Source organism: Urocampus carinirostris, chromosome 7 (genome assembly GCF_059441175.1).
Source record: "Urocampus carinirostris isolate Australia breed hairy pipefish chromosome 7, RoL_Ucar_1.0, whole genome shotgun sequence".
Classification (NCBI taxonomy): domain Eukaryota; kingdom Metazoa; phylum Chordata; class Actinopteri; order Syngnathiformes; family Syngnathidae; genus Urocampus; species Urocampus carinirostris.
Window position 1 is genome coordinate 18,451,614 of NC_142355.1, and position 144,179 is coordinate 18,595,792.

The following is a 144,179-nucleotide window of genomic DNA, read 5'->3' on the forward strand; positions in this document are numbered from 1 at the left end:
CGTATTAGGCAGCGCAGTTGCGTGAGTGGGATCCGTTTAGGGACATTCAGTAAATTTAATTTCTGCAGTTAATTGTTGTTCTAAATCCACTATAGGACCACTGTATTAACATGATCTTTTAGCAAACTAAAACAGAGCATCTCTTGTCTGCGATTTGAAAGAGAAAGTTTTTTTGCTTAATACAATATACTCGAAGGTTAAAATGTGAATGCTATTTTGTAGGACTAAAAGCAACTATCTGATCTTGGTTTCCTCTATTTCTATTTCGATGTTTTTATGTCCATTTATCTTAAACAATTTATTAGTGATTTTATTTATTTTATGTTTATTTAGTCTTTTATTGGCATATTTGGTTTTGGTGTAATCCAAAAGTAATCGAAAGTAATCAAGTTACATTAATGCAATAATTGTCATGATTGCCGAAGTGAAGACACCTGTGACAATCGTTTGGCGCGCCGGACCGCGCTTTCTGATTTGCTGACGTTCACTTCTTAGGCGGTCAGCATCCAGACAAGGACGTCCGATCGTACTCCTGTTTTCCTGTGTGTTTCGCCAGATTAGCAAGTACCAAAGACTACTCTCTGTTTTGATTCCTGCCTTCGGTTCCGACCTGTTTCTGCCCCGCGTTTACGAGCTACTCTCCTGCCCTGGCCATCGACCTGCCCACTAAGACGTGGTGATTCTGCCTACCTGTCACGGGACTGCCATCCGTCCGATCGCTGCGAACCTTCAGCTCCCGCTAAGAGAAGTGCCACTTCCGCGTCACGGGCGACCTGCTCCTCACAATCAACGATGACTGGATCGTGGGTGGCAGCTTACATCTCCTTTCAAATAAAACTAACGCAATTGGGTTCCCGTCTCCATTCCTGGTTCCTGACAATAATATGGTATTCGGATTATGTTACTAATTAAATTTTTTAAAAGGTAACTAGCAACTGTATCAGAATACATTTTTAAAGTAACCCTCCTAACCCTGGCTATTGATCAATTGAAATGGCAGTTGGGACCAATTTGAGTACCCAGTAGATGGAATATTATTTTAAAATCACATTAGCGCAATAAATTTCTTCATTATTCCCGATCCGAAATTCTGCTTTTCATCTGTTTTCTCCCTCTTGTATTTTCATAATTGTGTTGGTCTATCGTATGCCAAGAAATCATTTGTTGGCCACTGCGGTTTCTTGCCAGATTGTGAAAGTAACACTAATTCGCCACCTTTGTGTCGAGAAACCTGTTTTATTAACACCTCGGCGAGTCTATGTGCTGTTTTTATCCCAACAGAAGAGAGGACAAGAGAAAGAATACAAAATGCTCTTCAAATCGCAAGAAGGACAGATTGGTGGGAATGGTTAATTTATTGTTTTTAATACCAGATGCGCCTAAAACTACCTTGAGAATTATTTATTTTCTTTCTAATCTGTTCTGAAAAAAGTCAAGAGTATCCAGTAGCCAGTCGCACACGGGGACAGACCATTCACTTGCTTATTCACACCTAGGGACAATTTGGACCGATCAATTAACCTAATATGCGTGTTTTTGGAATGTAGGAGGAAACCGGAGTGCCCATAACAAACCCACGCAAGCACGGGGAGAATATGCAAACCCCACACAGGAGGTTCGATCTCATGACCTCAGAACTGTGCTGCCCAACACCATTATTATTTGTCCTTAAAAATTAAATAACTCATAATTCTTGTTTTTCAAATGTTTATATGTTTAATGTTTTTTATATACGTAATGTATATATTTTTTAAAGTATTTTTTATAATAAGCCAAACAAAATTTTTGCAGTGGGTATTGACTGTATTCTAACATTTATTATTTATTATTTTTCTCTAGCAAAATAAAAAAGATAATACCAACATTTACCATACTTTTCTGATAACAGATGGCCAATAATTGTATTATTTTTCTTGTTACAGATAAAGCAATAGCGAATTTTAGGTATTGTTTGACTGTTTTTACTTTAAAGGTGCCTATATAAATCTGACTATAAAGGATTTACATATATATATATATATACTGTATATATATATATATATATATATATATATATATATATATATATATATATATATGTATATATATCTCATCTCATTAGCCGTACCGCTTATCCTCATTAGGGTCGCGGGGGGGGGGGGGGGGGGGTGTAGGAGCCCATCCCAGCCATCTCCAGGCAGTGGGCAGGGGACACCCTGAACTGGTTGCCAACCAATCGCATGGCACACGGGGACAGACAACTCACTCGCTCATTCACACCTAGGGACAATTTGGACCGGCCAATTCACCTGAAATGCATGTTTTTGGAACGTGGGAGGAATATATATATATATATATATATATATATATTATAATGTGCAAAATTATCAGTTCAGAACAAAAAGTATTCACGATTAATTTTAAATGAGAAAAAAAAAATAAACTTCCATCCATTCTCTGTATCGCTTATCCTTTCTAGCGTCTCAGGGAAAAACTAAAATGATGATACCTTTGTGAAAACCGGTATCAGGTGTTGCAGATGATATTGCTCATTATAAGGACAATATTATTTGTCCGTTTTTACATTTTAAAGTACAACATTTTATACCTTTGATGTGCAAACTAATATTTTGGAATAAATAGAATTTATCACAATTCATTTTGAATTATTATTTTTGTATTTTTTATAATCTGCATACCGGACATAATTTTTTTCAGTGTATGATATGTTAATATTATTTAGTGTATTTTTCAAATAGATTTTTTTCTCCAAAACTAATATAAATAATACCTAAATTGACCAAATATTTATGATAACAGATGAAAAAGACATTTTGCGCAATATTCACATTTTTTGATATAGAACTGACTGCACATATTTTTTCTTATTTTAAAGGGACACTGTGTATTATTTAGCGCCTCCTAGTAGTTTGAAATAACCTTAATCCCCCCCCCAAAAAACAATATGATTTAAAGTAAAAATACATCAACAATTATATAATTTTAGGTCGGGAAATGTTCATATATTTTACATAACATTAGCCTCACCTTGAGTAAACTGACAATTTTCGGCCACCTTGCCGCTACGGGCACCTGAAAAAAATCAAAAAATTGGTAAAGGGCTGGCAAAAATATGAAAAAAAAAAAATCAGGTATTCTTAGGGGGCTACTAAGATATTGTTTGGGGCTTACCTGGTGCCGACGGACACCACTCTTGAGATCCCTGCACTACACAATACGGTGACATCTAGTGGTCAAGTAATACACATTGTCCCTTAAAATGTTATTCCTACGTTTTTATTTTCCAAAATACGAAAAATGATACTATTATTTCATCAGCGTCATAACGCATTAATACATTTTCAGAAGCTCTGTTACTGAATGCCAAAACGTAAAAATATTTTTTAGTTTTTATCTCTTTTAGAAAACTCGTATAAAGGGGTTGGTACCGCTGATTAGTAAGTATCAAGCCTCTGGGAATAATTTCAGTATCATTAATCACCATTAGATGGCCGGAGTGGCTTTGATCAGATCTTTGTCTACACATTGTGGAAGTCCTACTTCCTAGTTTTCCATCCTGTTTCCAGATATTAAAGTATATACAGTATGCGCAGTGAAACAGTGTGGTCAGATTAGCGAACTTATGGATATGTACGGAGAGTGAGCGCTTCTAGCTTTTTTCTTTCTAAAAAGATAATGAAGTCAGTTCACCATCCTTGGGGCAGAGAGGAAAGACATTGTGTGTACGTCCGCATGGTGACCATGGTGACTTAAATCATGTGATCCAGTCACCAGAAATATCAGACGCTGAAAAGTTCATGTATAGTTTATGCATAGTGTTGGAATTAAATAACAAAATGTATGGTTTACCAAATTGTTCGAATTAGTTATCTGACTCCATTAACCAAACACAACCTACATTCACCCATCAATTTATGCACGCTCGTTTCTTGAGGGAAAAGTGAACAGGAAAGCCGACATTTCCACACGGGGGCAGATTTATTTTCCCTAACAATTTAACTAAGTGTACTCCATCGAAAACAGCCAAATTAGTGATGTTGGAGTCTCTGGGAAGCTTTCTTCTGAAGTCCTTGAGCTTTCTCTTCTTGGCCCATGTCTCCCGGCAAGATGGTGTCTCGGCTCCTCCCATGGGCGTGCCAAGGAATTGTTTTGCGCCCACCGTTCTCACAACACAGCACCTTGTTCTCAAAACAACGCCTACTGTCCTCTGGCAGAGTACTGTTATCAAAATTCCCTAGACAAAATATTCTGCATTTGGAACAGACTGCCCTGTCATTGAATATCTTTTGCATTTAATGTAATTTGTAGTCAATCGTATAAAATCCTTTATAGTCAAATGTGTAAAATCCTTTATAGTCAAATGTATAAAATCCTTCAATAGGTTCAGTGTTTTTGCAATAAAATGTTACTTTGCAAGCAAAGTGGCTTTGTAATTATGGAAAGCATTGTTTAGATATAGGAGGTATCGCCCCCAAAAAATCACAGAGGTGAAAGTTCTTCTTGAAATGCATTATTTCACATAACACTCATTTTCTTAGAGGTTTTCTTGGAAATTTGTATTTCAAAAAACAGGAATGTTCACTTTTGTTTACTAATGAATGGTAAAAACTGGAAACGTCCTAATTTTTCTAATGAAAGAGAATTGTTCAAGCTTTCTTTTGATATGTTCTATGTCTATATAGCTAAAGAATAAAAACATTTTGCAAGGCCTTCAAAAATGAGTCAAAATGGCAAAAATTGGCATTTAAGATAAACGTCTGCCAATGAGTGAGTTAATCTGCAAACTTATTTCCTTTAATGTAATGTAAATTGTAATCAAAATCATTTTTACTCATTGTTTAAACATAACTTTTTGCAAAATAATTAGCAAGACAACGGGAGGTTGCAAAATAATTTGCCGTACACACAACGTTGGTCTGAGGCGGTGTTCTTTTGTGCATTACGGTAGTTTTTCAATGTTCGCCTTGAAGAAAGCTCCGATGATTACGGTATGCGGGGGGCTTGTGTCTTGCTCTGGTGATTGAGGAGATCGTGTCGAGTGGAAGCTCGGAGCACAAGGATGATCCTCCTCACATTTTTCGGGGCTCAGTCTCTAAACTAAAGACTTCTTATTTCCTTCGACGAAAGTCTGGCGTACTCCTAAACGCGTAAGTTACTTTTCTTTCCCCCTTTACAAAATGTTCTTATGTGAGTGTACTCCACTGAAATGTTTTAACGCGCGCGTTGGTGAACGTTAGCTAAAAAAATGTCGATATACCGGAGTCAACTCCGAGGTGGAAGGTGACAGGAATGATTTGTTTTTTATTTTTGTTTCCACCCCAGGACGCGTATAATTTGCTGTTAAAGTTTGTTTTGGAGTATTTGCTAAAGCGAAGTTAAGCGTGGCAATTCCAGTTCAATGGTAGAAAAACAGTATCCAAGTCATATTTTACCAAGGCGAATTTTGAGTCCGTGATTTTTCTTAGTTCTGTGCTATTGAATAATTGTTTTTTTTTATTATTGACAGTAACTTCATAGGTGGGGAAAATATAATATTCCTGTGTCTGGTGAAGCAAAGTCAGATTTACAAATAAATGAACTTACATCTTCATTATGTCATGGCTGAGCAAGAAAGCAATATATCAACTCTAGCCTAGTAAATAAACGATTTTTGTCTTACTTTAAAGGGACAGTATGTAATATTTAGTGCCCCCTAGTGGTACTTTCATTCATTAAAAAAACATTTATTTGAATACTAAGTAAAATACTTAAACTATCGCCCTGTGACTGGCTGGCAACCAGTTCAGGGTGTCCCCTGCCAACTGCCCGATGATTGCTGGGTCGGGCTCCAGCACCCCCACGACCCTACTGAGGATGAGCGGTGCGGCTAATGAGATGAGATGAGACTTAAACTATCATAGCAATGTTAATTTTCTTAAAAAAATCATCCATCCATTATCTGCATCTTCAGTAGGGTCGCGGTGGTGCTGGAGCCCATCCCAGCTATCTCCGGGCAGTGGGAAGGGGACCACCCTGAACTGGTTGCCTGCCAGTTGCAGGGCACACAGAGACAGACAACTCACTCGCTCATTCACACCCAGAGACAATTTGGACCGGCCAATTATCCAGACATCCATGTTTTTGGAATGTGGGAGGAAACTGGAGTGCCCGGAGGAAACCCAGGCAAGCATGGGGAGAACATGCAAACTCCACACAGGAAGGTTCCAGCTCATGACCTCAGAACTGTGCCGCACACACGCTAACACTGCGCCGCCGTGCTGCTTAAAAAAAAAAATCAAAGGTCAAGAAATTTGTTATTTCTTTTACTTAATGGAATCCCTGTCCAGAAGTCGCCACCATATTTGTCTGCCGTCCTGCTGCTACGGGTAGCCAACGCGACAAAAACTAACTATGTGCTTGGCGAAGCTCCCGATTTGTCTGCAACATGAAGATACTACCACAAAGACATATCTTTGGGTTCTCGCTCAACACACCGGTAAGAGTATTGTGTGTTTGTGTTTTAGAGAAAAGGTTTTGCCATTTTGTATCAATCAACCCTTTGTTTTTATTATTGTTTTCCGACTGCTACTGCTAGCACTGTTATTAGCTATGTGCTTCCTGATAAATGGGACTCACAGCAACTCTTGTCTTATTTTTACTCTGTTGGTAGAAATTGTTTGTTTGTATTTGGGAAGAAAAGATTATACAACTTTATTCTGAGTTTATTTTTCTTTTTTTGTAGTCATTATTCTCGAAGCTAAACTATTCAAGCTAATTGATAGCTTTACCCTTGGCGTTTGATCTTAATATTGCTGTTACATAAACACATTACTTTGGACAATGTAATGTCATATTTTTTTAACTTCGTATTAGAATTGTTTTTGTGTGTAAGAGAGAGTGGGATACCTTTGTTGACATGGACTGCGTTCCTAAGTTTAGATATGATATACCCTCTGTATGCATTAAAAGAAGGTACATTGAATAAGTACATCACTGCTAGAAAAAAACATCAACAAGACTGCAGCTTAATTCTATAACCTTTTGTGAACAATCTGTTTATTTTTTGATTCTGATCAAAATAACATAGGAAATCCAGTCAATGCTGAATGTTTACATGAACAAATCCTCCTTGTCGTTCACAGGATCAGCTGAACGGGCGCCTGAAATGATGAAGTCACTACCATCCTTCCCAAGCTTTTGGTGCACAATATTAATCACTGGTGGAGAGTCACATAACCATGCCATTCCAAACAGTGGTGCATTCATAAAACCTTTTTGGCTAAAAACTTGATGACTCCATTTGTCTTGTTACGGTACTTCTTACAGAATTTTTTTGTTTTGCCTCGAAAATATTGGGTCCCATCTACAGCGACCTTTAGCACTAGTATTTATTTTCATTGCACTATTGTCACAATGCCCGATCCTTCATTGCATTATTATAACTTAGGCCAGCTTTCTAAACACTATTTTTTAATTATTATATGTTGGGGCCTATTCTAGTCTTGTATCTCTTCTCTCTTCAAAGTCTCTATATTACATGTTTTACCCTGGAGTGCCATGTCTAATCTCGTTGCATGAAATGGTGATATCATTGACTATAAAAACAAGTCCTTTTACACATTTTTACCTTTTTAATTTGTTTTAATTGCACTAAAAAGAGAAGCCCTCCAAATTCGCTTTACTTGTCGACATTTATTGATCATTCATTCATAGTTTATGTTGAGATTGACAAATGTTGCAATGTCATATTTCTGGTCAAGTAAATTGAATGATACACTTGCATATTGACCCCCCAAAAGTGTTTGTTCTGATTACCTCAAATATTAATACAATAGATAAGTGTTTATTTCTCCAACATAGCTGCTTGTCTCGTTTTCAATCGATGGCATTTCTACAGTGATTCGGCCATAAGGTGATTGTACAGAGATTTAGCAAACAAACCTAAGGACATGACAAGGGGAAAAACAAAATGTTTAATAGCCACATATAAACACTATAAAATAAATGCAGAATGCAGTTTTTGCACTTTCAACTAAAACGCAAGATTGTTTACAAATTTGTCAACGTTGTAAACTTGGTGTTTGAATTTGGAGATCACGGAAAACCAAATTGTTTAACATGATGGCAAATCGTTTTAAAAATTTGCTTCAGAGTGGTCTAAATGTATCTCACTCACTTTCTCTAGAGACATATGAGTACTGACCAATTTTATAACTAATATGATAGACTTACTTCAATACTTGAGGGAACATTGGAAGTCATGAGTGACTAGGCTAACAAGGCTGGCCTGGTAAATAAAGGAAAATGCTACTGTTTGGTCAATGGACTGTCCATAGTTAGTTCTTCTTCCTTCTGCTTTGTAGGACTCTTTTTTTTTTTTTTTTTTTTTTTTTTTTTTTTTTTTTTTCCCCTTCACACTATACGAAAGAGTGACACATAGTGGTTAAATATTACATAGTGTACCTTAAACTTATACATTAGGTTGATGTGCTGTTCATTTTGAAAGCATCAATGGATGGGTAATCCTCCATTATAAAGAAATAAGTCCAATAGTCCATCCAAGGAGAAAATCATACTGTTTGTCTTGGCCTGCTGTTTGCTTTTACTATCCCAAATTCTTTAGTTTGGGTTTGATGTGTGCTTGTCTGCTTTTTTCAGATTGCTACTGTTTTGTTTCTGAAAGGAAAGATGAGATCTTGGCACTTTTCAATAAAAAAGTAGATGTATCAAGTGGATTGCATTGATTTAGGTTTAAAATAAGCCAATAATAGACATAACAATATTTAGCCCAAGTGATGTCTGGCGCTGGGTAGGAAGACCGGTCAATTGCTTGGTCTGTTACATTTTGCGCAGCAATCATGGGTTCTGTGGTATGAGCAGGAGGCCTGGCTGCATGCAGTTCAGGTGTGTCAAGACTTGCCCTCAATAGAACTGTTAAGGATTGCTGCTGCATGCTTATTACCTACCTCTAGTCTTGTGCACAGCTTTCGACGTTTGTTTTTAGACTGAGCACTGTTGCCCAGTGTTATTGGCCCCGTTCTACGTGTAGGTCTTTGTTGGTGCCTGCGGTGAAAATGACACATAACAAATCATCAACTCAAGATGGTGGCTTGGGTGAGACAGGCTGCAATAACATGCGGGATGTTGCGTGACATTTTTTACTTGCATTCTTTAAAATGGACTGGAGAAAGTTTGAAATTATTTTCTTGTGGACATGGATGTTGTGTTACATGTTTTGTCATAGGTTTGTGCTTTGTTACATTTAAAAAAAAAGTTGTTTAAGTAAAAAGCAGTGTGTGTAGATAAGAAATAAAGCAAAAACATATATAACAAAACTAAGTAGCAAGGCTGGAAAAAGCTTTGCTTCAGACTGTTCCTTACTGAAGCCAGTTCCCTAGTTTAGTATACAGATCACAAGACCAGCATAGTGAGTATTTTACTACTTTTGATGACAGAATGAAAAAAACTTAACCCATCTTAATTCATAAACTCACAAAGCGGTTAACAAAAATATGGAAGCACTCACCAACACGTGGGAATCCGTCAGCAATGTGCTGACATAGAATTAAAAGAGACCATATCTGGTTATATACATTTATATATATTATATAATATATATATATATTACATTGAATTGTCTTTATTGTCATGAAAATCAATGTGGTGAAACATTGTATGCAACAAGATTAGACATGACAAGGTTCAGGGGTCCCCTAACTGCCGGGTACCATTTCTTCTGCTGTGTCTTCGGCAAGTACAACTTGGCGACGCCTATCCTTCTCCTGGCTGTTTTTGGGGTTGAGTTTTGCTTTCCACATACAACATATAGTGCATGGTTACCAGTAGCAGAAGAAGCCTCCTGATCTGACTCAGATACAGCGCCTTCATTATCTGGTCGCTGTTGTTATTTCTGTAAAGCGTCCTTCTGCTCTTCACAATCGGGCAACCATGTAGTAAAGACTTAAAAGAGAAAATAAGTTAAAATACTGGCAGTATAAATAGGAATAAATATTTACAACAGTTATCATAGACTAGCCTAAGCTATAATAATCGGCTAATAATATAATGAAAACATTGTGCATTGTAACAGTGGTGCAATGAGAAGTATTGTATACATATTTAGCAGCATCAAATTTGACTAATAAGTCAAAAGATATAAATTTCCACAGTTCATTGTATATCAATTGCTGTTGTTCTTTTGTAATATTTTCAGACTACTACATCTTGGTAAAATCCGCTGTTCATTTTCTTGTACAGACCGCAAAGTCTGTAACAAAAGAACTAATCAATTTTCAACCGTTTGAATTCAAACCAATTTAACCGTGATGTATGTCGTTTTTAAAGTTTTAAAAACTGACATTTGTTATTTGGACTGCATGTATTTAATTTCAAATACATTTGTCAGACACAAATTATGCTTGAGCTCTTTTTAGCAGTATAGCATCCAGTATAAGTATTATCAAACGCCGCTTCCTGTCGATGCTGTAATGGGCTCATCTCTGAAGAGCGGGATGACACGTGACACCAAAAAACAACAGCGACCAAATGATGAAGGTGCTGTATCTGAGTCCGATCAGGAGGCTCTTCCTTTTACTAGTAACCATAAAAACCAGTACTATCTGTTTCATGTGGGGGAGCAAGCCCCTCCCCCCAAAAACTGCCTAAAGAGGGATGGGGGCAACCAAGCTGTACTTGCCCAAGACACACATCAGGAAGCGGTGTCCAGACAACCCAGGTGGTTAGGGCTCCGTGAACAGTAAACGGATGCTGTGTTTCATATTTACATTTTAACATTCGTAAACTCCGCTAGCATTAGGTCAGGACTAGAAATAATTGAAAAATTAATTTACAAGTTGCATGTTTGGTTGTAATATATATATATATATATATATATATATATATATAAATGTATATATATATATAAAACTTTGAAATTGACTGCTGGAAGGGACATAAAATTTTGTGTTCGTATGATCATGTTGCTTCAAAACACACTTTCTATCAGAAAATTATAAACTGCTTAACTACTTTATTACTTTTTGTCGACTAGAACATGTTATTACTTTTTTATATGCCATATTGGATGTCTTAAAGGTCTAAATAAATAATTGTGTTGAGTTCTCTGTTTTTAATTGGTGCTTTTTCTATTTTAAGACCTAATTGCAGTCTGTGACTTGACACTTACTTTGACAGGTACAGTTTATCGTCCTTCTGAACTGTGATGAGTAAGACATATGTTGACACAGAAGTTGCCTCTAAAAATGGAAAACACAATTTTGAGAGTTGTTAGCGAGTTGCTTTCTTTTGTCACTGGTAAACCAATATCACTTGCAATTTAAATGTCTTCACATGCTAGATTGTACAGTTTTGCCTTGCCTCTTCATTTGACGTATCATCAGAATTATTGCAGACGGTAAAATATGTGATATTGTGTTGTCTGTTACAAATTATACTCGTGACTTAGGCAAATTGGTTAATGTTGCCTTGAATTTTTTTCCCCCAGACAATTTTTTTCTCTGTGCTTTTAGCCTCAGCTTAGACTGAATTTAGGGATCTGAATGGTTTTGTCTATCTTATGAATGGTAGTTATTTAAACAACACACCCGCATGCCACTCACCGACTGGATTGGCACCTCTAATTATACATTCCACATTTAAGATACGATCTATTTGCATGTATTTTCAAATGATCCAAGCATTCCTTGCCAAAAGCGGGGCAAAGATGAGATCAACAGGATAAATAAATGTTTATTTTACAAGTTCGTGCAACTCGTATAGTGCTTAAATTTGCTGGTCAATCTAATTAGCCTGGATTTATGAGCATTGCAAGCATGTTATTCCTGCTACAAGTTTTTTACGTGGGTATCCCAGGAGGTAAGCAATTCATTTCGATTCAGCAAAAGCCTGGCACAAGAGTGTGTGCAGTTTGATGTGTCTGAGCATTCTTTAGTGACAGGGCAATGAAGCATATAGCAGCCCAATATACAGCTTTAAGTAGTCCCACAGGTCCTTTGAATGTTGTTTCAATGGGTAGCCAAAGCAGATGTTGACCCTAATTTTATTTTCTCTTTAACTCGGTAATGTAATTGATAATGTAGTTCGTTATGAATCGACATGCTGAACTAATCCTGAATTTATGGTTATTGGTGGTTTGAGACATACCCTAATAATAAGGGCAGTAAAAACGTCGTGGGTGGTGTTTATGCAGCAGATCAAAGGAAAGCATCCTTCAGGCAATAAAAAGTATTAATGTTTTGCTTACTCAGTCTCAGCTGCTAGTAAATATAACTACCAGCTGTATATGGGGGAAAAGTAAAATGCTTGATTTCACATTTAAGTAGGAACTGAATTTTGAATGTTTAATCCATCTTGTACTTACAAAACTGATGGGATTAAAACATGTGGGGAAGAACATGTTGATAACACATTCTTTTATTTAATGCCACCGGAGTTCTGCAAATTTTCCCCCAATAATAACATTTTTCAAACATTTTACAATGTAATGCAGAGCTGATCAAAATATTTTTCTCAGTATTGTCATCAAATACCCCACTTAACTCTTTTACTTTTTTACATAAATAATGAAAAAAATGTGCCGAAATTGTAGTTGGAATTAAACTTTTGTCTGCTTCTAAAAATGGCACAACATCCATTTCTGTGGCAGTGGAGGATAGTAACTAAAGATGCTCTGATGTGAATGAACCAAATAATGGAATATACAGTACATTGAGAACTTTAAAAGTCATCTGTATTTTTGGGTGGTATTTTTATAAATGGACGCTTTTACTGAACGCCTCAAGGTATTATTATTGAAACAAATTACAGTAACTGTAAGCCACGACTGCTTAAGATGATTTAACTGAAATAAAAAGTAGCTTGCACACACACACACAGGGAAAGTCATCAATCAGCTAAAAAAGCTAACTCTAACATCAGCTACCAGAGACGAAGGTTACGTTCCCACACTTAAAAGCGCAAATAACAAACGGATAAGAAAAATTATGTAGTCGCTTACCCTGCTACAGACCTCCCTTCGTCCTCGTCTGTGTTTTTGTTTTGATTGCTGCTTCACCATTGTGGCACTCTCGTGCCATATCACTTTTTTTTTGTTTTGTGTCAAGTATCAAGTTTTGAGTGCCCCCCCCCCATACTTTTTTTCTCGAAGTTTTTAATCCGTATCCGTCATGTTTCATGAGTTGAATTTACCAATGCCTTTAAAAAAATAGCACCTTAGTTTGCACTCCACCTCGCTCTGTTATGCTCGCCGGCTCACTGCATGTGACGTCACTGGCTTCTGACGTGATGAGTGATGCATATTGTGCGACACAACGAATCGATAGACTATTTTGTTGCCAACGTTTTAAATCATCGTTGTTGTTGCCATTCTAATACACATCGTTTTTCATTCATTTTCTTGACATCATCACCTGGTTCATCATCGTCAGAAACCTCTTCCATTTGTCCCCTTTCTGCCAAGCAATTGGGTTCAAAATCCTCATCAGAATAGTCCAAGGTGTAAAAGTAAAAAAAAATCTTGCGGCTCAGATTTCCCCTTCATCACCAAATGCATTGCTTCATCGGCTGAGTATTTCCTTTCCATCCTTTCGAAGTGAATATTGGTGGGTAATGGTCGCTGGGTTGAGTTTGCCCCCTATATAAATTTTGCCGGATTCAAACAGCTGACCAATGATAGTTGAGAGTCGAACACATTTTTATTGTTTACATTTCCCACTGGAATCAATCAGTTGTTTATTTTTGAAGCAGCGCAGGATGAACACGCCCACAACGCTTTGGCATTGCCAAAAGACACACATGCAATTCAAGTTTACGACACTTGATTTTGCAGCAGCAAGGTAGAGAGCATGACAATTTTTTTGCATTGCTCTGCAAAGCAATGTAAAAGAATTGACACGCGCGTGATGCACGACGGTGTGCAGTACCAGCGTCATGGGGGCAGTCAGTGGTTTGCAGGAAAAAGTATTATCCTTTTTTTTTTTTTATTACTACTATTATTATTATAATATTTGGACATTGGCACCACTCAACCCAACCTTTTACTTTGCATATTATTGACTCCATGGCACTAAAGAAAATAATACCAAAATCCCAGTTTACAGTATGTATTGAAATACACCAGGTATATGATAAGTCAAAAATTATGAATTATAATGGGTGTCTATATGTCTAATGTATGTAGCGCGCTTCGTGTATTGTATGTAAATGCAATAACATATTAATGACAGGGCAGCACGCCGGCGCAGTGGTTAGCGCTTGTGCGGCACAGTTCATGTCATGGGAACCAGTTCATGTCATGGGAACCTGTTGTGGGTTCAAATCCAGCTCCAGACTTCCTGTGCGGAGTTTGTATGTTCTCCCCGTGCTTGCGTGGGTTTCCTCCGGGCACTCCGGTTTCCTCCCACGTTCCAAAAACATGCATTTCAGGTGAATTGGCCGGTCCAAATTGTCCCTAGGTGTGAATGAGCGAATGAGTTGTCTGTCCCTGTGTGCCCTGCGATTGGCTGGCAACCAGTTCAGGGTGTCCCCTGCCCACTGCCCGGAGATGGCTGGGATGGGCTCCAGCCCCCCCGCGACCCTAACGAGGATAAGTGGTACGGCTAATGAGATGAGATGAGAGATATTAATGACAGCACAATGCCATATTTAACATCTACATGTTCTCACAACCCTCGGGAAATTTGAGCACTCAAGTGTCTACTTTTTAAGGCTGGCCTCTTTGATTGAAAATACAAAAAACATAAAGATGTACATAATATGTACCTGTATGCCAGGAGGGTTAATAACGACCCTTGAGCAGATGCGCCTGTTTATTCCTGAGGACAAAATTAGGAAGGCTCAGACCATATGCTTGTTTCTATGATGCTGGCCCTTTCATTGCAACTGCAGGCTGCCAACGACATTCATTCTGGCTTGGGGAAGACACCAAAGCAATTCCATTTTTGAGTTATGTAAAAGATATTGGATTGGATATTCTTGTCCCACCTCAGGCAAATCAGCAAATCTCTCGCCATTTATTATAGAATCCCTAGACTAATTGTCATGTTGGTCAAATCGAACTGTCATTTTGCATTTATTACCTTTTTATATCTGTGCTGCATTCTAGTTTATTATATTTCAAAGCTTGTTCTTATCTCAATTAACAGGGGAACTGCTGGCAACAACCGGAAATTTGTTTCAACTGGATAACTGCCTCACATTGCTATTCCAGATCTCCTATCAACAACCGGTAGGCCAATGCAGTTCTTTCAAGGACACTGGAAATTATTCGGTTGTCAGTTTGTGTTGCTGTACTCTCTGCCTTTGTTTTGCCAGTTCACGTTTCCAAGTTGAATGTGTGTGTGCGTTAGCAGAACACTCTCATGGGGCAGTAAGTGGTTTCGCATTCCCCTTTGGTCATTTGACGAGGTCGTCATCCTCTTTAAATCAGAAGCTCTTGTATTTCATGTCTAAAATTTTGAGGCATGCGTCGAGATATTTTACTTACTAGACATGACTGAAGTGTAATAATTGTAGAATTTGTATAATGTGCTCATATGATGTGTTTAAAAACATCTAATCAATGAACATGAATGAAATTTAGTAGCCTGGTATTTTAGACAAACTCTGTCATTGTTGGAAATGGCAAATTCATTGAAAATCTAATTTTGGTTGAAACATGAAAACAAAAAACTATACAGTATTTTCCAGACTATAATTTGCATCTAAAAACTCCAAATTGGCTCAAAATTTATGCAGACAGAGTTGGAAACGTGTTACCATTATTCCGGAATTAGTGATCAGTTGATAATTATCGCTGACCACAATTGCACAACAACGGGGGCAATGGGGGTCAAATTGCTTAGCAGTGGTAAGAGGGACGTGGATGGTGGTTCAAAATTGCGTAACTTTGAAAGCAACGGGAATCACAGAGGGTTTGGTTTGAACAAATTTATTGACACTAAAAACAGAAAACAATCATGACAATCTCAACAGCAATTAAGCACATTCACAATATTATATTCCAATATTACGTTTTTAACAGCAAACACAAAGTGAGGTTTGAACAAACCTTCTCGAAAATCAAACATATTCACAATTTCATTATATAACATCTTTGTTAGTGTCAATAGATCCGTCCAGGCCAAAGTCGATTGTCCTCGGTCTGAACAAATCCACTGACACCAACAGCAGCAAAACACAGCCATCAAGCATATTCACAATTTTTTTATATCTGACAATATGACGTGACGATATGACGTTTTAACATTTTTTCCTGACATTTTCAACATCAATTAAACAATTTCAGAGTTATTTTCTTTTAACAGTAGTTAACCAGCGTGTAAAAGGCAATACTATTGTGCAAGGGCATAGCTCTGCCATCCCACCCTCCCAAGCAGCATTCTTCCAGTCCTCTGTGTGGGTCCTTTCCCTTCTGCGTGGGTCCTCTCCCTTCTGGGTTCCACAACCCAGGCCGTTGCTGCCGGGACTCAGAGCGCCGAGTTTTATACACTAGTCCACTAGGGATACTGATGACACCTGAAAAGGCATTAGGTCTTTGCTCATTTCACTATTTTCAGTCATGGTCCCAAATATTTTAAGAGTAGAGAAAATGTTGTTTCAGTTTTTGACAAACGTTTTAAATATGCGCGGCCTGTGTATTTCTATCTTTTAGGACGACCAATTTATTTCCCACAATGCCGTTCCTTTCATTCAGTTTGGAACTGCCATATTGCTTCCCACGATGCTGTTCTCTTCAGTTCAGAATCTCGTGCGCTTTGTAAAGAATTTGTGAGTCGGCATTCTATAGACCGGCTTATAGTCTGACAATGTTCTCGCGGCCTGGCCCAATAATAACACGAAGAATTTGGCACCATGACTAAAATTTGTAAGGTGATGAGATAAGATGTAATGCCTTTACATGTCTTCTGTATCTGTTATTGGTCAATGAAAAGGGTCCATTGCTTTGCGCAGTGGCGGTATCGTAGCCTATGAGCCGACCGCAAAACTTTAGGTGTGTCAGCATGTTCAACAAAGCCATGCCGCAGTTACGAAACTCACGGCAAGTTTGATTTTTGTAATCCGGAGATTGAATAAGAGCGTGCTCTGTCCACTCCACTCATCGGCCCGGAATGGCAGTACCTCCGGGAACGGTGCATCCGCACTGATCGCCGCATGGCTCTGTGGCTAGGACCTTGACTTGGCCTCTTGGCTGAGAGCAAGTGTCTCGGCCCCTTGGCTTTGTAGCACATTATGATTTGACCGATAACGGATAATGGATAATTGATAAAGAATATAGAACAATAAACCTTATAAAATCCCCCCCCATACTGTGATCTGAGTTTGATTCCCGTCGCATCCAATGTTATGCAATTGTGATTAGTAATATATACAGTAGGGCACTTATCTATTTTATGTCCAACCCTGCCCTTACAGTAAGTTCAATAACGTGTGCCTTATAGTATGGTGTGCCTTATACATTTTATGAGAAAAAAATAATACAAAAGACTTTTTTGGAGTGCGCTTTATAATCCAGTGAGCCTTATATGTGACCTCATCTACCGAAATGGGTCACTGTGAGGCAAAGAGCAAATTTGAATATTTATGAAAAGCATAATGAAAGGGGTTCAGTGTCTTACCCAAGGACACTTCGACATGTAACACGGAGAAGCCAGGATTCGAACTGAGATCTCTTGATCCCAAGACGAGTGCTCTACCTCCTGAGCCAAATGTAAAAAAAAAAAAAAATTCTTTATCTTTATGATTTTCATCAGGGTTTTTTTTTTTTTCTTATTCACAGTTATTGACCTGTAACTAAAAATAGAACGATGCTACTTGCAAGTCATTTCAGCAGAATGGGTCACATATGGTTATTGTTTGATTTAGGTCTGCTCTGGTATAAATACTTCTCTTGGCTCTGAATTCGTGAATATTTAGAATTAGTGCATCTACAGTATTTCAGTTGAATGTTTTGTCCTTGTACATTTGGTTAATATAGTTGCTAACCTCTTACATCATTAATCACTGCCCTTCTAGAATTGGCTTCACTGAAGTAGTCCATTAGTGATCAGTACAAAAAAATGTTTTCATATAAATGGTTACTAGCAACTTACTTAAAAAACAGTGAACTTTTGGAAGGACATATAAAATGCTAATGTATGCAAATATATGCTAACAATCTTTGTTGGTAGTCTGGTGGGATGTCACGAAAATCTGTCACATTTTGATAACACTTGCGTGTAAATGCTACTAATGATATCTCTACGGCTTATGGCTCTTTATCAAGCGCCACCACTAAAGGTTCAGGAGCATGAAGCCCATTTTTCAGAAAATTGAAAAAAAACAGTAAAAATAAGGGTCTGAAAAACAATTTGTTAGTATTACACTTCCCACCTAAACAACACACTCATTCACACATGCACACAATCCAGAAAAACAAAAACAATAAAAGGACCAAAAAATAAAAAATAATTTACTAAAATACAATATTAACATCAGCCGTACCGCTTATCCTCACAGTTCGGCACAGTTCATGTCATGGGAACCTGTCGTGGGTTCAAATCCAGCTCCAGACTTTCTGTGCGGAGTTTGTATGTTCTCCCCGTGCTTGCGTGGGTTTCCTCCAGGCACTCCGGTTTCCTCCCACATTCCAAAGACATGCATTTCAGGTGAATTGGCCGGTCCAAATTGTCCCTAGGTGTGAATGAGCGAATGAGTTGTTTGTCCCTGTGTGCCCTGCGATTGGCTGGTAACCAGTTCAGGGTGTCCCCTGCCCACTGCCCGATGATTGCTGGGATGGGCTCCAGCCCCCCGCGACCCTACTGAGGATAAGCGGTACGGCTAATGAGATGAGATGAGACAATATTAACAAACTATATAAACATACATACGCACATATACATACATACATGCATACATACATAGAAAGGAGCACATTTTTTTGCCTACAATGTATAGTGTGGCATTAGATTACAAACTACGTACACTGACTAGATATGGAAAAATAGCAACTGAAATCACTAGCTTGCATTTGGTGCTACATCAGAAATAGTTATGAGCATTACTCAAAATATTCTCTTTTTTTAACGAGAATTTTTTTTTTTTTAACATTTTATCCTGTATAAAAGAGATATATAACATTTTACGGTTCACAAATCCCTCATCTCCGTGGGTTGTCGGGCACCACTGAGGACGTGACTTTGGAGAGCTCTCCCAACTGCTAATTGCTCCTAGCCTGAGTTTAGGTTGCAGCAAAGTTGGCACCTGTCCATTCCTCTCCTTCTGTTCCTTTGGACTGTGCATTTGAGAATGATTTTATTAAGTCCTGATGGAAAATTTACAGATTACAGTATTTTCTGGACTATAAGACTCGCCCAAAAAAACCCAAATTGACCAAAAATTTGAATGTGCCTTTATAGTCCAGATAGATAGATAGATAGATACTTTATTCATCCCCGGAGGGAAATTCACATTTCCAGCAGCATCCCTGAGCTGAGAACAATACAATAATAAAGCAAAAAGAATACAATATACAAATACCCAGTGTGACGTGCAAATGCCCACTGTAGCGTGTTATATAGAATAACTAAATATTGCTACACAGAATACATATTGCAATAAAATTCGGTAATATGCAATGTAGGTGGTGTGGTTTAATGTGGGCTTTTACTCTGCCGGGTAGAGGTAAAGAGCCTCATGGCATGAGGAAGAAAAGATCTCTTCAGTCTGTCCGTAGTACAAGACAGTGACAGCAGTCTGTGGCTGAAACTGCTCTTCTGTCTGTGTAGTGGATGCGATGGATTGTCCATGATTGACCGCAGCTTTTCCAGTGCCAGTCTCTCAGCTACTGTTGTTAGGCTGTCCAGCTCTTTGCCCACAACAGAGCTCGCTTTCCTAGCCGGTTTATTGAGACGAGAGGCATCCTTCTTCTTGACGCTGCCTCCCCAACACGCTGTCGCATAGAAGAGGGCGCTTGCCACAACTGTCTCATAGAATATTTTCAGGAGCTTTTTGCAGATTTTGAAGGAGGCCAGCCTTCTGAGGAAGTCAAGTCGGCTTTGCCCTTTCCTACATAGAGCTTCTGTGTTGGCAGTCCAGTCCAGTTTGTTGTCCAGCTGCACACCCAGGTATTTGTAGGTCTGAACAAATTCCACACATTCTCCTTTGATGGTTACAGGAACCGGGTGAGTTCTGGTTCTCCTGAAGTCCACCACCATCTCCCTGGTCTTGGTGGTGTTCAGGTGCAGGTGGTTTGCGTTGCTCCATCGGACAAAGTCCTGAATCAATTTCCTGTACTCCTCCTCCTGCCCATTTCTGATACATCCCGCGATCGCAGTGTCGTCGGCAAACTTTTGCACATGGCAGGACTCAGATTTGTTCTTAGATCCTATGTATACAGAGTGAATAGGAACGGAGAGAGCACGGTCCCCTGCGGAGATCCTGTGCTGCTAACCACAGTGTCTGATGTACAGCCCCCCTGTTTCACATACTGGGGTCTGCCTGTCAGGTAGTCAGTAATCCATTCTACAAGGTGTAAGCTAACTCCCATCTCTGTCAGTTTCCTACTCAGTAGCAGAGGCTGTATGGTATAGAAGGCACTGGAGAAGTCCAAAAATGTAATCCTCACAGCCCCCTTAGCCCTATCCAGGTGAGAGAGGGATCAGTGTAACATGTATACTATAGCATCCCCCACTCCCACCTTCTCCTGGTAAGCAAATTGCAGAGGGTCGATGGCGTGACAGACCTGTAGCCTCAGGTGGTGCAGCAGCAACAGAGGAACAATCCCTGCCCAAAGCTGAACGCACAGACCTCATTCGCTTTCGGAGCGGCCATCATCCGCTGATCCGACGCTGGCAATTCCTCCTCCGCAAGTCGGCCACCGACATCTGTCGACTTTGTGGGGAGAGTGAGGAATCGGCCGAACACCTATGGGTCGATTGCCCCGCCTTCATCGCGGACCGTCAACGATGGGCAGTTGGATCCGAATTCGCGGAACTCGTAGCACGACCGAAGCGTTCCATGTCGTTCCTAAAGATCATCTTTAGACGACTTGAAGCGATCTAGCAGCAGCAGCAACCCCTCCATGGTTTTCATCACATGTGATGTCAGGGCGACCGGCTTGAAGTCGTTGAGTTCCTCAGGTCTTGATATCTTTGGGACTGGGATGATGCAGGATGTTTTCCACAGCTGAGGGACCCTCCCCTGTTCAAGGCTCAGGTTGAAGATGCGCTGTAGAGGGTCTCCCAGCTCAGACGCACAGGCTTTCAGCAGTTGGGGGGATACTCCATCTGGACCAGCTGCCTTGCTGGTTCGCAGCCTCCTCAGCTCTCCACACACCTGGGCTGCAGTTATTTTTAGTGGGGGGATGTCTTCCCTGCTAGTGTCCAGAGGGGGAGAGGGAAGGACAGCTGCAGTACTCGGGTGAGGATGAGGCGGAGTGGTCAAACCTGTTGAAAAAGTTGTTCAACTGGTTGACTCGCCCCACATCTACACCCACAGCCACACCCTGCTTGGTGCTGCAGCCAGTAATTGTTTTCATCCCTTCCCACACCTCCTTCATGTTGTTGTTCTGCAGCTTTTTCTCCAACTTCCTCCTGTACTGCTCCTTCCCTTTCCGGAGCTAGACTCTGAGCTCCTTCTGTACTCGTTTTAGCTCCTGCTGATCAGCATTTTTAAAGGCCCTCTTCTTTTGGTTCAGAAGGCACTTGGTGTCGCTCGTGATCCAGGGCTAGTTGTTGGCATAGCAGCGTACAGTCTTTATAGGAACAACACTGTCCATGCAGAAGTTAATGTAGTCAGTAGTGCAGTTTGCCATCTTCTCAATGTCCCCACTGCTGGACCCTAGCAGAATATCCCAGTCCGTACGTCCAAAGCAGTCTCTCAGAGCCTGCTCTGCCTCGGTGGACCATTTTCTAAAAGCGCGTGTGGTTGTTGGTAGCCTCCTCACTTTTGGTTTGTACTGTGGTTTAAGCAGAATGAGGCTGTGGTCTCCTTTTCCAAGGGCAGGCAGTGGTTTTGCACTGTATGCATTTTTGATGTTCGCATACAGAAGGTCAATAGTCCTATTTCCCCTGGTCTTGCAGTTCACATACTGGACGAAAGAGGGCAGTGTCTTATCAAGAGTCACGTGGTTGAAGTCCCCAGAAATTAACATTGCAGCCTCCGGATGTTGTGTTTGTTGCTTTGCCACCGCGGAGTGGATGACGTCACACGCTACTTCCGCATCAGCGCGCGGTGGGATGTAAACAATAACAGCAATGGCGTGTCCGAACTCTCTGGGCATGTAATAGGGACTTACGGCCAAAAGTTCGACATCACGGCAGCAGATAGAAAGCTTTGTTTTTACATGCAGTGTGCCTCTTAATTTATTTTTAAATAATACATAAATGAAAATGTCATTAAAACCAACATGACTTAAATTAACTTTAAAATAAAAGTCCATGGAAATTTCAACGGCGCTCACAAATTAAAGTATAGACACTCCTGTTTTAGAGCCAGATAGACGAACTAATGTTATGGTAACGGCTAATCAACCAGCCTTTCACTTTTGCATGCTTTTTATGCTCTGTTTCAATCACAAACACACATTTTTGACTGATGAATTAATGTTATGATAACAGCTAATACGTCAGTCCCCACTTGAACGTGCTCCCCTAAAACAAGTTCGCTACCCTTTATTGACCAAGAGTGAGCGAGAGGATTGTCTGTATTTGAACCTAAATAATCGGCCGGCTGGATAAAATACAGGTTTCGGTCAAATACCCAAATATCCGTGTCGATAATTGGCCCGCCTGATAATCGGTCAACTTCTAACAACCTCTGTGGCGCCACAGAGCTTGAACCCGGATAGCAATGCTGAGCGCGCCAAATCCTACCCAACAGGCCACTAGGGACATATAAGAATGTCTTCGGAAAAGACAATAGGTTTATTTATTTGTTACACTATTTCTAGTTATGGTACTAAATACAAATGTTAGAGAAATGAGAAAACAAAAAGTAGTTGAAAATCAGCATCAAATTTTGATTCACTTTTTTTTTTTTTAACTCCAAGCATTGTAAGTGACAAACGTTGAAAACATACAGCCATGCCTTTATTTATATTTTTCAGGACGATCAAATAAAACAAAAAATAAATATAAATCAAAACAATAAATATAACAGTATCAAATGAGATAAAATAAAATTGTCCTCGTACTACTGAGTATTAAAATCCATCCTGAAAAAGTGTGTTTTTAGCCAGGATTTAAAGAGGCACAAGTCAGAAATAAGACTCAACTCGATGGGGAGCCGATTCCAAAGCCCTGTGGCAGCAACATAAAAGGCTCTGTCACCCCAGCGTGTATATTTTGACTTTGGCACTTTTAGCACAAGTTGGTCCTTGTGAACTCTCAGTTGAAATAAAACCGATAGGAGCTTTGAAAAACAACCGTTAGAAGTTTAAAATCAATTCTAAAATGTACGGGGAGTCAATGAAAGTATTTAACAATAGGAAAGATATGCGCTTGTCTACTGGTGTTGGTTAAAAAAATGGACAACAGCATTTTGCACAAGTTGAAGGTGACTGGCCAACATAAAGTGCATTGCAGTAACATTGAGATTATTAAGGCATGTATCGCTTTCTCTAGGTCAGGACAGCTTAAAAACAATTGGACATATGCTAGAAGACACAGCTGAAAGAAGCTTGCCCTAACCAAATAGGTTTGTCCAACCTAAGGTGACTGTCAAAAGTCGCACCTAGGTTTCTGACAGTTGAACGCAACTTAAAAGACAGAGTGCCGAGGCCGTCCGTCATTGTATCACTAAACACCATATATTGAGTAAAACGGTGACGAAAATAGGGCTGCAATAACGAATCAATAACATCCATAAAAATAGACAAAAACATTGCCAACTAATTAGATTATCAATTTGTTGTATCACGTGATTAATGTGTAATCAATGCAAATAAGTGCATTGTGACCCTGGGAGTTGTAGTACCGCTTTTGTCCTGCAGAGAGCAACCAGGCCGGTTTTATAAAAAAGTTTTTGTTTAAATCCTAAATGTTGAACAATGCATCATCCAAACAAAATTGGCATGAGAGTTTCAACTTTGTAGGGTTGACAGTTTCATCATGAAACAAAGTTAATAGTTTTCAAGGGGAAACAGATAGTGCTGCAGAAATACAAAGAAAATAGTTGAATAAGGGGCAGATTTTTGATCGTTTCTTTATCATATCAGGAATGTTTATTATAAGATTAAAAAAAACAAAGAATTTGTTGACATATTTTGAAAAGTGGATTTGTTTACATTTTAGATTTTTTTGTGGATAAAAAAAAATTGCAACACATTAAATAAAATGTATTGCTCTTTCTTTTTTGTTTGTGTGATAAGTCCAAATATAATATGATCTTGTGATAAGGTGGTAAGAAAAGAGTATCTTACATGTTTCCAGGTTTATACATGTGTATGTATTTTTGTTTATTGTCAAGTTAATTGACAAACACTTGTTTTTCAATTGTTTTATATTACAGGGCATTCTGTTGTTTTGTGGAATATTTTTCTATCCATCCAAAAATTTTAAATTTTGAATAAAGAGGAGAAAATGTAAAATGTCTGAGAAATCTGATTAATCAATTGATTGAAAAAAATAATCGACCGATTCATCGATTCTAAATGTAATTGTTAGTTGCAACCTTAGACTAAAACAGTGTGATGATGACATTAGACCTAATGCCTTTTCCGATCAATCAATGCACAATTATGGTACTTATTTATTTTCACGGCCCATGTAGCCCTTACTGTAGTTTTAATTTGATGTGCTTTTTTATTCGGAGCGCCTTTTATATGATAAAAATTATCACGAAAGAGCTTCGGTGGTGCGTCTTTAGTGCGGAAAATACGAAGTAAGATTAAATACTAGTGCCATGAGATCATAAGTGGGGCTCCATTGATTTTAAATTCAAACAGCTAAAACTCTTGAAATGGCAAGAGCTAAATAAACAGAAACTAAACCGATTGGATGGCGGACAAATGCAACCCTTCTGGTAATTCAAGTGCAAGCACCTCATGCATGAACATCCGACATATTGTGTCGGCAAAGATTTGCAGTCGGCTAAGGTTGATTTCCTTACTTGTTGCCATGTAAACTTTGCTGTACCCTCGTGGCATTTTGGGGACTTAATAAAAACCTGATTAGCAAGCTCTGATGCTTCAACCACATTTCCCAAGTAGCAGAGGTTTGTGAGATTTAGCGAGCATAAAGGCAAAGGTACATTAAATATGTATTGTATCATTTAAATACATAACCAGGCCATATCTAGGGCATGCAACACATTTACTGTAAGTCAGTCAAGCCAAAGTACATTAAATTAGCTTGAGTTGTTCACTGACTCTCATTTTACCACACTGATCTCTTTCTAAACACCGAGGAGGTGCGTTTGAGAAAAGGGCACACACTGTCTACATCAAAGCTATCTTTTAACACTAACAGTAATCCATCTTGAGTGCAAGTTGGAGAGGAAATTATGCACGTGAATATGAAACAATCTCATTTAAATATCAATTAGTCTATTGGAGAAGCATTTGTTCCTGGATAGGTTGTTGTGTATAATACAAATGTGATGATTGTGATGCTAGATGTGAGTTGCTATCTAACTAAGTGCTCTCTTTGGCAGGCTTTCCTAGTCTTGGTCTTGAAATAGGTGCAAGTTTTCAATGTGTCCATTTTTAATACTTTATTAAAAACCTGGTCAGGAGAAGTCTGATAATCTGGTTTCCTGTGGATCCTTGAAAAGTCTTTAAAGGCAATTAATTCACGTTTCTAAAAATAAGGCCCTAATTGGCATTAAAATGTTTTAAATCCAAAATATTAAAAATGAAAACGCAAAGATTTAGTATTATTCATCAATTTTCCACATCATGGGATTACAGTACAAAGTTTTTTTTCCAATCTTGTGTTTGGATGGTGCTACACATAAAATTGGTTATGCATATAGCACTGTTATGTTTTTCAAAAAAGTAATTTTTCATGCATTATGATAAAAAGATTTCTTTGGAATCAGTAGTTTTGACTTAAGATCCTTGAAGTACTGTAAACATCCTTTATATTTATTGTTTTTCACGTCCAAAACTTTGGAGACTGCTGCTTCTCAGATGGAAAGTTTTTACTTGGACCAAAATATGATTTAAAAATAAATAAATACAATAAGCATTTGTTCAAAATTGCCCCGAATTCATGTTGTTTTTTGTGTTGTTTCAATTGTGTTTTTTTTGTCCTTTTGGTCTTCAATTTGTTTTGAAAAGGCATTAAAAGTCTTAAATCGTTTTGAATTCAACTTGTCTTAACCTGTAGGATCCAGGATCTTGAGAATCAGGCAAGAGTTTGTAGTGTTTGGACTCCTCAGTCAGTGAATGAGAGAGAGCTGGACTGACTATCTTGATCCGAAAAACAATTTCTTTCAACAAATTTAATTTAGTTGTGTGTGTGTGTGTGTGTGTGAGTGACTCCCTTGATTGGTTGTCAGACATTTACTGCTCCCATGATAAGAACATTTCAAAATGCTCTTGGTCAGAAAAGTATTGAATTATCTTTCCGAGCACCTGATAATTTGGTACAAATATGAAAAATTATCTTGTACGGCTTTTGCCCCACTGACCAAAGAATTTAGTCCATTTACAGTAATCCCTTGGTTTTCGCGGTTAATGGGGACCAAGACCACCCGCGAAAACTGAAAATCCGCGACGTAGCGGCGCCCCTTCAAAATTGCTTAAAAAAACGTATACAGGTCTACAGTATACCCCCCTGTATACAGTACACCATATAGAATACGGGTAGAGAGAGAGCGCGAGAGAGAGAGAGAGAGAGAGAGTGAAATTCATGCTATAACAAAAAAAAAAAACTAAAATATGTTGTATGTACACGGAATAGGACTGCGGCGAAACCACTATGAACCATTCAGTATGATTGTATTAACCGCTCTCAACCACATGCAGCAATCAGTTTATTTCGCTTGTTAACACTACCGGTTACATATTGAAAATAAAAACAGTGAAAATGTGATATTTGATGAGTGTTTGTGAAGCGTTTTGGGAAACGGCAGTTGAAAAAATGGTCTGTGTTCATTTTAATGAAAGTGAAAGAGCTACCTTCTGACAATAACAACATACTTTAGCTAGCGGCATCGAACGGCTTTTACAACAAATACACGAAACCACACACAATTACCCGCACACACAACCGCTCGCTTTTGGTATAATAAAGTCAAACTTGAGATGAAATGTGACAGAAGAGAATATACTTACGCAGTGTTCTCGTTTGCCCGCGAAGCAGCAATGACTAAGCATTGTGACAGGGCCTCCCCCCTTCACAATAAGCTCGCGCTCAATGGCGTCAAGTCAATAAATGCTTTTATTGATAAGGTAAGGTATATTTTTTATACCCGCGAAGCTCTGAACCCGCAAAAGTGGAATCGCGAACTAGCGAGGTTCCACTGTACTCTAAATTAAGATCAGGAGTTTTGGGGGAAAAAAATGAATAAAAATTCAATTATCTGTGGAATTAATTTGTGTTTCATCATGTAAAATGGTACTGGGAAAGAGTTTTGGGTACATGAAGAAAGAGATTTCAAAAAGGCCATGTCGGTTCAAATATGATCAGATATTTCAGTCCATTTATTAATGACTTACCAAAATACATTTTACCCAGGTGTGAGTGGAGGTATCTCTTAAGAAGAAAAAATTGTTTCCAAAAAATACAAAAGTGGAAAGCAAGTGGAATTTGCCTTGGATCAATTGCAAAATTACCACTCCCATGGGTGGACATAAGCAATGAAAAAAATTATTTTAATTTTTGTTTTTATATTAAATTTTCACATTTTTGTAAATATGTAACATTGTATTTGTTTGGCTGCAGCAATGGAGGGAGTGGCTGTACAAGGATTAAAGGCTAGGAATTGATCCACTAATAACTGAGTTATTGCAGTAATAATTACCCCCAAAAAAACTGGTCTTTGTTTCTGCAGAAAGCCAAGACTTCTTCGGTTCCAGTGAGGTACACCGAGAAAATATTTCACATTTTTTGTGGCGCAGGGGCAAATAATATTTTACTTCTGACATTTGGTTTGAATTAATTTGATATGTGATTGCCAATTTGACAATCGTTCCTAATTATTTAACGAGTTAACAGATCGATTATGTCATTATTGCTACCAAATTTCTTTCCTCGTTCCCATTTTCTAAGACTTGTGTCAACGCTGTCCTTTCTTTTTTTTTTCATTTGATTCAGTTTCTTTGTCATCTATAGAAATGTAGTTATTTGGTATCAAACACGAGCATTATTTATTTGTGTTTCTCTACTATTTTCTTTCTGGACTGATCACTCATTATACTTATGAATGAACTGAAAAATCGATATTTAAAAGCTAAAATTAAAATATGTTTAGAGTATTGCTTCCTTCTTTATAAATGATAGAGACAATATGAGGCTATGTCAAATTAATTACGGCAAGAAGCCGCTAGCACTACCTGCTGGCCAAATCAGCAACCACCAAATTAGACGCTCAATTAAATAGATAGATAGATAGATAGATAGATACTTTGTTCATCCCCGAAGGGAAATTCACATTTCCAGCAGCATCCCTGAGCTGAGAACAATCGAGAACAATCGAAAATAACACGGGAGCTGCTGGAGTGGCTGCCATTCGTGACGGCGCCGGAAGAAAAGATTCAATTTGAATCATGTACAAACAAACAAACAATTGAATCATGTACAAACAAACAAAATATTCATGTTTCAATAAGTGGAGTGTTAATAAAATGGGGGGAAAATAATTTCTGATACTGATATAACCAGGTAAAACTAATTTTAAGTTACCTGTCCAAATGAATGTTGTGCCATCTCACCTTTCCCACTCTCTCTCCTCTCATCTTTCCCACTCTCTCTCCTGCAGTTGACTTGCTGCTGCTCGCTCCTGAAACTAATACTTACCTCTTTGTGTATAGTATTTTGCTCTAAGATTGCAGAAGCAGCTTACACCGCAAACAAATCACTGTAGCCACATGAATATATATTGAAATAAATTTACTCTAAAAACAGCTTTCATTGCTTCACCTTTTCACAATCTCCGTTTTCCATTAAATTTTTGTTGTCAGCATGTTTTGTCTGGCAGTGACTCATGATACTATATTCTTTAAAAACAGCCAGTCTTTGGAAAAATTAGGCAGACGCAGTTGTTTTGGATTTTTGTGACAAAATACTCTATATTCCACTTGCCCTTGAAGCGGCAGTCTTCACAGTCAACTTTCCTTTATTTATTTACAGTCCCCGTGTTGGATTCTCACAGAAAGCAAAGGGCAATGTGGTCATCATCTTTTAAAATGTTATTTCATTTATTTTTTTAATTTTTCATTTATTTTTTTGTACAAATTCATTTTTTACTGCAGTCAACATTGCTAGCGGGCCTGACTTTGGATTATAATCATCCCTTGTTGCAGTCCAAAAAGGACCTGCGATAGTCAAAACGTGCAAAGTAGAAGCATTTGTTTGTTAGTTGTTTGTTTATTTATCACCTTATTTTACGTACATTAAACCAAAGAACAAACCCCATTTACGGTCTCGAACATTTGTTCAACGAAGAAAAGTACTGTACTTTTCGGTCCATTGGCCCTTACTATTGACTTAACTTTTCCGGAATTGTATCGAATGCTCAGCCTCACACTACATCTAAAACCATAAATTCGCTGAAACAAACTGGAGGCTATAATGGAAAAATAACGACCTTTCTTTTCATCCCGAGACTAGATATTTAAGCGTTGCCAGGGCTGCTAAGTCCATTTTGTGTGGGCATTATTCCCGACGCAAAGTAAGCCAGGAAATTAGTCCTGGCGTCATCCAGGGAGGCTGCTAAGCAACCAGGTATACCCTCAGCAAGCCAGACTACCTCTTACGTGTGTAACTAATATACATTTAGATACAAAGGAAGATACATTTTATACAGTATGTGGCTCTAATTTAAGCTTTCTTGTCCTGATTGACTGCACGTTCGTGCATGCATGTATTAATCAATAATTTAATCACCAGTGCTGTTGAGAGGTTGCAAGATGTGGGCAGCAGTAAATTGGCTTCATTTGTTTAACTGCCCACTTAAGGAAAATAACTGAAAAAACTGTCCCCTTCTGTAAGATACATTTTCCCCTCAGAATAGTAAAAATAATTGTAGAGTAATCGCTTTATATTCCGTTTGATTCAGAATCTAATTCGGTGGTTGCCTATTCAGCAAGCAGGTAGTGCTTACGTTTTCCCACCTGAATTAATTTGACATAGCCTCATATTGTGTTGAGCATTTATAACGAAGGAAGTAATACTTATAACCTATTTTAATTTTAGCTTTAAATTATCAAGTTTTGAGTTCATTGATGTGGATACTGATTGATCAGTCCAGAAGGAAAATAGTAGAGGCACACAAATAATGCACAGGTTTTATACTAACAAACTACATTTATTTACATGACAAGAAAAAAATTGAATCAGAGAATAAAAAAGACATTGTTGACACAAGCCCTTGTAGTCTTACAAAACAAGAACGGGGAAAGAAATTTGGTAACAACAATGGTATTATTGATTCATAGATAATCAGGTCATTTAAATGATCAGGAATTATTTTCATAGCGTGTCAGAAATGAAATACTTGCCCAGCACTAAACGGTTTGTTGTGAAATGCTTTCTTGCCCACAATTGGGTCAGACAAAACAGCACGTGGAGAAGGGACGGTCGAAGGTCCTGGTGGGTGCATGCTGGCCACATGGTGATAAAACCCCTCTTAGAGAAGTCTCTCAATCCCTTTTGTTGCATCCCTCAGCCGATGAATAAGTAAAAGGAGAACCGTGGTTTGGTTTTGCCATATTTGCTGGCTGGTGAGACGAGGCTGTGGCCTTTGGCCTTGTTGGTCGTCTGGCAATCTAGGCAAACGAGGCCTTCCCCCCTTCAAGCATGTTTGAGAAATAAGAAAGGAAATGAGGTTGAGAAAGCTGTGCGTGCTCGTGGTTTTTAAAGGCGATAAGGTTACGGAGGTGGGTCCTGTGACCGGTGAGTTGCTCCTTTTTAAAACAAAGGTCTTCAACTAGTTGATTGTAATTGTTTATTGTTTACTATACAGCAGGAGAGTCTAGTCACTTTCTGTGCATGGCCGTTTGTAGTTGGTAGAGTTGGTTGGGGCCACAGTCTCTACAAATGTAATGAACAATGTTCAGTAGACTTCCTTGACACAACAATAATTTGTTCTGATTCGGGGATTGCAAAGTGAAATTGACGTATTGCGGACGATAGAAACCGAGGGTAATGAGTTTCAAACTCCGGGACCCCTCATAAAACCAGTAAGGTAACAAAATGCTATATTGCAGGGGTGGTGAACACGTGGCTCTAGAGCCGCATGCGGCTCTTGGCCAATAAGAATGCGGCTCTTTGCCTCATCATATTTTCGATATACTGTAGCATCATTCAAAAAGTATCAATTTTACTGCCTTCTTTGTATTTCTTTTTAATCGCTAGCTTTGTTTCTATTGTTTTTTGCTTCTCCCTTTAGCATGACCTTGGGATGAATACATGGCTGGTTGGTTAGTTGGTTGGTTAACCACTAGCGTTTTATATAATAATGACCAGAAGCAGAAAGGTATGTTAGAGACATAACTTGTCATATACATGGATATCTCTCTTTTTGGACACAAAAATAATTTAGTTGATGTCGTATAGTGAGGGAATTGCCATTAACAGGGGCCGAAAAAAAACATAACTAAAACTACTCCGCCATCCAGTACCATTTAACGTAAAGTAAAAAGTCATAAATAATGAATCAAAAATTGCTTTCTTCCAAGTGAGTAGCCCCAGGTAGTGCCTTTTTGGGAGTTTTTCTTTGAGTTAGAATCAAAGATTATACATTTGACTCATTGAGTTTGTCCTAAATTCATTATGATTGCTATGTAATTGAACTTTGCACATTTCCTTTGCAGTTAAAGGTTATATAATTTTAGAAACTGCAATTCAACCAAATACTCCTCACAGTACCTGCTGTGTAATCCACGTATAATGGTTACTTATGACGCGTAATTATAGCTCCATTAAATTGGCACTAATTTGTATTTAAGACCTTACTAATTAGTTTCCACTCGCTGTTACCATAGATGACAAGTATTTAAAATCTGGAATTTCACAATACTTTTGACTAAGTCTTACTGTTGCATCTTCAAGTTTGATTATGCATAGAAAACTACTAATATATTTTTAAATAAATGTTGCGACTGATGTCATGGATTATTGAATTGCTTAAAAAAATTAATCAATTTACAACCAAGATTGAATCAGTCCTAATATAGGGTAATGATTATTAACTTGAAAGAGCAATTTGACTGCTTTGTTTCTGTGCAAAGAGCCAAAGAACTGATTGCTTATTTTCCTTTTAGCTATAGCTCGATGCCTGCTGCGCTATGTCATATTATTGTCTCCCTCATTAGGGTTCTTTCATCTCCTGCATTGTGTGTCCTTGCCTTCCGATTTTATTATTTCAATCGTGCCCCAGCAACACCATCACTGACAGCTCCTAATGAATCCACGCCTTTGAAAACACATTCCGAATGCCGTGACCCACGTATACAACAGATTAGGAAACAATTTTCAGTCGGCGTGACACAAAAGAAAACCCAACTTTTTATATCAATCTGAATCCAAACTAGGGGCACTTTGTAGTTTCAGCCTTCTTGAAGAGGGTTATCATGACATTCATGTAATCCATTCATTAAATACACTGCACGCAACACGTTAATCAATTACTATTGGAGTAGTCAAATGCTTTATTGTTTATTTAAGGGAAGATCAGAATCTCTAGCCGGTTGCTCACACTTTCAGCATGTGAGGTTCTTACAAAATGACAGTCACAACAACCCACCCATCACTAAAAATGAAAAACATCTGATTATTTTCAAATGTAAGGAGGAATGTGTTTGCATTCTTTAGACCACAGAATAACAAAAATATGTAAATTGAAAGGCAGTCTAGTATTAAACAAAGAAATCTTCCTCATTTGGTTGCCGTAAATGTTTCTCAATGCACTTCTAAAAAAACTGAATGTATTTGATGAAAATACAAGTATGTAACACAATATTTAAATTGTAATAAATCCCTACACCAAGACTGAATTTTGCAAAGATGCTATTGCAGGAAATAATAAATAACCTTGTACTGGAGTTAGATGAAAAGGATTTGAATACCCAGTACTAAAAGCATGCAAATGCATACATTCCTGCTAAACAATAGAAAATCCAACATATACTTAAACTGTAATTTGATTAACGTTATTGATGAATTGCAATGTCATACATTATGATAAATAAATGTTAAAGCAATGTCTGACATGCCTAATCATTGGAAACTCCATAGATCATAAGTAAAACAACAAAAACAAATCCTGTAATTGAAATAACAATAACAGTAGCTTCAATTTACAAAGTTTGGTGGTCTCCAATTTGTTACCGCATTTGCTATTGACTAACATAGATGCTTGCGTTGACATATGGCAATTGACGGCAAGATGGCCACATGTCCCAACAAATAAAAAAGCACCCTCTGTAATTGACCGATAGATCAAGATTCAGGTAATGAGAACCCCTGCTTTAGAGTTAACATGTGGAAGACCAGAAGAGTTTGATATGCAGTTCAAATCTGAAACTGCTCCATTACTCTGAGATTAATAATATTTACAATAAATAAAATATTGGACAAGGCAGATAATTTTCTCTGTGTTAACTGGTGGGCAAGGTTCACTGCTTGCAGAGAGGCAAACACTTCATCTTTTTTTATATATCGGTCGACAGATAAAAAGGGATTCGTTCTTCTAGATACTGAACTGGACAAATTGGTTTGGTCAGGATCACATATCCTCATTTTTCAGGGATAAGGGTTTTATAGACTAATCAACCATACTTTTTCACATTGACATTTAGAGCCTGACGTCAATTAGCCGAAAATCGTCTGTTTTTCGCTTGGCAAGCCGTCAGAATTGCAAAATTGGCTGAACAAATTGAGTCACTTACTTTGAAGAATGAAAGGCATAGCTTTCATAAGGGATTTTGGGCATGTAGAAAAATGTCAGGCTTGGAACAAATTCTTGATTCGAAAATGATGTCATTGGTTTGGGCAAAAATGTTCAAAGCAAAATATGTTTGCCAGTATTTTAAAGGTAATGATAGTCCAGAGGTTAAAATAAAAGGACAATTTGTTCAAAGAATACCGTAAATTCTGGACTATAAGCCGCTACTTTTTTCCCAAATCTTCAACCCTGCGGCTTATTCAGAGATGCGGTCAATTTATGTAATTTTTTTATCGGGCTGCCAGCGGCCCTCGAGTATGAGAGGTTAGATTTAGACCGGTGGAATATATGTGCCGAGGAAGATCACAACTTACGAGCGTAAACATACCCTCATCGTGCAAAGGCAAATGGGCATGTTGCTGGGGTGTATTGAAGAAAGGGAGCGTGGAAAGACGTCATCATGATGAAATTCTTTCCGACATTGAGAAAGACAATTTAGATGTATTTACCAAGGAGGAAGAAGCGGATGGTCTGCCGTGATGGGGGGGTTTGGGGTTTTTAAGGGTTATTGATCTATCTTCGTTATTCATTATCCATTATCCGTTATCGGTCAGTTCATAATACGCTACAAAGCCTAGGAGCCGGGACACTTACTCTCAGCCAAAAGGCCAAGCTAAGGTCCTAGCCCTAAAGCCTTGCTGCGATCATTGCGAATCTGCCGTGATTCTTACGATTACAGCATTTATTTCCTTAACAGGCTAAATAGCAGGTATGCGAGCGTCTTGTTAGTAGCATGAGGCTACCTCCCAAAGGCACGGTTTAGGATGAATGTTATATTATTATTAAAGCTTTGAAAACTCTCTCGATGTACCGTCTTTCTTTGTAAATATGTGTAAAATGTATTTGCAACTGTATATTTTTGTAATTTATTTATTTGTAGTTATTTGAGACACTTATTCTGCACGAGCAAATAAAAAAAGAGGGGCGGAGCAAACGCCAACGCTGATGGGAAAGTGGGGACCGGTAAAGGTGAGTTTTTGTGGACACGGCGGGCAACAATGGATATATATTTTCCCACCCTTACCTTTGGAAATATACGCTTTTTTTCCTTGGATTACTATCAACGGGCACCCAGAATCTGCAGGTCTGCAACAAATTTTAAGTACCTAAATCATTCTACGTTTATTTTGGCGGCTGTGATTTTTGGACTGTGTGCTTCAATGACCTTAACTTGGCCTTTTTGGTAAAAGCTGGTGACGCACAGATGCCAATTTATGCTAGCTTTGATTTTTGCAATCCGGAGATGGAATAAGAGCTTGCTCTGTCCACTCCACGCATCGGCCCGGTATTGCAGTACCTCCGGGAACGGTGCATTCGCAATGATCGCAGCAAGGCTTTAGGGCTAGGATCTTAGCTTGGCCTTTTGGCTGAGAGTAAGAGTCCCGGCTCCTTGGCTTTGTAGCGTATTGTGAACTGACCGATAACGGATACTCGATAATGAATAACGAAGATAGAACAATAACCCTTAAAAACCCCCCACATTTAGTTTCAATCGCGGGACTTGAAGATTGGCTTGGATTAATTTTGTGTTTGTTTGATGTGGGTGCGGCTTATATACAGGTGCGGCTTGTATATGGTCAAAATCGGTTTTCCCCTTAAAATGTGATGGGTGCGGCTTATAATCAGGTGCGCTCTATAGTCCGGAATTTACGGTAATCAAGTGCTGAATGTTTACAACAGGGTTAAATTAATTTGATATGTGATTGCCGATACACCTCTAATGTCCATGTTTATTACAGTAGGGTGTTGATGTTGAACGCCTGAAATTGCCAGCTTTAGGTTCTTACGCCTCCCTCAAGGCGCTGCATATTACTAAACTGACTCTTTGGCTGTTTAAACGGTGTACCATTTCATTTATTGTAGGAATTTATGTGGTGTCTATGTTGTATTCTCTGCAGTGTGGTCAATATCCTGAAACCGGGGAAATTTTCCACTGTTTCTATTTCAAGTTATTCTAGCTTTTCTCCCAATGTAGTGTTTGTGTATCTTTTCATGGTTTAATTTTTGTTTTGTTAAAATCGACAACTCTGAATATTTGAAATTACCGTACACATTTTAAATAGCACTTTTGCTTTGGTGATTTTGTTGTTTCTGTTATTTTTACATTTGTAATTGTTATTGCAAGTGTTTCCTGTGGAGTTCACACATTCCCCACAGTTCCTATGTTTAGTCATTTTGAGATTTTGCTAAAACGTGCTCTGCCACACTGTTTACCCAAAAATAGTTGAGTGATATTCTTCAATCTTGCAATTTGGCATTAAATAAAGGTTATTCATAGTGTGGTGAACGATAAACAGGCTTTTTAAAAATGCTCATCAGAAGCATACTGAGAATGTTTTGAAGATTCATTTTTGCAACATATTTAATAATGACTTACTATCCTGGGCAATTAAAAGCTTTAATCCACATCGGCAATCATATGCTCCTTATAAAAATTACATGAAAGTTTTATTTTTTTGTATTTTTTTTTACCCCGCTCATTTTCTGTATACACCTCATGTCCTGGTCAAAATGTCCGGTTGTCATTAAACTCCTAACATATGCAGCTTGATTACATTTTAAACACCAAATTTAAATTGCCCGAAACAACTGGTCCTTCACCACAGTATGTGTTGACTAGTTCTCCCTCTTCACCTGAATTTCTATAGCTAAGAAAAAAAGAACAAGTGTGCGAACAGGAGTTTGGGATTCATATTTATTTATTCCAATGACTAATACTGGGACAGCACGGCAGCGCAGTGGTTAGCGCATGTTCGGCACAGTTCTGAGGTCATGGGATCAAACCTTCCTATGTGGAGTTTGCATGTTCTCTCTGTGCTTGCGTGGGTTTCCTCCTGGCACTCTGGTTTCCTGCCTCATCCAAAAAACATGTATGTCAGGTCAATTCCCGATCCAAATTGTTCCGAGGTGTGAATGAGTGAGTGAGCCCAAAAGTAGCTGGGATGGGCTCCAGCAACCCCGCGACCTTACTGAGGATAAGCGGTGGAGATAATGGATGAATGGATTAATATTTCTGTCATTTTTTTTAGGACATTGCAGAACAATGGAATACAATACAAAATTATGAAAATTAACACTTCTGCTACAGATTGATCTAAGACAAAACTAAAACATTGTAACATTCTATATCGTGTGAAACAAAAAAACTATTACTTTGATTTTCACAATATTTGCCTCTTAGGTTATTTGACCTGAAGACCATCTTGTAAGTGTTTTTGTAAAACTTTCATGGAAATGTGAATTAAAATGTTTTATTGTATTCTACTGTTCTGGCCAATCCAAAAGTCAAAGTTAAAAGAATATCGTTATGAGGATTTATTTTTTGGGCTTCAACACAGTGGCGGGTCATTTTGACTTAAAGACAACAGGACCCTTTAAGGGGCTAACACATTGAATGATCTAATCAAGAAGCTTTGAAGTGAGTCTTTTTGGTATTACCCGAATGAAACACTTGATTGATACTATTACAAATTGTAAAAGTACATTCATGCTAAATGAGAGTGTGATGTGAAATATTTGGTAAATCTGGGCCTCATCACCTTTCATTTCCATTCCCACCCAAGGGCTACAATTATTGCATTGGTCGACCTTTTTAGTTTTCTTTTTTTAATATTCCAAAATAAACAGTTACAGTTGGTGTTGGGGTCTCCTGAACCAGTCTAGTTTCTTCAAGATGTGCACCTGTATATGACTGTTAGTTCTTCTAAAATTCTGGTTTGCCCCTACCTTCTCATTCATTAAAAAAATGTGCCCTGTCTCATGAATACTAATCTCATCATTTAGTATATTTTGAGTGCCCTTTACGCTATAGAGATAAGCGCCAGTCGGTTGTCTGTGGCTCTTGACAGAGAGACCCTTATCAAAGCTACGGTGGTTGTAATCATGGCAGGTGTTTACTACAACGAGGATTTGATTGGCCCGTGGGTAGTTGCTAGGCAACTGCATCCGAGCTATATCAGCAAGTCAAGAAGCAGTGTTAGGGAGATTTATAGGGGAGACCTACGCAGGGGCATTTGAGTAGAGGGAAGAATGTGTAGTTTGCTCAAGAATGCAAGAAGACATCCCATTTCACATTTACAGTCTGTAATGGGGTCATAATGCTATGAGTGGGTAGGTTCTCTGCTTCATTTCAATTTCCCTCAATGGACTTCTTTACTTTCTTTGTGTCACAATTTTGGTACCACGTCTGTAAATTAGTTTTTGGGGAAGTATTTTTGCATCCTTTTGCCTCATGATTGGGTTATCCAGAAAATTTATTTTAGGCCCCTTCACTCTCATTAATCTCTGAATTATTATGCAAGGAACATATCGGCTGTTTTCAAGCTTTTCCAATAAATGTAAATTTTGTCTCCATGTCCTGAGCATACTGACAATACTTGAGTTTTATTTGCCTTATTTGTTCTTTTTGTCTTTAAGTCCCATATACTGCATAATACTATCCATACTGCATAGATATGTGGAATGATAAATGAAATTCCGGGGTTTTATGGAACCATGAGTGAGATTTGCCAATGCTAAATCTTGTAACCAGAACACTATTTTTTCCACTTATACTACTTCTCACCGATAATTTTTATAGAAATCACTTTCAATTCCAGCTTTTCATCTTTTATCAAACATGGAGAAGAACCTATTTTAAAATGAAATTGCTGAATCTGCAGTTATAATACAAAACTGTATTTAAGGCCGGTCTAATTGGTTCTGCAAAGTGTTTGTAGTCTTTGTGATTAGTTTTTGTGCTCGGCACTGAAAACCATTGATTGACTTATGCAGTTAATCGTATTTCGGAGGCTGATCAATAACCACTGCTAGTGTGTATATTTAAGACACATTATACAAACACTGTTTGGGGTGAAAAAAAATCAACAAAGCAATTTTGTCATTTAATTCTCGACAGGATGATTTGTACAGCATGAATGCTTTGTGGAAATCACCAATATTGGGTCAATGATGATGTCTGGTGTTTTAACAATTGCTTGTCCATGTAGTTTCCTCAGGCAATGGTCATTAGCGCTTATGTGTTGTCTCTCTACAATTAGCCTGTCACAGTTCTTTTTTTTATGCATTGACAAACCTATTAACGCCTTACATTTGAAGTCTTTCGATAGGATTTAATACAGGTTCATAAATTCTGCTTTGAATTTTCAATTTAAATTAATTTTAAATGGGCAAATGGTCTCTCGGGTATCTAATCCTCTGATGTAGTGGTTATGGAAATAGTAAATGAACTGCTGGACCAGCTTTGGCCCCATGGCCCCTAGTTTTGACAATGGGTCTGTGCTTTTTATGGATGTTATTACATTTACTTTCTGTTGCCTTATAGAACTAGTCCGCAATCCAGTACTATTTAAATAGACTGCTTCTCATGTACCTGTACTACATCCAACTTGTAGTAATACTCCCACATGCTTTTTTTTATATACTCGTGAATCATGATGGTTTTCTATTTCGTTCCAGGTGTGTTGATCATGGCTTCAAAAGCTCACCCTCCTCTGATGAAGAAACACAGTCAGACTGACTTGATAAGCCGCCTGAAAAGCCGAAAGATTCTGGGAGTCGGAGGCGAAGATGATGACGGTGAAGTTCACAGATCTAAGGTCTGACAGAGTCCCAATCATGTGGTGTTAACTACGTAAAGCAAATGATTCATCTTGATCTCAGTGGTTATTTTTAGGGCAATGTGTTTAACATAGTCTCTGGTGTTGCTTTAAAAAGCAAGCCAATCTACTAATTGTCTTGTGTTTACATCGATGTCCAGTGCATTTGCCGCCTACTTGTCACTGAACATTCATTCAATGTCTCACATGAGTAATTGTTAGATCCTCTGGAAGATCAAGAACTTGAAAGCTTTACATTCCTATAACCTTTTACTTTTGTCTGTGCTGATAGCCTCACATGCATGGCCAAAGTTTTAATTTCTAAATCATAGTGCATATGGTAGTGTACCATTTGGATGCCAGACACCTGCTACACACATCCTGTAATACATTGATTAAAGCTGGGCACATGTATCGTGATCTGACAGCAGTACAGTCTGTTAACACTTCACGCTGTTATGGCGTCTAATGATTTCATGTTAATCCAGCATCAGGCACACTTAAACCAATGTGGTTTCTATGTTTGAATCTGAGAGTCAACATGTTTGCGAATTTTAACTGAGGTTCAGAATGCGAGGTGAAAGAGTAAATGTGGATGAGAAGTATGATCCATTCAATTAGAAAGGAATCCACTGCATCTATGACTTCATTTGGATTTGTAAACAAAGGAGGGAAGTGCTTCTCTGATGTGTCACTTGCTGCCTCTTCCTGCTGAGTTAGAAATACTATTACTGTTCTGATAACCTAGCTGCATAAAAGCAGTCTATTTATGCTATGTGATTAGACAAATTGGCTGTATTTCACTGACAGCTTCTTAAGACAACAGCTGCTCTAATAGTATGAAAATAGGTGTCCACAAAATCCTATGACCTTATTATTTCTGAAAATCCAGAGTAACCTCATACATAATACTTCAGATGGAAAATGTTGACGTTTGTTTGCTATCAGTTTCGGACATAGTGATAAATTATGACATAAAAAGACGGAGCAGTTGTGATTCTACATACCTCCTCAAATGCCTCTGGAGTCCTTCATTTCCTGTTTTGCCTCTCTGTGCTACTTCTTCAAGTCAATTCGATGCTATCAGTTGCTGTTCATTTTGCCCAATGTTTTTGTCAGGAGAGCCAGAAGAAAATCTAATGTTCCCAGGGTTTCGTCATCAGCTGGCATTTGTTATGTGTGATGGGAAACAAATTTTAGTTAATGTATTAGGACATAAAACATACCGTTAAAAAGTGGACACATTTATTTAGGAATTAGTTATTGTTCCTAGACAAAGACCGAAGGCCAGAACTGTTAAAACATATGTTGCTTGCCACAAATTGGATCTTTATTTTACATTTACAAGTGCCGATTATCACTTCGTGTTTGTATTTTTGCTAGTACGTTAGCCTTGATAAAATTTTGTCTGAAATAAATGAGTGAATCCGCAATAACTGAACAACGAAATAGCCAGGAAACACTTGACTACGTATAAATACACACTCTACTGCTAGCACGGCTGTGCTTCAATTTCACCACAATGTGTCTGCTGGGGATATTGATTGTTTTTTCATTCACAGGCATTGACAATCTCACAGTCACTGTTTTTGTTGTTGCCGTGATGTTTGTGTCAATTTTCCACCTTTTTTTACCCTACAAGGAACTGCCAATTTTGAGTAATATAGATTTGGCACTGTTTGCTACCAAGTGCTGCCTTAATCAAGTCAATTTACAGCAAACAATTTGTCCCCTGGGATTCTCTTGCCTGCTTCTTATTCATTCGCAATACCGAAGATGATGATGCTGCTCATGATGACACACACTCCCACCCCCCTTATTCTTGGGACTCTGATTAAGGAGTTGAAGACCTTTACGGTTGCTAATTAGCATCACAAGAGGATTTTGTATGTCCCATCTTACACTTATTTTGTCTTGTTTTGAGAAAGTGTTTATTAAAAATTGATTGATAGCCAGGAGCTACTATACACCTCCAAGAAGGTCGCTTTTATTTTTTTCTATTAAATTACTATAATTCAAAAGTCATGTGATAAATTAAAGGTGTATTACTTGTGAGCATATCCACTTCACAGCTCTGAAGTCTCAGTTTGATTTCCTGCTTTGACCTTCACCAGGTTTTGCATGTTTTCCATAAGATTTAGTGAGTTTTAACCAGGTACACCAGGTTACTCCAACATGCCAAAAAATTTATTAAATTAATTGATGTGTTTATACAGTAGTATGTGAATATGCATTATCGTGACCTGTGATTGGCTAGCAACCTATTTATTATGTACCCCACATACTGCCCTGAAAAAGCTTAAATCATCTCAAACCTTGTGAAGATAATAAGTAGTTTAGAAATTGGATAGAGCTAATTAAGGTGCATTAACACTGTAAGTACTAACTGTCAATCGTTTAAATTTTTTCTTTTTTTCTGATAGATCAGTCAAATGCTTGGAAATGAGATGAAGTTTGCAGTCCGAGAGCCATTTGGGCTGAGGTGAGATTACTATAACTCCATAGCATCAAAGCGGCGCTGCCACGAGCGGCTGCCTTTTCCAGCAGCTGCCCTATTGTTTTATTGTCTGCTCCTACCTTCGGTGTTTTTTCTTCCCGTTTTGACAACTACACTATGGATTACTTCTATCCTATGGACATGGGTTTTAACGCACAAGAAATGCGTGTATTCAAGGAATTTTAACTCCTTGCCCTGAAAAATTCTCGTGCCGGCGTGATGAAGGGGCCTATCGTGGAAGGAAAGCCGGAGCTAGCGAAGCGGCTAGCGGCGTTATAAGTCTTCGGTACCATCCGTAATCATGGTAAATGCGAACTCACGACCAAATAAGATCATCGAGTGCTGGTGGAAAACATCGAAGCGCACAGGGAGCGCAGTTGCTGTGTTTTGCGGAAACGTGGCTCACGTTTAGCATTCCGGACGCTAACGTGTAGCCACCCGGAGCTACCCGGAGCAATCCGGCTTCAACGCCGCTAAACAGAGACACGAAAGCCGGGGGGAATCGGAGAGGAGGCGGACTTGCTAACACGAGGTGGTGTATCCCTGGATTTTCACAAAGAAAAGTTTTCCATCTGCCGCAGGGATGTCGAATTTTTGGACTGGCGTGACGTCATCCACTTCGCTACAAGCACCCCTAGGGCATCATGTTCATCTGTTAATAAACAACGGGGTAGACTGCTGGAAGTGTGAATTTCCCTACGGGGATGAATAAAGTATCTATCTATCTATCTATCTAACTGGTAAAAACGCAGAATACATTGTATCTCCCAGTTTGCTGCTCTACCAAAGACCTTGCTTCTCGTAAAAACAATTTAGAAATAATATCCTGTGCCATTGTTCAAAGAAAATTATTTTTTTACATTTATTGACCCTCTGCACGTGACGTCATGTTGAAGTCCCAGAAAGTATGAGCGCCATGAAGGATGGCAGTTGAATAAGCAAATCTCAATAACCACAACAGGAGAATATAACCAGGATTTTTTATGTGGTGATTTGTTGCTGTGCAGTGGGCTGTCCAACCCGGCAAGATTCTAAGCCCAATTTGGCAATTTATCATATCCTTTTGATGAAGACAAAAGACTGCGATGGATATTTGCAATCAATCAGAGGGAGTGGCAGCCCTCAAAGTAGTCCAGGATTTGCAGTGAGCATTTTTTACTAGGTACGTTTTATATATTTCCGAGCAATTTTTTGTTAAGTAGGTACGAGCGTTGTGCGTTATCTACATCCCCTTCACATAAACGCGCACTCGATTTTTCCTATGCTTTTCAGCGCTGCGCTTCCAACAGAACGAAGCGATCGTATTCTGCATAATATGTTTATTAAGGAATATTGATTTCCCTGATTGAAACAAAAAACAAAAAAACGAGTAGAAATTCTGCAGGGGAGCAGAAATTAGGCATGAGTCACGTAAAAAAAAACTATGTAGCTACCAACAAGTTAGCTAGTGCTACTTTAGCTAAAATAAAAATGATAAACAAATTGAGAAGCTTTCGGTAACAGTTGATTTGAGATTTGATGGCACCCTGTAAAAATGTACAACAGCTAATGTTAATGTGTTCCCTATGCCAATATGAGGTGCTTCCCCCTGTTAGCACAGCAATGCGTACTGGTAACCCAACCAGCTACAGAGAACTAGTACGCATCCAGACTTTTATAGGCTTTCAGATCAGCACCAGTGTATGGATATACTCCATTTACAATATAGTGTGCAGATCGTGTAGACTGAAGACGGGCAGACTGGACGATTTGGTGTTATGTGTCAGGAGGAAGAAGGTATGGGTCGGTAGCTAGCCCTTCATTCTCAGTTTCTCTAACTACCGCTCTTTGTGCTTTCTGACAAGGTGATGAACCTCATCCAACAGCTGCACAATAATGGTTTGACAAGTCATTGCCAATTGTTTTGAATTGTATAGCTTTATTTTGTTGTTATCCACTGTTTACTGGCATTACCCACTGGGAGTAGGGTTTACTTCAGTTTACTGCTGTCCGTCATGGCATCGTCACGTGGTTAGGTGTGTGCAAAGGGTCAATAAACACTGTTTTATAAACAGAAAACATCATAATGAGGAAAAGGTTTCCAACAGTTCATGTTGCATTTAAGGGCAAGCAAAGAGCCATAACTCTAATTCACAAAGAAAAAGCTGTGGTGACTAAATGTTTGTTTTTTTCCAGGCGTTTGACATTTAAATATTTTTGGATAGGTTTGGATTAAGATTCACTTGATAAATGCTGCATATATCAATGTACTTCGAACATGGCTGCAAAATCTAAACTTGCTGCAAACCTCTTAAAGAAGGTGGTGGTGTGGTCAGTCTTCAGGGGGCAGTATTGGAAACGAAAGTGTGTACTGAGCCATTTTAAGGGCTGTGCAGGAGTGCTTCTTGGACAGCAAAAAAAGTGCTGAAGGCCGACAAAAAGAAACCTCCGGATTTCACCAGAAATTCGGAATTGACCATTAATCTTTGCACTGTGAACGTAGCCTGACTGTTTTTGTGAATAATTTGAATATTTCAAAAGCTTAAAGTTCCAAAGAGTTCATTCACCCAACATGTTTCCTTTAAATTAAAATACCAACTCTGTACAAATATCACAGACCCCCAAAAAAATTAAATGCACTGTTTTTGATGACATTTCCAGTGTATCTAATTTTGAAATCAAGGTTTTCACACACATTTGTTTTGGCTTCGAACAAAACCAAATTGTGCAATGACTTTGCGAGGTAAGCAGCATTTTTATGAGCTTAACTGAAATAATAAGACAGTTTACTGGCTCTTGGGTATATAATATAGGGTATATAACACAGATATTTGTGAAAAAATAAAATGAAGTTGTAATTATGCCAATAACGGCCCAGTCAATAATCGGTCCATCTATAAAGTCAGGCTGTGTCAACTCTGTTTAAACGAATAAGGACTGGATTAAGCAATACATTTGTTGTGTGTTTTCTCATAGGATGTGGTTGCTAACCTCAGCTGTCGGTTTCACTGTGATCGCCTTAATGGTAAGTGTTGTGGAAAGAAAAAAACAGTCACCATTCTGAGAAAGTTGTGTCCATCATTGAGCCATGCTCAAGTATGAATGAATCGTCAGTTTTGCAGTTGTGCACGCTTGAAGCGTCTTAAGTAACAGTTTACCCTTTGTCTACTTTTTTGCTTCGATGTTCAATATCGGCAGTGTTTTACGTCTTGGAGCTCACAAACAGGCCTCATGCGGAACAGTGGCTGTATTTTGAGGGTTCCTTTTTGAGACATTTAGGGGACAATGCTACTGTGTTGCAATAATGACATTTATTTCTTGATTTCATACACAGGCCTTGGCGTTTCCCAACCATCTATATGAGGTTGTTTTTGAGGAGGAGCTAACTACAACCAGCCTCTCTATCCGTCTTTATGGAGGAGCTTTGCTCAGTGAGTCTTAAGCCCTTGCAAACATGATAAACAAACACAGTTTTCTTGCATACTGATGCAGAGAAGGAGATGAGATGTTTTAAAGCTTACATGATCGAAAAACTGAGCCGCAGTCATAACCGCTCCGTTCAAGCATTAATTATGGAGGCTACAGTTGGCTGAAAAACATCCCTTAGGGGTTTTGGGCAAAGCATTCTGTTTTTCCCTCCAATTTTCTGATTGTGTCATGAGTTTAGTACAGAGTCATTAAAACGGTCCAGGATTTTTCAAACGTAACTTCTGCCCCTTAAATTACTATTTCTGTTAGGACAATATATTTGGAACCTTGGTTCCCTTGGAAACATTCATGAACAAACTTTTAATATAAAATAATATAGCAAACATTGGCATTGATAGAAAACACTGCAATCTTTGGCTAATAAACTATTTTTCTTCCAAATGGTGTGAACCCTGAGGCTTTAAGGCTTCATTCTAGGAAACTACCGTATGAATTCCATGATTCAGGGTTTGTATGGTTGCTTGAAGTCCTTGAAAATGCTTGCATTTCAATGTTGTGTTTTTAAGGATTGAAAAGTTCCTACATTTTGGCTGAAGTGCTTGTAAATGTTTAATATTTTTGCAATGCTACAGAACAAGTCTGCTTGATAAGGAATCCAACACTGCTCTCTTGGGGCCTCGCTTTGTTGTTGTTGTTTTCATTCATTCTGAATATGCATTATAAGTACTGTAAGGCTTCCTTATTATTGTCAAACAATTTCTCAAAACAAAACGTGTAAAATAAAAAAACAAATGAGGAAGCTGCATAATCCAGAAAACAAAGGAAAAGAAAAATAAATAATATACATTCCTTCCCTCGTGATTAACAGTAGCTTTTATTAGTTTGTATGTACCATGAAATTTGGACTTTAATGCGCACACGATTATAAGCCACAGCTAGTATATTTTTAAAGAAAAAACCATTTGGTACCTACATAAGCTGCACCCTCCTATAAGTGGCATGTGCTCACAATCAAACATGAGATTTTTACAATTACAGTTACACAGAAAGAGTTACAATGATATACGGTATCGATAAACAAATATGTGTCTGCACGATGTCAGCTGTCACTGAAATACATCATGCCACATATCTTTGGAAAGCTTAAGCTCTTTGAAATCAAGATATGATGACCATTTCAGAATATACTCATCAGAAAAAGATCACGATTATTCTGAAACAAGATAGCCGAAAACTAAAGATGCTTTAATTTGGCCATGAATAGGAAACCTGAGGTTTTTTTGTGCTACAATGGGCAATTACAGAGAAATAAATAAAGTAGCATAAATATTTGTTGCACAGATTGTGGTTTTAGTACATGCAAGTGGGGTTCGAGAACAGAAAACAAAAGCTTGTTTTTCAGCATTTTAAGCATTTTAAAGTTTGTGATCATATAAGTTGAACTTACTTTATTAAAAAATACATTAGTGGTGTCTACACATTGTTGCATACATTTTCAGTTTTTATTCATACCTCAGTCGTACATTCTAACCGTGTCACAGTTGAGCCAAGCAGCATAAAGAAAGTGTATGAAGGTGAACATGCTGCGGAGCACAAAAGAGGAGATTAAACGTGGCTGTGCAAAGATGTGCCCAAGCAATAGGAGACAATCTTTTTTTTTTCTTTGTTGAATGTCAACAGGCCTTTGGGGATTATCAGAGGGGAGGGGTGATTTTGTCCTGATAAGAGGTAGAAAAATGGTTGAGGGATGGGGTCTCATCAGCCAAAGCGGCCACTATCTGAGAACAGACATACCCACACCTGCTGGTTTCCATAGTATGTTTCTGTTTGTGCAGGATGGGCATCATATGCAAGGAAATTAACTGGAAGAATGGCAGGGAAGCTCATAAAATGGAGCTGTTATCAAACTCAATAAATCAAAGCGTTGAACTGAATCAATAGACAAATTAGATAGCCTTGTGTACACAATGTCATATTTGATTAACCGCCGCTTTAGGTGTGCACAGATATTTTTTTCATATTTCTTTTATTTTATCCTATCATTTATCCACAATACTGTGTCTACAGGTTTTTCCCTTATCTTTTGGAATGGCCTCTACACAGCAGAGAAGATCATTATCCAGTGGACTCTACTGAGTGAAGCTTGCTTTTTTGCTGTCCAATTTCTTGGTAATCACCACACTTACAATTCTGATGGCCACTTCTAGTAGTTAATTAACTACTTCAGAGATCAATACTGTAGATCATTCATCATTCAGATTGTATTGTTAGCGAGCTATATATGCCTTTTTTCATGGGTATATGTGGCTTGAGAAAAATTAGGGTCAAAATATTTTCAAGTGTCATGAATGCAAAGCCAAAGCAATGCAGAAAACAATCGCAAAGATATAGGAAAAAATTTAATCAAAGTTTACACTTGCATTATTACATGAAAATACCCCGTTTTGGCTGGACGTCTCTAAGGAATCTATTCTATGGAAGTACATTAAACAATCTTATGTTTACTGATCAGACATTTCATTTTGAAAACCCACAGAACTGTTGTAACGAAACACTGGAAAACGCCAGCCAAGCACCTAAATTACAGTATTTTCACGATTATTGGCACACCGGGTTATTAGGCGCACCCCCTAAAAATATTTTTTTGTCCAACATTTTCAATACATAAGGCGTAATCGGACTATAAGGCGCTGCAGTGGGAACATCAATAAAACAGTCAGATAGTTTAGTCAAACTTATTAACCCATTAACATTCCGACTGCTCGCAAAGAAGCAAATACAGTGCATCCGGAAAGTATTCACAGCGCTTCACTTTTTCCACATTTTGTTATGTTACAGCCTCATTCCAAATTGTATTAATTTAATCTCTTATCTCAAAATTCTACACAAAATACTCCATTATGACAATGTGAAAAACATTTGTTTTTACTTTTTTTGAATTTATTAAAAATATAAGCCTAAGAAAGCACATTTACATAAGTATTCACAGCCTTTGCCATGAAGCTCAAAATTGAGCTCAGGTGCATCTTTTTTCCACTGATCATCCTTGAGATCTTTCTACAGCTTAATTGGAGTCCACCTGCAGTAAATTCAGTTGATTGGACATGATTTGGAAATGCACACACCTGTCTATATAAGGTCCCACAGTTGAGTGTGCATGTCAGAGCACAAACACCAAGCATGAAGTCAAAAGAATGTCTGTAGACTTGCGAGACAGGATTGTCTTGAGGCACAAATCTGGGGAAGGATACTGAAAATGTTCTGCTGCTTTGAAGGTCCCAATGAGCACAGTGGCCTCCATTATTCGTAAATGGAAGACATTTGGAACCACCAGGACTCTTCCTAGAGCTGGCCGGCCTTCTAAACTGAGCGATCAGGGAAGAAGGCCTTAGTCAGGGAGGTGACCAAGAACCCGATGGTCACTCTGTCAGAGCTCCAGCGTTCCTCTGTGGAGAGAGGAGAGCCTTGCAGAAGGACAACCATCTCTGCAGCAATCCACCAATCAGGCCTGTATGGTAGAGTGGCCAGACGAAAGCCACTCCTTAGTAAAAGGAACATGGAAGCCCGTCTGGAATTTGCCAAAAAGCACCTGAATGACTCTCAGACTAGGAGAAACAAAATTCTCTGGTCTGATGAGACAAAGATTGAACTCTTTGGTGTGAATGCCAGGCGCCATGTTTGGAGGAAACCAGGCACCGCTCATCACCAGGCCAATACCATCCCTACAGTGAAGCATGGTGGTGGCAGCATCATGCAGTGGAGGTGTTTTTCAGCAGCAGGAACTGGCAGACTAGTCAGGATAGAAGGAAAAATGAATGTAGCAATATATAGAGATATCCTGGATGAAAACCTGCTCCAGAGCGCTCTTGACCTCAGGTGGGGCGAAGGTTCATTTTTCAGCAGGACAACAACCGAAAGCACACAGCCAAGATCTCAAAAGATTGGCTTCAGAACCACTCCGTGAATGTCCTGGATTGGCCCAGCCAGAGTCCAGACTTGAATCCGATCGAACATCTCTGGAGAGATCTGAAAATGGCTGTGCACAAAAGTCTCCCATCCAACCTGATTGAGCTTGGGACTTATTGCAAAGATGAATGGGCAAAACTGCCTAAAGATAGGTGTGATAAACTTGTGGGATCATATTCAAAAAGACTTAAGGCTGTATTCGGTGCCAAAGGTGGATCAACAAAGTATTAAGCAAAGGCTGTGAATACTTATGTAAATGTGATTTCTTAGTTTTCTATTTTTAATAAATTCAAAAAAAGTAAAAAAAAAAAAAAAACTTTTTCACATTGTCATAATGGAGTATTTTGTGTAGAATTTTGAGATAAGAGATTAAATTAATACAATTTGGAATGAGGCTGTAACATAACAAAATGTGGAAAAAGTGAAGCGCTGTGAATACTTTCCGGATGCACTGTATGTGTCACACACGGACGGACATGGTGTCTGTATGATGTCACCAATCACTCAAAGGCGTAATTCCACATATCATTAGGAAGGTTAAACTCTTGGAATTCAAGAAATGTCAACCATTTCTTCGTTTCTATTTTAATTTTTGCTGGCAACTGTGTGGACAGCAAAGTAAGAATTTAATTGTGCAGTGAAACGTGGTTCTTTACTGTGCGTATAACAATCACTTTAAATTAAATTGAATTGAATTTAAAAATAGACTCATCACAGAAACATCTAGATCAGTCTGAAACAAGATACTAGGAAAATATAAGGCCGGGGAAGCTCACCAAAGTCGTCTTGCAGCCATCACGTTCAATAATAATACACAACCATGGTCTTCTTACATTCGTGAGTGTCGTAAATCCAACCGTGTACAATATTCACACTCCAAAACACGCAATAATGCCAACAAATAAAAGAAAAATTCCGCCGAGAAGCATCTGCATCGATGGACGTTGCTTGTTGCTAGCTGTCTGTTTCGCCCCATAACTCCCGTTTACAAATAAACTAGTAAAATTATTTTCTCAAGGCCTTAGACCAACCTAACTGTGATTCACATCTTTTTCAGCCAATTGCAGGCTTTGTTTTACCCCGCTTTAGCCTATACGAGCCTGTAAGTGCTAAAAAGGACCCGCCTTCTTTACCTCCGAATAACTTTAGCCAATAGTGACCGATTCAAATGATGATTGACACATTGGTTAGGGGTTTGGGGTTTTTAAGGGTTATTGTTCTATCTTCGTTATTCATTATCCATTATCCGTTATCGGTCAGTTCATAATACGCTACAAAGCCTAGGAGCTGGGACACTTACTCTCAGCCAAAAGGCCAAGCTAAGGTCCTAGCCCTAAAGCATTGCTGCGATCATTGCGAATGCACCGTTCCCAGAAGTACTGCAATACCGGGCTGATGCGTGGAGTGGACAGAGCAAGCCCTTATTCCATCTCCGGATTGCAAAAATCAAAGATCATGGCAAATACCAAGCTAAGCACCTAGGCGAAGCTAAGGTCCCAGAATCTAGGAAATGAAATGCCGGTATATATATATTCCAGCATACAACGTGGACTACTCCGCCTACGGAGAAAATTTTTGTCGGCGGCTGCTTGCCTTAGTCGCGGAACCGTGTGACTCTATATTGATCCATTTATAAGGCTCACTGTATTATAAGGCGCATGGTCAGCTTTTGAAAAAAATAAAGGCTTTTCGGTGCGCCTTATAATCGTGACAATACGGTCATTTAATTAGGGAACTGTAGGTCGAAAGAGCGTCACACAACGCACTACGCGAAATACATCTATGTTTTTTAATTGGAGTATTTAGAGTTTTGTTTTTAATTTATTAATTTTCACAAAATAACGCTGCTCACAATTAGTTTTGAAAGTATTATTGATGACAAAAATGAGCCTCATCGATCTAAAATGTGTTATTTGATGTGGCCTTTAAAAGGGTGAAAGTTAAATGTTTTCTCTATTTTCCACATTGCCTTTCTGATTTTATCTTAATTTTATCAGTTCTGTTCCTGGCGTAACACATTGAGTTAGAGGAATGGGGATAAGGGAGTGCTGCATCGTGACATCATGCTCGTCCCCGCAGTTTGTTTTTTTTATTTGTTAGGAGAGCAAGCATGAAAATGGTAAAAGATTCCAAACGCCAAATCAAACCCCAAAAATGATGAAAAATAAGTTTATTTGTGCGTGTATAAGGAATGTCACGTACTTGCACAAGCATCATAAATGAGCTGACAAAGGCTGCAATCATGACTTTTAGCCCGAAGATGAAGGCAGATCGTAACAATTTCCATACAGCTCTTTCATGTAACAGCAGGAAAGCACGTTTTCAATTTGTATATTTGTTGATGTGGGACACGGACTCTGGGGTCATTATTATTCCATAGATTTTAGCATATCATCATATGTCACTTAATGAAATGAAATATGTTGAAAAAATAGCTTTCATACGGAGAGCGTGATTAACGGAGTGGCTCTTCAAAAAAACACAGATTGCTTCCCGACTCCTGCTGTACATCCTTTGAAAATCTTGTCACGCGTTAGTTTTCACTTACATGAGCTGACGCCCCCCTCTAGAGGTCAACATTAAGTGTTACAACCTACATTTTTCAGAGCATCCGCTTTTTCTAAGGCATAAATGTTTTTAAGCATTGCACTATGAACTAATCTTTGCAAAACTGCACAACTCGGCTGCAGAAAACTGAGGGTCTTTATTTTCAATCTGTAATGAATTACAACCATCCATATTAACTGTGCCTTTGTCTATTTATAACCATGTGTGGCTTCAGTGACATCCATCACCTTAATCGAGATTGGCATGCTCCCCAACGCTGCAATACTGCTGCTTCTCAGCAGAGCCCTCTTCCTGGTGGTCACCATGGCTTACTACTACCACCTGGGCCGCAAGCCAAAGAAGATCTGAACCCGTGCGCAGCCTACAGGGATGCGGGAAGTAGACAGCTGAGCACGGATCGTAAAACACATGCTCAAAGGTTTTAGAGCTTGGTTGTAGGTTTATATGTTGCCAGTGGGATGGATTTATCCCTGTTTCATCCATCCAAAGGACCTAGCTTTATCTTACCCCACACGGTCAACAAACGTGCACATCAGAATTTATTTTCTCCCTATTCCAATCACCCAAAGGACCTATCTTAATCTTACCCCCAGCAGTCAACAAATGAGCACATTGGACTTGATTAAGAAAAATAAATAATTTTCTTGTTCAGATATGTGTGACTTCACACAAATTCCTCTTGTGAAAAAGATGCCTTATATTACAGTGTATTGTTCTTAGCCTGTTTAGGATCAGCTAATTACCATACAGAGCAGTTGCTGAATGTTTTGTTTCAGATTTTACAGTTTTTGCTACCAATTTAAAAAATGTTGCGAGTATATTACGAAAAACGGTGCACTTAGAGACTGCCTCTTTTTATCACACAAGGATTGAGTGTTTGTGCTCTAGGCCTGTTTTTCAATTCTGTGCTTGCTGACGCACTATTAGCATCAACAGTAAAATTTAAACATATGCCAAACAAGTTTTCTCTGTTGACTCTGATAATAAGACAGTAGTGAACTAAACTGCGGTCACATTGTATTTAAGTATTCAGAAAGTTGTGTTAATTAACGCATGGCATACTTGACCTGTGGTGTTTAACTGGTATCACAAGAGGTCTTTGTTTTAGAGCAGGCTAAACTGCTTTGGTTTCTCCCGAGTAGCGTAGCAAAGAGTTCATCTACTGTCGAACGATTTGAAACAGTCACCAACACTGCAGCTTTTCTCTTAGTGGGTGTATTTGTAAATAAACGTTCATTTGGTGGTGTTTTGAAGCGGATCACAGAACTTGTTCAGTATTACGTAAAGCTAAGGTTTTGATCAAGTGTAATTTTGTACTTCTTCAAATGACCCGTGTATGTAAATGTTATGCATGTAATATTTGAGCAGTGGGGCAATAGCTGAGATAGCGTAGCAAACAATGAACCAAAACAGTTCAGTGTAACGGATGTGACGTGAACATCAAATTTAATTTGGTGCAGTTTGGAGCTTTTGTGCTTTGTAACGGGTACTTAGACATTTCATTTATTCTCAAATCAGTACAATTCTACCTCCCTGTTATTTGCTATCATTCCAGTTTGTGTTTTAATGCTGAACTTGTGCTTCGCCACACACGAGTCTCTGTCAAGAGAACGCTTCAATTAGTTAACATACACAAGGCTGCCTTCAAAAGTGGTCTCGTGATCCCGCCCCAGAAGGGAGTAGTCCTGAGGTCTGAATGATTGCAGGTTTGCAGTTTCATGTTCAGTATTGAGCACGATCTACTTGTTGCATGGGTGAGTCTTAACTCCAGATAGGGACTACGTGATGAGGTCTGTTTGACTGCTGTAAAGTAGTAATTATCTCTTACCAATGTTTAATTAGATACAGTTCTCCGCTGCAACATAGTGCTAAAGTGTACTAGCCTCTCCTTACTAACATGCTAATTAAGGGGTAGAAGAAGGAAAACTTCCATTTCCGACTTTACTAAAGTCTGCAAATCGCCAAACATGAAATGTTCAAAGGACTGCGGGGTGCGTCATTTTAGGGTAAATGGGATTTTACTTGATTTGAAGGTAGAGCAGACCTAGGCTGAATGTCTATTCTTGGTTCTACGACTTAACTCCTCAAAAATATTGGTCACTAGATTTGAGTCCGGGGAAGATGAATACAAATTGTTTTTGTTTGATACAATCTTGACCTGCGGTTCGTTATACTGCTCTGATCCGGGTCCTGTTTTTACCTGTAGCATTGTTTTCTTATGTATAAACTGTATTGTGGATCTTGTACCTGAAATTGTTGGTTTGAAATAAATAACCTTTTTTGTTTAATATGATGTTTTTGTACTTCAGGCTACTTTTTGTGTGATTTATTGTGCACCAAAGTGAAAACATTACGATTTTTTTGCATATTAGCCCAGGGGCCAGCAAGTTGTTGCTCTTTAGCAGTGCCCTTGTGGCTCCCTGTAGCTTTTTCTAGAATGCCTGGAAACCAAAAAGAAGATGGAGAGAAATGCGTATTTTAAAATGTTTCCTGTATGAGGACTGTAAAAGGGAAAAGTTATTTAAATAAAAATAATTTGCTGAAAATTGGATATGAAAAACATGCGACAAAAGTATGAAAAACAACACATTATGTAGTGTTTTTGGAGTTCCTCATAGTCAGGAAAAGCACTATACAAATGCAAACCATAAATAATGGAATAGAATATACCTTTACTGACAGTTACAAAATGGGTTAACATATTGTGACTGACAATGAAATTTGGCATGACACTCCATCTTCAAAGTGAGGTAAAGGAACAGAGAAGATGTTATAGTTATAATTAAAACAATATTTGCACAAAAATATTTGCATGTAAGATGTTACATACAGTTGAGGTTTGTGTAATATGCATTTGTCCCCTGCCCACTGCCCGAAGATGGCTGGGATGGGCTCCAGCCCCCCCGCGACCCTAATGAGGATAAGCGGTACGGCTAATGAGATGAGATGTTTGTTTTCAATAACTTAGAGGCATTGTCTCTTCGAACAAGTGGAGATAAAGATTGTATATGTATTTGAAACACAACAGCTACATTTGCCATCTAAGGTTCAAGCTACCCTACTATGTAATTTATACAACAACAGTTATGTAATTTGACCTTTAGTTGAGTGGGTTTTTTGCCTTTTTCGCCCTTCTTTAGATGGACGCGCGTTTAAATGCCCTTGGCATTTTGCACTTACAAGAATTTAGAAGATAATCGTATCTCTTTCCTCCAAAAGTAAAAAAGAAGGAATGAAAAAAGCAACTATGCGCATAACAGTCAAACTGTGTTTTTATCCTATGTAATACAGATTTTTGCTAAAATATTCCAAAATGATTGTATACAGGAAGTTATACGGTGTTCATTTCAAATAATATTTTTTAGCTACCATAAGTGAAAACTATTTGATTTCATCAAACGTAATTATCATTGGCCATTATTGAGATCCACCCGTTAATATCACCAGATTTTGCAAGCGCTTGTGCGTTGGTTAGTTCCCATGATCAGTTCTCGTGCTGAATTTGGACATAGTGGAATGTAGTTAAAAGTGGATGGGAATTAAAATACAGCAGTCTTTATTGTGATTAGTTAAACCATCTAATCAAGACGTACAAAGAAAAAAATAAGATTAAAAAGAATTTTAGGATAAAATAAAAATATTTACAAGGTAGTGCTTGGGTTGTTGCCCAAGTTATAAGTGCATCAGAATAATAGTCCAATAAAAGTGCAACGACCTTAGCAGCAAAATCTTTCCCAAATAAAAGTTGAGAAATGAAATATGAGTGATCGTTTTTCTGCACATGGACAAATTATATATATATATATATATATATTTTCACAGTTTTGTGCGCTTGTTTAGGTTTGTCATGGCCCTGGGGAAGAAAAACTCTCTGAGCCTGTTGGTTCTTCTTTTAAGGGAACTGTATAAAGAGATATCAAATCAAGTTCCTCCGGCCTGGGCTTAAAATGTCAATCATTAAGTCCGGCCGGGCTTCTCTCTCACTTACTCCGTTACATTGACTTGAGCAAGTTTTGGGCAATGTACTTCTAGGAGTATTTTTAAATCCCTATACTTTTACTTGAGTAAATTTGTGAAGAATTTTTTTTTTACTTTTACTCCGCTACATTAGGCAACATTGAAGCCGTTACTTAATTAATCCTCTTCACGTAAGTATGCGTCTGTCAGTCTCCGCCAAGGCGCATTTATTTTGACGCAGAACTCCGGAAAGTTCTACCATGTTTAACTAATCAAACGTAGCAGCCTGGTCACGTGACCATATTCAACTTCAGTGGGGGTAAAGTTGTTAACGAGGGAAACAGATGTCGCTTAGCAATACCGACTATGAAAACACAGAAGAGGAGGAGTACCCCTGGCCTGACATCAAAAGCATGTTCCCCTTAAAACAGGTGCGAAACACCAACTACAATATGCAATGTCTCCTTCGTTGGAGTTCATAGGCTAGCTTGTTGTTTTGCTTGCAGAGCCTGTTAAGATAAGTATTGGGGCTTCAAATATGCTATATGGGCTTAATTTATTTGATTTGTTCTATTTTTATTTTATTATTTGTTAAAGCACTTGAATTTACGTATTAATTTAGTCTACTTTTAAATTAAATGTATTTTTTTTATGATTGGATGGAATTCGATAATGTGATGATCTGATTGGTTGTTTTAAAAATATCGATAAATACAACACTGCTCGAGTTACTCACTACTTGAGTTATTTTTTCACCAAGTACTTTTTTACTTTATTACTAGAACATCTTTTTTCCATCTTCACAACATTGCTAAAATTCGCCCTATGCTGTTTTAAGTCAGATGCGGAGATTATAATTCATGCGTTTGTTACCTCTTGATTACTGTAATGCACTACTCTCCGGTCTCCCGAATCCAAAATCAATCACATTACCCCGATTTTAGCTAACCTGCATTGGCTCCCTGTTTGCTTAAGATGTGATTTTAAGGTTCTGTTGGTAGTATACAAAATCATGCGACTTGCTCCCTCATATATTTCAGATTTATTTTCCCCCCATGTCACGTTTCGGAGTCTTCGCTCTGAAAATGATTGTCTACCAGTGATCCTGAGAGCCAAGAAGAGGTCATCCTGGAAGGGGGATTATCTCATGTGCGGTCCTTTCTGAAGGTTTTCTTCATTTTCCTCATGTTTAGGTTTTTGAGTTTTTCCTTTCCCTCATATAGGTTTTAGATCAGGGGATGGTGTAATAATAGTGTTGTTTGCAATAATCTGTGGTCTGGGCAGCCCTTGGAGACTCTTTGTGAATAAAGACTATACAAATACTTGACTACTTTTACTCAAGTAAGTATTTGGATGACTACTTTTACTTCTACTTGAGTGATTTTATTATGAAGTAGGGTACTTTTACTTGAGTAAAATGTTTGGCTACTCTACCCACCTCTGCCTATAATATAGTAATATATAACCCCTAACCCAGTAGAAGTCATCTAAATAATTACTTGAGTAAAAGTGCGTGCTGTGCAGAATCTTGTCAAAGGGAAGGAAAAAAAAAACAACAGAGATCCACTACTCGTCTTAATATTAGACGTTTTACACCCGAAACGATGTCCAAGATCTTGCCTTAGAGCAGGGGTGTCAAACTCATTTTAACTCGGGGGCCACACGATAGAACAAAGACTAGATCTATCGTCTAGTAGATTAAAGAGAAAGAAAAAGAGAGATGAAGAAATAAGAGAAAGAGGGAGGGAAGAGGAAAGAGGGCAGGACAAAGAAAGAAAAAGAGAGAGAGGGAGAGAGCGTGAGAAACAAAAGAGATAAAAAGTCGTGGGAGAGGGGGAAAAGAGAGCGAGAGGAGTAAAGAAATCCACAGAGAAATAGAAAGACAGAAGGAGAGAAAAGAAAGCGCGAAGGGTAAGAAGAGAGAAAGATAAAAGAGCGAAAAGGAAAAAAAAGGACGTTAGAGCAAAATAAGTTAAAAAGACACAGCGAAAGAAAGAGACAAACATCAACAAAGAAAGAGAAAAAGAGAGACACAGAGAGTGAAAGAGACAGAGACAGAGAGTGGAAGAAAAGGGGTGGAAAAGACAGAGAGAGACAGAGACATAAATACAAGTACAGTGTCTTTGTTCGAGGTACCTGGCTTTGACAACATGAAGTTGACATGTCAACCTGCAGCGAATTTTTATCTTGCGCTTCTTTGAGTGTTGTCTCGCGGGCCGCCTGTTTGACACCTGTGCCTTAGAGGGGATGCCACAGATATTACCCGTTACTTTTGAACTCAGGGTAGAAAAACAAGTTCTCCCCGTCGGGGAATCGAACCCCGGTCTTCCGCGTGACAGGCGGAGATACTGTCCACTATACTAACGAGGACTTGTTTATGGAAGTGGTATGTCAACTGTCAATAGGTGCCTATGACAGGCAGCGCTCAAAATAATCATAATCTGCTTTTACGGGTGTTACATAACATAGAAAACAAACGATATAAAATTATTATCATTGAAGAAGGACTGTAATAAGTTAAAGTAAGACTGAGTTGGCTGTGTCAGGCTGCGCTCGTGCCCGCGAGGGCGGGAGCGTTTATCGTCGCACGCACCCGCACGCACGCTCCCGGGGCATTCGTTCTACTTCTCACCAGCGAGTAAGCAGCTGGAGTCACACGCTTTCCCACTGAGGCTCGAGAAAAGTTGCTGATAGAAAAAGAGAAGTAAGTTCCTTGTATTATATCAACATTTTTAAACGTTTACTACGCTTTCTTTTCTAAGTTAATATGTTACATTTTCACCAGTCCCTGCGCGTGAATGAAACGTTTTTTGTTCCAACGTTAGCGGGTCCACAAGGCTCTTACGAGTATATCGGCGGTTTTTTCTCTTATCTCGTGAAATCAACTTTTTAAACTTTTGTTTTTAACGCAGCAAGATGTGAATGTAAATGATAGATACACGGTTTTATCTTTTAAAAGCCCTTGAACGTTTCGTGTCGGAAACTTGGCTCACCCAATGAAGTCTTTGATGCCTTTTTTTCAAAACGCCATTTAACTTATCGATAAAATGGTTTCACCAACTAACAAAGAAATTAATTTAATCTTATTGTTATATAATTCTTCCATTTCAAAGAAAAAATGTTTTAAGTTACCGAAACAGTCTTCATTAACGTTTATGTGGCCACGGCGTGTCTTTTTTTAATATGTGAAACCTCGTTCATGCTGCTCTTTGATGTACTCTTTTTGTAAAAAGGTGTTATCTTATTGTGAGAACCCACTTTTTTTCCAAACAGATTCAAATGAATTTATTTTATGGATTCTCTTTCATGTTAGTCCTTTATGTACCGGTACTATTAATGATAATCAAGTGCATTTTATTTTGTAATAGGGGGTTGTACATATTGTAAAAAAACGCTTCTTCCAAACAGACTTTTATGACTTTGTCATGCATTCTCTTTCATGTTGCTCCTATATGTACTTTGTGATAATCAAGTGCAGTTTTTTGTGAAAGGGGATTGTACTTATTGTGAGAACCCACTTTTTTCCCAAACAGATTTAAATGAATTTATTTCATGCATTCTCTCTCGTGTTGCCCCTTTATTTACTCTTCGTGATAATCAAGTGCATTTTATTTTGTAAAAGGGGGTTGCACATAGGGCATCACGGCGGCACAGTGGTTAGTGCGTGTGCGGCACAGTTCTGAGGTCATGATATTGAACCTCCTGTGTGGAGTTTGCATGTTCTCCCCGTGCTTGTGTGGGTTTCCCCCGGGCACTCCGGTTTTCTCCCACATTCCAAAAACATGCATGTCAGGTTAATTGGCCGGTCCAAATTGTCCCAACAAGTTCAGTTTGTCCCCTGCCCACTGCCCAAAGACAGTTAGGATGGGCTCCCCTACTGAGGATAAGCGTTGCAGATAATGGATGTATGGATGGGTTTTCGGCTGAAAAATAGTCTGTGTAATATAGTGTAATAATCTGTGAAGCCCTTTGAGACTCTTCGTGATTTAGGGCTATACAAATAAAAATGACTTGACTTGACATGTAAAAACCGCTTCTTCCAAACCGATTTAAGTGAATTTATGTCATGCATTCTCTTTCATGTTCCTCCTATATGTACTCTTTGTAATTATCAAGGACATTTTTGTAAGAGTGGGTTGTACACTCAATATTATGGGCAAACTTTTTTTCTAAACAGATTGAGGACATTTTTTGAGAAGTGGGCACTTTTAGGATGAGGTTAGTGTAAGCACATCAATTCTATTTTCACTGTACATTGTAAGTTATTTTATTTTGCAAAGAAACCTGCTATCCATATTCTTTGGCTTTCTTTCTTTGCTTCAGATGAGTAACTGTAACATTCACCCATATCAGTAGGTGGGTGACCGTGGGTCTATTCATCTTCTTTTATAAACTAATTATCAGCTCATGAAGTAGTAGAGCCAAATATAATATAAACTCATTTTGTTTGATTAAGCCATTGAATATTATGCCTCAAATTATAATAAAATAATTGATATAAGATAAATATCTTGCACACCGTTTTGTTGATTTGATCATTTTCTCCATTTTACAAAAACAAACAGAAAAACGAAACAATTTTTTGTTCCACGAACAGGTAACTTTCGCTGATTTGAAGTTTTGTTTTTGTAAATTTTGTAGAAAACAAGGTAAAAATGTTGCAAAACCTGGAAAACAGGTTACAGATATAATAGAAATAAGAATGACAGCTAAATTATTAACTAAAATGAGCATGTATTACCCCCCGAGCCATAACGGCCACAAATTTTTAGACAATTTGAATACTGTGAAATTAGGCAAAATTACAGTTAAAAAAAAAGAAACTTGTGCTGGTAATTAATTTTAAAACATGTTTGACGGTGACATGCCTCAATGTTAGGAAACAGGATGACAAGAGGTCCAACGAACGATGTTCATAGTTTTTTGCTTTTTGTACAGGTCGCTCGCGGTTTATTGCAAATATATTGGCTTGTTCAACTAAACAGTCACTCTTAAATAAATCTCTAATTAAACTGGGTAAAAGTAATAGGCAATACTTTTTTGTTGACTGGATTACAAAAGGGCCCTGCGATTGGCTGGCAACCAGTCCAGGGTGTCCCCTGCCCACTGCCCGATGACTGCTGGGATGGGCTCCAGCACCCCCGTGACCCTACTTAGGATAAGCGGTGCAGCTGATGAGATGAGATTACAAAAGGTTGGAAAACGGAGGTGCGTCTTCAACAAAAAATTATTCTATCATCACAAAAGGGCACACAATTGAATATTTCTTAGAACTTCTACGATTTATTGGGTGAGATGAACGCACACAGTTGTCATCTGTTTTGACTTTAAACACTACACTATGATTTTCAACCAAACGGACAAGGCGTGCTTTAATTTCAGACTTCCATCTGTAATTTGAGGGCATTTACGGTAAGGTCTACATGTGCTTCCCAGTTGTTTTACACGACAGACGCCAGCCAGTTTAGTAGCTTGCAATGCTAGCATTAAAGGTCCTTTGGTGAAATCAAGTTCCAGTGAAAATAAATACGCGTCTGTTTTAAAAATAATGATGAACCACCAGTTCTTAGTCCTCTTGACATTTTGTTGCAGTGTGAATGGAACACAGACGCACCAAATTTAAACAGATTGTAATTATTTTATTTTGCTAGAAAAATGTTAACTTCAGAAATTATAAACATCAAATGGGCATTTCCTTTTGACTATTTTGAAATTGTGACTACAAATCTGTCTTGTCTGGAATCTCCCCCTCTCTCTGCGTCACTACCAATGAATCATTGTTCAGTAGTCAACTATCCCGTGACATCATCACACACTTGAACAATCTCCTCATGAAATATTTACAGAAGCCCTTTTTCACCTGAATATGCAATATTTATTCAAATAACTGAGGTGCCCAGTTTAATGGGACATCTGCAAGCTCTTGGTTGATTTAATAAGAGGCTGACCTTGAACTCATATCCTGTTGAAACTGTTACACCATCAATGAAGGTAATGACCTGCTACTGATGTTTCAATGCAGGATTCCATAACTCTGTTCAAGGCCTTGGTTCCTGTCCAACAGGGTGATAACAGGACACAAGGTCGACAGATGTTTAAATGGGTCAAAGATTGATATGTATAACTAGGGTGAATGTAGGTAGGGTCAGACCTTCAGGGCTGTGTTTGATGCATGCTGGGTCCATTAGACATACTGTACTGCCATCTGAGATTCATGTTGTTTATATAACAAGAGTAGTTTTTTTTAAACTGCCTTAAAAGGTTTTTGAAAAATAAATATATATTGAAGATCATTATTTGTTTATTGTACTGATGTATTTCTACAGCTCTCAGTAGAGTGGTTTTTTTTTTTGGATTCCTTTACTGCTAGGGATGTAGGGGCATGAATCCCTATGGTGTGTCTCGGGCAAGTACAGCCTACTGGTGCCCATCCCTCTCCAAGCCAACATATGTTTCCACCCGGTCTCGAACAAGGGACCTTTCGAGTTGTAAGTGGATATGCTAACCATACAGCGAAGTCTCATGAGTTTGTTTTACATAAACACTGATTTAGCTGACATGAACTGAGATAATGTCTATTGAAAAATACATTTCTACAGTAAATAGGGGTGTGTTAATCTTTGTTTAGAGAATTTACAGGTTTAAAGTTTCTTCATTTTCCTTATGCTGGGGTTTTTGAGTTTTCCTTGCCCTCGTGTAGGTTTTAGATAAGGGGATGGTGTAATAGTAGTCCGTGGCCTGTGCAGCCCTTTGAGACTCATTGTGATTAAAGGCTGACTTGACTGAACTACTTTTTTTAAATGCAATGCGCTTAGAGCCCGTCTAGGAAAATTGTCATGGGGCTTTATGGGTCTTTGTCTACAAACAACGTGAATTAGAGCAAAACCATTTTAATCTACCCCGCTATAACCTATCAACTCACAAAGAAAATCTTCTTTAAGGATTATATTATCGCATGAGTGTTATGTAGGCCTCTGCACAACCAGGTTTGGTATAAAATAGTAGCTATTTGGGTCAGCAGGCCCATCTAGCTGACAGATGCTCCTTTCGCATGTCAAATGTTTTGCGGTGAATATGCAAAGTGGTTAACTCTAAAATGTACAATGAATTTTTTTACTTTTGTGTGTACTCGGGTACTCATTTTTTTTAAGTTTATGGCCATACTGTGAATGACTAAAGTCCATATACCTGAAAGTCTGGGCCAACCCAAATGCTTTCAAATGATCTTGGCCCTTTCTATGGATCCTACAACAGCAGCATTTTATACTTCTGTCACACAAGACATTACATATCCACCAAACAAGGATCCTCAAGGGTATTTTCAATATTTGCTAATGTCAACGACACTAATGATTTGAAAATGTACTCCTCTGCTATTTTAGTAGTTAGAATGTCTTGAAGAATTCTTTTATAACCCTAATGATTTATTCACCAAAAGTCAAGTAATGTTTATTTGTATAGCCCTTAATCACAAAGAGTCTCAAAGAGCTGCACAGACGTAGTTTGTTATTGCAAACTACAGACTATTATTACACCATCCCCTGATCTAAAACCTACATGAGGGCAAGGAAAAAAATAAATAACCTTAACATGATGAAAATGAATAAAACCTTGAAGGTAATTCCCTGTGTGTGCACATAATGTGTTCCCTATTCCCAGCAAGTTACCTAAGTTATCTATTTATCAAATCAAGTTATTTGTATTAGCAGTGTTATTAACCAACTATCTTCAAATAACCAATATTTATCATTGATCGCTGCTATCTCACTTGCTGCTTAATGGGTTTTTAATATTGTGTTCCGTCTTGTGTTGTGTAATTTTATTTATGTATGTATATCATCATCATTGGTAATTGAACTTCTTTTAAATTCTGTCACTTTAAATTATTTGTCTATATGTGCAGTACATGGGGGGCTATGAATTTCAATGACACTTTGTGTAATGACAATACAAGGCATTCTATTCTAGTTACATTTGGGGGGAAAAACATATTTAAACATTATGAAATGGTTTGCCACATTTCATATGTAAATCACTTGTAATTTAACTGACATTAGATTAAGGATCAAATATGTTGCACCTTTAAATGTAAAATGCTTATCCCTTGATATTAGTGGGTAGTTGGTCTCGGTTAGATCAAGTTTTTTTGAGTGTGCTCTGTGAAGGAAAAAGCCGGTTTATGATAAATATTTATTCAGTAGTTTTGGAGGGCTTCTCATCCTGCCTTTTGGGAAGCTCTATAAAGTGTTTTACTGTCCCACATGGTGTTGGTGTGGCCTACAGCTGATTCTACAACGGAAAGTATTGCTCATCGAGAAGCTACTGAGATGCAGACTTGTACTGTCACGCTTATGTGACTGTGACAATGTTTCAAAACTGCTGCAAAACAGATGTCACTTTAACATGCTCGAACTGTGTATCGGTTTTGTGAGAAAGCGCTGATTCAAAATTTGCAGATATACGTCAACTGGTCACGCTCTTTACTGTTCTGCAAACGTGTTGCAGCATGTAAAACAAGCTTGTATTTGCTTATCATGGCATAAGTCTGTTTGTTCACCCCACCGTGTCTTCCTGCTTGTGTAGACTTTGGGGTCTTTGTCAACAGAGAAAAACATTTTGGGGTGAAGTAGAATCATCTGTGCACATTTAAAAGACACAGATCAAAGCTTGATTGATTTTGTTCTTGAAAACTAAAACTGAAAATGTTTTTTTTTCTTTTGATGCTTGCTCACACTTTCTATCCGAAATTATATTTTACCAATGACCCGTGTTTATTTTTGTCTTCCAGAACCGCAACCATGACAAAGGGATGCATCACCGTCATTAAGTACTTTCTTTTCCTCTTCAACCTAATTTTCTTTGTAAGTAACCACACATTGAGAATAACATAATTGGACGTGCTTTTCCTTGTGGCGTTGGAGGCTTCTTAGAATTTGAAACTCCATCAGAGATGATAAATGTTCACCTGAATTCACAGCAAATGGTCTAACAAAACTAATTCCAAATTGTAGAAGACAAAGAGGTCAATGCAATTGGTTGTGGTGATTCACCATAGTCTTTAGCAATGTTTACATAAGGTCACACATGAACAACACTTCATGTTTTGAATTTGATTGTCATTGATATTAACATAGTGAAACATTGTATGCAACGATATTGGACATGGGATCCCCAGGTAAACATATAATAAAGACTTTGAAGAGAAAAAAAAGACAAAAAACTATTAGGATAAGTTGTTCTCACAAAATTTGCACAGAGCGTTATTTGTAATATAATATATTTTACTTTGAAAACTGATTAGTCCTTAAATTTTCAAAGTGAACATAGAAACCCCATAAAAAATATATAAACACCTGTGTTTTTGAGCGATGTTTTGTTTTAGTGAGATGTTAAACAATATATTAAAGGTGCACCAAATTTGGCTTGCCTGGTAGAGAGATGTTACACAGGGAATCGGTACGGATTGGTTAAAAGCACAACAGATGGTTTATTCAATTTTATTACCATACCACTTCCAAGGAGCACACCATGAAGCCCTGGCCAAATTAAAGAGAGAAAATAGAAAAACTTTTTAAAATGGACTCTGAGGATGTCTGGACTTTTCCAATTAGTTTGCAGTCCTGCAAGAAGCCTTTTTGATGTTTTTAGGAAGTGTGTGCCAGTATTTGTCCATGTGTGCATTTTAGTGGAAGTCTGGAACCTCTGGGCTAACGATGACCACCGGGGGCTAAATGGACTAAATGAACACTGCTTAACCAGGGCTCTAATTATTGTTCACATGGTTTGGAGGGCTTAAACAGGCGCCAGTGTATTCTCCTAAAAACAACTGTAATCTTTACATTAGAGGTAAGATCTTTGGCCCCGACCCCAACCTGGCCCAAAATTCAGGCAAAAATGTCAATCATTAAGGTGGGCCTTTCTCTTGTTTTTTTTTTGTTTGTTTCATGGAGGCTCTGCACAGCATGCACTTACTTTCACTCAAGTAATTATTTAGATGACTACTTTTTACTTCGACTTCATTGTTACTTTGGGCCTTGTTCCTCAAGTCAAGTAATCTGTCGTATTCGGGCTTTAATGACCGCGGGCGGGGCTAATTTTTTTAGGCCTGAGTTTACCTCTAATCTACATCATGGTTCCACTTTGAACTGTACGACCTCGTCAGTCGAGCGCAAGAGGTTTCTGGAACTGTCTATAACCTAGTACCTTTTATAAAAATCGGGGGTTAATTTCAGAGGTACGTACATTATGGTGAGCGTCTGGTAATTGTTGAGACGTCACTTGTCATCGTCAAAGTTAAACACATGGTTTTGTTATAAAACATGTCAAGATTGTCAATCTATCATTGTCAGCAAAATGAGGGTTTTTCAATGTTTCCTACATTTTTGGTAAGTATATATATATATATATATATATATATATATATATATATATATATATATATATATATATATATTCTAGTGAAATAACGAGCCCTGATCTGAAACCTTTTTGTTTTGTTTTTTTGTTTGTTTTTCTCAGAAAATTGATTTAATCTGTTTGGAACATTTGCTTCAAATTGAAACACTCCAAAAACTGCTATTTACTTCTCTTTGATGGGTGACTCTTCCTTGACTGTATTTTCTTTGACAGGTGTTTGGAGCATTGATTATGGGCTTTGGACTATGGGTTCTATTTGATAACCAGAGTTTCATTGCTGTTCTACGTAAGTTTCTTAAACAAACAAACACACACACACACACACCGTCAAACTGCCATGCTAATGCTCTGCAAACATAATGTGCATTTGACCTATGTCAGTTCTGCTCACTGGTAACTGGCTGCATGCCCGTTGTGACATTTGTCTGATTGTTGCGTTGGAGTAATGTATAAACTCACACTTGACCCAAAAGTGAGACTTTTTGACATAGTCTTTTGAATAAGTCAATGATTTTAGAAATGTACTAATGCCAGTCAGAATAGTGGTGTATTCACTATTGCAAGATACCTCATCTTGTTTAGTCTAACAGAGAATAAGACTATTTCCACAAACAGTAGTATCTTGATTCCAACAGCTTTTAACACAATGTCACAACTCATAATTGTTTCCACATTCTTGTTTCTGTTCAAAAATCCAAAACTTCCACATTGTTGCAAACAGGAACGTTATCAGCAGAGTGAAGGAGAGCAATGTTGAAAATGATTATAAAACCAAATTTTTGGATTTGCTTTTGGTAAACCAGAATGAAAAGTAATGTAGTATCAATCTCGTCTGCACATTCATACCAGATGTACCTTTTGTTTGGAGAAGCAAAGTTTCCTTCTCTCTCCAAACATGGAATTTTACTGTCCTTCCTTGTTGTAGTTAGAAATATAAACATAGCATTTCTTCTGTGTATTTGTGTGAGTATGCTCATCTGAGAGTTCTTAACCATGTTGAAAGTATTTAGGTTGTTCTCAGAAATGTTATGCTGCCATTGATTGCATGAGACTGACTCAAAATATTCTATCGATTTCCATTTGAGGTCGAGCTTCAAAATTAACCGTTTACGTTTGTGCATATTCTTGATTTAATCGGGCTCAGCATAATGCATAATTTGACTAATATTTTAAGATTCAACAGATTTTTAATGTGTAGGTGCGAAGTTTCGCAAGAGAAGAAAAAAATATTTTGGGGATTGAACACCCTGTGAACGTTAATCTCGCAGATAAAAACACTTAACAGACGATAGCTATTTTGAAAAAAAGAAGAAAAAAGGAATTTTGTCTTCTTTCTATTGTTTTCATGTAAGGAATAGATAATTATATGTATTTGTCATCCTTTCATAACCTACCAGCACCGTTTACACAATCTTTATGTTGCCTCAAAGATTGTGACTATTATCAGGTTTTGTACGGGTGCTTGAAATCCCTAAAAATGATTTAATGTGTTTTCAAGTTTTGAAAAGTGCTGGAATTTTATGTGTAGTGCTTATAAACGTTTGAAATTGTTGCCATGTTTCTCAGCAGTCAGGCACGATAGACCACACATTAAATGAAGAAAGATTAAACAAGTCTGCTGTAAAAATGTCGGCAACTCTGTTTTCTGGTGGCTTTGCTTTGTCATTGCATTACTCCTCTCGTGATTAACAGCCGTTGTCATTAGTTTTTATGGCGTTGTCATGTGAAGCGTCATAGTCTCCTAGAGGACAGGTGCATCACAACAGGATGCCAGGATTTGTACGATTGCTAGACAACAGAAAATACAAACAATGGCTAAAAGGAGGAAAAAATCTACACATATTATCCTGCAAAGTATGCAAAAAAGATCAATCTCTTAACAATGAGTGAATCATCTCTCTTTAGTCATATGAAAGGTAATTCACCGAGCTGATCAGGTTTACTATGATCATTTTGCTAACTGTTTGCTACATTTAAACAGGACACTATGAAATTATGAAATTTGCATTAGTGCAAGGATTTCATATCAATTATGGACATTTGTTATTGGCCATGCAAAAATTATGGTAGCGTTTCCCAGTCGTAAATTATAATGGGAAGAACTTCCTGCAACTAAAAAATGTAAGCGCCATATCACTGTCATCTTTACCCAACACCTACAACGGAGAGAGATTTTTCTCCAAAAATATATACACGTATTCTTCGGATCCACAAATATATTTGTGATATGTCCAAGCTCTAAAAATCGTATGTCTTGATGCACACACAAGACTAAAAATCCCATATGTATAACGCAGCTAGATTTGTGGCTCTGCAAAGTACCATATTCACACTGTAATTACACTTTTAAGGGTACTGGAGAAAATGGAAAATTAGCTTATAACGTCCTTAAAAAGTGCCTGAATTTGGCCAATAAAAAGGTTTACGAATTTCGTATTATTCTCTGATGAAGACATTCCTTAGTGACTTCCAATGCATTTTCAGACCCACCTACTCCTCTCTTCTCACAAAGGGTGTCCCGCTGCTGTTGATAGAAAAACAAACTTTCCCCAAAAAACTTTGGGAGCTATATTTGTTTATTCACGGGATTCTCTGAAGTTGCGCCATTGCTGGACCTTAAACAAGCTCTCTTTTGTCTTTAGTTTCTATTCATCTTACAAGATATAAATAGGCATGAGTTGCTGTTTCAATGACTACAGGGAAAAGTAAATTGGGGAACTTTGGATGTGAAGAAGCAATTTCTCTGCTGCCCTCACATACGGCTTTCCATAGTAAGAGTGTATAACCTTAACCTTTTCCTATATCCTGAAGTAAATTGAGACATCTAAATGTTGTTTTGGATATATTTCTAAGAACGGAAAGCAAACATCTTTTTTTCAGAAATGTACATATACATGCTGAATTCTTTGTTGTATTTACAGAAGGTTCTGCAATATTAATTACTACTAAGGTATTGTGATTCAAATTGAATGTTTAAAATATTAGCTAAGAAGTAATAAACGCCTGTTGCTGGGGGTGCCCATACTGGGATTGCTGAGATCACAAACTGTTTAGGTTTTGGTAAAAACCAATAACGGCTCACTTTCTTTCTGAAACGAAGCCATGATTGGTCATTTGCTGCAGTCTGAGCTTATGTCATGTCATCTTCAATCGACATCATCCTCAAATGGGCCAAAAGTCATTTTCAACAAACACAAAGCTTCGTGTTTGGTTTTGGTTAGGGACATTCAACATCATTTTGTTTGGGTTGATGTCCACTTTGATTGTTCCAAAACTGTATCGCAAATTAATTGAAATCACTAACCATTTTAGAGATTGATTGTCTGCAAATTATACCTGTACTGCATAGAGAGAAATATGGTGCACTCGCCTACAGTTTTTGAGTCATGAGCATTTTTTGCACGGAAAAGGACAGCAAATAGTCTATGTACTTAAGACCAAAGATTAGACACAGCTTGCAGATGGCTTAAAGAGAAATGAAGTATTTTAGTTGACATTTGCAAGCTTTTTTATTTACTTAGACCCTAGCCATAATCTAAATAAATGTCCTTTCTGATGCTTTGCTGGTGGAAAATGGCAACAATTAAGATATCATGTCACGTATATATCAGTGTGATTTGTGTGGGAGGATTTGTAAGCAGTAGTTTCATATTTCAAGTTTGGAGTATGATGGTTATTTTTATCATGTCCACTTTAACATTGTAAAGCATCAGCTGATATATTTCCTTGCCAAGCAGTAACTAAACTCAGCCGTATATGAGTTTCTGCAGCTGCCAGGTTTTTCTCAATGATATGGACTGTATTATCTTATTCTTGGCAATTCGTTCCCTCCAAGAGACATTCCAAGGTGTTCCGTTTCTGTTTTTTTAAACACATGGCCTTGTTCCTTGACCGTTCCAGAGAAGGAAATCAATTAATCTTACAACATGTTTTTCTTGTCTTGGTTTAACTCTCCACTGACTGATAATTTAAAAAAATGGCAGTGGGGCAAGTGGGGTTGTGTAGGGCAACCTTTTTCGTTCTTTTTTTCCCCTCTCTCTCTGTGAGAAGCTTCTTTCTGTGTCCTCAGTGTGAATAGCCAAAACAAATTGTTAATGTAAGAGGAAATAGTTTGGAAACTTTTTTTTGTGGTCACATCTGGAAAAAAGAGCAGAGTTTGCAACAATGTTGCTTATCTTCTCAAAAACTCCCTGTGCAGATTGGTTACTGACTGTGACTCTCCTAGCAATTTTTTTCATTATTTTTTTTCTTCTCTCTACAGAGGAATCATCAGACACGGTAAAAGTGGCTTCCTATATCCTCATCGCAGTAGGGTCCCTGTCAATGGCCATGGGTTTCTTTGGTTGCATTGGAGCCATTTACGAAATTCGTTGTCTTCTTGGTCTGGTAAGCGATTATAGTACATTGAAGGACTTACAGAGAAAAGATGATTTTTAGTATTGAGGTCCAACAATTCATGGACAAGTAATTTAATAAAACAGTCCATAATTCATTTTATTTTTAAATAAAATGTTATCATATCTTTTGAAAGCACATTTAAATTATATCCAAATTTGCACATGTGCTAAGTATATGTTTTTTGTTTTAAAGTGGTCTCAGCCACCCACCATGTCCTACTTGGCCATAGAAATGTGTATCAGATAACAAGCTACATGGCTCACCTGGTTTCTGGCATTGATCATGAGAAAGTAGCAAGCTGAAGCATGTTTGAACGTTTAGATGAGGCCAGACTTATTGTTGTAAACGGTTTGGATGTAAAACGGCACATTTTTACATTTAATGTTGCAGTCTCCTGCGTGTTTTTGTTTTACACTAATCCCTTGTTTGTTGTTTTTTTAAGCGTTTTACTCTGCTCTTGGGTGCTTTTGTGGGTCCAAAGCGTTTTGTTGACATGATGGCTTTTAGAGAAACTGAAAAATGAAAAATATTTGTGCGTACATAATGTAGGGTTGTCAAGCTGTTTTATGTGTACGACTTAAATCGCAACTTTATTGACACACAAGCAAAAAAGGGGCGTGTCTGTTAAGCCTATCAGAATGCAGAATAAAATGCACAACAAAAATCTAAAATAGTGAAACTGCGATACAGCGAGGGATTACTGTATTCTAAACTCAAATTTTAGTCGATGACTCGGAGAGCACATCTTAGTCATGACCACAAATGAGCGTCTTTGGTCAGCCTGAGCAAGTCATCTCAGTTGTTTAACTTACTGTCATTCCCTTCCATTTTTTTCCCACTGTTAAAAATAGTCTAAGCCTTAAAATGATGCGCTCTGTCCCCAAATCTCACCACACTAGTTAATCGTTTCTCTAACTACTCTGTTTTTCCTAGCCACCGATAGAACGATGCACGTGCCTTTCACAAGATAAATCTTTTTGTTATTGCACTTGCTTCATGTCCCACTGCCTGGTTAAGATCATTTGACATATTGTTCCCGACACACCCAGCTTCATGTTAACTAATGCGTTGACTAACTGATGTGGGGTTGTGGGTGTTTGTGTGTGGGGTGATGGAGATTAACGCCAGTAAGATAACAATTGTGTATGGTGGGGGGGTGAAAGCAAGCAGGGCTATGCTGCCTCTTCTGCTGGCCGTTAATTGTGGAGCTGCTGTTGACCCACTTTTTTCCCAGTGACCGTGAGCAGCTGCTACAGAACTTCCAAACATTTGCAACTATACCATTATAAACGTGGTATTTCTGAAATGTTTTTTAACTCATTGGGTCCATTTGAAACTGCTGAATGACTGTAAAGCCAGGATATAATGCTTATTATGAATATTTTTTAGTGAGTCAAAATAACTGCTATTATTTATTTTTTTAAATTCTCATCCCAACCAGTACTTTACCTGCCTCCTGCTCATCCTCATCGCCCAAGTGACTGCAGGGGTTCTCATCTACTTCCAAAGAGATCGGGTAAGTTCTCACTTCATTTAAGCGTCTTGTTGCCTTACTTTAGAATGCTGCTTGCCACCTTTCCTCCCTATTCTGCAGCTGAGGCCTTCTCTGTTTGGGTTTCCTCGTGTCACAGCTGTGAGAACAAGCCTCCTGTTTCCTGTGGCGAAACACTTGTTTCATAGCTCAATAATTCTCAAGTCACACAATGTTTTTTTTTTTTTTTCTAACGTAGTTTAGTTGGCCTTTATTAAGACTGATTATGTGGTTTATAATGCAGCAGTGTTTTACCATTGCCAAAGTTTGGCTTTGGAGTGTTGTTTTATAGTATGGGTTAGTATATTCATGTCTCGATTCCTCTACTGATGATGTGTTTTCTATAGTTTGACAGTTGCATGAAAAGCAGTATTGGGCACGTTACTTAAAAACATGTACTTGGTTATAGTTACTTCAATTTAAATGTAACATTGTTACCCCACAGATTTCTGACTCCAAAAAGGGCGTGGTACTCTGAGAGTTACAATTTAGTTAGAAATTACTGTATATACTCACATAGAAGCCAACCCTAACTAAACTGTTCTAAATATCCACATAATAAAGATAAATGGAAGAAAACATGTACACCAACCTGTGGAAGCAGTGAACCTTTCAAATTTCTTGCAATCTTGAGAGCTTTCAAACCAACACTAAGCCACCTCGCCCCTCGCTGCCCACCATTCTCTATGGGTGACATACAACCAAATATGAATGTGACCCTGATTTGAGTGTTATTTTATAGTTGTAAATCCTGCTTGAATTAATATAAAATGGGGAGAATACATACATTAGGAGTAATTCAGCGACCTAGTACTCTGTTCTTGAGACAGATGGCACCATCATAACTATTTAGTTGTACTTTGTAGGTAGTTATGGATATTACCCACCCATTAGAACTGGCAGATCGAGGACTGTATTGTGACAAAATGAATAATGCAGATTTATATAACGGTCTGAAAATTTATGTTTTTTTATTTTATTATTCTTATTCTTATTATTATTTTCTTTCTTTTTTTGCATTTAATGAGTATCGTAGTAATGTTCTATTTATTAGTAAGGCGTTACAGTGCTCGTTACTGGGAAAAGTAATTGCGTTCCAGTGACGCGTTCCTTTGTATCGTATTAGTCCCAACACTGGTTAGAACTAGAGTGGGGAGCTGCAAATCACATGTTTAGAATTTGTTATCGCAAAACACCAAACATAATGCATATCAAACAAATACTCCTTATTTGCCTTCCTTTGGGTAATTTATAACTATTGACACATCTGCAAATGCGTTTGACTTGTAAAATGGAACCTGAAATGTTTTATTTTACATTACTGCTTCTACAGAAGCATTGTTAAACATGTAGTCAGCCAAATAACATTGGCTGTTTGACCTCTAAAATTATAACCATCCTTATTGGGTTAAGGTGAACTATAATCACGAGTTGTAGTGTCTTTTAACACTCTGTGAAAGTTATGTTGTATAAAAAAAACTCCTCGGCCAACTTTTATACACTTTTCACGGCTCTGTGGTGCTGCTCTTCAGCATGAGCCTGGACGTGCTCCTGGTGTTTAAGTTTGGCCGCAGGGCGGTGCCCGCCCTTCCCAGAATAGGGTGAGGTTCTCGCTGCAAGAGGGCTCCAATCCTGCCACAGTTTTGTGATCTTGCACACAAACACGTTTTCTGGCTTTTCAGCACAGCGTGGCACCTCCAGACCCAAAAGATGGGAGGCGTGGCATAGTTTAACATGCAGATCAGATGGACGGCTTTTGTTTTTCCACACATACTAAGGGTTAATTTGCCTTTATTTTATCGATGTACAATACTAATATTGTTTGTTGTAATGCAGAGTAGTATTACTTAGGTTTGCTAGATATGTAATTATCTATTGTGTGTGACCTTGAAAAATTCTTTGCATATTAAACATGGAATTTAGTATTAAAAAATAATCACCATTATATTCAGTCAACACAAGGATTCATATTAATAAATATTGTTCCTTGTTTTTATTAGCTCAAACATGAAATGTCCACCATCATCAAGGGCATGATTGTCAACTACACTGGCCAGAACAAAACCACGGAGCAAACCTGGGATTACATCCAGAGGACGGTACGTTCATCTCAGAGACTATGTTTTTTTTTTTAAAATGTATTTTCGTTCTCAGAACTATGTGCATTCTCCTAATGGTTAAGGAACAGCGTTTATTTTATTTTAGATACATCTTGGATTGGGATTTCAGGCGAATTTTACAATTATTATGTCACATTATGCATGGAATGACTTAATAAGGCATTAAAATAATTGATTGTACGACTTCATTATAAAAATGCAATAATTGATTTTAAAGAAATGCTTATTGTATAAAATAGCATTTATTTTTTCATTCTACTTTATGATAGTTTGTTATAAATTTATCAGCGACTGTTGAAGTGTGCGGAAATTTCACAATAAAAGCTGTCTTAGTTTTTTTTTTTTATTCCCCACTTGTGATTATGGCAATATTGTACTCATTTTAAATAAAAAAGTATAGTAAAAGTTCTCATCTCATCTCATTAGCCGTACCGCTTATCCTCATTAGGGTCGGGGGGGGCTGGAGCCCATTCCAGCCATCTCCAGGCAGTGGGCAGGGGACACCCTGAACTGGTTGCCAGCCAATCGCAGGGCACACGGGGACAGACAACTCACTCGCTCGCTCATTCACACCTAGGGACAATTTAGACCGGCCAATTCACCTGAAATGCATGTTTTTGGAATGTGGGAGGAAACCGGAGTGCCCGGAGGAAACCCATGCAAGCACGGGGAGAACATACAAACTCCGCACAGGAAGTCTGGAGCTGGATTTGAACCCACGACAGGTTCCCATGACATGAACTGTGCCGCACAAGCGCTAACCACTGCGCCGCCGTGCTAAGAGTTATTTGATGAAATGATTAAACTTTTAACCAATCTAAACTTTTACCTGTCTCCTAGAGGGGAGTTGGCTCCTATCGTTCACTACAGAGAACCGTTACATTTGTGTTACATACACATTACTACTTTTTTTTTAAACTTTTTTTTGTCAAGATGCGCATACATGCCAACATTACTGCTCCTTGCCCTTTAAAAATGCCTAACGCTTTTAAAAAATACAATTTATTTTCAATTTGACAACAAAAATTTTATATCGAGGGTAATACTTTAGGCTACGACTGCTTTTTATGGAATTAAATTTAAGTCTTTGAGCGTGAATAAACCGCTCCAACAGTTGCTTTCGATTTCTGTTACGATAAAAGTTTGCCACTTCCGGTTTCAAACAAGCACAGGTTGTTGCTGCTGTTGTTGTTGTTTTTAAAATAATCTCGGGGACAGATTGTGTTTGACCCGTTAAAAAAAGTGTGAGATAAAATATACCGCTTTTCAATGTCAAAAGATTGCGCACCAGGCAACCCAACATAGTCAGTGTACAATGCAATTAGATTACGAACTCATTTTGCAAAATAATATTGTGTATGTTTCTCAGAACATTCTGCATTGTTAACTGTCAAAGTAAAGCATTCACCGTCGCTAGAGATCCTTGTAAAATGTTTAAAGTGTGGAAAAAAACCCGTCATCCAAATCATGTGTAATATGTCGAGCTGCTTCCGCTTATCTTTGTCTGGTTGCAGATGAAGTGCTGCGGATGGACTGGGCCTGGCAACTGGTCAGACAACGTGCAGATCAAGAACAGCACCAAGCACTTCTATTCGTGTTCCTGCCGCAACGAGTCCTTGCCTGGCACTGACGTCAAGGTGGAGGGCCTCTGTGAGCACTTGTCTTCAGAACTTCCCGTCTACCAAACGGTAAAGCCACGTTCCGCAATGTTTGCGAGACCTCAACTTGCAGAGTCTGCTGATTGCTGTCAGCCTTTCCCATGTTTTCGCTTCAATGTTTGGCCTGGGAGTTTTTAATGGCTAAAGCAATCCTGTACATCCGGAAAAAAAAATGTATAACTCAATGTTTCCATCGTATATCACAACCTAAGGCTGGACAATTTTACATCTGGATTTTATGGAGCTGTTTAAAAGTCTGTGGGCTTTGGGATTCTTCCCTATTATGGTTTCAAACATGTCTTCCATAGTGCAACTCTATTATGAAGTAAACTAAATTTGGGCAATTTTGTCCAAAAGTAAAATTAAATCTTTTTTTTTTTCGACCAAAAAATACTTTTTTTTTTTCATTCTTATTAGCCCTCAGTTTGGTTCCTCATGTTTTTAATGAAACATAAGATTGAACATTCTAAGCATTTAGTTTGTATACTAAATGGAAATATCCAAGATGTATACAACATACATTTCTTTACTCAGAGCTTATAACCTTTTAGGTATTGTAAATGGTACCAACATCTGTATAGCATTGTTATTGAATCATTTTTAGAAAGCGGTTCCAATACACTGCTGCAGCTGGTATCTTCTTTTATTTAATAAAGCTTAAGCTGTCCAATACTTTTCCATTCCTATCTATTCAAATTATAACATGTTATGAACATCATAAATGAATATCAAAAGTTAATGAGTTTATAGTTTTGTAAACACTCAAAAAAAGAAAAGAAAGAACACATCAACAGATTTTGAACTTGCAAGGAGAACAGGAGAGGACTGTACAAAAAACCCGCACTAAGACAAAATTCAAATCTGTTCCCCTGAACCCTATTTTTTCATTAAATCTCATAGGTTACAAATGATCTTGGCAAATCCGCTCTAATGGGAGTGAACAATGAATGTGACAAACATGTCAACAGTGCATAATATTTAAAATAACGTACAACAGTGAAGGATAATAGTCGAATTAAAGAACTGGCATCCTATGGGATCTCCTTTGCAGGTGTCTACTCTTAAAAACAATATTTTTATCATTCATCTTCCTTTTTATTTGCCAATCTAGGGTTGCATGACCAGTGTGGAGACATGGCTCTTGGAGAACTGCGGAGTCATTCTGGGAATATGTGTTGGAGTTGCCGTAGTGGAGGTATCGATCAATTTTCTTCTCATAGAACCCATCAATCAGGGGTCTCAAACACGCAGCACGTGGGACCGTATTGTGATGCCCCCGGCCTAATATGCAAGGTTAATGTTTGAGTATGGTATGGATGCTCGCTCTGCGGATGAGACTGTCCCCAATTATGAACTGAAGCTTAAAAGGACAGTGTGAATGCACCTTGCAAATAACTTTCAGTGAGTTTCTGCTGTGTGTTAAACTTGTTTCATCTGATGGAACATGGTCATAAAAAAACATTTGCTTCATCATAGAAGTTAAATGTACCGATGAATAATCATGCAAGAAGCCACATTCAGGAATGTTGATGAAAATGGCGAAAGACATACCGTATTTTCCGCACTATAGGGCGCACCGGGTTATAGGGCGCACCCCCAAAAAATAGTTTTTGGTCCTATATCTTCCATAGATAAGGCGCACCGGATTATAAGGCGCTACAATGGGAACGTCGACAAAACAGTCAGATGATTCAGTCCAACTGATTACCCCCTTAACATTCCCAAAGCTTGCAAAGAAGCAAATACGTGTCATAGACACGAGCGGATGCGGTGTCCGTACGATGTCACTCAAATGCATCATTTCAAATATCATTCGGAAGGTTAAAGTCTTGGGATTCAAGAAATGCCAAACATTTCTTAGTTTCTATTTTCTTTTTCGCTCGCAACTTTACTGTGCATATGACAATAAACACTTGGAATTGAGTTTAATTCACTCAACTCATCACAGCAACATCAAGATCGTTCTAAAACAAGATACCGGGAAAATATAAAGCCGCATAGCTCACCTAAGTTCTCACGTTCAATAATGATACGCAATCATGGTCTTCTTACAACCGTGAGTGAAGTAAATCCAGGAGAGTAAATTATTTGCAAATACAGACTAATAAAACATGTTTCTTTATGGTGTACTTTAGCAAGCTTGCTACGCCATTGCTAAACTCGGCCAATTGCAGGGTTTGTTTTGGCCATCTATCCAATCCGAGGCTCCGAATAACTTCAGCCAATAGCGATCGATTTAACAGCTGATTGACACATTGGTTAGCCAATAAAACGCCGGTAAATAAATCCCAGCATACACCGCGGACTACTTGGCGTTCGGGGGAAAATCTAGTTGGCGGCGGCAAGTTAGTTGCAAGACTTTGCGAATTAATTTTGTTCCATAAATAAGGCGCACTGTATTATAAGGCGCATGGTCAGCTTTTGAAAAAAATTAAGACTTTTAGGTGCGCCTTATAGTGCTAAAAATACGGTACATTAGAATCAACTCATGGGTGGCACATGTAGTTTTATCTGATTATTTTGTTAGTAATTCTCATTATACAGGGTTTGTGCAGGTGCTTGAAATCCTTTAAAATGCTTGAATTTTAATGTACTTTTGAAGATTGAAGTGCTTGAATTTTGGGTGAAGTGCTTGTCAATGTGTAAAAAATTGTTGCCATCTTTCTCGAACTAGTCGGTTTAAAAATGATGCCGACGCTGATTTCTGCATTTCTTCTTCCCTCGTGATTAACGGCAGTTCACTTCAGTTAGTATGGCATTGGGCTGATGCGTCATCGCACCCTATGGTGTGGGCCTAAGAGGACAGGTTATTGCTGCACCTAAACAGGGCACTATGAAATGTAAGGATTACGCATCAGTTATGAGCATTTATTATTGGCCACGCATAAATTTAAGGTAGTGTTTCCCAATGGTAAATTTTAATTTGAAGAACTTCCAACGAATTTACCCAACCCATATATGGGGAGAGATTCGACTCAAAAATATTTACATATGTATTGTACGATTTACTCAAGATCTAAAAATCATATGTCGATAGATGCACATGCAAGATTCAGAATTGTTTATGTAAATTTTAGATATATTTGTGGCTCTGCAAAATACATGAATCTTACTTTAATTGTACTAGAAATGGGAAAACTGGATTTGAAGGACCATAAAAAGTTTGGCCATGAAAAATGTGTAGGAACCCTGTATAATTTTTAGAATTGATTCTGAATTGAATTTTGAGAAGGGTGGTGTATTTTTATCAGAAAACCTAATGTGGCCCAACCTAACCCAGACCCAAACTTCGAAAGGCCAAAGAAAATCGAGTTTGAGACCCCTGCTCCAAATGAATCCGCTTACCACTCCCGAAACGCCATTCCTGACACTTGATTGCTTTTTTTCCAGCTCCTTGGGATGATTCTCTCCATGTGTTTGTGCAAGAGTGTCGTCCAGGAGGATTATACCAAAGTACCCAAGTACTGAAGTGCCACTCTAACGTCCACATGTCAAGATACATGGACTCCTGTCCTCAAATTGATACTTTTTGCATTTCACACACACACAAAAGCATTCTGAATGCATTGCCTTGAAGGTCGTGTCGAATTCTTACACCCTCAAACATGATGAAAGACACTTGTCGATTGAGTTCACATGTTCCCGTTTTTGTTTGTTATATTTATACTTACTATTATTGTACGTGTATTTTTGAGAGTGACTTAAAAAGATCTTTTTTTTTTTTCATTTTTGGGTTTGAGGTTATCCATATTGAAAGTCTTTAAACGCTCACCTACGAGTACGATTTTTGTCCCCCGTGCATTTCTTTTATCTGACCTCAACGAAGCGCTTACAGAGTAAAAGCGAGGGAGAGCACTTTGGCCGAGGCGCCGCTCCAGAGACTTTCCTCACCTCGGAGCGGCGAGAAAAATGAGAGCGTGTGTGGAATTAATGGCACCCTGTGATCCTGCACTTTCTATTTCCGTCTCCGCTGGGTGGATGAGAAAAAAAATAGTTGCGGTGGAGGTTTTAGGCTTCTTTGCCAGTTTTTGTATTCCTGCGCCACTCCTGTTCACTCTTTACTACCATCCTCTTTCACCACAGATTCGGCCATCGTCTGGTAGCTGCGTTTATGAGTTTATCAAGGGGAATTTCTTGGCGTTTTCACGGGAAAACATGACTTGACAGTAAACTCTGACCTAGCTTTTTTAATTTTTCGGTCTGTCTGTTGGAGTTAAAGTTTGATGGCTTTCACAGGTGGAGCATGACAACTGTTGTATTTACACCAAGTATTTTGTTTTTGCTGTTCATTCTAAAGTATTTTCTCCAAAAGGTATTTGTTCTCTTGCATTTTTATACATTTCATACGTTATTTCATTTGCCAAATTGTAAAAATTTGAATGACATGAAGGTTTTTTTTTTACTGCCAAATCTTTTTAGAACTTAAACAATGGACTATTAATTGAAGAAAGTTTGTGTTTGATATATTTTTTGTACTTGTGTTACAACGCAAACTCAAATTAAAGGTGGATCTGATTGTGTGCCTTGATTTTTATTTTTTGTGATGCCGGCAATGTAGCAAGAAGACCAGTAGATGGCAGTGTCTACCTGTTGAGAATTTTCAATTGGACACCCGTGTTAGAACGTTAGCACACAAAAAACTAAACAATTCTCTTACTTAAAAATGCATTTAACTGAACTTGCAGCAATAAAGGGCCAGTTTCCTTCTTCCAGTGAATTTTTGCACGGATTTAACGTCTGCTTCAATCATAATCGTATTAAAGTATTCCAGACAATTTACAACAGCTGTGACACTGTAATTATTGTATTTGCATACAGAGTAAAAATAAATCACGCCTAACTACACAGTAACTTAGATGTTTATGTAAGTAAGGCTGGTGGCAGCTATAATTATACTTTCTACTCGTCAACTATAATTATATTTATCTGCTTTTACAGATTGTGTTTGAGATTTCCCCTTAAGTGTCTTTTTTAGTTTGGCTTGGAAAACGGCCATTAAAGTCCTCTTTCGCAATGGAGTCGTCCGTATCCGGTTCACGAAAAAATTGTTAAAAAGAATACGATATCTTTCCTACACAAATAACCCAGAATAACTATCTAGCAGCCGTGGCTAAACTTCAGTTTGTGTGTGATGTCTGTGATGACTACTTCAAATAGGTAAGTTTTCTTTTCATTCGCGTTTTAACTACTACTTTCTAATGCCCTCACTCAAAATAGTTTATATTGACATGAATTTTCTAACTCTTCAACATCAACATGTTAACATGGTAGCAACGGTGGTTAATCTGTAGCTTGTGATGCCGTATTTTGAACAGCTATTTATATTGACATTTGAAATTATTATTGTATATATTTCATTCTTGTACTATTTAACCACAACTACCTAGTGTCTAAAACTCGTGACAAAAAGTTACCGGACACCAGGGCAGACAATCCTGAAAAGTTGCCTGCCCTGTTTTCCCCAACTGACTAACTGGAAAAAAAAAACACTATTGGAAAGTCTCATCTCATTAGCTGCACCGCTTATCCTCAGTAGGATCGCGGGGGTGCTGGAGCCCATCCCAGCAATCATCGGGCAGTGGGCAGGGAACACCCTGAACTGGTTGCCAGCCAGTCTCAGGGCACACAGGGACAGACAACTCGCTCGCTCATTCACACCTAGGGACAATTTGAACCGGCCAATCCACTTGAAATGCATGTCTGGAATGTGGGAGGAAACCCACGCAAGCACGGGGAGAACATACAGGAAGTCCGGTAGCTGGATTTGAACCCACACAGGAGGTTCCCAAGACCTTAGAACTGTGCCGCTCACGCGCTAACCACTGCCCACTATTGCAAAGTATTAAGGATAATCAGAATATATAAGAGAACAACACTTTAAAGTTAAGTTTATTATAAATTTACTTACATACCTGTCAACCCCCTGTTGTATTTTCCCTTACAAAATAATCTTACACCATATATTTTTTCCAAACGTGTTTATTTATGTAGTTTAACATGTTTTATTGTACATGTGTTTCGTTATATCATACATATTGTTAATTAACATTTTGTTGTGAGATCCTGAGTTACTCGACATGAATGAGGTTTATTATAAAAAAGTTCAAAAATTAAGTAGCTCTAGAAGGAAAAAATACATGCAAATATAATTAAGAATAATACATTTTCTTATTCAAATAATTAATTCATTTTCTCTATTAAATTATTGTTGGTAATATACTGATTAAAGGGATAACCACACACCTATCTTTTTTCATTTTCTCCTTTTATACTTCCTTTTTTTCTTAACCTCTTTCTACAATATAATAATTCGTAATATAATGCATCAAAGCAAGTGAGCCGTTTGAGAGCCGGCTCTCTTTATTGAGTTGAGCCGAAAAAGCCGGTTCTCTAAAAAGAGACGGACTTCCTTTCACTACATCAAACCGCTCGCTTCGTTTGCAACAAAAAAAAACGATACCGAGACAGAGGGTTCCGCGGCGAACTCGTTTGACTTGATTGATTTCGTGATAGTCTGTGTTTACCGGATAGTACCCATAATTGACAATTTTGCAATTTTCCATACAGATTTTCTCGTACGTCGTACACGTCTTAAAATGCATGATAAACGTACTTTGTACGGCAAAACCGTACAGGTTGACAGGGAGGTACTTATAACATTCATTGCATGTATATGACATCACTGTTTTCCATCTGCCATCAGTATGTACCTGTATTTACTCATCTTCATTCATGCAATGTTTGCGTTGCGTCGTCTGCTACAAGCCACGTGAACTCCTCTTTCCACGATACTTTTAGTGTAAGTTTACGTTTTGTAGCGTCATCAATTTTGCTTCCTTTGAATCTTTCTTCTGGGCCTGAGGTTTTGGCTTGATTCCTAACCACTTCTCCATTTTTCTTGCATTCTCTGTGCGTCTACTTTGGAAAATGATATGCAAATGCAAGACTTAATAACGCTATGGAAAGTCCGGAAGCACAAAGTTATTCGACGCTGGTTTCTGATCGGCTGCCGAGTATGCAAATTACTAAACGAACCGAAATTCCTGAATTTTGAAATCCTAATAAAGCAAACGTTTGATTTTTTTTTTTCCCTTGAAAAAGTTGCCGGCGACCCGGGCAGAGACGTTTCGTAAGTTGTACGCCCGACGTAAAAGATGCACGCCCCGGGCAGACGTTATTTCAGGCACTGCTTTAAGCCACATTAACAATGTAGGATCAGTGGCTAATGTGTAGCTTATTGTTGCCCTACTTCAAAAAGCAGTTTATAGCCTAATTAAATTATATCTTTTTTCTTATTTTAACTTTGCTTATAGTCTAAAATCATCTCATTCTGTTCCACGGCATACTATTTCTATTTTAAGCTTGAATTTGATGGACTTCACTGCGTTTTTTTCCCTCTTGACACCCTGTAGGAAATTGTTGGAAAGAAAAGTATCGGTGCGCAGCATGTGTGAGTGTTCTCACCTGCACAATAAAGCTTCACACTCCAGCAAACTTTGTGCTTTCAACAGATTTTTTCCACTTGTTCATGGCGATGACTGTTTATTCTCTCAGCATCCCTTTCAAACAACACATTTTGTTTAGACCAGGTAGTCTTTTTGTGCAGCATTTCTCCCTTACCCCTATTTTGTTCTGAGAAGAAGTGAATAATTTCATAATGTGTCGTGCAAGGTACTTCCATGCAAAATACAGTATTGAACATCATTCCTAAGAATTTGGATGTCTCTGTAAATGTTTCATAATATACAAATATCAGAAGTAAATGGAAGGAGATCAAGAGGAAGGCTGCGATTGACGTGGATGAATGGTGTTATGAGTGCACTGCAGGAAAGAGGTCTAAATATAGTGGACGCTAGAGCTGTTGTTGGTGATAGGAATGAGTGGAGAGGTGTTGTGAAAGGATAGTGGGATGTTTAGACGTGTTCTAAGGGATGGGCAGGGCATCCGTATGATGCGGCAGGGGTAAACCAGTGAAAGCTGTCGAACAGAGTGTGTTGTGTTACCCTGACCAGAGTGACATGGCCGCTTTCTTGTGTCCCGTTTCGTTTGGAGAGACGAAAGCATGACCAACTTGGGTGCCGAGGTGCTTTACTTGTTTGGGTGTTTGGGAATTTGGGTTGGCCATGGTCCCAAAACAATTTTGAATGTGTTTTTTTGGATACTTTTTCCCCTTTTTTTACTTTCTTTGTTTTTGTGTATGTGTTTGTCTTCCTGTCGGTCATCCCTCTTGAGTGATATGACCAGGGTAGATAGAAAGATAGATAGCTATAGATACAAATATCCCTAACCCTTAATAGCAGGGGTCGGCAAGCTTTTTGATTTTGGCCTTGAGTGCAGTAGACTTTAATGTATATAAAATATTCTTTTGTTGAGGGCAGTGCACAGGGGGATTTTGGGAACGAGAGTGACAACAAGGTTGTAAACAGGCTCGTGTTTGCTAAAATGCAATACACTAACTTATTTCATCAATCGGTTCGATTTTCTTTCAAATAAACCAAGCTACAGCTGCTAATTACCATCATGATTGTTTGGTCACTGTTGTGATTTTCGATTCACCCAAAAGCAGGAAACAGGAAACTCAAAAAACAAATTGTATTTAATCCCAAAAATGTCAAGTCAAGTCATGTTTATTTGTATAGCCCTTAATCACAAAGACTATTGCAAACTACAGATTATTTTTACACCATCCACTCATCTAAAACCTACATGAGGGCAAATAATACACATATTATCAACATAAAGTATAGGTTATTCATATGCTATAGAATAGAAGTGTGTTTTAAGCTTAGATTTAAACAGTTCCACTGAGGTTGCAGATCGAATCTCAGGGGGAAGAGCTTTCCACAGCACCGGGGCCCGAATGCAGAACGCTCTCGAACCTGTGCTTCAATTAAGTACCAAACAAACTGTCAAAGACAAAAAAACAAGCCTCAGAAAGCAGGATGAACTGGACAATGTGATGTTGGAAGAAGAAATGTGGAAATGAAGGTCACCTAGCACTGAATGCTGTCCCAAAATGTCCTTATAAAGGGTGTGTCACGATTGGCCGTTGCCCTCACCTGGGTCTGCTCGTTTTGGCGCCAGCTGCTGCTCGTTGCCTGATTGGCTCCCCTCCTATGTAAACTCAGTGGTATCACTCACTCCTTGTCAGTCCGTCAGCGGACCTCTGCACTTGCAAGATATGCATTTTGACTCTGTCAGGTATCCTGCTCGTGAATCCGGTATCCGGTATCGCTCCCTTCAGTCCCGTCCTGTCTGGTATCCTGGTCGTGTATCCAGTATCCGGTATCAATCCCGTCTGTCCCATCCTGTCCGGTATCCTGCTCATGTATCCTGCATCCGGTATGGATCCTGTCCCGTCCTGTTCGGTATCCCGTATCTGTCCGGTATCGGTCCTTTCTGTCCCGTCCTGTCCGGTATCTTGCTCATGCATCTGGTATACGGTATTAATCCCGTCTATCCTGTCCGGTATCCTGCTTGTCAGCCCCTGGCTTCCTGTTTACCCGCGCCTGACTTCCCGGCCCCACTTCTTCTGCCCAGCGATCGCTGAATCGCCGCCGTTTGTGTTCCGGCGCCTGACTGCCCCGCTTCCGTAAAATAAAGCTTGGTGTGAAAACGTTGCGCGTTTGGGTCCACCGTCTGTTCGCGGTCTGACAGGGTGAGGCTAATTACAAACTAATTGGTGGAAGGAGGCGAGCCAGACCCTAACAGCCACTTCTCCAATCTTGGTGCATTTTCCATTTTTAATTTTCTTCCGTCTGTTCTTTTTCAATACAGGGCTTAAATGTCAACTTAAAACAGATTGAAATCCAAACCAAAAACAGCTTTGATCTGGTTCTATCCTTTCTACGTACGTATTCTCATTATAGTTCCACTCACCAATCATGAAGCTGGGAACGGATGGTGTGCTTCTAACAACGATCAATGTGGTTTAAGTGCACAATCATTTAGGCAAATGGCATTGCAGCGAAATGGAAAAAAAAATTAGTATTTTTTAGTAGTACACACTTACTATATTCGTAGTTTGCCCATGCTTGCATCATAGCATCAAATTCCCTTTATTATTAATGTTTTCAGCCTAGCTTTTACGAGTGTTCTTTCTAACATAGACAATATTTGTGTTCCTTTTTGTACTTAAACTAGTTCCCTTACCCAACGTTAGTTCTGGAGATCCTCAAATCTTGATTAGTTAAAAAAAACACACACACATTATCTGTGAAAAGAAGACTTTTTTCAGACAAATTAAGAGGAATTTGGGTGGCTGATCTCATGCTGAACATGTGTGCCTCCAAGTCTGGATAACTTGCAATTCGATGTCTTGAAAGAGCAAATGATCTTGCCTGGTTTGCCTCGCCACTCAGCAAGATAACTGGAGAAGATCATTTCAGTTCCATCGGGTTTGTAAATTGTTTCCGTGATAGGCAGAGAAGCGTCAGCGGGTACCCGCCTTATGCCCCGTTTCCTGCCCGTCGGAGTGAAAAATCCAACAGTGGTGGAAAATGACCTGGCTTATTCCTTAGCCCCCCGCAGGCTCTCTGCTCTGATTGGTTGATGCACTCTCTGGGCCATGTCTTCAGTGATGGCTTCTCTCCAGGTATCACGGCCGCAAATTATAGGTTGGGCTTTTTTGAAGGTTGTAAATGACCTGTAGTTGTGATTAAAGGTCTGATTCTTTCTTCTTTCCATGTGATTGACAGACAATCATCATGTCCTCACCTTCAGTCAACTGGAATACTTTCCAGCCACCCTGAGGAGAATAAGTGGTATAAAACAGGGATGTTCGCTTTTTCTTCCTGGAGTTGATGAATATTGAAAGAGACAGTACAACTGTACACATTTTTAGAGGGTATTTCTACCTTTTCAAGGTGGGGCCAGGTAGAACACGGGTCGGCAAACCCTTTTAAGCTAAGAGCTACTTTTTTGTTACTGCTGAGTCTGAAGGGTCTATCTTTCTATCTATCTATCTATCTATCTATCTATCTATCTATCTATCTATCTATCTATCTATCTATCTATCTATCTATCTATCTATCTATCTATCTATCTATCTATCTATCTATCTAATTCTGTTCTTTTGACAAAAAAATAAAATAATATCCTGAATTGTTTAAAAAAAAAACTGTAATAATTCCTAAGTCAGAAATGATAAAAAAAAAAGTCAACATACGGTCAATTTAGGTAAAATAATAATTTATTCAAGCAAATAAACAGCTGTTAATGAAGTTTTAAAGGTACAGTGTGTGTTATTTGACCCCTAAATGTTGCTGTATTGTGTCATGCAATGGAAAACGGGTGCTAAAAAGCCCAAAGAAGAATACAAACTTCAGAGACTCTGAATGACCAAACAATACCATTGTCTTTTTTGATAAGGGATTTTACACATGTGCTCTTTGTTTTCATTCTTGGATGAAAATGGTGAAAGTAAGATAAGATACCTTTCAAATGCAGTCCAAATGCCAAACCAAACCCGCAGAAAGATGAGAAAGGAAGAGTTTATTCGAGCATCTCTAAGAAATTCACATACTTGCACGCGCAAGAAAATGAGCTTGACAAAGGCTGCAATGATGATTTCAGCCAGAAGATGGCATCAGCAAGTACAATATTCTAAAATTACGGACGCCACCTTTTAATAAATGCACGTTTATATTATAATTCATGTATTTTGTTTATTATTCAAATCATAATATTGTTTTTTTTTTAAATTAAGTTTATTTTGACACTTAAAGACGCTAAATAATGATCCTTTAGAGCCCCAATGTGTGATAATTGACCACTAGATGGCACTATATTGTCTGGTATTAGCTAGGGCCATTGTAACAGAGCACAGCGTGGCGACAGGATGCCGGAAGAACATGGCGCCTACCTAAGGAGGGATTCTAGGGCAAAAAAGAAATGCAAATTTCTTGACCTATGATATTTTTTTAATAAAAACTAACATTAGTATGATAGTTCGTGAATTTTATGCCTCGTATTCAAATTAATGTTGTTGTTTTTTTTTACTGGATGCAAGTTTTTTTTATACCACAAATACTACACACTGTCCAGTCCAGTGCCTGGAGATTTTTAAATGAAAAAAATAGTGCTTTGTCTCAAAAAATGTCGATGAACCCTGCTCTAGTTAGATTCTAGTTAGCAACCATTTTTAGGCGATCTTGTTTTCCCATTTTGACAGGTAACGTGCACAAACTCGCAATCGAAGGGAGAAAGGAGCCTGTTGTCTTCTTCCCTCGACGTGCTCATCAAACTTAAAGGCAATTAGGAAAGAGAGGAGACTGCTAAAAGATAAGCCCAATCTCATTATTGATTGTGTCCTATAAATAAATGCATGAAGTAGACTACAGTCTTTCCTGGTGGGCTTTTTGTTCCTATTTAGAATCCACCATCTCCTCCAAAAGGTATTTAATGTAATTTTGACTTCGCATACACAGTGTTCTTGGCTCCAAAGTAGATTCATGACCTACGTCTGGTTTAATATTTACTTGCACGGTTAATAAAGGACACAATATGCAAAATACCGTTCCTATGCGCAGTTTAATATAGGAGTTTATTCGATTAGCAACGGTTGCATTGAGTAAAGTGTAACGACCCTCACTCATGCGCGACACAAGGTTCACAGTCACTCGGTTTATTACTTGCATTTAATAAACAATACAAATAAGTCAGGGCGTCTGTACACGACTGCATACATCTAAAACATTAACATACTTTACTTTTAATTAGTGATTTTTTGTGCATCACTTAGCACAACTTATATACATTTGTATACAAAAATAGTTTATGAAAGCAGCTCCTATATTTAGCAAAATATGAACTTTTACTCAAACTGATATTGGGCAAGGCTTACCTTCAGCACGAGGTGAACACTCTCGAACCTGCAGTTCTCTTCTTGGCTCTTGGGATCACTAGTAGACCAGCATTTTCAGAGCGAAGGCTCCGGACCGGAACATAGGGGGAAATTATATCTGAAAGTTATGAGGGAGCAAGTCCATTTATGATTTTGTAAACTACCAACAGAACCTTTAAATCACATTTTAAGCTAACAGGGAGCCATTGCATGTTAGCTAATGCGATCAGACTTCCTTGTCTTAGTTAAAAGCCTCGCTGCAGCATTTTTTACCAGCTGCTCTTGATTTTGGACTTAGACCGGAGAGTAGTGCATTATAGTAATCGAGACGGGAGGTAAATAACGCATGAATTATAATCTCTGCATCAGACTGAGACAACATAGGGCAAATTTTAGCAATTTTGCAAAGATGGAAAAAAACTGCTGTAGTAAAATTCTTAACATGTGTTTGAAAGGACAAATTGGGGTCAAATATGACACCTAAGTCTTTGACTGAGTAAATTTTCAAGAGTTTTTTCTGCTTTCAGTAATTATTTACTTTTTCCACCACAAACGGATGTTCACAAATGGTTTCATCACAGTAAAAAACAACATGTGATGAGATGCAGGGGGTCTCCATACGTCTTTCGTTTAAAGGGCTATGCAGAGAAAAATAGAAGGATTCAAAAGGATAGTTATTTTGTGTACTTTACTAAGCACACCAACAGAATCTTGTTTTTCCTTAGTCTTTGTTTGCAAGATTTTTTAATGATTTATTTGTGTAATATAGCTGCAGATAAGTATTTGAACACCTGAGAAAACAAATGTTTATTTGGTATAGTAGCCTTTGTTTGCTATTAGAGGTCAAACGTTTCCTGTAGTCTTTCACAAGGTTTGCACACACTGCAGGAGGGATTTTGGCCCACTCCTCCACACAGATCTTCTCTAAATCAGTCAGGGTTCTGGGTTGTTGCTGAGAAACATGGAGTTTGAGTTCCTCCCAAAGATATTCAATTGGGTTCAGGTCTGGAGACTGGCTGGGCCATGCTAGAACCTTGATATGCTTCTTACAGAGCCACCCCTTGGTTTTCCTGGCTTTGTGCTTCAGGTTGTTGTTGTTTTGGAAGACCCAGCCACGACCCATCTTCAATGCTCTGACTGAGAGAAGGAGGTAGGTTCCCAAAATCTCACACTACACGGCCCCAGTCATCTTCTCTTTAATGCAGTGCACTCATCCTGTCCCATGTGCAGAAAAACACCCCAAAGCATGATGCTCCCCCCCCATGCATCACAATAGGGATGGTGTTCTTCGGATTGTACTCTCCATTCTTCTTCCTCCAAACATGCTTAGTGGAATTATGACCAAAAAGTTCTATTTTGGTCTTATCCGACCACAAAACTTTCTCCCAGGATGTCCCCTGCCCACTCCCCGAAGATAGCTGGGTTGGGCTCCAGCACCCCCGCGACCCTACTGAGGTCAAGCAGTGCAGATAATAGATGGATGGATAGCTATGTGAGTGATTCATTTAGGTTGCCCTAATTAGAAGGCAGATTTTGATCGGTTAAGTTTACTGCTTGTTCCGCAAAGTACATATTTATCCATGGAATTCATTCAAATAAAACAATCTATAATGCAGCGAGAATGCAAACGTCAAGGGAATACTGTACTATATTGAGTCCTCTTACACAATCGTGATCTAAAAGGGGGGGGGGGGGGGGTGAGTAGATCAAAGTGATAGAAGCCTGTGCTGCCGTGGGGTCCTGTTCAATTCCTCAAGAGAAAAAGTGAGAATGCGCCATTGGAGTCTTTCGTTGAAAGATTAGATGAATGATTTTCACCTAAGGGTTGCGTGTTCTGCTGTCGAAATAGAGTAAATCCTCCCAATCGCACTGTAATCTCTTGCTCGGAGATTCTGTTGAGTTATTCCGGGGAGACATGTTGTGTTCTTCTCGTATATAGATATTTTTCAAAAGGGAAAACTATGACCACACAACTGTGCTGAAAATTCAAATACAGTATCGAACAGAGTACCTTTACCCAGCATGTACAGTGCTGTGAAAAAGCATTTGCCACATTCCTGAAGTCTGTGTTTTTTTGCACATTTATCACTCCCAAAGGTTTCAGATCATCTAACCAGTTTTCCTGTCACACAGAGACAATTCAATACAAAATGCAGTTTTGACATTTTGATTCCATGAACAAAAAAATCCAGGCCTATCCGGCCCTATGCAAAGTAATTGTGTTTTGGGAAAGCTGAATTGAATTCCACAGGCCACACCCAGAGTTGATTGCCACTGCCTGTTTTGAATCAAGGCATCACTTCAATTGAAACTGTTGGACAAATTAAAGTAGGCTACAAAATCTCAAGAACACACTTAACATGCCAACGATCCAAAGAAATTCCAAAAGAAATAAGAAAAAAGTGATTGAAATCCATCAGTCTGAAAAAGGTCAAATAGCCATTCCCAAGGCTGCAGGGCTCCAGCGAACCACTGTCAGAGCTATTATCTATGGAGAGAACTGGTAACAGTGGCAATTCTTCCCAGGAGTGGTTGATTAACTATGATTACTTTAACAGTGTGAGGACGTCTCATCCAGGAGGTTACAATAGAACCTTGAAAAATATCCAACGAACTGCAGGACTTACTGGTCTAAGTTAAGGTCAGTGTTCATGACTCCACTACAGTATAAGAAACTGTCCATAAATGGACAGTTCCTAAGTAAAAACCACTGCTGTCAAAAAATAACAAAGAGTCATCTCACATTTGCCAAAAAGCATCTTGATTATCTTCAAGACTTTTAGAGAAACATTCTGTGGACTGTTGAGTCAAAAATTGAACTCTATGGAAGGTGTCCAGCCTGTTACATCTGACGTAAAAATGACACAGCATTTGACAAAAAGAACATGATTCCAACGGTAAAGAATGGTGGCCGTCAGTTTGTGCTCTCAATCTCAAGCGCTCTTGGATCATGCAACAGGAAAACGATGCGAAACACACAAGCAAGTCAACCTCTGAATGGCTCCAAAAAAACAAAATGAAGGTTCTGGAGTGGCAATGTCAAAGTCTGGATTTGAATCCAATTGAGACGCTGTAGTGTTGCCTTTAACGGGCAGTTCAAACTAGAAACCCCTCCATCATTGGCAGATTTGAAATAGTTTTGCAAAGAAGAGTGGGCCAAAATTCCTCCACAGCATTGTAAAAGACTCATTACCAATTATCTTAAAGGTTTGATTTCTGTTATCGCTGCCAAAGGCTGGCCAACTTGTTATTAGGTTCAGGTGGCAATAACTTTTTTACATAGGGCCAGATACGTTTTGATTGTTTTTGTGCCTTTTTGTGCAAATTCTAGCTCCTTTGTGTTGTGTTTCTGTTATATTATTGTCATGATGACTGATTCATTACACCTGTGCCCGCTCATTTGGCGCCAGCTGCTGCTGGCTTCCTGATTGGTTCCCCGTCCTACTTAAGCTCCGTCCCGTCACGTCACTCACCTGTTGTCAGTCTGTCAGCGAACCTGTGTTTCTACAAGGCAAGTATTTTTTACTCTGACTCCTGTCGGTCCCACGTTTTTCACCCGTTTTCTACCCGTCCGGTCCTGATTTCCCCGTTTGTCTCCGGCTACGACCTGTTTTTTTGACCCCGACCACGTTTTGATCACCCCTCCCGGCTTACGACTCTTTTTTTGATCACGTTTTGCTCTCCTGTCCCGGCTATCGACCTGTGTTTCCGTCTGCGACACTATGATCTCCGGCTCCGGAAGATCCACTTCCGCATTCGGAACACGTTCCGATTCTGTGAGCGGTTTGCTTCCTGCATCCAGCGAGCACCGGATCGCGGGCGCTGCCTTTCCTCTATATCTTAATAAACTTGTGGTTAACGTTACGCATCTGGGTCCTAATTCCATTCCGGTCGTGATTATTATACAGTAATTGTAATTTGTTTGATGATCTGAAAACCTTTTCTGAGTGACAAATATGCAAAAAACACACAAATGGTATCGTCAACATTGATATTTTGACCAATCCGCCTACCCTTCTTCGTAACAGAAGTAGAAAATGTTCTTTTAATACACACTGTCCCTTTAAGCACTAAATTTAACATTTACTTTTGTCCTAATTTTGTTGTATTTTTGTAGTAGACATTCAAAGGAACAGTGGGGACAAGACTGACACCAAACCCCACTAAAACTTTTGAATTTAGTAATACTCTATTATTATACATTTAGTAATACTCTATTAATATACATATTGTCATGACATTTTCACAACTTCTGTTCAGTGGACCAGACTAAAAAGCCGACACTGGTTAGGACACCCCTGCTCTATAATTTCGTAAAGCAGATTGTAGGAAATACTGCCTTAACACATCATATCTTTCTCAAATTGAACTTTTCTCAGTGTAAAGGATGAATTTTTCCCATGTTATATCGCGTCAGTTTCGCGGTCTTCATGATGGATGGAGGTGGTCCTGCAGCACCGGGCTCCTCATTAAGCTTCGGTAATGCACATGTCACAGCGTACAGAAAGGCCCCGGTGCTACATTTGTCGTGTGAGGGTCCCATTTATCTTTCCCTGCGAAAAATGCTGAGTGCGCGGCAACGTTGACCATAGCAAATGGAGGTGAGGCGATGTCTTATCTGCTTCATCCTTCTCTTTTTCGTTTTGCGACAGTCTTTAATAGGATCTTGTGTTCCCTGATCTGCAGGGAGCCGGCCTGATTTAAGTGTTCCAGCCTTCTTGGGGAGGAGGCCCGCCGTTGACTGCTAATGTGCCCTCTACTTCAAATTGGCAAGTGCTGCAATCACGGCACGAGTCGGGTAAGTGAGGCCGTGGGCCTTGACTATTCATAGAGACTATACCTTTATGGAAATTGATGACAATACTTCTTCGGTTCATTAAAAATCCAAATCATATTCTACTACATTTTGGTGAATACTTCCCCTGACACAGCAGCTACCTGCGAATACTATTATATGCGCCGTGATGACTAGCGTAGCAGCTGCTAAGGCTAGCATGAAAAAGGCGCCCACAAGTTGCTAATGCTCATGTCAACGGGGGTTGCGGTTACCCACTTATCCTAAATTCACTACTCTGAAGACTATTACGGCAACTGCTAATGTTAGCGTTGAACCAGGTGGCCGCGAGTTGGTAATGCTAGAACCAAGAGCGTGACTGTTAGCTACTAGTACTAGCATCACTACTGTGAAGACAAGCGCAGCAACTACTAATGCTAGTGTCAAGGGAGTGGCTGTGAGTTGCTAATGCTAGCGCTAATGAAGCAGTTGTTAGTCACTATGGCGAGCATCACTGCTTTGAACATTAGCATGGTGACTGCTAATGTTAGAGTATAACAGGCAACTGCGAAATGCTAATGCTAGCGTCATCATTCATAGGCAGTCAGATAGGTTACTTTAGAAAAGCGGACTCAGCATTTTTTCATGGAAAGACAGTCCACTTTCAAGGGCAATACCATTTCAGAATTTTATGCTCCACCTGGAGTCTTGCTATTTGGGTTTTCCATTCTCATGTGGCAAATATCCTGATGAAATGGTAAATGCCACCCAACAATGGTTTCGCGCCTCAACGCCGGTGATGCTCTACTGGTGCACAACCGTTCTAGATTTTGATTGCATGCAGCGGACAAAGGGTAGAATTTATAATGCAATCATGGTTTTTGAGGTAAAACTACCGAATTCATGTTGCTATGAGGTCATATCCACCTGCCTTACAAGACAAAGCTTCTTTACCAGATGTGTTCTTCACCTCCTCTCAGTTCTCTCGCTCTCCATCAGGCCTGCGGTTCATTTATTTATCTTTGCTCGTTTGGTGCCAGGAACGTACCAGAGCACTTGCGGAAACTTAAGGAAGTCTGTCTGGAGCCACGGGGAAATTTTTTTGCAGGGATGGTAAATCAGTCTGCGGCTCTTGTGTTTGAAGCAGAAGGACTGGAGGTCTGTGGTACTTTTGAGGTTGTTTAGTTTGGAGCTTTACAAGTAGCGGCCGTTATTCACCCTGTCAGATGGTGCAGGGACGGTAGACACTGAGCCGTCTTTGGACATGACATTTTCCAGTGTCGGCAGCACTTGATGGTGATTAAAGCATGAGCCTGTTTAGCTTTTAGGGGACTTTTGTCCCGTTCCACTCTCGCTGGGGACAATCAGGTCTGACATGTAGAAAATCCCCACTGTTTGTGTTAGTTGTGTAGCAGCTGCTCCTGTTGAGGGAAAACAAATAAATGAAAGAGGAACCTGTATCCATGGATGAGCCCTGTCCTTCCTGTTTAACCAAAGACTCTTTCCTGTGCGAACATTATCAGGCGACAAAAAGCCTTGACTCGGTTGACTTCTCTTTGTTTCGGCAGAGGAAAACACCTGACCTGTGTTTTGACAACACACACATCCTGACAAAAGGATTGTTAAAGTGATTGAAGTTTATTTCACGGTAGTAGTAGTAGTAGAGTAGTAGAGGACAATTTTGTTTTTACTTTTTGCTTGACTTTTTCATCATTTGATTGGCTGACAAAAAAAAGCAATGTATTAACTGAGATCAATGATGTATTGTCCTACTTTAACTTATAAATTAAGTCTATGCACTCTTCATGGAATAAAAGCATTAATAGATTGGTAATCCAGCTATCCATCATCTTATGCTTATCTGGGGTGGGGTCGCGGGGGCAGTAGCATCAGGAGCCTAAGTAGAAAAGCCCAGACGTCCCTGTACCCAGCCACTTCATGTAACTCACCTGACAGGATCCTGAGGCGTTTCCAGGCCAGCCTAAAGGCGTAGTCTCTAGAGTGTGTCCTGGGTCGTCCACAAGGCCACCTGTCAGTGGGACATGCCGGGAACACCTCCCAAGGAAGGTGTCCACAAGGCATCTTATCAGATGCCCGAGCCACCTCAGCTGGCTTCTATTAACGTGGAGGAGCAGCAACAGCTTTACATTGAGTCCCCCTGGATGACCGGGCTTCTCACCCTAGGGAGAGCCTAGCCACCCTTAAAGGAAACTCATTTCAGCCGCTTAAATAGAAAGAATATTCTTCATGGTTTGACTTATTCTTAGCTTATGAGTACTCCCACTAATTATGTGTTCCAAATCAGAATTTTTCGTCTCACTCTCACCCTCTGCGATGAGGCAAGAGCATTGTGTGCCTCATTCTGCACCTGTAGGTGCTCAGCACAGTATTACCTTACATACTAATACTATTAATAATATTCGTTATATATTAAGAAAGTTCATCAATTTTGAAAAAGAAAATCCTCAAATTAAGAAGTTAAATGTGAAATAACTTTAAAACTGAATAAATAGAACCATAAATATATTTTAAATTTTATATTTCCATGATGACAGCACAGGCACATCCTCACCTGCCTCCCCTAACTGCACGGCACTGCCACAACACTACAATACTTTTGTCAAATGAGAGTGAATCAAATTTTTTAGCTAAAAGTTTTAACACAAAAAAGATTCAGACATAATCTAAATTTCATGCCATTCCTGGCTTGTTTGATCATTTATTTCACTCGATTATTAGGTTATTTTTACTACATTGTGTTTCCTATCAAATCTCAATATTCTATTCAAATTTTGAATTTTTATTTATTTATTAATTCTTTTCATTATTATTTTTTTATAACTCACTTTTTAACGGGGATTACAAAGATAACACACGATCTTTACAACCGTTCACCCTAACGTATTGATTGTGTTTGTCTTGCCCAGCTTATTCACACTGATCATCATAAAAGGTGTCGTCTTGGGATCAAGGGATCCCAGTTTGAATCCCGGCTCGTCCGTGTTACATGTCGAAGTGTCCTTGGGTAAGACACTGAAACCCTAATACCCCTAATAAGCAGGTTAGCGCCTTACATGGCTGCAAGGCCGCTATTGGGAAATGTGGAGCACATTGTAAAGCGCTTCGGGAAGTCATTGACTTGAAAAGCGCTATATAAATGCAGATCACTTCATTTAATTTAATTTCCTGTTCAACAGTTTTTCAAAGCTTCAGCATATCTAAAAAAAGTCAGTGCATTAAAAATGTTAAGATAGAACGAGAGAGACCATCACAATTCCCCTCCATAGACCTAACAGACTGAATTTTGTTATTGTTGTTAACGCCTCAACGGGTCTGCTTTTCTAATGAGGGCAGAGTGGACATCTTGAACATGGCGTCCCGCTGCGTTTTCACTTGCGACCGTGCAGGCTAATAGCAAAAACAGCGGGGAAAAAGGAGGACAAATCAAGAACGTAGAGCTCATTTGCGTGGACCGTAATCAAAAGGAGAATGGAAGGAGGATAGAACAGAGCGGCTGGCCTCGCGTTAAATATTCTCACATGCTGATTAGAGGAGCCATGTTAATGAGATTCATTGACAGCCTAATACGGGAAACGGCATGCTTCCCGCTGGGGCTGTCTGCCTTCTTCATCTTTGTCTGACTCTTCTTGAGTCTTTGGGGGTGTTACGCTCCAGGAATCTGGCCTTTTTTGTCAAATGCCGTAATTTCCCGACTACAAGCCGCTACTTTTTTTGCTACATTTCAAACACTAAGGTTTTATTCTTTTTTTTTCTTCTTTTTTTTTGCTGGCAGCACCAAGTAAGACTGCCATCATAACATTTTAAGCCCTCAATTAAAGGTAAGATTGGGTCTAAAAATATCCAGCCTGACCTATCCCAAGCCCGGCCGATTATTTGGACTTGAGGGACTTAGCCCAAAGAAAACCAGAATTTTCATATTTTATTTGTAAGGGCCGCGCTTCTCTCTCTCTCTCTGACATTTTTTCAAAATTATCCACCTGTCATTGTTCTTTGTTTCTTTTTCTAGCCGGGCACGACGAACGCAGGCTGTGCTAGGCCAGAGGGGGACTGAGTGCTTTTTCGGAGTACCGGACAGTACTGTAGTGCTTATTTCCGCCGCTATCGGGGTGTGGTGGCGCTGTGATAGGTCACGCAGCATCCACCCTGAAGAAGAAATCCGCTTCCTCTTCCTAGTTTGTGTGTAAACATTCTATATTGTATCTCCAACACGCTAAGAACTTTGACATTTTTATTGTTTAATATCTCATGCATCCATTCAATATGGTTGGAGTAAAGTGTAAAGAAGAGGATAGCAGTTTTTTTTAAAACAAAAGTGGAATAAGATAGCTTGATGCGGTTGAGAAAATGGTTGGATCGCTTTTTTAGGCCACTTTTTACCACAGAGGAGGAAGTTGCCTAACTCTTGAAGCTCATCTCCCAAAAGTAAGTTAAACTTAACTTTATTTACATTTATAGAGCATATTATTTTATGAAATGTTTATTTTTTTTGCTCCAAAACAATACAGGGTACTTATACAAGCCTTAAACATACTCATATAAACCTTACATGAATTCCATACAAATTATAGCACTGAAGCAACTTACGAACCAATTCAACTTGCGAACGATCTCGTTCATATGTAGGGCAGCGTCTGTACTGGTCCTTTTAATCCCTACCTTGAAGAGTCACATAATCCGAAAACACGTGATGTAAAAACTCCGAGTGGAACAGAAACCAACCCTTTCAGGAGCCAGATATGCGGGTCCATTAGCAATGTTTTTTATTTTAATTCCACAAAAAGCTGAATAATGTTCTATCACTAAACAAAAACTGATTCTCAAAATATATCATGATCTAGATAACATCAGGATAAGTGCACTACTGTTTCAATATTCGCAATTGGTCTAACCCAAACATTGCATGACAGGCTCGCAGCCGGGCCCATTTACCACAAGTCACGACAAAACAGGTTGCTGATGGCGGCCCTTTCGCACTATGGAGTAATCTTCTGCCTCTTAGGTGCTGTCACTCATAGTTGCCTCCATTATGCGTGAATGTCCAAATCCAAATTCCTAAAAATTATTCTCCAGACTCAGTCTGGAGGGATCCCAGATGGTTTAGTTCAACACGCTTAAGGATGAGTTCATGGCAAGAACATCTGAGGCTTTTTGCTTTGTTGACCTTAGAAGGAAAGTCTTAATCCACACTATACGTGCGACAGAAGGCGATTCGGATGAAATGTTGACCTATTTTTGAGGGGAAATGAGTCTGATATGACCATATTTTTATTAGTAGGGCCCAAACTTCGAACTCAAAATGTATGCCAATCATTTTTCCTTGTATTTGGAATCTTATTATTTACTGATAATTTTTTTCCCCGTCACGTAAAGAAAAAAGAAAGAAAATGGTTTGATCTGCAAAACTTACAACGTACATATTTAAGACCCCGAGACTCACAAATATTTCCTATATGATCATGTCTTATGCATAGGCAACGAGCAATGAAATTTTGAATGTCCAAATTTGGGCCATTATTTCCTTATCAAAGATCATTATTTTTCTAAATGATTTTCTTGACCCACACATTAAAAATCAGGCAAGTAGCATGAGGCTAAAATACTACAAAATATAATTGTGCTTTTTATGGAGATAAATGTTGTGATAAATACATTTATTTGTATTTAAAAGGACAGTGTGAGTGATTTGAACACTAGATGTCACTGTGTTGGTGTAACCAAAATCGAGGGCGAAAAAGCACAAGGAACAGTACAAACGACGGAGATTCTGTTTGTGTCCGGTACGCCTCCCTCCACCAGAGGGCGCCAACAAGGTTCGGAACTGGGCACAGTTGTGTCCGATCACCACACACCTGTCCCTAATTATCTTGACCCTTTATATTGACGTTTTGGACAGAACACGTCACTCTGTAAGGTTTTACGGGTGGATCCATGTGGCCGGAAGCAGGAACTGAGGCAGGGGTACTCAAAATAAGGAGGGTATTTATTAACAAAACCAGGAACAAAGTAACAAACAAATAAGAGGACACAAAACAAATGCCATGTCCAAAGAGAATCAAAGCTGATAAAGTCAAAACCAAAAACAAACACTGAAACCAGAAACGGAAAATGCAAATAACAAAGAAGAGGTAAGATCGGGCCTGAAAATTCCAGCACAACCTGACCCAGGCCGCAGGAATAAAAGCCCGAACCCGACCGATTACTTCAGCACCGAAGTACAGACGCTGCCCTACTTACCAACGAGACGGACAATAGTTTGTAGGTTGAATTTGTTCTTAAGTTGCTTCAGTGCAATATTTTGTATGGAATGTATGTTTAAGGTTTATAAAAGTATGTTTAAGGTTTTTACAAGTATGTTTAAGGCTTGTATACGTAACCTGAATTGTTTTGTACTGGAAAATAAACATTTAATAAAATAATATGGTCTATAAAGATAAATAAAGTTAAGTTTAACTTACTTTTGGAAGATAAGCTTCAAGAGTTAGACTACTTCCTTCCTGGTAGTAGAAAGTGGCCCAAAAAAAGCGATCCAACCATTTTCTCAACCATATCAAGCTTTCTTATTCCACTTTTGTTTCAAAAGAAACGGCTCACCTCTTCTTTACACTTAACACCAACCATATTAAATGTATGCATACGATATTAAACCATAAAAATAGCAAAGTTCTTAGTGAGCTGGAGATTCAGTACAGTATGTTTACTCACAAACAAGGAAGAGGAAGCTCATTTCTTCTTTGGGGTGGATGCTGGGTGTCCTCTCACAGCGCCACCACACGCCGGTAGCGGCGGAAAGAAGCACTGCAGCACTCTACTCGGAAAAAGGTGATCACAATACAAAATCTAACTTACAGCAATGTCTGGATATTTTATGACATCCCGAATAAAATGGCCTTATCTACTGTGTATCGTAAATCGAATGGTCGTAAGTAGGGTAGCGTCTGTACGCACAACGCCGAAATGAAGGTTCGGGTTTAATTCGGGCCCAGTCACTCAAATCAAGTGTGAACTTAGGCGCTGAAGTACGCTCTGCACTGAGTTGCAGCATTCAAGTGTGTGACTTAAGTAAAAGTACTGTTACTTCAGATTTATGTTACTCAAGTTGAAGTAAATTGTAGTCATCCAAATAATTATTTGAGTAAAAGTGCACCGAACGGCATGCATTCTGTGCAGATCCCTCACAAAGAAAAAAAAACGTCGAGAGAGAGAAGCCCGGCCCGACTTAATTGTTGATATTTTATGCCCAAACCTTGCCGAACCTGACCCAAATTTCGGGCTGTCGGATACAACAACTTCGTGTTACGACTTGGTTAGCTGACACAGGACACTTCTTAGCATAGCATGCGTATTATTTTCCAAATTGATTTAAATCTTAAAGCAGCGGTTTTAAACTCATTTTAACTCTGAACCACACGATAAAACCGACCTTCTCTTGGGGGCTGGACTAGTGCATTAGAGAGAAAGATAAATAAAGAAAAGGAAATAAAAGAAAGGGAGGGAGTGAAAAAAAGAGAGGGTGGGACAAATAAAGAGAGAATAGGGGAAAAAGAGAAAGGGAAAAAAAAGAGAGAGAGAGAGAATGTGAGAAACAAGAGATAAAAAAATGGTGAGGGAGAGGGAAAGAGAGAGAGAAAGTAAGAAATCCAAAGAGAGAGAGAGAGAGAAAAGGAGGGACTGTCATGATTACTAACTCTGATCACCTGGAGCAATCATGTGGGTGCCTTCTGATTGGCTGGCACTTCGCTCTTAAGCACGCTAAGCCCAGACCTGATAGGGACAGAGAAAAGGGTAGAAAGAAACGATAAGAAAGCGAGAGAGAGAGAGAGAGAGAGAGAGAAGGGGAGGAAGAGAAAGTAGGAAAGCAAGAGAGAGAGAAAAAGAGAAAAGACAAAGAAAAAGAAAAGAGGAAGAGGGAGCAAAAGAAGGTAAAAAGACACAGAAAGAAAAAGAGGAACAATAAAAGAGAAAAACAGAGACGGGTAGACTGAAAGAGAGAGATAGAGAGTGAAAGAAAAAGGGAGAGAGAGAGGGGAGAGAGAGAGGGAAATGCATTTAAAAATAAAGTTCAGAGTTTGTGAGAGGGATCTGGCTTTGGCAACATCAAGTGGACATATTTCAACCTGCAGCTCGTTTTTCTCTTGCGCTTCCCTCAGCGTTGTCTCACAAGCCCAATTCAATCTCTTGGCCGCCTGTTTGACACCCCTGTAGAGAAAAAAAAGAAACAAAAGGAGGAGAAAAAAAAGAAGGAAAAATTTAGAAAAAAGACAGAAAAAAAGAAAAGAAAGAAATGTAGGAAAAAAGTAAATTGTGAACAAAAAGAAAAAAGTAACAGTTCGGAAAAAATAAAAACAATGAGATTTTTTTAAAAGAATTTAAAAAAAAAAGAAGAAAAAGTTTGTGTTGCATTCAAATAATTTCCAATTATAGCAAGTCAATCTTGTTGCCAACGTTGTACTTCCACTAAAAAATGTGATTAAGTACAATTCTGTATCTTACAACCGACTAAATAAGCCCCCAAAAATGTTAATATTATGCGACAAAATACATCAGGAAATAAAAAGAAATGGATATCTGGTGAAAGAATTGTAAGAACAAATGACGTTTGTAGGCTGTACCACCTTTGCATTAGTAAATGAGTCAATTCATTCAAAAGAGAAAAATAAATTTGCATTGCCGGAAACGCAGCAAAATGTCAAGTTTTGGACATGTTTGATAATGAATTATCTTGCCACACTTGGGATTATGGTGGCTCACTGTTGTTTCAAGCGTTGCTCACCGACTTTGTGTGAACGCTCAGACCCGTGGAAAATTAGAGGGAACATTGGTTGTAATATAAAAATATGTTAGTCACGATTTTATAATTTCTTCATTTGTAACTATTTATTTATGTTGTCGTAATCAGTGCTGGGCACATTACTGAAAAAGGTAATTAAGTACTAGTTACTTCATTCAAAAACTGATTCAGAATATTGACACCTAAAAGTAACACGTTACTCTGAAAATAAAGCGTATAGACAAACCTGTGGAGGCAGTGAATCATTCATGTTTCTTGACTCGTGCAATCTTGAGAGCTTAACAATTTAGCAGAGACACTCCATATCAATTTTGTCACTGGGTTTTGAATCGCTTGAGGATTTTCATTTCTGGATATTGTCCAATTTGTTTTATTTTTCATTAATTAATTAAGTGTTGGGCAGCACGGTGGCTGAGTAGCTAGCGCGTCCGCTGCACAGTTCTGAGGTCATGACATCGAACATTCCTGTGTGGATTTTGCATGTTCTCCCTGTGCTTGCATGTGTTTCCTCCGGGCACTCTGGTTTTCGCCGACAATCCAAAAACATTTATGTCAGGTTAATTGGCCGGTCCACATTGTCCTTAGGTGTGAATGAGCGAGTGAATTGTTTGTCTCTGTGTGCCCTGCGACTGGCTGGCAACCAGTTCAGGGTGTCCCCTGCCCACTGACCGAAGACGGCTGGGATGGGCTCCAGCACTCCCGCGACCCTACTGAGGATAAGCGGTGCAGATAATAGATGGATGAATAATAAGTGCTTAACACACAGCATTTAGGATAGATTTTATTTTTTTTAATTCAGTTTGATGCGGTTTCAAGTGCCACCATTTGAGAACTACTGGGCCACCTATTTGAGCGTATTTCAACTCAGACAGACATGAGTGGAACAGAGGAACTCTGACTTTTATTGACTTTGGGGATGCGTGCATCCATCTCCCCAGGATTGGGCACCATAAAAACCTGGTGCGCCTGGGCTTTTTGCAAGACAATAACTCCTTAACTCTTCAGCGCTAAAAGTGGAATTGCTCTCAGACTCTGCTCAACTTGTTTTGAACAGAAGATGAAGGCGGTCCAAGCGAGACAATGGAGGAGGAAGCACGTGGAGGTTGATAGTATCACTGGAGATTTCCTAGGCAGCTTGCACAGGACCAATGTTCCCTCTAAGCTGCGTGGGTGCGCAATGAGTATTGTGTCGCACACAAGAAAATCTAGCCAGCTCACAAAAATCAGGGCTCGAAATTGCTAATAAAGAAGCGAAGTTACAGTGCATGAAGGTAAAAATACACTGGTTCCCCTGACGCTGTGTTCTAAATGCGGTACTTTGAAGTCAATGTCGAAGTAGAATGAAGTTAAGTAAAGTCAGTTTTTCTTCGGCTTCTTCGGCTCGGCTCACTAAAGAGAACCGGCTCTTTCGGGTCCCAAACGGCTCTTTAGGTTGTTTTTGCTTCTTTAATCCCTACACGACAAAATATGATGTAAAATTGTGCACAAAATGACTTAAAGAAAGAGGGGGAATAGAACAAAAAAGAAAAAAAATACCAAAATGAAAAAGTAGTGAAAAACTGTGATAAAAAGAAACAAAAGGAAGAGAAAAAAGAAGGAACAATTCAGAAAAAAAGAAAAGAAAGAAACAAAGGGAAAAAAGTAAATAGAGAACAAAAAGAAAGAAGTAACGGCTAGGAAAAAATAAACACAATGAGATTTTTTTTAAAGGAATTAAGAAAAAAATAGAAAAAGTTTGTGTGGCATTCAAATAATTTCCAATTATACCAAGTCAATCTAGTTGCCGACATTGTACTTCCACTAAAAAATGTGATTTAAATACAGTTCTGTATCGTGCAACCGACTAAATAAGCCCCCCAAAATATTTATTATGCAACAAAAGATATCAGGAAAAAAAAGAAATGGACATCTTGTGAAAGAATTGTGAGAACAAACGACGTTTGTAGGCCGTTCAACCTTTGCAATAATACATTAGTCAATTCATTCAAAAGTGAAAACATTTTTGCATTGCCGGAAACGCAGAAAAATGTAACTTGATGTCAAGTTTTGGAGTTTTGTTTGATAATGGATTAGTTGCCACACTTGGGATTGCTGTTGCTTACTGTTGTTTCAAGCGTTGCTCACCGACTTTGTGTGAACGCTCAGACCCGTGGAAAATTAAAGGGAACATTGCACAGGACCGAAACTTCTTGGCTCCCCTTGGAGACCAGCGACACATGCTCATACATAATTCATACAAATTTTCATGCGCAAATGTTCACGTTTGTAGCTGCACATGTTTGCAAATCTCACGTGCGATTCAAGCGGAGGAAATCATCGGCGGTCTCAAAATGTGCAACGACCACAGGGAGCCAGCAGATGAAGCAGCTCTGAAATGTTAATTAGTGAGATTTAGACGTGTTGCTTGGCGGATTTCGCCACCTTCGGTCTTTTAAGACGAGGTGATCGAATGCCGGCTGCGCCGCCTTATGTTGGTTTGGCAGACAGAAAGGCAAACTTTTCAGTCTGTTTCTAGGATAAATGTTAGGATTACTTATGTCAGGACCAGAACGGAAACAGGACCCACTTGCGTTACGTTTCTCACAAGTTCTATTGGAAGAAAGAGAGAGGGCTGCACCCATGATCCTGTGTTTGCTGGGCGCGGGAAGCAAAATGTCTCGTACTCTGATTGTGATGCGAACAAGGAAGTGGATTTTCCGTAGCGAGCGATGCAGGTGTCAGGGGCAGAAAACAGGTCGGTAGCCGGGACTGGGAGAGCGAGACGTGGTCTGGGTCGGAAAGAGTCGAACACCGTGACGGGTGAACAGACGTGGTCGGGATAAAAACGGGTCGTAGCGGGAGACAAACAGGAGCAAAAAACGGGACAGGCGTGAGTCAGGGTCGAAAAAGGCTTGCCTAGTATACACGGAGATTCGCAGACGGACTGACCACAGGGGATTGACAAGACTGGGTTCAAATACTGACAGGGAGCCAATCAGAACCCGCGACAGTTGGCGCCAAATAAGCGCATCAGTGGAGTCACATCAGTAATCATGACAACTTATCAGTCACTACAGATAGTTAGTTAGAACTATTAACATAATTTATTGACTGGATTTGGAAGACAAAATATCTCCGGAATGATCCGAAGGACCTGTTTTTGACCTGACCAGGATGTCCCTCACCTCTGAAAATGAACGCCATTTTTATTCTTTTAATCAGTCACAAAAATAAATTACAATAGGTCATAGAATAATCATTAAAACAGACCAAAAAGGCAGATTAAAGTTCATACCGTAAATTCCGGACTATAGAAAGCACCTGATTATAAGCCTCACCCACCGCATTTTAAGAGGAAAACCGATTTTGTACATACACAAGCCGCACCTGTATATAAGCCGCATGCGCCCACATTTAAACATGTAACACAAACACAAAATTAACCCAAACCCGACTTCAAGTCCCGCGATTGAAACTAAATGTCCTTCATTAAGGTCCACGGTCTAAAAATCACAGCCGGCAAAATGAACGCAAAATGATACTGGTACTTAAGGTTTGATGCAGACCTGCAGAGTCCAGATCCAAGGAAAAAAATGTATATTTCCAAAGGTAAGGGTGGGAAAATGGGAAAAATATATCAGATGAACACATTTACTCACGCAACTCCTTTTTCTTTAACCAACTTTTTACCCCCTATTCTTTCCTTGTCCGTCCCTCACCTTTAGCGGTCCCCACTTAAACTCGGCACCCCCCGTTTGATCCGCCCCTCATTTTTCGTTCACTCGTATCAGAATAAGTGTCTAAAATAAATACAAATAAATACATTACAAAAATATACAGTTGCAAATACATATTATACATGGTTTACACATATTTACAAAGAAAGACGGTACACCGAGAGAGTTTTCAAAGCTTTAATAATAATAATATAGCTTTGACAGGGCAGTTAATGGTAGCAACACTCGGGCGCCGCTGGCGGCCGTTAGAAAAATTACATAAATTGGCCGCATCACTGAATAAGCCGCAGGGTTGAAAGTTAGGGAAAAAAGTAGCGGCTTATAGTCCGGAATTTACGGTACTTATTTTAGCCTACCGTTAAATGAGGGTGAGGACAAACATTTTTTCAAGAGATGCTGCAGGATGCTTACAGCTCATTTTTGACTTGAGAAATTGGAACATTGCCTACTGTGTCTTGGGGTACTCTTTTGTCCATGTTGCGTGCTTCAATTTAAAAAGGTTGCAGTGGTTGTACCTTTTTTGCCTTCGCCTCATTTTAGGTCTTTTGTGCTTTTTGCCGCATGTCTCACGGTTGATATGATATTGTTAGTTAGCTCCCTGTTAATGTTGAGGGTACCGAAAGCTTTCAGTTTTGTTTGCTCCAGGTTAGCCCCCGTTAGCAGCAGGCTAGTCTGCCATGTCCATTGGTATATTCCCGGGTTGGTTCGTGTTTGTTGCCTTATTCGCTTTTCATTGTTTGTTCCCGATCAGCTTGGCTGCTAACTGCATGGTTTTGGTCGGCCAACTTCCCGTTTTTCTTCGATCGGTCCCAGTTGGCTCCCTTTAGCAGCCGCCTAGCCTGCCGTGTCCACTGGTTTATTCCCTCTTGGTTTGTGTTTTTTGCCAGAGTAGTCACAGAGTACATTTACTCCATTACATTTACTTGAGTATTTTTGGGCAAATGTTGTACTTCTGGGAGTATTTTAAAAAGCCTATACTTTTACTTCTACTTGAGTAAATTTCTGAAGAAAAAGTGTCCACTGGTTTATTCCCTCTTGGTTTGTGTTTTTTGCCAGAGTAGTCACAGAGTACATTTACTCCATTACATTTACTTGAGTAAGTTTGGGCAAATGTTGTACTTCTGGGAGTATTTTAAAAAGCCTATACTTCTACTTCTACTTGAGTAAATTTCTGAAGAAAAATTGTACTTATACTTGGCTACACTACTTAATAAATTCCCTCCACGTGAGTACGCGTCTGTGTGTCTCCGCTAAGGTGCATTTATTTTGAGGCAGAACTCCGCCAGGCATTGTTTAACTAATCAAATGTAGCAGCCTAGTCACGTGACCATGTTCAACTTCCTCGGGCTGAAGTGTTTAACCGGTGAAACATGGAAAACGTCGCTTAGCAATTCCGACTATGAAAACACAGAAGGGGGGGGGGGGGGGGGGGGATTTAAATGTGCTGCTTGGTGCTACATATGCTTCATTTATTTATACAATTTTTTTTGTTGTTTATCAAACCTCTTGAATTTACATTGAATATTTTGATCTACTTTTAAATTAAATCTATTTTTGTTGATTGGATGGACTTTGATAATTTGATTTGGTGCTTTAAAAAAAATCAATAAATACGACGATGCTACATTTAGTCAGCACTTAAGTACATTTTTCACCGGGTACTTTGGTACTTTTAATCAAGTAAGTATTTTGATGATTAATTTTACTTCTACTTGAGTAATTTTATTTTGAAGTACCGGTACTTTTACCTGAGTAAAATTTTTGGCTACTTTACCCACCTCTGTCAGTTGCCGTATTCGCTTTTCATCGTGGTTCCTGGTTGGCTTGGCTGCTTACTGCATGTTTTTGATCGTCTCGGTTAGCTCTCTTTCTTCCTGGCTATCTCTTGCATGGCAAGTTTTCTCGAAGAAAACCCATCAGCTAAAAACAAGATTGTGGCTGATTTCGGGGATTTATGTTTTTTGACCCACTGCATGAATTACAACTGCAGTTTTGGCACATATCTAGTGCATGGTTTGTTTTGTGTGGGTGTTTTGTGTGTCACAGGGACGGCATGCTTCCGCAGTTGAGAGTAGACAGTGACTGACACTGAATTAACTGTCTTCGCAGATGCCGTGGTTCATTTCAGAAGTACACAAATATACGAGTGACGGGGGGCCTCCTGGCGCGAGCAACTTTCACAGGAGGCGCGTGTTGTTTCTGCCTCATCTGGCTTCGATTAGAGCTGGCCTGTCGTCTGCGTTTCGCCGTCACAGTCTGGCCGCCGAGGAGATAGAGGCATTAAGAGATGAAGCCGAGTGTGAGTGGCGGCGGGTGGCTCAGAGGACAGGGAAGAGGGCGGGTTGGAATATCAAACAATAAGAGCAGCCGTGACATAAGGGGGTCGGGGAGGGAGCTTTTAGGATTTGTGACGAGTCGAGTCTCCGTCACCCCGGACGGGTGAAGCTTTCGAGACGAGGGAGGCTGAAAAAAACGCCACGGCCGAGTTTGAAAGTGAGCCAAGTACAGCTGAATGACGGAGTGCATGTCTGGAACCAGGCCACCACTTTCACTACGCTCCTTTTTGCTGTTAAAGCACTTAACTCCGGAGTCATGATCTGCTCTTCGAGTCAAGGTTACACTGCGAAAAAAAATGTTTGTCCCACTGGCAGGACAATGGTGCTCATTTTAAAATCATTTTCTCCTTTTTTTAAGATTTGTTGCCGTTTGTTGTTTTGTTATTCAGCAAAAAAAAAGACAGTTTTCCTAAAATAAGCTAAATTGTCTTATCTACCAGGTTGCATTTCTCATTTTAAAAGAACAGTGTGTAGTATTCAGATCACTACATGTAGCTGTTTTGTGTAGTGTAACCAAAAACAAGTGCTAAAAAGCCCAACCACGGCGACTCAAAGTGACCAAAATGCCCTATTTTTCTGTATCAGAAAGATGATAAAAATTCCCAATTTATGTAAACGAAAGACAATTTTCTCAAACTGCGAGTGTTTTTAGGAGTCAGGAAGCCGGTCCACCGAGATGAGTATTATAAATGTCGGAAAAACAAAAAAGCACACGAGACTGTCAGAACCAGAACAGGAGGAGGACCCAGATGCGTAACGTTTCTCACACATGTTTTTTCACGGGAAATGGGGCAGTCAAGCACGTTAACACAAACACCATTGATTCGGCGATCGAAGTAAGGCAGCAGTCCGGCATGGAAGGACAGAAAGCCAGAGGTCGACGAGATCGATACCAGATGGGGTTGATACCGGTCAGGACGGGAAGGACAGGATCAGACACTGGAGACTAGAGTCCGATAACAAGCAGGACAAGATAGACGGGAACGATACCAGACACTGGAGATCGATATCAAACAGGACAAAATAGACTGAAACAATATCAGACAGGGAACACAAGCAGGAAACCGGACAGAGTCGAAACACACGTCTTGCTGGTGCAGATGTTCGTTGACGGACTGACAAAGGGTGAGTGAGAGCACTGAGCTTAAATAGGAGGGAAGCCAATCAGTCAACGAGCCGCAGCTGGCACCAACGTGCAGGGCCAAATGGGGGCAATGGGCAACCGTGACAGAGACACTCAATCCAAAAGATTGTAGGCAGCAATCTCAAGGCTTCACAGACTCGCTGGGACCAGTATCGCAACGTTTGGCGCCGAGACCAAACTAGCTGCGACAAAATGGCAGGTCCTGTTTCCTTATTCTTCCTCAAGTCGACTACTGGCAGCATGCATTAGCATTCCACACTAAAATCAGGACCAAGAGAACTAAGTAATTAGCATGCAGTTTGGAAACTGTTGAGAAGCTGTTGTCCTGCTCGGCACCCATATAGAACTGAGAGTAAAGTCAGAATGAACTTTCCAATCACGCAACACATTACAGTTTATATTCTTCCTTCTGCTCAGTAGCACTCATTTTCAGTTGCACTACACCAGGGGTGTCAAACAGGCGGCCCGCAGGCCGGATCAGGCCCGCTTAGGGATTGAATCCGGCCAACGAGACAGCGCTGAGAGAAGTGGCGGTTGCCTTTAGATTTCATTTTTTATAAAAATGAAAATGCTGATTTAAAAAAATGGTTAGACTGTCATCAAGGTAATTTATATTACTTTTGGAGGTTCACGCTAGAGTCCCGCAAATATTCTCTGCAGTGATGTGCTCAGGCACAACGCAGACCCCTAAGAATGTCTGAGTAGCCAGAAGACAGGTCCTGAAAATAGCTCACCATGATGGGTCATTGTGATTTTTCAGGAAATTTGATTTCTAACCTGCATGATATAATTAGTGGTTGACTTAGCCTATTTTAAATGTACTTCTTATAATTAACACCTGGTAACAACATAGTAACAACATAGTAATAACATGATAAGTTGTCATTTTAGAAATGTCTATCAAACAACAGACAATCCGGAACAAAAAGTACTTCAAAAAGGTTTGTGAATCCTGCATTAATGCTATCGTCTCAGAGTCAGCAGTGAATCACTCTTCTCAGGTTTAGTTTTAAACCGCTTTGGAAATGTTGTTTTATGTTCTCTCATAAATTCCTTACAAGGTGACTTATCATAGGCTTTTAGTTGTGGGACAGAGTGGTGGGATTTGGTTTGTTTTGGGGTGGGAGTTCCATGCAGAAAGTCTTTCTGGGTCACCCCTTTTTGATGACTAGTGATATTAACAGCAAGTGGCATGTGTGTTTGTGCAATCATACGAATGGCCCGGATTTTGCTTCCTTGTTGTCCCGAGGCACGACTCAATGACACCCCCTCCCCACAATTTGCCTTGATCCAGACCCCCAGAAGCCCCTTGCTCTTCCCCGCCTATTTTTCTCTGCGGTTTCTGCTATTTTCAGGAATATTAAAGAGGACTGCAGCCTCGGTGTCGTGTGATGTGGGGTATCATGGATTGGTGCTCTTCAATCGAAGCTTCAAATACGAACTGTTATGTTGAACCCACACTATTTTTTTCCTTTGCCTTATTTGCTTCCTGTTTGTCGTCTTTTACGTTCCCCGAGGCTGTGTCGTTATTATCAAGTCAAAACACTGAAAGATTTTTTTCCCTGTGTCTCACACTATGTTTTTCACATGGAGGGGATCAAATGCATGTGCCTGTTTTTAAAGTTTAAACATGTAGAACTCGGTCTGTGAGCGGGTGCGTGCTTGTGCGTCCTATGGAATGTCACAGCTTGCCAGTAAAGACTGAAGATTATTTATTTATAGTACAGAAGCACACTTTGCTATTGACTTTCTCTTCACATTGTTTTAGGTTTGATTCCATTGTTGGCTTGAGATTTACATATAAAAGGATGAAATAGGGAATTTCTAACTTCCCCTCTTTAATCCTGCTTTTCACGCCTACAGAAAGACATAACCTTTCATCTTGTGATGCTCATCTTTGGGCACGATTTTTTATGTATCTCGTCAGAAGAGAAGATTTGGCAGGGAGAAAACAGCATTTATTTGTTTTTTATTTTTATTTTTCAGATCCGTGGACACTACACAATTTCTATCTACACACCTACCTACCTGCTGTATCTACATGTCAAGACCAGAACGGAGACAGGACCCACTTGCGTTACGTTTCTCTCAGTTTTATTGGAAGAAAGGAAAGGATTGCACCCGCGATCCGGCGATCGCTGGTCGCAGGAAGCAGGTCGCTCTGAACGTGGAAGTGGGACTTCCGTGGTGAGCGATGGCTGTGTCGGGGAACGTAAAAAAACGGGTCAGTAGCCGGGACAGGAGAGCAAAAAACGTGGTCGGGATCAGAAACGAGTCGAAAGCCAGGATCGAAGCCTGGGAACAGACAAGAGCAAAAACAGGTGTGAGTCAGGGTCGAAAAAAGCTTGCCTAGAGTAAACTGAGGTTCGCAGACGGACTGACAACAGGTGACAGAATGGAGTGGGTTTAAAAAGGGACAGGGAGCCAATCAGAGTCCGAGGCAGTTGGCGCCAAAAGAGCGGGCACAGCTGATTCACATCAGTAATCATGACACTACACCTGCATACTAGCATCATCAATCAATGCAATCAGGATTCAGGGCTAACCACTCTACTGAGACAGCTCTGATTAAGGTAACCAATGATCTCCTACGGGCAATGGACTCTGGCGCATCATCACTTTTGCTGCTGCTGGACCTTAGTGCTGCATTTGACACAGTGGACCATAATATCTTGCTAGAACGGTTGGAAAAATGGATTGGTCTCTCAGGAAACGTCCTCTTATGGTTCAGATCCTACCTCTCAGATAGGACACGCTGCGTTAAATATGGCGAATTGACATCTGAGCCCTTTGGTGTTACCTGTGATGTTCCGCAGGGTTCAGTGCTTGGCCCCCTTCTCTTCAGCATTTATATGCTTCCACTTGACTAGGTGATATTATTCGCAAGTATAATATCAGTTTCCATTGCTACGCAGATGACACTCAACTATATCTTCCGATGGAGGAATCTGCCACACTAATTTGTGGAAATTTGGAGGCCTGCCTCACTGAGATAAAAGAATGGATGTCACTCAACCTCTTGCGCCTTAACTCTGAAAAGACCGAGATGCTAGTTATTGGTCCATCTAAGTCCCGTGACTTATTCTCTAAAACTGCTGTGAACATCGACAATTGCCACATCACACAGAGCGACTCACTTAAAAATTTAGGTGTCATATTTGACCCCGATCTGTCCTTTCAAACACATGTGAAGAAAATTGCTAGAACCGCTTTCTTCCATCTTCGTAACATTGCTAAAATTCGTCCTATACTTTCTCAGTCGGATGCGGAAATCAGAATTCACGCGTTTGTTACCTCCCGTCTCGATTACTATAATGCATTACTTTCCGGTCTTCCGATGACCAGACTCAAGAGTCTTCAGCTGGTACAAAATGCTGCAGCGAGGCTTTTAACTAGGACAAAAAAGTACGATCACATCACCCCAATTTTAGGTAACCTGCATTGGCTCCCTGTTAGCCTAAGATGCAATTTTAAGGTTCTCCTATTACTACAGTATACAAAATCATACATGGACTTTCCCCCTCATATCTTTCAGATGTGATTTCCCCCTATGTCCCGGCCCGAAGCCTTCGTTCTGAGAGTGCCGTTCTCCTGTTGATCCCAAGAGCCAAGAAGTGTTCCGCTGGTTCGAGAGCGTTCTCCATCCGGGCACCGGTGTTGTGGAATGCTCTTCCCCCTGAGATCCGATTTGCAACCTCAGTGGACATGTTTAAGTCTAAGCTTAAAACTCACTTCTACTCTATAGCATATGAATAACCTAAACTTCTTATATGTAATAACTTGTGAAGCCCTTTGAGACTATTTGTGATTAAGGGCTATACAAATAAAAATGACTTGACTTGACTTGACTACTGAACTACTTTATCCAAGGCCAAGTTTTACACTGCAGAGCTTAATGCTCAATTTCAATTTTGGGGGGTGAAATCAGTTATTTTTGTGAGATCGTTCACATGCAATGTGCCAAAATACTCATGGATATTAACAGCAGAGCGTTACCTATAATACCTACCTAACCTACCTATAATACCTACCTACTTAGCTACCATGCCTATAAACCTACCCACCTATCATACCAAACTATAGCAGCTACCAACCTGTTTATCATAATTACCCTACTTACCTATCTAGCATACCTACCTACCTACCTACCTACCTACCAAACTTACCTACCTATCACAACTAGCAAACCTAACTGCCTATCATACCTACCTTCCTATCCATCATACATACCTACCTACCTATCTACATATCATACCCACTTCATTACCTACCTAGTTACTATATTTTCCGGACTAGAAGTTGCAGTTTCTTTCATAATTTGGCCCCAGGGTTAATTTGTATTAACTGTATTGTGTATCACTTCATGCTATGTTAGCTCGACATAGAGGCGGAAAAAGGAAGCAGCTTTTGTCTTCCACCCAACTTTGAAGGATTTGCTTACGGGTAAAAATGACACAAAGGATGAATATTTAATTGGATTTAGTGATTTGGCGTGAAGCTGACAGTTTGTTAAACATGTTCTTTATGCTAGAGTTATATGTTATAGTATGTTGTTATTGACGTTTATGAGCCTGTCTAAGATATGCAGGTACATGTAGTGTATAATTCGGAAAATGCGGTACCTACCTATCAAGCATTGTGATATGAATATGTTATCATCCTATTTAGCCACATTCATAGCTTCATATTTATCCCGAATTACAATTTGATTTATTTTAACTATGTTCATATTTTTTATTATATTATTGTGCCTCTAGTTTTGTAGCCAAATATGGCCTTGAATGTGATCACATCACCCTTTTGAGCCGTTTGGACTGAAGCTTATTTTCCTCAAAAAAGTACAAAAGTGTAAGATTTTGCTTAGGTTTTACAGTCATTGTTCAGTAGCTCTTTTGGGATGGGAATTTTCTGTAATAAAAACCTCAACGGAACTGCTCATCTCTCCAGCTTTCGTTTTGACCAACCCGGATAGAAGAAGAAAAAGGTTTTCCTCTTTTATCTCTCTCTCTCGTTCTTGCTCTCTTTCTGTCGTCATGGCAATGGAAATGATGCACTACTTAGGATGCATCTACTTGGAAAAAGAGAGTAGGCGGAACATTATGCATTCATCCCTTTACTATTGATGGACATCAATATTTATAAGCTAGTTGTGCTGGTGCTGAAAGAGGTGAAGTGGTGACCTGCAGTGAGCAGAGACATGAGCTGATGAGGTCCCTTGTAACGTTTGTCACGGCATCGCAAGGATCGAGGCAATATTGTTGTTGAATTCACTGTCATTCGTGCTTGAGCTAGCTGAGGAACCGTACAATGAAACAAAGAAAAGAATGAGGACATTTCAAAAAAATCAATGAAACTTTGTGAGAGCGGCTTGCAGTTTTTTGTCCTTTGCCGCACTCGACTGAATTGAGAGAGGGAAAAATAAAGTGACATTACACTGAAGATAAACAGATTTGTAAATGTCAACTTTTTTAGTTGGAACACGCGCCATTGTGTGTTGCCGCATAGTCACGAAAATACTCATTTCAATTTGGCCATTTGAAATCAAGAATTACATTTGATTATAATGGAATATTTTGTATGTATTTGATAAACTTTATATGTAACAGACTATGCCACACTGTTGTGAAGCAGTTGAAAAAACAGTGGAGATGCAACTAAATATTAGGATTGCTACATCCTACCTTTTATTTCTCAATACAAATAGTTTTATGTTTGTACAGTCAACAGCAGACACTGTTATTTTTTAATGCACCCCTTTGAACTATTTGCCAAATTACACAGCCTTCTGAGCGTGCCATATATGAATGCTGGGTCTCGTTTGTTCTCTGAGAATCTACTGCACCTACTGGTAACTTGTTTGGCATGTAACAATAAAAAATATACTAAAACCTGAGATATTCTGGTTAGGCACATTGCACTGCTATTATTTTGAACAGCACTGTAAATGTTTGTAGGCAAATATATAAAATATATAATATATATAAAGTCTGTATCAAAGACATTGGTGGTATCACTGTTTGTTTTGTTTGACTTTTTGCACTACTGGCATGTCTTTATAGCTAGCCACTCCTTGCACATCTGTTTCTCTGCACTATTGTACTTACAGTGTTATTGTTACAGTGATATTGTTACTGTTTATCTGACTTCTTTACCTGACTGCCCATTTTGCACATCTGGTTAGCTGCTCCTCTTGCACTCTTTGCACTACTCTTTGCACTACTGTAAAATACTATACATAGCCATAATTATTTAGTATATTATTAGTACTCAATACTCCAACTCAATACAACATTTTATTTATATCTGTACATTCAAGGAAACTGTGCGGGTCAGATGTATCGACATTTCGTTCTGTATACACGTGTACTAGAATGACAATAAAGTAGATCTGAATCTGAATCTGAATCTGAATCGATACTTCGTATCATCCATCCATTATCTGCACCGCTTACCCTCAATAGGGTCGCGGGGGTGCTGGAGTTGATCGCAGCTATCTTCAGGCAGGGGGCAGGGGACACCCTGAACTGGTTGACAGACAGTTGCAGGGCTGCGTCATATCAGTGGCAGCTAATCTGATGAGTTTATATAGACGACTATTCAAAGGTTTGGAGTCACTCAGATATTTCTTTTTTTTTTAAGCAAAGGCAGTTTTTTATCATTAAACTAATATACCGTATACATTGTTAACGAAGTGAATGACTGGTTTACCTTCGATTGTCTGGTATTTAATCCAAAATCTACATAGGTGTTGTTGGAATTTGAATACCAAAATGTACTGTTTACCAAATTGTTCGAATTAGTTATCTGACTCCATTAACCAAACACAACCTACATTCACCCAACAATTTATGCGCGCTTGTTTCTTGAGGGAAGAATGAACAGGAAAGCCGACATTTCCACACGGGGGCAGATTTCATTTCCCTAACAATTTAACTAAGTGTACTCCATTGAAAACGTCCGAATTAGTGACGTTGGGGTCTGTGTGAAGCCTTTTTCTCAAGTCCTTTAGCTTTCTCCTATTGGCCATCTTCTCCCCGCATGTTGTGGTTAGGGTTAGGGAGAGGTGTGCCGCCTCCTCCCATGGGCGCGCCAAGGAAGCCCCCTGGGCTTCACCATCTCGTAGAAGCGCGTCCCGATGTCTGGCGTACTCAAAACAACACCGAGCGTTTCTACATCATCAGGGCCTTTCTGCTTCACCAGCGTCTGCATGTGATGAGTATCTTATCAGCCGTACGTCCCGTTCCCGCCATTCCTGTAAACAACATTTTCCACCTTGGTGCCCTGACCTCGCACCACAGCCCAGTCAATGAATATCTTTTGCATTAAATGTAATTTGTATTCAATCGTATAAAATCCTTTATAGTCAAGTGTATAAAATCCTTCAGTGTATAGAAGCCCATTTCCAGCAACCATGACTCCAGTGTTCAATAGAACATTGTGGTTGTTGCGTTAGTAGACTAAAGATTATGTTTAGCACGGCTGAAAACAGTTTAGCTGGTTAGGGAAGCTTTATAACTGACCTAGCTTTGAGCTCGTCGAATATTTGGAGCATCACATTAGTAAGTGAGATTCAACTTTCAGAATGACCAGAAAAAGAGAACTTTCAGGTGAAACTCGACAGATTATACTAAAAATTGAAGGGTATTCCATGAAACTTCCAAGAAACCGAAGATGTCCTGCAACGTTGTGTATTACTCCCTTTAGAGAACAACACAGACAGGCTCTAATTCGAGTAGAAAGAATAGGAGAAGGCTTCGCTGCAAAACGAAGCAAAAGGACAAGTACCAGTACATTAGATTCTCTAGTTTGAGAAATAGACCTCTTACAGGTCCTTAATTGAGTTTGACACCTCACTGGTAAAGCGAGCGTTTCGTGCTTGAGTATGATTATTTTTTGCTTTTACCTAGCTTTGCAATTCAAGCTTTACTCGCCCAATCCAATTAAAAAAATGGATTATCGGACTTGTGTGGACTTTCAAATCCTCCCCCAGGGTTTTCCCAGTGACATTTCATATCGGCGTCCGCTATCTGGAGATTGCAGATCAATCTTTATTTGTCCGTGCTGAAAGATTTTCAAAGGCCAGCGTGTGATCCAGACGCATTAAAAAGCACAAAGGGAAGTCACAGCCATTCCATTTTCTAACGCTCTCCTAGTTTTTAACATTTGACACCAGTGGATTGCGAGATCACGTTGAAACTCGAGTGCAGTGTTCAGTTTTTATATTTTATCCCCCTCTTATCCACATTAGTCTTTGCCACTTTGTTCTTTTTCCCTCCGCGCTATTATCTCGAGTGCAAAACATTATTATCTCTGCTAAAAGTGTAAAATAGAAGCGCCTTCGTCTCCCGAAGGCTTACTACTCAGGAAGATTAAATCATAAATAAAGCTCTTGGAATCTACAAGGAATGAGAGCGAGAGAGGAAAAATGTTATTCCTCCTTCATTTGCATTCTTTCTCCATCTTTCCTTTAAGTTTTTCTTTTCCTTTTTTCGACCAGTGAGATTCACCTCCCGTGGTTGCCCCGCAGTCTATCCTTATCCATAATAGCTCTTTCAAACGGCTTGATAATCCGTTAGTACTGCGAATTGACCATTAAATAGATAAAGGTTCTCTAGGGGAAGGATGAATTCAATACAGCCTATATGCCTCCTCCTCGGAAATGTACTTTTCCCTTTAATAATAAGGTCTTTGAAAGGAAAAATTGCTGTGCTAAAAGCAAATCATTAACTACTTTGAGGATCTTGCAGCTAGTCTTCAATTATTTATGATGTGACCTTTTTACACTGGCCCCCGCATAACCTTGTGAACATTGCGCAGAAGCTTTGTTCTCCCGGGGGGGCTTTTTCAACATAAAAAAAAATCCTGGGATTTATTGACCAGAGGGGGAAAAAAAATGGTATTACTGTATGTTCAAACTGCATTCTCAGGGTTCCTACAGCCGACGGCAAGTTAAATTTAAGACTTTTAAATGCCTTTTGAAATAAAATTTAAGGAATAAATTGACCAAAAGACACAATTAAAACACAGATACAAAAAACAGCAATATTCCCTGCACACAATACATCATGCTGTCACGGTTGCCATAGCGCCCAATTGGCCCCACCCATGTGGCGCCAGCTACGTTCGTTGACAGATTGTTTTCCCTTCTATTTAAGCTCAGTGCTCTGACTCACCCTTTGTCAGTCCATCAACGAACCTCTGCACCCGCAAGACATGGGTTTAGACTCTGTCCGGTTTTCTTCTTGTGTTTCCTTTCCGGTATTCTTCCCGTCTTTTTTGTCCTGTTTAATTTCGATCTCCAGTTTTGATATCAATCCTGTCTGTCCCGTCCTGCCCGATATCTACTCGTGCAATTGGTATCGATCTCGTTGGCCTCTGGCTTCCTGTCATGACTGCTGCCTTACGTCTTCCGCCCAACGATCGCCACGTTTGAGTTAACGTGCATGAAATTAATCATGTGTGAGAAACGTCAGGCATTTGGGTACTCCTCCTGTTCCGGTTCTTGACACATGCCTTGTGCACATTACCTGGCACAGCTTTTAGCCATGGCAAAGAATGTTCATTGGACAGCCAAATGTACACTTTTCAATCGTCCTAAGTGAACGTCTGTCAGAAATTGCTATGTGTATTGTGAGTAGACCTAAGACACGAGTCACCTCTGAAAGACCCGCCTGAAAACCACATCACCGTTTTGATAGTTTTGTAATGGTGGTCACACGATGTTACCACGAAAACCCAGAGAACCCTGATTCTATTCCCCTTGACCGTCATGTATGTTTTCAACCCAAGTGATGGTCATTTGTGAAGCAAAGATAAACCTTCCCCTTAAATTTTAACCATTTCTGTGAAAAGCGACATTTCAATGATTAAAAAAAAAGAAAACGTAAGGGACTTACATGTTTTACCACATGTTCCTCTTTACTCACTTGTTGATATTTGTGTTTTAGCCACATAACCAATTGTAGTTTTAATATACTGTACTTTAACATGGCCTTGGGGAGACAGGCAGCATAGAGGTTCTATTATTACCCAAGGCCCTGGGGTGATCAGTGGCTTCCCTTCTTATCTGTAATTAACAATGCAGACTCCTTTGGGATACATTTCCTGAAACAGGTTGAAGCATGTAGAGATATTTTAAAAACCAAAACGGGTTCAAAGGACTATTTGGAACGTTTTGAAGGCATTGGTGTATGGTTTCCAAAACACTTTTAAAGAGCTCACATTTTCAATTCAATTATTCTGCTCTTATGTCAATTAAATGGATCAATGGATCATTAAATGGATAAATTCATGGATGAATGGATATTCTATGTATATAGTGAATGGAGTGATAACTAAATTTATGGATGGATAGATTGTCTTATCGATTCGTGAATGAAAGAATGAATAGATAAATACACGGATGGACTCATAGAATTGTGTATAGCTTGAAAAATGTGTAGATTGGTGAATGCATGGATAACTAAATGAATTGATTCAATTGATGGATGGATCAATAGAGCGATGTTGTATAGAGTGGTGAATGTATGGCTAACTAAATCAATGGACAAATACCGTAAATTCCGGACTAAAAGCCGCTACTTTTTTCCCTAACTTTCAACCCTGCGGCTTATTCAGTGATGCAGCCAATTTATGTAATTTTTCTAACAGCCGCCAGCGGCGCTTGAGTATTGCTACCATTAACTGCCCTGTCAAAGCTATATTATTATTATTAAAGCTTTGAAAACTCTCTCGGTGTACCGTCTTTCTTTGTAAATATGTGTAACCCATGTATAATATGTATTTGCAACTGTATATTTTTGTAATGTTTATTTTAGACACCGTTCTGATATGTTTTGCACGTGTGAACGAAAAATGAGGGGCGGAACAAACGCGGGGTGCCGAGTTTAAGTGGGGACTGCTAAAGGTGAGGGACAGACAAGGAAAGAAGAAGGGGTAAAAAGTTGGTTAGAGAAAAGGGAGTTGCGTCAGTAAATGTGTTCATCTGATATATTTTTCCCACCCTTACCTTTGAAAGTATACACTTTTTTCCTTGGATTACTTTCAACGGGACCCGGACTCGGCAGGTCTGCATCAAACCTTAAATACCGGTATCATTTTCCGTTCATTTTGCCGGCTGTGATTTTTGGACTGTGGACTTTAATGAAGGACATATAGTTTCAATCGCGGGACTTGAAGTTGGGTTTGGGTTAATTTTGTGTTTTATTACATGTTTAAATGAGGAAGCATGCAGCTTATATACAGGTGCAGCTTGTGTATGTACAAAATCAGTTTACCTCTTAAAATGTGGTGGGTGTGGCTTATAATCAGGTGCGCTCTATAGTCCGGAATTTACGGTACATAAATGGATGGGCGGTTGGTCTACACATTGGTAAATCAATGAATAACTAAATGCATGGATGTATGTATGGATAGAATGGGGTGTAGATTGGTGAACGGACAATAACTAAATGGGTGGACGGATGGATGAACGGATGGATGGATTAATACATAAATGGATGGATAGATGGATGGTTGGGATTTAGACAGGTGAATAGAAGGATATTTAAATGAATGGATCGATAGATGAGTACTCACATAAAGATATGGATGGATGGTGTAGATCAGTGTTCTCGTTTGCCCGCGTCCCTTTGCTTCCTAGGCGTACTTCTTTTTTTAAACAAAGATTTACCGCACTCAAAACTTTTCGTCAGGCAGATCCGCCATTATTGTTTTGGTCTCGCGGTTGGAGTTTTCGTCTGCACGCCGATCGCGGCAAACGAGATCTCGTTGCTCCGAGATTACATCATTGTTGTGGTGGTTGTCGTCGAGGGAAGGTGAAGGTTAAGTATGCCTCCGAAAAAACAGTAAGTATTAGGTGAAAATCAACACAAAATTGGTCATTTCTTCGGTGTCAGTAATAAGTCGAAACGTGATGCAGAAAGTGATAACAACGGCAATAATCCGGCACGCAAAAAACGGCGGAGAAATTCTTCAGAAGATCGCGGAGGCAGGAAAACACGTGTGTTGAAGCGAACGATTCGACGAAGGAAAATAAACAAAAGAATACTCCTAGCAAGGAAAGGACTTTTATGCCAAAATGGACTAAATTATATTCCTGGTTACGCTATGAGGAGGATGATAATGGAGTACCTTGAGAAGGCATTACAACTGTGGCGGGACAGCAAACCACGAAGAATATATGAACTGAAAAACTGCTTTGTATTACCAATTAACTGTGATGATTAAAACTGCATGAAAATATAGATTAATATTTCAGCAACATTATTTTGTATAATGTACAATATTGTGAACTGAAAAATCTGCTTTGTATTACCAATTAACTGTGATGATTAAAACTGAATGAGAATATAAATCAATATAACTATTTCAGAAATATTATTTTGTATAATGTACAATATTGTTGTGAACTGAAAAATCTTGAAGTGATAACTGATTTGTATTACCAATAAACTGTGATGTTTAAAACTGAATGAATATATAGATTTATATTATATATTTGTCGCCAATTCACAATTTCAACTTCGATAACACTAAATTTTGGGGACCCATAGATCTCTGTTGGGACCCATAGATTTTTGAGCATGCGAGTCCCCGGGGCCCATCACTTTTCAGAGGTAAAACGAACACTGTGTAGATTTGTAAATTGATGGATAACTAAATGAATGGGTTAAATTGACGGATAATTATAATTCGATGGATGAAATAATGGATGGATGTATGAACAGATCGATGTATTTTGCCGAATCACACATCTCCAGAAACTTATTTTTCCCCGAAATCTGAAAACAAAAAATTTGTGTGACGTGTTTTCCCAAAATGACCAGACAAGTGTGTCCTTAAATCAAATAGTGCAGTGTCACTGATAAGATTTTGGTTAAACAGTGTTGTCTTATGCGGTTGATCATCTGATAAAATGTTTGTGACTGGAAAAAGAAAAATCTTGCTGTCCTAGCCACCCCACTTCAGGGAATGCATGAATGAACATTCAATAAAAATCCCCCGGGATGTAAACTGATCATACCCGAGTTTAATTTGGACTTTGCTTTGTGTACCGCTGCAGCTTTCGAACCCGGGTCACCTCGACATCGGAATGTAGCCGTATCTCATTACTTGAATCAACTTTCTGGGGAAACTCTTGCATGGATACCGTGGCACTTCCCTAGCAACAGCACGACACCATCACTTATATGTTTGCGTTTAATGGTGACGGACAGCGCAGGCCGCAGCTGCCCATGCCGTTCCGTTATCCTTTTTCTCATTACTGTTACTGTGTGGCGTGAGATCCGCCGAGCCCAAGGGAAACCACCGGGGACTCGCACACGCCTGTGGACACCATGCCAAGTAATGAGAGCAGGAACGCTTTTACTGAGACACCTGTCCGATATTGTGAGAGGAAATCCGCGCAAACAACGTTCAGACTTTCGGCTCGGTTGCCAACATAATGAGTACCGTATTTTCCGCACTATAAGGCGCACCGGGTTATAGGGCGCACCCCCAAAAAATAGTTTTTGGTCCTATATTTTCCATACATAAGGCGCACCGGACTATAAGGCTCTACAATGGGAACGTCGACAAAACAGTCAGATAGTTCAGTCAAACTGATTACCCCCTTAACATTCCCAAAGCTTGCAAAGAAGCAAATACGTGTCGTAGACACGCGCGGATGCGGTGTCTATACGATGTCACTAAACAAACATTTCTTAGTTTCCATTTTATTTTTTGCTGGCAACTGTGTGGACAGCAAAGTAAGAATTTTATCGTGCAGGGAAACGGGGTTCTTTACTGTGCATATGACAATAAACACTTTGAATGGAATTTAGTTTAAAATTAGACTCATCACAGAAACATCAAGATCGTTCTAAAACAAGATACCGGGTAAATATAAATCCGCATAGCTCACCTTAGTTCTCTTGCAGCCTTCACGTTCATTAACGATATGTAGCCATGGTCTTCTTACAACCGTGAGTGTAGTAAATCCAGGAGAGTAAAATATTTACAAATACAGAATATTAAAAAATGTTTTCTGTATGTCGTAGTGCAACCCAACCAACGTGTGATTCACATTCATCTTTTTCGGCCAATTGCAGGCTTTGTTTCGCCCCTTTAGCCTACGCGAGCCTGTAAATGATAAAAAGGATCCGCCCCCTTTACCTCCGAATAACTTTAGCCAATAGTGACTGATTCAAATGATGATTGACACATTGGTTAGGAAATGAAACGCTGGTATATAAATCCCAGCATACACCGCGGACGACTTCGCCTTCGGGGGAAAATCTTGTCGGCGGCTGCTTGCCTTAGTTGCAAGACTTTGCGACTTAATATTGATCCATATATAAGGCGCACTGTATTATAAGGCGCATGGTCAGCTTTTGAAAAAAATAAAGGCTTTTAGGTGCGCCTTATAGTGCGGAAAATACAGTAAGTCTCATTTCCCCCACATTGTGCGTTTGCACAAGCACAGAAAACACCTCAAATAACCTTGAAATCTAACTCCCAGACAAAACATAACATGGCGGTCTAACCTGTTTGTTGGAATTGGCAAGCATGAATCGCCGTAAGCCACCATGAGCCTATCAACCATCGAGTGATAAATGTGAGGGAACATCATTCTCCTTGAATACTCTTCATGGAACACTTGGTTTTATACTAAGCTACAATATTGAGTCGTCCTATCCCCACGTTGAATGGTTAAAATTAGTGACATTATTTGATTGGCAGAGCAAGAAAGCAATATATAAACTGTAGCATAGAATTTTTATTGTCTTATCTTAACTTATTAATGAAGTTTATGTGCTGCTCCATTTGGATGAAAGCCTCAAGATAGCAAATCTTCCATTATGTGTGTCATGATTACCAATAGGCTCCACTTGTGCCCTCTCCTTTGGCGCCAACTGCCTCGGACTCTCATTGGCTCCCTGTCCCTATTCAAACCCACTCCTATGTGTCCCCTGTTGTCACTCCGTCTTCGAAACCTCAGTTTACACTAGGCAAGCCTTTTTCCGACCCTGACTCCAACCTGTTTTTTGCTCCTGTCTGTCCCCCAGCTTCGACCTGTTTTTGATCCTGACCACGTCTACTCTCCCGTCCCGTCTTTCAACCTTTTTTGTCCGCGACCACGTCTACTCTCCTTTCCTGGCCTACGATTCGCTTCCGACCCCAACCACGTTTTTGCTCTCCTGTCCCAGCTACTGACCCGTTTTTTCGTTCCCGAAACCAACATCGCTCGCCACGGAAATCCCATTTCCACGTTCAGGGCGACCTGCTTCCCGCACCCAGCAATCACTGGATCGTGGGGGCAACCCTTTCCTTTCTTCCAATAAAACTGAACGAAACGTAACGCAAGTCTCCGTTCTGGTCCTGACAATGTGAAAGACTTAGCAATAAGAAAAAAAATACTAGATAGCTTGATTTACTGTTCGCTTGCTAATACTATCACAAAATTATATTGTTTGGGGCTGAGATCGGTGGCAAATCAGAATCCTTGGTCTCACTATCCGCCTCTGCTATGAGGCATGCTTCGCTCTGAATTTCCAGAGGCTCAGCACAGTAATATGTTACGTACGGTTCCTTTTGAATTAAACCATCAATAGAAAGATAATCCTCCATTAAGAAAAGTGTCGAGAACCGGAACAGGAGGAGAACCCAAATGCGTGAAGTTTCTCACACAAGCTTTTATTTTACGAGAAATGGGGCAGTCATGCACATTAACACAAAACATCAGTTATACTGCGATCGCTGGGTGAAAGAAGAAAGACAGAAGTCTGGTGTGGAACAACAGAAAGCAAGAGATACCGAACAGATGATGTTGATACCGGACAGAACAGGATTGAAAGGATTGATAACGAATATAGGAGACTGGAGACAGATATCAGACAGGACGAGAATGATGGGCACGATACCAGACACTGGAAACCGGAGACTGAAATCAAAACAGGACGAAACAGACAGGATCGATACCGGACAGGATACACAAACGGGATACCGGACAAAACCCAGTCAAAACCCATATCTTGTGGGTGCAAAGGTTCGTTGACGGACTGACAAAGGGTGAGTGAGAGTACTGAGCTTAAATAGAAGGCAATCTGTCAACGAGCCCCAGCTGGCGCCAATTGGGCGCCATGGCAACGTGACAAAAAGACCATGTAACAAGGAAAAGAAAATAGTGGATGATTTGACTTGCTGTTAGCATGAAATACAATCACCAATTCTATTGTTTGAGACTGAGTTGTGCGCCAAATCAGAATCCGTGGTCTCACTATCGCCCTCTGTCATGAGGCAAGAGAATTGCCTGCCTCACTCTGCACTTGCAGACGCTGAGCCCTGTTATACATTGAATACTAATTTTATTCATTCCTCACACAGTAATACGTTCCATACTAATTGTATTAATTATATTTATGTTAGGGCAGCACAGCGGCGCAGTGGTTAGCGCACAGTTCTAAGTTCTTGGGAACCTCCTGTGTGAGTTCAAATCCAGCTACCGGACTTCCTATGCGAAGTTTGTATGTTCTCCCCGTGCTTGTGTAGGTTTGCTCTGGGCTCTCCGGTTTCCTCCCACATTCCAAAGACATGCATTTCAGGTGAATTGGCCGGTCCAAATTGTCCCTAGGTGTGAATGAGCGAGCGAGTTGTCTGTCCCAGTGTGCCCTGCGATTGGCTGGCAACCAGTTCAGGGTGTCCCCTGCCCACTTCCCGACGATTGCTGGGATGGGCTCCAGCACCCCCGCGACCCTACTGAGGATAAGCGGTGCAGCTAATGAGATGAGAGATATTCATCTTATCTTGTGAAAATTTTGCGATTTTTAAAAAAGAAAAAATCGTGAGGTACAGTAAGAAAGAACTTTAACATTGAATAAATATAACCATTTCATATATTTTCAATTGTATATTTTCATGACAGGTGAGACACAGCATCACTTGCCTCCCCTGACTGTACGGCACGGGTTAGAACAGGTTATCAATCTAAACTTTTGTGCTTGGCAAGAATTTGATGAAGATTCTCTCAAACTGCACGCTCGTCTTCATTAGACACCAACTCCAAACGGATACAAACTAAAAGGGATCCACATAATTGCAGAAGTGAGTGGCACGCAATCAATGGCTCTTGACCTGTGCCTCTGTGTCGGAGGACTTGATGGCTACTCAGTGATGGAGTGGGACGCTGTGTCTGGAGAAGCACAGGCACTTCTGTGTCATCATGAGCTGGCAAGGACAAGGAGGACAAGGTGATTGTCCTCCGTCTTGAGTTCTGAAGCAATCAAGCAGCCCACGCTCATTGCAAGACAAGAGCGCTGCAATTGCCATGTGCGGATCTATGAGATCTATCATTTTTATACTTGATACTTTTTCACTTTGGACACTAAAAGCCATTTGGAAAGACAAAATGATCATTTGGTTTTCACCTGTGAACTCGTCGGACTGTCTGGTACCCAATCCTTGGGCCCGACCCGTTGGATTCTTGACCGGATGTTCCACGTATTTTCATCATTTTATGTTTTTTAGTCCTGTTTTGTATTCCTCTGATAACAGTGGTCGACAATGAATCGAATCAAACAACTTTACATGAGAACATGAGTTGGGTATCTTATTTTGTTTGATGAAGCTGTGTAAGATTGCAAAATCAAGGCATTTTGCACATAACGTTGCTGATTTTATTCATTTATTTAATTACTGTTTTAGTTTTTACTTAAAAAAGAGAAAAGATTTACGTTCCGGTCCGGAGCCTTCGCTCTGAAAATGCTGGTCTACTAGTCATCCCAAGAGCCAAGAAGAGAGCCGCAGGTTCGAGAGTGTTCACACAACATCAAGCAGATAAAATGGTAACATTTTATTTTTAATATGTCTACAAACGGTTGTGTATGCATTAATTTATTTGCTCCACCGTGGGCATCACATTGTGTGAGAATCTGTCTTTTCTACGTTGTGGGAAAAATAGTGTGTGAATCCCCAAGTTTGTATGACTGAAGAACCATTTGTTTGCCAACAGCACACACACTTTTACACAAAGAAGCGGATTTTAGACCATTGCGGGAAACCCCCTACAACTTTGTGAGGACACGTATTATGTCATTTTAGGACCAAAACAATCATATGAATTGTAGGGACCAGGTATTCGGTCCCCATATTGTGACTGTGCTTTCAGGTGCTGGATCCCACGGTGGAGAAAAGACAAATACTCGCATACATACCCAAAATCACATCACATTGGTATAGAATTTGAAATAAATGCAATAGAATAGAATCGTCTGTATTGTCAAGTCAAGTCACATATTTTTGTACAGCCCTTAACCACACAATGTTTCAAAGGACTGCACAGGCTACAATTACACCATCCCCTGATCTTAAACCGACATGCGGGCAAGGAAAAACTCAAAAACCTCAGCATGAGGTGTCACTAGGCGTGGTGGAGTGGAAGGAGTGATCGGACCGGAACGGAGGCAGGAGGCAGGAAGGGAGAACTCAATTGCGTAACGATCCAAAACTTTTATTCACCAAAATAAAAGTTGTCCAAAACTCTGGGACATGACAAAACAAACAGTTGTTTCTTCCAACTCAACTAAACAGGACAAGGCATAACAGAACGGACAATGTTTAAAACTAAAACAGGACAAGGCATAACAGACCGGGGAATGTGTAATGAGCCAGCCCCCGCAAAGCCCACAATCCAGCCTTAAATAGCAGACACGCGATTAGTTGAACTGCTTCAGCTGGTGCCCAGGGGGCGGTGCAGACCGGTCGCCAAGGCGACCATGACAGAGCTCCCGAGGTCCCAAAAAGAAAAAAAATTACTACCTCGCGCCCCGGAATGGTTCGACGCTCACGATTGGGGCAACCCCGCTCCCTCCTCCGAACACGCAGGAACGGGGAGAGGCAGGCGCCATCTGCGTCGGGCGGATCGGAATCGGCGCTCGGCAGGGGGGGTCCGGCGGGCAAACTGGACAGGCGAAAACAGACAGGCAGAACCGGCGAGAACAGGACAGGTAAACAAGGGAGTCGGACAGGCAGAATCAGGGGAGTCGGACTCATGACAGGCAGATTCAGAACAGGCGATTCAGACATGACAGGCAGATTCAGAACAGGCGATTCAGACAGGACAGGCAGATTCAGAACAGGCGATTCAGACAGGACAGGCAGATTCAGAACAGGCGATTCAGACAGGACAGGCAGATTCAGAACAGGCGATTCAGACAGGACAGGCAGATTCAGAACAGGCGATTCAGACAGGACAGGCAGATTCAGAACAGGCAAGACAGGACAGGCGGATTCAGAACAGGCGGAATCAGAACAGGCGGATTCAGGACAGGCGGAATCAGAACAGGCGGATTCAGGACAGGCGGAATCAGAACAGGCGGATTCAGGACAGGCGGAATCAGAACAGGCAAGACAGGACAGGCGGAATCAGAACAGGCAAGACAGGACAGGCGGAATCAGAACAGGCAAGACAGGACAGGCGGAATCAGAACAGGCAAGACAGGACAGGCGGAATCAGAACAGGCAAGACAGGACAGGCGGAATCAGAACAGGCAAGACAGGACAGGCGGAATCAGAACAGGCAAGACAGGACAGGCGGAATCAGAACAGGCAAGACAGGACAGGCGGAATCAGAACAGGCAGGTAGGCCGGAGAGTCGAACAGGCAGGCAGGCCGGAGAGTCGAACAGGCAGGCAGGCCGGAGAGTCGAACAGGCAGGCAGGCCGGAGAGTCGAACAGGCAGGCAGGCCGGAGAGTCAAACAGGCAGGCAGGCCGGAGAGTCGAACAGGCAGGCAGGCCGGAGAGTCGAACAGGCAGGCAGGCCGGAGAGTCAAACAGGCAGGCAGGCCGGAGAGTCAAACAGGCAGGCAGGCCGGAGAGTCGAACAGGCAGGCAGGCCGGAGAGTCGAACAGGCAGGCAGGCCGGAGAGTCGAACAGGCAGGCAGGCCGGAGAGTCGAACAGGACAGGCGAAAACAGGACAGGCGAGGTCGGACTGGCAGGCAGCGGAGTCGGAGTCGGACTGGCAGGCAGCGGAGTCGGATTTGGACTGGCAGGTCGCGGAGTCGGAGTCGGACTGGCAGGCCGCGGAGTCGGAGTCGGACTGCCAGGCGGCGGAGTCGGAGTCGGACTGGCAGGCCGCGGAGTCGGAGTCGGACTGGCAGGCGGCGGAGTCGGAGTCGGACTGGCAGGCCGCGGAGTCGGACTGGCAGGCCGCGGAGTCGGAATGGCAGGCGTCAAATCCTCCCGGGACCCCATTCAAGGCACAGCATAGGCCACGACGGGCGGGGCCGTGGTTCGAACGGGGAGGGAAGGATACCTCAATGGGTGCTTGCCAAACGGCGTCCTCCAGCTCTCCCCAAATCGCACAGGGATCGTTCGCTGAGTTCAAATGTAGGCTGGCTCATTCTGTCACGAGGCGTGGTGGAGTGGAAGGAGTGATCGGACCGGAACGGAGGCAGGAGGCAGGAAGGGAGAACTCAATTGCGTAACGATCCAAAACTTTTATTCACCAAAATAAAAGTTGTCCAAAACTCTGGGACATGACAAAACAAACAGTTGTTTCTTCCAACTCAACTAAACAGGACAAGGCATAACAGAACGGACAATGTTTAAAACTAAAACAGGACAAGGCATAACAGACCGGGGAATGTGTAATGAGCCAGCCCCCGCAAAGCCCACAATCCAGCCTTAAATAGCAGACACGCGATTAGTTGAACTGCTTCAGCTGGTGCCCAGGGGGCGGGGCAGACCGGTCGCCAAGGCGACCATGACATGAGGAAGATAAGAAACCTTGAGACGGGGCCTCACACGGAGGACCTTGGCTAACAATACACAAAAAATAGTGAACATCAATAAAAAAACAAAGGTTATATGTAAAAATGTGTCCAGATTTGCATATCAACGTGGTAAAACATTGTAAGCAACAAGATTAGACATAGCACTCCAGGATAAACATGTAATAAAGCCTTTAAAGAGAAAAACTAAAAGACTGGCAGAGTAAATAGGCAAAATATTGACAACGTAATGCTTAGAGATTGGCCCAAGTTATAATAAGGTTTATTTTTTAGTACAAAACATTGCATTGTCACAATTGTGCAGTACAATCACATTAGCAGGAAAAAAAAATTGCGTGCTTGTTTAGGGTGGTGATGGCCCTGGGGAAGAAACTGTCTCTGAGCCTGTTTGTCCTTGTTTTCAAAAACCTGTAGCGCCTACCAGAGAACAATAGGTAAAGAGGTGGTGGCCAGCTGGAAAAAGAGTCAGCTTGTAATGTTGAAATATCTGCTGCGGTCTCTCATGCCGGCAATGTCCATCCAGACTGGGCACAGAGCCGCTACTTATCTCATGGGCTGTTTTGATTACTCTCTGTAGCAGCCGTGCTCCCACTACACCACACATGTGACGCTGTATTAATAAACCTGAGAGGGTTTAGCTTATTTTTTCAAAGTTTGAATATTTCTCTTTCACCCTGTTCTCGTATCTCAAAGGCCCACAGGAGCTCAGATGGATCGTTTGCTCTTTCTGAATCAGGTTTCGAGACTTGGATGAGGAGGAATCAGTAAGTCCACTGGCCTACTTTCCACTCTGCACTCGCCCTTTCTTCAGTTTTTCCTTCTGGGAGCAAATACAGTCCAAGCGAGGAATCCAGCCACGCTTGGCCTGTCACCTCCATCCAATACGGGGGAGGGGCAGGGAAGAGGAGACGTCGACAGCTAAATGGACTCTTTGAAGACTTAAATCTTCCTGGGGCTGATTACGCTTCTTCTCAGTCAAAACCAGGTCTGACAGGTGTTATTGTTTTGAGTTGCAGAAAATAAAAGGACGCTGTGAAAAGAACGTGAGCCGATTCGCCTGCACATTTTTGCCTCCCACGCTCGGCTGCCTCCTCGCCAGCAGCTGTCACGGAGGCAGCTGCAGCAGGTAGACGCTTATCATTAGAATAAAGGAGACCGCTTGCAGGTGCTTTGCAGTGTGCACAATTTTACACGCAGGTGGTAAGAAAAGAAAGAAAACTGGGCTTTGGAGATCAGAAGCAATGCTCCATCAGGTGAGGTTGATAACTGGTATTTATTTCAAATGTAATTGTTTCTCATCAATGACAGAGGTTAGGTACATGTCTAGTGAGGCAAAGGCAGATTCACAATTACCGTAAATTCCGGACTATAGAGCGCACCTGATTATAAGCCGCACCCACCACATTTTAAGAGGATAACCGCTTTTGTACTTACACAAGCCGCACCTGTATATAAGCCGCATGCGCCCACATTAAAACATGTAACACAATCACAAAAGTAACCAAACCTGACTTTAATTCCCGCGATTGTAACTGAATATAAAGTACACATTACAAAAACCACAGCCGGCAAAATGCACGGAAAATGATACCGGTACTTAAGGTTTGATGCAGACCTGCAGAGTCCGGGTCCCGTTAAGAATAATCCAAGGAAAAAGAAGTCTATATTTCCAAAGGTAAGGGTGGGAAAAATATATATCCACTATTGTCCGCTGCGTCCAAAAACACACCCACCTTTATTCCACTTCCCGTCAGCCCCCGTTGTTTTTGCCCCTTCTTTTTGATTCGCCCGTGGAAAACATATCAGAATGAGTCTATAAAATAAATACATTACAAAAATATACAGTTGCAATTACATATTATACATGGTTACACATATTTAGAAAGAAAGACTGTACACCGAGAGTTTTCAAAGCTTTAATAATAATAATATAACTTTCATCCCAAACGGTGCCTGTGACAGGTAGCAACACGCTACTAGCAACACGCTCGCAAATCAGTAAATGGGTCTGTTAAAAAAATACACCGTACTTGTAAAAGTCACGGTAAACCATCCTCGTCTTCCTCCTTACAACTGACGCCATCAAAGTCATCTTTGTTATATAGACGCCCATGCTCCTTTATTCCAAAACACGCTAGCAATACGCTCGCAAAATAAAGTTTACGTGCAATAACTCCTTCTTTATCGAATTGCTCGATTTCTTTTAGCTTGAAAGCTGCGTCATGTGCCTCTCTTTTTGCAATTTGCATGATGAGGGTAAGTTTACACTAATTTAATTTGTGCACAAGCTAAGAAGTTGCAGTCTTCCTCGGCGCATATATTCCAGCGGTCTAAATCTTACCTTTTGTACTCGAGCGCCGCTGGCAGCCGTTAGAAAAATTACATAAATTGGCCGCATCACTGAATAAGCCGCATGGTTGAACGTTTGGGAAAAAAGTAGCGGCTTATAGTCCGGAATTTACGGTATATCAGCCTATATCTTATTCATATTTCGATTGTCAGGGCAAGAAAGCCATTTATAAAGTGTTTTTTGTTTGTCTTGCCTTAAATGAAGTCTGTGCATTGCTCTCTCTGAACAAAAGCATCAATAAATAGGTAATCCTCCATTGCCTAAAAAGCCCATGCCACGAGAAAAAAAATTACTAGAGGGCTTGACCTGCCGTGAGCTTGCAAATATTATCTCTATTTAATGATTACTATTTTGATCACCAGTGCCCGCTCATTTGGCGCCAGCCGCTGTGGGCTGTCTGATTGGCTCCCTTTCCCTTTTTAAGCCCAGTCCTGTCACTCTCCAGTTGTCAGTCCATCTGCGAACCTCTGTTGTTTCAAGGCAAGCCTTTTTGACCCTGACTCCCACCTGTCCCGTTTTTGCACCCGTTTTTCCACCTGCCCGTTTTATGATCTCCCTGTTTGTCTCCGGCTACGACCTGTTTTGATCCCGACCACATCTGCTCTCCCGTCCCGGCTTATGACCCGTTTTTGATCCCGACCACGTCTGCTCTCCCGTCCCGGCTTACGACCCGTTCCTGACCCTGACCACGTTTTTGCTCTCCTGTCCCGGCTATCAACCTGTTTTTCCGCCCCTGACACCACCATCGCCCGCTACGGAAGACCCACTTCCATATTCGGATCACAATCCAATTGCAAGAGCGACTTGTTCCCGCATCCAGCGAGCACCGGATCGTGGGCGCAGTCCCTTCTCTTTCTTTCAATAAATCTTGTGGTTAACGTTATGCGATTGGGTCTACCCTTTGTGCTGGTCGTGACACTCTAATTCTTTTGTTTTGGGCTAAGGTGTGCGGTGCGCCAAATCACAATCATCGTTCTCACTAATGTCCCCTGCAATGAGGCAAGAGACTTGCGTGCCTCGCTCTACACCTGCAGACACTCAGCCCAATAATAATTGCATTAATAATATTCAGAATATAAGGTAACAGATAATTCATCGATATTAAAAAATAAAACCCCCAAATTCCCAATATGAATAAGGTCTCACTTTTGCCTTCTGCCATAATAATTGCGTCCCTAACTCTGCACAGTAATACGTTATATTCAGCTCCTTTTGAACAAAAAGCATCGACAGATAGGGCATCCTCCATTATGAAAGAAAACTCCATGCAAAGAGTAACCCCTGGATAGCTTAACCACTGTTAACTTGAGAATATGATCTCTAATTCTATTGTTTTGGGCTAAGTTGTGCAGTGGCCAAATCGCAATCATCGTTCTCACTATTGCCCCCTGCCATGAGGCAAGAGAATTGCGTGCCTCACTCTGCACCTGCAGACACTCAGCCCAGAAATACAAAAAATAATTGCTAGAATAATATTCAGAATATAATGTGATAATTCATCGATTTTGAAAAATCAAATCCACAAATTTCCAATCTGAATGAGGTCTCACTTTTGCCTTCTGCCATAGTAATTGCGTGCCTAACTCTGCAGTAATACGTTATATTCTGCTCCTTTTGAACAAAAAGCAGATAGGGCATCCTCCATTATGAAAGAAAACTCCATGCAATGAGTAACTCCTGGATAGCGTAACTTAACTGTTAACTTGTGAATATGATCTCTAATTCTTTTGTTTTCGACTGGGGTGTGCGCCTAATCAAAATTCTTGGTCTCACTGCCATGAGGCAAGAGAATTATGTGCCTCACTCTGCATCTGCAGATGCTCAGTACAGTAATACGTTACAGACTAATTGTTTTAACATTATAATCTGAAAAAGAAAATCAAAATATTGTTTAATTAAATGAGAAAGAACTTTACAATGAAGATATATACCAATTTGATATTTTATTAATTCTATGATGATGTGGATGTACTGGTTTTCTTTCACTCCCACTCTTAACTTTATCGTAATGTAGAAGTAATGTAATAGTTATCACAAAAACCAACCAATGTGCAGACAGAATCCAAAATCTCACTGGTATTACAAGATTTTGTAAGACAATTGCCTAAAAGAAGGATTAATAAAATGAAAATTGTATTGAAATATATGAGTTAAATTCATATAGAATATGACAAAGTTGCATAGATCGACAGGTATGAACGTAACAAAACCACATAAGGCAAATTTGTCATTTGTCATATCAAAAAAATAAACCTACAGTTGAGTAAAAAATACTTTAAGTTTGTGTTATATAGCGGTATTTAATGGTCCAAAGAATATTCATTCATTACAAAAAAAACCTATTGATTTAAGGTAAATAGTGAAATTCAATTTCACATATAAAGGCATTGTAAATAATTCAAATAAATTCAAATTTACGTTGGATTGCCTGAAACGTCTCTTTAAGTTATCTTGTCCCGGTGGGGCTCTTAGCAGTGCGTTACTTACCTCCCAAGGCTGGTTTCTGTATCCGTTCATCAGGCATCCACTGCATGTCAAATCAACTTTTCACTAAATATTTTACTTTTTTATTACTTGTTTCCCCTGGCAGCCACTTATGTTAGCCTTTTGCTTGCCGCTAGCCAGTAATGTTATTGTTAGCTGCTCAGGGTAAATACAAATTGCTCAGTCTTTTGCTGAAAGTTGTTTGAACAACTAGTAATGTCAAGTCCAAAAAAAAAAAAATTTAATGCTAGTGAACATAATCCCGTGATTGGAGAAGTTTTGTTTTTTTCACAACATTTTAATGCTCTTTTCCGTAGCTTCTCAAACTAGCTGCTAAAGCTAGCCACTGCTTTTTATTCCGTCACATCCAGGGAATTCGGTTTTTAGTTGTCCATTGCAGGATTCAAACGGACTTTATGTCTTGTCGCTTGTTGAAATGTTTGTTTGCCCATGCCAAAGTAGATTTGGGAAAGTGGAATCTTTTTGGACTTCTGTCATGTGACTTCCTAAAATTTTATTATCCAGGTACTCATACCTGTAAAACTCAGCTGATAACTCCCCTTATTAATAATTGTGATTCCCCTATAAAGCAATAATACACCTTACAAATGTAATGCAGCTCTTATTTACTCACTGCAAGACACACTATATAAAAAACCTCAATAATATTATCAATTAGCAGACATGATAGGCTTAACAAAAATTCTTATACAACGTACACAATATGAAATGATAAGAAAAAGGGGAAATGTACAAGTTGACAGGTATGAGCGACTGCTAGTGGAGAATTATGACATTTTGTCACATTAGGTATTGCAGACGCTGCCCAACTTATGAGCGTGATAGGTTCCGGACGATCGTTCGTAAGTTGAATTTGTTCGTAAGTTGCTTCAGTGCTATATTTTGTACGTTTAAGGTTTATATAAGTATGTTTAAGGCTTGTATACGGAACCTGTATTGTTTTGTACTAAAAAATAAACATTTCATAAAATAGTAAGCTCTATAAAGATGAATAAAGTTGGTTTAACTTACTTTTGGAAGATGCGCTTCAAAAGGTCCTCCTCCGTGGTAAAAAGTGGCCGAAAAAAAACGTTTCGACCATTTTCTCAACCGCATCGAGCTTTCTTATTCCACTTTTGTTTAAAAAAAAAGGGCTTGCCACTTCTTTACACTTTACGCCAACCATATTGAATGGATGCACGAGATATTAAACGATAAAAACGTCAAAGTTCGTAGCGCGCTAGAGATACAGTGCAGTGAGTTTTCACACGAACTGGGAAGTAGATGCCGGATTTCTTCTTCGGGGTGGATGCTGGGTGAGCTCTCACAGCGCCACTACTACAGTAATGTTCTCTACTTGGAAAAAGGTGCACATAATACAAAATCTAACTTACAGCAAAGTCCGGATATTTTTCGACATCCCAAAAAATGTTCGTATCTACCGTTTTGCGTTAGTCAAATGTTCGTAAGTAGGGGAGCGTCTGTACTGTCCTCAAATACAAAGATGCTCAAAATTCAGATATGTCCTTCTATGAAACTGGAGTAAATGACAGTCAAAATAGCAATTCTTTTGTGGGTTTTAAATCAATAATCTCTTCCAAGAATCAAGAAAACAAATTGTGTGTGTTTAAATCTTTTAATTCGGGCTTGGGACCTGATGATAGGATAAAAATTTGGCCATTCCAACTCTCGACACAGGTTTGGAAACGTTTATCTTAACTACAATTCTCGGAGTTCGTTGCTAGGTGACAACCAGTTTTTTCACACAACATAAGCACGCGAGCTTCGGATTGAAGTATTTCAAAATATATACATATGTTATGATTCATTTGCTGCCAATAGAAATGAAAGTTACTATAGACGATTTTTCTTGGTGACTTCTTTGAGGATACCGGGCCGGGAATATGTGTATCACGAGCCTCACATAGAATGTTTCCACTAACATATTGAGGTGAAATGAAGGATTTTCCATAAAAGGACCGGAGTTGTGTCTCCAGGCAGTACAATCGTTAAAGAAAGTCAAATCGGGGTTGGACCTTGTAGGCGTGGGTTCATTGACAGTGCTTCCTTCTTACAGCTGTTCATTCTCTTGTGAAAACCACGGTCAAAGGTGAACAAAACTCGTCCTTTTAATAGGAACAGAAATACCAAAATCAATCAAACGCAAAGGTATTCTTATTATTGAAGACTGTACTTTACAAAGAAGTGTATCAACTTTAGCCGTATTTTCATATTGTTGTGCTAACCGCAAGAGCCCCTTATGTAAATCCATCCATCCATCCATTATCTGCACTACTTATCCTCACTGGGCTTCCCAGCTATCTTTGGACAGTGGGCAGGAGAAATCCTGAATTGGGCATACAGAGACAGACAACACACTCGCTCATTCACACCTAGGGGCAATTTGGACCGGCAAATAAACCTGACATGCATGTTTTTGGAATGCGGGAGGAAACTAGAGCAGGGGGAGAACATGCAGACTGCGCACAAGAAGGCTGGTAGCTGGATTTGATCCCACAACCTCAGAACTGAGCCACGGACGCACTCACCACTGCCCCTCATGTAAATAAGTCCACAAAAACACTGTGTGTCAGGACCAGAACGGAAACAGGATCCAATCGCGTAACATTTCTTACAAGTTTATTGTGATAGAGAGAGGAAGGGCAGCTCGCTAGACGCGGGAAGCAAGTCGCTCTCGCAATCTCTCTCTCGTGATCCGAATACGTAAGTGGATCTTCCATGATGGCAATGTCAGGGACGGAAAAACTGGTCGGTAGCCGGAACTGGGATAGCAAAGTGTGGTCGGGGTCGGAAACAAGTCGTAAGCCAGGAAGGGAGAGTAGTCGTAGTCGGGATCAAATCATAGGTCCTAAGCTGGGACGGGAGAGCAGACGTGGTCGGGATCAAAACAGGTTGTAGCCGGAGACAAACGGGAGCAAAAACGGGACAGGCGGGAGTCAGGGTCGAAAAAGGCTTGCCTTGTATAGACAGAGGTTCGCAGACGGACTGACTCCGAGGGATTGACAGGACTGGGTTTAAATAGGGACAGGGAGCCAATCAGAGCCCGCGGCGGTTGGCAGCAAAAGAGCGGGCACAGGTGATCCACATCGGTAATCATGACACTGTGGCACAGAAATGACAGATTAAGAAATAGATAAAAAAAAACGGAACTTTACTAGTGGTTTGGCAATGCCTACGAAAAAGTATAAAAATATTACACACTATTCCCAGTATGTAGCCTTTGTCTGTATCACAATGCTGTACAGAATATTCTGCAACTGAAAAGCGTCTCAGGAAAATAGTTCTCCTGCCTTAAAAGTCTAGCAACAAACATGCGAAGGACAAGAGGAGAGAAATATAGTCTTTCAATACTACGTTCAACAAACAAAAGTCCATGTCTTCTTTTGTGTGAAAACACTTCTGTAAATAACACAACTATTTAAGTCACTGCTACCTATCTTTACACCTTCTTGACAGAATCAGGTTGCCAGGATGCCGACTGCTAATGTTGCTGTCAACTGTCAAATTTAAGTCCTTATTAAATACGTCTGTGGATTTGTCAACAAAATGGAAAAATGTGAGACTTGGGGGGCCTGGCTCAAATTTGCTTTTTAATAGATAGTAGACTACACGTTTAGTTCGGATATTTCAACCATTTGAACAATAGGTTTTGGGAGGACAGTGGTCCTTTTTTCTCTAGCTATAAGCTAACGTGTGTTTCTATCCACGCATAATTGGGTAAACTAAAGTCCATTCCGAGGCAACCTGACATTTATCGGCTCAAGATCTTCATTTAATACACCTGCGCATTTCTCTTCAAAATTAAGAAATTTGAGCTTTCATCTGGCGTGATTAAAACTTGCTGTTCAACGTACAGTACATTAATCCCTCACTGTATCACAGTTTACTTTCCACAGTTTCGCTGCTTTGCAGATTTTCATTGGCTGTTCTGCATGCTGATTGGCTAAACAGTCGCCTCCCTTTTTCTGCCCATGTCTGCCTGTGCGTCAATAAGGTATGGTCTAAGTTGAACACAAACAGCTTGACAAACCTACATTACATTACGTACACGCAAATCTGTTTCAATTTTGTGTGAGTGCTGTCTACTTTCGTGTGTGCGTCGCTGCATGTTGTGTCATAATTACTCATTGCACTCACCTGTGCCTGCTCGTTTGGCGGCAGCTGCTGCTAGTTGCCTGATTGATTCCCCTCCTATTTATACCCAGTACTCCAGTCACTCCTTGTCAGTCTGTCAGCGAACCTCTGCGTATGCAAGGCAAGCACTTTGACTCTGGCTCCCGTCTTCATCTGTATCCTACTCGTCTGTTTACTGATTTCCCGTTTGTCTCCGGCTATTGACCCGTTTTTGACCACCGACTACACTCTGATCTCCCGCTCCGGCTATCGACCCGTTTTGTCCATTGAACCACGCTCTGATCTCCTGCTCTGGCTATCGACCCCTTTTGCCCATTTGACCATGCTCCGATCTCCCGCTCCGGCAAATCCACTTCCGCATTCCGATCACGCTCCGATCCCGTGAGCCGCCTGCTCCCCCGTCCAGCGAGCACCGGATCGCTGGCGTTTGTTTCCTCAATATTCCAATAAACTTTTGAGTGAAACATTACGCGTTTGGGTCTACCATTTGTCCTAGTTCTGACACGTTGACGACATTTCCTCGACATTTCAGTCAAGGGTAATCACAAAGTGGGGTGGAGAGAAAATAAGACAGGAAATACGAATGTGAAAAATATGAGATAATATTAAAAATATTAGCAACAGCTCTATGCACACTCCAGTCTGCAGTCTGTCACTGCAGACAGTAAAGTGTGGGCTTCCTGCTTCAGTGGCTCTGCCTCCGGTCGCTTATCCAATCAGAAGGCGCGGGGGTAGCATCGAGAAAGAAAGTAGGGGAGGAAGAGGAAAGTTCGGCTCAGCTGTTGCTCGTGGTTTACGTTTAATAATCGGTTTAATTGGCTTAATAATATGCTGATACCGATATTTGTCAAATTCCCAAATATCGGCGCCAATAAACGGCCCGCCCAATAAGAGGTCAACCTCCGATTTCCACTATATAATCAATAGGTTTTTGTCATGGTTGCCCTGGTACCCAATTGGCCGCGCCCGTGTGTGTCACGGTTGCTATGGTGCCCAATTGGCCCTGCCTGTGTGTGTCACGGTTGCCATGGTGTCCAATTGGCCCCGCCCGTGGGGCTCCAGCTGCGGCTCGTTGAGAGATTGGATTTCTGTGTATATAAAGCTCTGTGCTCTCTTGCTTCGGTTGTCAGCCCGTCAACGAACCTCTGCCCCGCAAGACGTGGGTTCTGAGAATTGGTCCTGTTTTCCTGTTGGATTTTCCTGTCCGTTATTGTTCCCGTTTATTTTGTCTTGTTAAATTTCGGACTCCTGTTTTGTTTCCATCTATTTTTGTCGTGTGTAGTATTTTCTCCAGTTTTCATTCCCGTATAGTTTCTCCTGTTTATTTTTGATATATTGATTTGTTAGCTATCCTGTCTTTCCACATGCATGGCTCCCCATTTCCCGTAAAATAAAAGGCTTGTGTGAGAACGTCAAGCGATTGGGTCCTGTTTCTGTTCTGGTTCCTGACAGATTTGGCCAGCCAGTCCTTGTTTTGTTAACGATAGCTTACGTGTTTTTCTATCCGTGCATAATTAGGTCCGTTAAAATCAATGCCTGGACTAAAACTGCCAATTTCCGATTGGGCCAAGAAGCTGAATGACAGAAGTCAACGAAACAACCACCACATGAACGGCTTTTTACGATAAAATAAAAACTGTCAAGGCAATCCCTCACCACATGAGATGTTGTATTCAAATGTCCGCATGCTGTTGCCAGGGAAATTCCTTAACACTGCATCCTGTGTGTGTGTGTATACATGTGTGTATCTTTACACAAGGCTCACTTTGTAAGAGCTTGTGAAGCGGTGCTATGGTCTGTTTAATAAGCGCATGCTTCGATGGTATGTGTGTGAAATTGCAGTGCGGGCTGCGTAAATTGGATTAAATGGGTGTGTGATAAAGAATGCTCATGTGATCAATGGCTTGCCTACACATTTTCCTATCTCTATGAGTACGTTCTCACACACCAAGGTTCCAGAACGAGTCCTGTAGTTTGAGTACAAAATGACTCGGAAAATGGGTTCTAGTCATTTCAGTATAGCGCAGAGTACATTCACTCCTATTGATGTGTGGATTCAACTGTCATGTGGTTGAGCAGGAATTGCGAACCATCCATCCATTATCTGCACCGTTTATCCTCAGTAGGGCCACGGGGTTGCTGAAGCCCATCCCAGCTATCTTCAGGCAGTGGGCAGGGGACACTCGGAACTGGTTAACAGCCAGTCACAGGGCAACTGCTAACCATAATCTTTGAATTTACATAATATAAGAGTGGATAACTTTTGTAATTTAGCCGAGAAGAAAAAAAACGATCCGACCTGTCTTAGTTTGTTTTAAAACTTTTTGTCTCTTACATGACTAACCTTGGTGTTTGTAAACACCTTTATTGTCACGACCAGCACACAGGGTAGACCCAATCGCATAACGTTTTCTCATAATTTTATTGGAAGAAAGAGGAAGGGCAGCGCCCGCGATCCGGTGCTCGTTGGACTCGGGAAGCAAGTCACCCTCGCAATCGGATTGTGATCCGAATACAGAAGTGGAGCTTCCGTAGCGGGCGATGGCGGTGTCTGGGACAGAAAAACAGGTCGATAGCTGGGACAGGAGAGCAAGAATGTGGTCGGGGTCAGAAATGGGTCGTAAGCCGGGACGGGAGAGCAGACGTGGTCGGGATCAAAAAACGGGTCATAAGTCGGGACGGGAGAGAAGACGTGGTCGGGATCAAAACAGGTCGTAGCCGGAAACAAAGTGGAGCAAAAACGGGACAGGAGGGAGTCAGGGTCGAAAAAGGCTTGCCTTGTATAAACAGAGGTTTTCAGACGGACTGACAACAGGGGACTGACAGGACTCGGTATAAATAGGGACAGGGAGCTAATCAGAGCCCGCAGCAGTTGGCGCCAAATGAGCGGGCACAGGTGATTCACATTGGTAATCATGACATTTATGTATTGGCTCAGAATTGAATGTAATTGTCTTTGTCATTGATAACTTTGTAAAACATTGTACGCAACAACATTGCAGATGACTCTAAAATTCTACGTTTACAAAAACGCACTAGACGACTCAGACTTAGGACATAAGAGAAGACAACAATGCTACCATTTACGCAAACGAGGACCACTATAGTGATCGTCAATGTTCTCTCTAAGCATCTGAGAAATCACTAAAAATATGTGCCCGTAGCTTGGAATATCGGTGAGCAAGTGTGGGAACTGAATAATTTTCAAATTTGTCCAAAACCTGAAATCAAATCAAGTTACATTCTGCTGGCTTTCTGACAAAACTGGTTAGTTTTTCAAATTTCAATGAATTGGCTACTGTGAAACTTAAAATGGAAATGTCATGTTTTTTCAACATGACATTTTGGTTTTGAAAAAAGTATCTTTGATTACATAATGCTAACATTTTGTGGATTTATTCAGTTGGTTGCACAATACAGAACTGGATATAATCACACTTTTTTTAGTGGAATTACAATGTTGGCAAAAAGATTGTTGCCAACAGTGTAATTTTGACTGTTATATTCAAATAGTTTTCTTCTTTTGTTTTCTTTTTCCTTACTTTTTGTTTCTTTTTCCCTAGCTTTTTATTTATTTTTTCTCACCTTTTTATTCATATGAGTTCTAATTTCCTTTTTTCTTTTATTTGTTTTCTTTCTTTTTTACTTTTTTGGCTTGTTTTTTTTAATTCCTGTGGTTTTTTTTTTTCGTTTTTTTTCTATACAAATGTTTCCTGTTTCATTTTTGTTGAGTTTTCTTTTTTCTTCTTTCTTTATTTTCCCCTTTTTAAGTCATTTTTGTGGATAAAGTTACATTATAAAAGGTAATATATAGATGAAAACAACAAAAACACACTGAACAGCCGTAAACCACACAAGTCAGGTCAAGTCATGTTTATTTGTATAGCCCTTAATCACAAAGAGTCTCAAAGGGCTGCACAGAACACAAGTTATTGCAAACTACAGACTATTATGACACCAACCCCTGATCTAAAACCTACATGAGGGCAAGGAAACACTCAACCTCAACATGAGGAAAATGAAGAAAACCTTGAGAAGGGACTACCCATGAGGTAATCCCCCTTCCAGGATAACCAGGCTGCAACGGATGTTGCAATGACAAATAATACACGGCTATTGTCACCATAAAAATAGGTTATTCATATCTTATAAAATAGAAGTGTGTTTTAGGCCTAGATCTAAACAGTTCCACTGAGGTTGCAGATCGAATCTCAAGTTTTTCTATATTTTAATGTCTTAGTGTTAACAAAAATAATACAATAGTACTATTAAAAAAAACAAAAAAAAAAAAACCTCCACTATCTGCCCACAGGAACATTGGTGATCGGCAAAAAAGAAGGCACGTTATCAAGGCCTCGAAAAAGGCAATGCTAATTTGGGATATAGTATAAGATGACAGTAGTTCTCGACAAAAAGTAGCAATATGAGTTTTCAGTGTTGAAGGAGATGACACTATCTTCTGATATAGCGAAAGACAACGCTAGCTTTTTATGTAGAAGAAGACGACTCGAGTTTCCTGCGTTAATCAACAAGCCACTTTTTGTCTTTGAACAAGCCGATAATAGGTTTCTGTGCCAAGGAATAGTACCATAGT

The 144,179-nt window shown here is 39.7% G+C and overlaps 2 protein-coding genes, 1 long non-coding RNA gene, 1 other non-coding gene and 2 pseudogenes across 4 annotated transcripts; 4 read left to right on the forward strand and 2 right to left on the reverse strand.

Annotated features, from left to right (window-relative positions):
- Positions 1–4,981: 4,981 nt before the first annotated feature.
- tp53i11b (tumor protein p53 inducible protein 11b) lies at positions 4,982–54,415 on the forward strand. Its single transcript, XM_088339956.1, has 8 exons — positions 4,982–5,147; positions 15,141–15,223; positions 39,544–39,683; positions 42,107–42,165; positions 45,136–45,184; positions 45,494–45,590; positions 47,656–47,757; positions 52,337–54,415. Exons 3-8 carry the CDS (start codon positions 39,555–39,557, stop codon positions 52,468–52,470), a joined length of 570 nt encoding a protein of 189 aa, XP_088196082.1. The 5' UTR covers positions 4,982–5,147; positions 15,141–15,223; positions 39,544–39,554; the 3' UTR covers positions 52,471–54,415.
- LOC148362528 (U2 spliceosomal RNA) lies at positions 35,253–35,405 on the forward strand (annotated as a pseudogene).
- On the reverse strand, positions 50,909–51,069 carry LOC148362529 (U2 spliceosomal RNA; annotated as a pseudogene).
- A 3,962-nt stretch (positions 54,416–58,377) lies between the features above and the next one.
- trnad-guc (transfer RNA aspartic acid (anticodon GUC)) lies at positions 58,378–58,449 on the reverse strand. The gene has a single exon. It is a non-coding gene; the product is annotated as a tRNA-Asp (tRNA).
- A 197-nt stretch (positions 58,450–58,646) lies between these two features.
- Positions 58,647–80,722, forward strand: cd82b (CD82 molecule b). Its single transcript, XM_088339957.1, has 9 exons — positions 58,647–58,783; positions 64,868–64,940; positions 66,709–66,781; positions 70,757–70,881; positions 72,335–72,409; positions 74,425–74,523; positions 76,059–76,232; positions 77,314–77,397; positions 79,593–80,722. The coding sequence occupies exons 2-9, from the start codon at positions 64,878–64,880 to the stop codon at positions 79,668–79,670; spliced, it is 771 nt and encodes a 256-aa protein (XP_088196083.1). The 5' UTR covers positions 58,647–58,783; positions 64,868–64,877; the 3' UTR covers positions 79,671–80,722.
- Positions 80,723–81,216: 494 nt separating this feature from the next.
- Positions 81,217–87,259, forward strand: LOC148362532 (uncharacterized). Its single transcript, XR_015850824.1, has 3 exons — positions 81,217–81,359; positions 86,624–86,818; positions 86,900–87,259. It is a non-coding gene; the product is annotated as an uncharacterized LOC148362532 (long non-coding RNA).
- Positions 87,260–144,179: the final 56,920 nt, after the last annotated feature.

Excerpts from the sequence above, each read along its gene's own strand:
- tp53i11b (XM_088339956.1), top strand. The coding sequence starts at position 39,555 with ATGGCTTCAAAAGCTCACCCTCCTCTGATGAAGAAACACAGTCAGACT. Across the intron at positions 42,166-45,135 it reads CGAGAGCCATTTGGGCTGAG|GATGTGGTTGCTAACCTCAG; the intron begins GTGAGATTACTA and ends GTTTTCTCATAG. Across the intron at positions 45,185-45,493 it reads TCACTGTGATCGCCTTAATG|GCCTTGGCGTTTCCCAACCA; the intron begins GTAAGTGTTGTG and ends TTTCATACACAG.
- cd82b (XM_088339957.1), top strand. The coding sequence starts at position 64,878 with ATGACAAAGGGATGCATCACCGTCATTAAGTACTTTCTTTTCCTCTTC. Across the intron at positions 66,782-70,756 it reads GAGTTTCATTGCTGTTCTAC|AGGAATCATCAGACACGGTA; the intron begins GTAAGTTTCTTA and ends TTCTCTCTACAG. Across the intron at positions 77,398-79,592 it reads TTGGAGTTGCCGTAGTGGAG|CTCCTTGGGATGATTCTCTC; the intron begins GTATCGATCAAT and ends CTTTTTTTCCAG.